Source organism: Dendropsophus ebraccatus, chromosome 2 (assembly GCF_027789765.1).
Source record: "Dendropsophus ebraccatus isolate aDenEbr1 chromosome 2, aDenEbr1.pat, whole genome shotgun sequence".
NCBI classification, from domain to species: Eukaryota; Metazoa; Chordata; class Amphibia; order Anura; family Hylidae; genus Dendropsophus; species Dendropsophus ebraccatus.
This window is the reverse complement of record NC_091455.1, coordinates 33,828,381-33,972,559: the sequence shown is the minus strand read 5'-3', so window position 1 is coordinate 33,972,559 and position 144,179 is coordinate 33,828,381. Positions and strand designations below refer to the sequence as shown.

The 144,179-nt window shown below is 44.1% G+C and overlaps 3 protein-coding genes across 6 annotated transcripts; 2 read left to right on the top strand and 1 right to left on the bottom strand.

Moving 5' to 3' along the window:
- Nucleotides 1–60,031: 60,031 nt before the first annotated feature.
- PTDSS1 (phosphatidylserine synthase 1) lies at nucleotides 60,032–106,213 on the bottom strand. 2 transcript variants are annotated; one of them, XM_069957314.1, is made up of 15 exons: nucleotides 106,075–106,213; nucleotides 95,368–95,476; nucleotides 82,365–82,478; nucleotides 79,497–79,588; nucleotides 76,649–76,693; nucleotides 75,134–75,258; nucleotides 74,429–74,587; nucleotides 73,753–73,904; nucleotides 71,919–72,060; nucleotides 70,681–70,793; nucleotides 66,466–66,531; nucleotides 65,841–65,940; nucleotides 65,146–65,214; nucleotides 63,704–63,770; nucleotides 60,032–62,047 (listed from the first exon to the last, which is right to left on the bottom strand). In XM_069957314.1, the coding sequence occupies exons 2-15, from the start codon at nucleotides 95,382–95,384 to the stop codon at nucleotides 61,959–61,961; spliced, it is 1,350 nt and encodes a 449-aa protein (XP_069813415.1). In that variant the 5' UTR covers nucleotides 95,385–95,476; nucleotides 106,075–106,213; the 3' UTR covers nucleotides 60,032–61,958. The 2 variants fall into 2 exon arrangements, with proteins under 2 accessions (XP_069813415.1, XP_069813414.1); XM_069957313.1 differs by lacking the exons at nucleotides 95,368–95,476; nucleotides 106,075–106,213 and having other exon boundaries at nucleotides 82,365–82,591.
- On the top strand, nucleotides 82,811–110,845 carry MTERF3 (mitochondrial transcription termination factor 3). Of its 3 annotated transcripts, none has more exons than XM_069957315.1 (8): nucleotides 82,811–82,888; nucleotides 86,472–86,791; nucleotides 88,416–88,568; nucleotides 88,675–88,864; nucleotides 106,065–106,212; nucleotides 108,139–108,210; nucleotides 110,216–110,377; nucleotides 110,539–110,845. In XM_069957315.1, the coding sequence occupies exons 2-8, from the start codon at nucleotides 86,488–86,490 to the stop codon at nucleotides 110,731–110,733; spliced, it is 1,224 nt and encodes a 407-aa protein (XP_069813416.1). In that variant the 5' UTR covers nucleotides 82,811–82,888; nucleotides 86,472–86,487; the 3' UTR covers nucleotides 110,734–110,845. The 3 variants fall into 3 exon arrangements, with proteins under 3 accessions (XP_069813416.1, XP_069813418.1, XP_069813417.1); XM_069957317.1 differs by having other exon boundaries at nucleotides 82,855–82,881; XM_069957316.1 differs by having other exon boundaries at nucleotides 82,880–82,966.
- Nucleotides 110,846–112,301: 1,456 nt separating this feature from the next.
- Nucleotides 112,302–117,930, top strand: UQCRB (ubiquinol-cytochrome c reductase binding protein). Its single transcript, XM_069959875.1, has 4 exons — nucleotides 112,302–112,396; nucleotides 115,813–115,884; nucleotides 115,966–116,132; nucleotides 117,724–117,930. Exons 1-4 carry the CDS (start codon nucleotides 112,378–112,380, stop codon nucleotides 117,799–117,801), a joined length of 336 nt encoding a protein of 111 aa, XP_069815976.1. The 5' UTR covers nucleotides 112,302–112,377; the 3' UTR covers nucleotides 117,802–117,930.
- Nucleotides 117,931–144,179: the final 26,249 nt, after the last annotated feature.

Here is a 144,179-nt window from a genome sequence, read left to right as displayed (position 1 = left end):
AGAGGTAAAGTCACTGCTCTCTGCCTGTCAGCGTGCCCGCAACTTGCCTCTCTGCCTGTCAATCATCCCCTCCGAGCGCGCTGACAGGCAGACAGCGGTGACGACACACAGGCTGGGAGCCGCCCAGATGACTACCTGCCCGCCTCTCCCTGCCGCATCCCCGGGTAATAAAAATCCGATACTTGCTGCGTTCCCTTTAAGCCCAGAATGTGGTCATATGGGTGAACAAGTTCAGTAAAATATTAAGAGAATTATCAAAAGTATAGGGTTAGTGGCGGAGGAATTTTAATTTATTTTTTTTTACTTTTTCCATGGCAGTTTTTTATTCAGTTTTCTTTTTTTTTTTAACCATAGAAAGAATTAAAGCAGTACAGTGGTGTCGTAATTTACGACCATAATTTGTTCAGGGACCGTGCTTGTAATCCAAATCCACTCTTAAACCGAAGCAAATTTTCCCGTAAGAAATTAATGAAATGCAGAAAATTGGTTCCACGGTCTAAAAATAATGATTTTCTTATTCTGAATAACAAGTAAAACAAATGAAACAAACATTTAGAAACAGTTGAATGTGTCATGTTATAAGTTACTGTACAGTATAGCAATCAGCATGTGGAGTATAATGAATAGTAAGTGCATAAACCTGAAAAACAGCAGCAGTTTGTAGATACAGGATGGAACTGCAGATCCCCACAATACAGTAGTACAACAGGCTATAATAGAACAGCAGGGCTGCTGTCAGAGGTCTGTGTGGTCACATGACAGCAATGGGAAAGGGGTTGTGTTCATCATGGACCAATCAGAGGTGTGCAGGAGGACAGTGACAGAAACGTTTCTATACAGCAGTGTGTATAGCTGGGTGTGAGTGCAGGCACATTATAGCAGCAGTGTGTATAGCTGAGTGTAAGTGCAGGCACATTATAGCAGCAGTGTGTATAGCTGAGTGTGAATGCAGGTACATTATAGCAGGAATGGAGAGGATGGGAAACACAAGGGCTGACAGAGACTGCAGGGAGCATGAAGGAATGAGCAGGGCAGATGTGGGCACATACATGCAGCACTCTCTGCCGGGGGAGAAAGGGGTTACAACTATGAAGAGATTACCTCCACAGTCCTGTCCCCTGATGCAAGCCCCAGCCTGAAGTGGATCTGCTATGGTTTGGAAGGTGCAGGAGACTTCCTGGGTTAGAGTAAAGGACTGTAGACATCGTTATGCAGGCCATACTCCTAAACAAAAGCAATGCTCTAAAAAAAAACTGTGAGCTCTTCTTGCAAAATGCTCTCAATCCAATTTACTCTTAAACCAAGGTACCAATGTATTCCCTGCTTTTAATCTTTCTCCGGATATACTCCCTTCCTTCTCCCTTCTCCATTATTGCCTACCACTCTGTCTACCAGGTGTGAGTGATGCAATTCATAAAAGTAAATGAGGGAGCTGGGAGTCAATGACTCTCTTTTCTCCCGCATCTTCTAGCTGAATCTGCATTCTCATGCTACAGATCCAGTTAAAAGTAGCCAATCAATAGCCTGACCCATCACCCCTGTCTTCCCAGGCTCCAAGATCTGATTACAGTGTCTGAAATCTGGGATAGCCCTGCTGGATCGGGGACAGTTGACTGCTCTGCAGTTTGGTGTATATGACCCTCTGTACCTATTGTATAATAGTCCACATTGTGCTTCTAGGCTCTACCACACACATTTGCCCCACCCACCGTCTCCAAAGACCCCATAGCCGCCGCCTCTAGGGCACTTAGCTTATCTGTGCTCCATTGCTGTTAATATTTTTCTTTAAATGGTCAAATCAAAAGCTGAAAAAATAATTTCTAACAATCTCTTGATAAAGCGAGGACTACATGTACAGTACATTCAGCATGACATTCGTATCCAGAGCGGTCTTCAGTGCTCTGACGTCTAGGTACTCTACCTTTATGGTGTTTTACATCACATTTTTTTTTTTTAATCCACAGTTCAGAGAGTCCTTTCATCAACTGAATGTATTGTAGACAACAGCAGGGAACCTTGCACCGGCTATTTTCCAAATTGAAGCATTTGTCTTGAGGTCGGAGCAGTATACTTTTCTCCGACCATTTACAACCTATTGAGGTCACAGCATTGAAATGTGAGATTTCTTTACTGCTCGCTGCGTGTGCAATCTCTATACTTACCTGTTGCCATTTGGAACAAGAACAAAAATTGTACATGACAATCTGCAAAATGTTCCGCAATATAATGTTAATAGAGAATACAGGCAGTCCTGTCCAAAACGGAATTTTAGTCAAGTTTATACAGAAATATAGAAGATTCTTAAGGATTCACAAATAATGGCCCTATTACCACGATTATCAAGCGGAAAATCGTTATATCGCTTGAATTTAAATGATAATCGCCCTGCGTAATTGCAGGCAATGATCGAAAAATCGTTTGTGTGTTGCTGATTGTTGATTTAGATCTGACCCTAAAATCATCGGTAATCGTTCGCTGTAATTCCACATTCGTTCGCTGTAGTTCCGCATTCTTTTACTAATCATTCAGTGTAATGGTCCGTTTAGATGGAGTAATAAATCGCCCAATCGATCGTTTAACGATTTTGCAGCAACGGTTTTGTTTTAATGCCGATCAAAGTTTAGACAAAGTAATAAATTGTTAGAAAAAATCGTTGTCGTGATTGTTTAAAGATTGCTTAAAGAGGATGGATGTACCACCAGGTACATCGTCTTTAGCCTGACACAGGGATAGAACGGGGAAGCCTGTGCCACGGTCCATTTTTCGATCCGCGTCCCGCTTCCCCTGTACGGCGCCATTCTTTCCACGGTTATCGGCCGGTGCTCAAGCACAGAAGGGGGGCCGGCCCGCCCCCAGTGGGAGGGAATTCCCTCCCCTCTATGACGCGGCTCCTTTGATTCTAAGGGAGCCGCATCATGGAGGGGAGGGAATTCCCTCCCAATGCGGGCAGGCCGCATTGGGAGGTACATCCTCTTTAAATAGAACCAATCACCTAAAATACCCATGCACAGTACAGCTGTCCCGATTTGTGCTGTACTGCGCTGGTGCAGGATAGCCTTTAACTTATTGCCGGAGATCCAGTAATGAGTTCAAGGCTATTCTGCACCTGCGCAGTACAGCGAGGATCGGGACCGCAGTGTAGTAAGAACGTGGGCGCGCTGATGTGATGCACAGTGCGCCCCTGAATGACGTCACACTAATTATTCAGTTTGAATCACACCCAGAAGGCCGTGATTGGGCGTGATTGACGTAGAGGAACGCCCAGGGGACCGTGACTAGATCAATTTGCATACAGCACACCAAGAATATAAAGTATGTTTGGGGAATATACATTATAGGGAGGTAAGTGTGCTGGGCGCTGCTGCAGCACGTTTCAATAGCGTTATAGTGGTATTTTAGGTGATTGGTTCCCTTTAAGGCCACCTCACACACTAGGGTAAATCTGCAAAATAATGTTTAGACAAAGCGATCTGCAAATTATCATTGAGCGACCAGCGATGATTTAAAAACATGTTATAAGAACACAATAAATGATTTCTCACTGGCTGCTTGGTCGTTATCTGTGTTTACACAAGCCGAATATCGCTCAAATTTTCTTGTTATCACGGAGATTTGAACGATAATCGCTCAGTGTAAACGGACCATGCTGGGATCAAGTAAGCAATCGTAGTAACGGTCGTTGTAACGATCATAACTAACGACTATCGTTCTGTATAGTATGTTGAACAATTTCAGGTTAACGATAAACAATCTCGTTTGCGATCGTTTATCTTTAATCGTTAAAAATTCGCTTTATCTAATAGGATCCTAAGTGATCAATGGGATAATCCTTGGAGGGTCACCCAAGGCTGTGAGATTTTATTCTTAGACGTGTGTCCGCATTATTCCTGAACTACTGTATAACACCCCCGTTATGTATTTTATTGTGTTCATTAAATCTGCTAAATTCAGCATCTGATTCTAGGGGAAAACTCACGGGGGCCTCAAGGGGAAAACTGAGACCGTAAACAGTTTTGCACATTATTATCTACTGATCTGTCTATAAAGCCCTTCATATGCATATAATGACATTCATCATCCACCACTCCTGACATCGCAATGTGCTGATGCCCGTTCATTGTGTCAGTGGTTAATGCTCCAGATAGGCTTGGGAATACACTAGAGCAATTATTTTTACAAGCATTTTATAATAGGAAAAGCTTCTATAGATAAAAAGGATAATCCATTGTGAACACGTACAGTACTACTCATCGGAACCTAAGAACCAAAGTTGCAATGTCCTCACCATATGTTTTAATGACCATGTGATATGGCGATAGACTGCTGCACAAATCCTCTTTCCTATGGAGATTTAGTGCATTGTACTGATATATTGTATTCAATGGCCTGGAATCTGGTGATATAATGGTTCCTGTGATAACATTATTAGAAATGAGCGAACCTCAAGAACACTTGGGGTTGGTCTCGACAGTTGATCACCGATGGCTGAAGAAGTTGGATGCAGCCCTAGGCAGTCCTGGAAAACATGGATACAGCCTATGGCCTATGGCTGTTTCTATGTTTTCCAGGGGGCAGGTGAGTACGGCTGTTTTCAGTTTTTTTTATATATAATTATTTTTTTAATATTATTTATTATTAGTGCCCTATACAAGCAATAGGGGGGGGGGGGTGACAAACAGAACACTACAAAGTCAAAACACATTGTATGAATAGGGTGAATGGCAGACTGGTAAAGAGGGATAGAGAGGCTCACAAGGGCCTACAATTTATAATTATAACCAGAGCAAAAAAAAAAAAAACAAGATTCTGGACAGACCCTTTAAATTCCTCAATATTGAAACATTGAGAAAATCATGTGAATATGCCAACATTGGGAGCAGAAGAAGCCGCACAGAAGATGTTCTCTAACAAATCTTCACAAACACCAATTAAGTTTCCCTCTGGATTCCGAAATATGTTGAAAACATCTTAATAATGTTTCCCTGCGAAAATCTCAAGGGCGAGAAGTCACCACAAACCACCAAATGAAAGGAAACCTTCCGGAGACTGTGGTCGCAATAAAACTCATTGGTTTCATGATTTTATAACCGTTCTCCTCTTCAGTTGAAGGATTTATGTAATAGCAGAGGTGATGGTGATACACACACAGACCGACGTTAGTATGAACAGGTACTTAGGTGTAAGTAATTACACACACTGATTTGTGATAGAGATGAGAGATGATCTTAAAAAATAGAGGATGTAGTACCTGCCTACACCACTAGATGTCACTCTATCAATTAGAACTTACCCACAAATAAAATTGTATACGAATAGAAAAACACAATGGGCTTAATTCATAAAAATATATAAAGAATTTTTATTGTATATAATAGGTACCAATACACAAACAATTGTAACCGATATAAAATGAAGTTATTTTAAAAATTTTTGACCCCAATAAAAATACATATAAGAATGGTGTCAGCAATGCGGTATTATACCCATAACAATTTTCTAAAATGGGAATATAGCTATAAAGTGCATAAAATCATATACTGTTCTAGTACTGACCCAATATCATTCCACATATAAACAAAGACAGCCAAGTGGCCACTATAGCATTTAGAAAATATTGCACATACCCATATTGTCTGACACTGCACAAGCCGTTCCTACGTACGTTTCGCTGTTGCACGCTTCCTCGGGGAACTGCCTACTTCTGATCTTACCCCCCTTAAATATGCTTCAATACTAATTGATAGCCATGCTCCTTCCGGGACTGCGGCGCGCTGGACCGGAAGCGGAGGCCGCGTCACATCCGGTCCGGCAGCTCACCCCAAGTGCGCATGTCCGCAACAGGAGACGTCACGGACATGCGCACATCAGGTACTGAGGCCGGCAGGATGCGACGACGGCGTCAGCAACCGCTCCAGTGCGCACGCCCGGGAATGTTAGGTCACATGGCTCTGTTTAACCAATCATGGATTCGCTTTTCATGATGCTGAGGAACATTATCAAAGGACACTCTCTAAATACGAAGCCCTCGCTCTCACAATAACATTGTGTATACATGATTATAACAATTACCAGGGTAATCATTGCCTTTAGAGAGAATATAATATATATATAAATATACAAAAGCGTGAAAATCGTGAGACATAATTATGAATATATATAATAATAAAGACAATATGTTTTATAATACAATAATAAGAAAAATGTGAATATAGATCATATGAAGTGATATAATGGACAATAGTGAAACATGATTATATCAAAAATCATGATTATAAGTGATTAATTATAATAAAGTACATTTAAAGTGCAGCACAAAAAAACACAAAAAACACTAAAAACAAAAATACCTAGTGTGAATAGTGATAAAGGTTATATCCCAAAAATTGTAAAAACAAACACATATTGTGTAATAGCTATATTATCTACATATATATACATACACATATACCTAAATATACACATATATAAAATAAAATACATATATATATACACCCATAAATCCAAAAGAATTTTTTTATGGCAATAATTTATTCGTTGTATACAAAGGAGAGAATAGCATTTCCCATGTAGAGGGATATCTCTCAAAGCATCATAAACCTCATTCCTCCAACACGAAGGAAGTTCCACAGATGTCCACCAGATGAAATCTTCTCCAAAGTCTCAGTAATATACAGTAAGAAAAAATAAAAAAACCTAAAATAGTAGGAAAACCTGCAGGAATATAATTCCGCAGAAAAAGAAGCACAGAAAGAGAAAGAAGACAGAAGAAAGGATAAAAAACAAGATATTAATACATGGATTTACAAAAATGAAACAAAACTACAATTCTCATTCATGCCCATAGGGGCCAGGGTACCTAAAATAGTGATCCAACGACATTCTTTTTGAGCTAAAATCTTCCGCACATTGCCCCCTCTGATTCCAACCTTGACTTTCTCGATCCCTCTCACCAGAAAACTTTTTGGGTCACTGTCATGATAAAGTTTAAAATGTTTGGGTATTGTTTTTAAGGTTTCTATTTCATCAATATTTTTTGCCGCCACAATTCCCCTTACGTGTTCCCTCACTCTAATCTTTAATTCTCGAGAGGTGAGTCCCACATATATCTTGCCACACCCACACGTGGCATAATACACCACGTGTGTGCTGCTGCAAGACACATAGTCCCTAATTTTGAATTCCCGTTCTCCATCAGCCGAGGAGAAAGAGTTTGTTCTCAATATATTGGGGCAGGCTACACAGTTACCACAGGGGTAACATCCGGTTCTCACATGTGTCCGTCCAAACGGATTATCTGGTTTTGCCACATAGTGGCTTTTTACGAGAATGTCTTTTAAATTCTTCCCCCTTCTCGCCGTCATAGCTGGAACCTTTGGCAACTTTGCTGCTAGCACTGGGTCTGTACATAAGACCGGCCAGTGCTTTTTAAAAATTCCCCTCATTGTTTCCCATTTACAATTAAATGTAGAGACAAATCTAATTGTGCCATCATTTTTATTTTTTATCTTTCTACCCGTCTGTAGTATGTCTTCTCGCTTAGTGTTTTTAGCTCGTCTAAAGCCCCTCTCTATCGTTCGGTTACTGTAGCCCCTTTCTCTAAACCGATCCTTAAGATCCTCTGCCTGGGCTTTAAACTTGTTTTCAGAGGAGCATATCCGTCTCATACGCAAAAACTGACCAGTAGGTACAGCTCTGATGGTGGCTGGAGTGTGTGCAGATGTCGCATGCAACAGAGAGTTTGTCGCCGTAGATTTACGGAAGACATCGGTCTGCAGCATGCCATCCTCACCGCACTCAATTTGGATGTCCAAAAATTCTATTTTTTTCAGATCACTCTTATATGTAAGTTTTATGTTGACATCATTTGTATTTAATTCTTCCATAAAGCCCTTTAACTCGGACTCCGACCCCTGCCAAACAAAAAGAACGTCATCTATATAACGTAACCAACACTGGACATGGGGTGCAGCCTGGGCGCCCCCACACTGAAAAACCCCCCTCTCCCAGAATCCCAGGAAGAGGTTGGCGTATGAAGGCGCACAGGCCGCCCCCATGGCCGTGCCGCGCATTTGTAAATAAAAATTGTCTTTAAACACAAAAAAATTGTGTGTTAACACAAATCGTAATAATTCCAAAATTAAATGGCAGGTATCGGAGTCCCAATGGCTCATATCCAGGAAGAATTTCACAGCCCGTAAACCATCATCATGCCGGATACACGTATATAAAGACTCAACATCTGCAGCAACTAGAAGCATATCGGGGTCCACAAAGATCCCGTCAATCCTCGCCAGGGCGTCCGAGGTGTCCTTGATATAAGAAGGTAAAGTACTTACTAATGGTTTTAGATAAAAATCTATAAATCTACAAACTGGATCACATAGTCCATCTATGCCGGACACTATCGGACGGCCCGGCGGGTTAACAGGATCTTTGTGGACCTTTGGGAGAAGATAAAAGGTCGGTATCTGTGGGTGTACTTGCATTAATCCATCATAGATCTTTTTAGGAATAATCCCTTCTTCTACTGCACGATCTAATATTTTTTGTAATTCTACGGACATGCGCACTTGGGGTGAGCTGCCGGACCGGATGTGACGCGGCCTCCGCTTCCGGTCCAGCGCGCCGCAGTCCCGGAAGGAGCATGGCTATCAATTAGTATTGAAGCATATTTAAGGGGGGTAAGATCAGAAGTAGGCAGTTCCCCGAGGAAGCGTGCAACAGCGAAACGTACGTAGGAACGGCTTGTGCAGTGTCAGACAATATGGGTATGTGCAATATTTTCTAAATGCTATAGTGGCCACTTGGCTGTCTTTGTTTATATGTGGAATGATATTGGGTCAGTACTAGAACAGTATATGATTTTATGCACTTTATAGCTATATTCCCATTTTAGAAAATTGTTATGGGTATAATACCGCATTGCTGACACCATTCTTATATGTATTTTTATTGGGGTCAAAAATTTTTAAAATAACTTCATTTTATATCGGTTACAATTGTTTGTGTATTGGTACCTATTATATACAATAAAAATTCTTTATATATTTTTATGAATTAAGCCCATTGTGTTTTTCTATTCGTATACAACTTAGGTGTAAGTAGTTGGATTTATATTTTGCGATTTTTTTTTTGCTTTTCAATGCAAATCCAATAATTTTTTTACATTTTTTTTTAAATAGGGGGAGTATCTGTAATTGATTAGACTAGTCCTGAACATGATTGTTTCCCTTGGGAACATGGGTATTCTAACCATAATAGGGTGTTTTGAAAATAAAAAAGTATACTCACCTTTCCCAACCCCAACAACTGTCGGTATGATGGTGCCAGGACCCCGCTGCTCACTGCTGCTTTCCCACATGCTGACCCTACAGGAAATGCCCAGTCAATCACTGGCTGATGGTGGGTCACCGCTGTGGTCAGTCACTAGCATATTATGGGAATATTCTTTTAAGCGAAAGCTTCATATCCTAATAGTATAGTCCCTGGTGACAACTGGATACAGACTATTCTGGGGATTGCGACCTGTGCATTATACTGTAGTGAAGGCCATGATTATGCAGGGATTGTGCCACTATTAATCTCCTCCTTCCAGCATAGCCATTGCTAATATATTCATTGTGGCAATGAAAGGTCTAATACTTATAAAATTTAGCTAAAGAAGGACATTTTACAAACTTTAAAGAGGTATTACCATCATAGACCCAGATGGAGAAACCATGTAATACAGATGTCTTTGTGCTCATTATACTTCACATCAACAAACATTTACCATAGGTTCCCTTTAAAGAGGTTTTTCCAGGATTAAATAAAAAACAGCTACACTTTTGCAAAAACAGCGCCACCCCTGTCCTCAGGTTGTGTGTGATATCACAATTTAGCTCTATTCACATCAACGGAACTGAGCTGCAAAACCTGCACCCAAACTGAAGACTGAGGAGTGGTGCTGTTACTAAAAGAAAGCAGCCATATTTCTATAAGCCTAGACAACCCCTTTAAGTGAATGCAGAATAATGCAGTTTTATTTTCATGCCATTCAAAAATTGTAAAATTAATTAGAATTTTCAACAAAAAATATAAAAATAAAATAAAAGTGTGAGCAAACTGTGAAGGCAATTGTCGACAACTTTAGTTGGCTCCTGTGAGGCAACAGCAGGGAAATAAATGTTCCAACAGTCTCACCGTGTAATTATCATCCTGCAATAACAATATATTAGGAAACTACTAGTTATAGAGTTTTATACAAGATGATCAAATATGGCTGTAAAGGGAAAGATTCACTTTAAGCAAATTTTTTCTTTTCAAGGTAAATATTTCAGTACTTAAGCAGTTTAACCAGTAGGAAGAGGGAGATTGTGATCCCGCTGTATAGAGCTCTGGTGACATCACACCTGGAATACTCTGTCCAGTTCTGGAGACCTCACTTACAAAAAGATACTGATAAATAGGACGGGTCCAAAGACGGGCTACAAAAATGGTGGAGGGTGTGAGGAATAAACCATAGCAAATACCAGAACCACCGGCACTCCGGTCTCATCTGTGGTGCGGTGCACGTAGTAAAATTGTTGCATCAATGAAGAAATCCTGGCACTCCCAACTGTAATTTCATGTGTAAATCTTTATTGCGTGAAAGCTGCACGCGTTCCGACCACACAGGTCTTTATCAACAGGAATAAACCATATCAGGAAAGACTTAAGGATTTGAATCTGTATAGTCTGAAAGATAGAAGAGAAAGGGGGGAGACATGATTGAAACCTTTAAAGGGGTAGTGCGGCGGTAAAAAATTATTCACAGAATAACACACATTACAAAGTTATACAACTTTGTAATGTATGTTATGTCTGTGAATGGCCCCCTTCCCCGTGTCCCACCACCCCCACCCGTGTACCCGGAAGTGTAGTGCATTATACATACCTGATCCGTGCCGACACGCGTCCGCCATCTTGTGCCAAACGTCATCTTCGGCCGGCTGGCCCGAACACCTCCGATCTTCCCGAGTGCCGGCCGCCCTCTGCCGCGTCATCAGCTGCTCAGCCGCGATTGACTGAGCATAACTGTGCTGGGCCAATCGCGGCTCAGCGGCTGATGACGCGATTGGCCGAGCACAGTTATGCTCAGCCAATCGCGGCTGAGCAGCTGATGACACGGCAGAGGGCGGCCGGCACTCGGGAAGATCGGAGGTGTTCGGGCCGGCCGGCCGAAGATGACGTTTGGCACAAGATGGCGGACGGGCGCAACACGGATCAGGTAATGTATAATGCACTACACTTCCGGGTACACGGGCGGGTGTGGTGGGACACGGGGAAGTTGTATAACTTTGTAATGTGTGTTATTCTGTGAATAATTTTTTACCGCCGCACTACCCCTTTAAGTATGTTACAGGACTTAATGAGGTTCAGGAGGGAAGTTTTTTTTAATTAAAAACTGAACTCAAGAATAAGAGGACACAGTGAGAGGTTAGTTGGGGGAAAGATCAGAAGAATGTGAGAAAATATTATTTTACTGAAAGAGTAGTAGATGCTTGGAACAAACCTCCAGCAGATGTGGTAGGTAAATCTACAACAGAGGTGTCAAACTAAAATATACAATGGGCTAAAATAAAAAAATTGGACAAAGTCGCGGGCCAACCTTGATAATTATTGAAGCACGAATGCGGTGCTCCTGGCACTGTCAGAGCAGCGTGCGGTGTTCCTGTCACTGTCAGTGGTGTGCGTCTCCCAGCGCTGTGCACTATGATAAATAACAAGATAAATTGCTATGATATGATTAAATCCAAACCCATTTAATAGCCAACCCCCCCCCCATATTGCCCCATGTTGTAGCCAACCCAACCAAAATTGCCCGACATATTAGCCAGCCCTCCCAATAGTGCCTAGTAGTAGCCAGCCCCCCAAGTGTCCCATATAGTAGCCAGCCCTCCCTATAGTCTCATATAGTAGCCAGCATTCCCCAGTAGTCTCATATAGTAGCCAGCCCTCCCCATAGTCTCTTATATAGTAGCCAGCCCTCTCCCATAGTCTCTTATATAGTAGCCAGCATTCCCCAGTAGTCTCATATAGTAGCCAGCCCTCCCCATAGTCTCTTATATAGTAGCCAGCCCTCTCCCATAGTCTCATATAGTAGCCAGCCCTCCCCTGTACTCTCTTATATAGTAGCCAGCCCTCACCAGTAGTCTCATATAGTAGCCAGCCCTCCCTCATAGTCTCTTATATAGTAGTCAGCCCTCCCCCATAGTCTCTTGTATAGTAGCCAGCCCACTCCGTAGTGCCCAAATAGTAGCCAGCCCTCCCCCAAGTATTCCATATAGTAGCCAGCCCTCCCCCATATTCTCTTATATAGTAGCCAGCCCTCCCCAGTAGTCTCATATAGTAGCCAGCCCTCCCCCATAGTCTCTTATATAGTAGCCAGCCCACTCTGTAGTGACCAAATAGTAGCCAGTCCCCCAAGTATTCCATATAGTAGCCAGCCCTCCCCAATAGTCTCATATAGTAGCCAGCCCTTCCCAATAGTCTCTTATATAGTAGCCAGCCCTCCCCAGTAGTCTCATATAGTAGCCAGCACTCCCCATATTTTACTATATAGTAGCCAGCCCTCCCCCATAGTCTCTTATATAGTAGCCAGCCCTTCCCCATAGTCTCATATAGTAGCCATCCCTCCCCCATAGTCTCTTATAAAGTAACCAGCCCTCCCCAGTAGTCTCATGTAGTAGCCAGCCCTCCCCATAGTCTCTTATATAGTAGCCAGCCCTCCCCAATAGTCTCTTATATAGTAGCCAGCCCTGCCTCATAGTCTCTTATACAGTAGCCAGCCCTCCCCAATAGTCTCATAAAGTAGCCAGCCCTCCCCCATAGTCTCTTATATAGTAGCCAGCCCTCCCCATAGTCTCTTATATAGTAGCCAGTCCTCCCCATAGTCTCTTATATAGTAGCCAGTCCTCCCCATAGTCTCATATAGTAGCCAGCCCTCCCCCATAGTCTCTTATATAGTAGCCAGCCCTCCCCATAGTCTCTTATATAGTAGCCAGTCCTCCCCATAGTCTCATATAGTAGCCAGCCCTCCCCCATAGTCTCTTATATAGTAGCCATCCCTCCCCAATAGTCTGATATAGTAGCCAGCCCTCCCCATATTCTCATATAGTAGCCAGCCTTCCCCCATAGTGTCATATAGTAGCCAATCCTCCCCCATAGTCTCTTATATAGTAGCCAGCCCTCCCCCATAGTCTCTTATATAGTAGCCAGCCCTCCCCTATAGTCTCTTATATAGTAGCCATGGTGGGACAGATGTAATTAAAACTCTAAATTACCTGGCGGGCCAAAAATAATGGCACCACGGGCCAGAGTTTGACGTGACTGATCTACAATAACTGAATCTAAACCTTCCTGGGATAAACATATACAATATATATCTGTCCTAATATAATGGGATGGGAAATAGTATAAGGGCAGGGTAGATGGAGCAGGGAGGCTTTTTCTGCCAACAATGTTCTATGTTTTATAATTTCCCATGCAAAAATAGTTATGAATTCTATATATATATATATATATATATATATATATATATATATATATATATATGAAAACCTATACATTTCACACAGAATAGTTGTTTCTTGTTCTTGGCAAAATTTACTCCTTTGTCATCAACAATGACTGGCAAAACTTTTTTGTGTGATGTGATATATTCTGCTTATCAGGACACCCCCAAGGCCAGAAAGTTAAAAACAGCAATTGTCAATTCCTTCCCATGCTTTTACCGTCTAATCTTGTGAGCCTGGAGGTGTATGAAGAAATCAGAAGAGTTCGACGTGTCACTTTCGTCTACTTCCAGGTCCTGAGGACATGGATGCATTTGAAATCAGGCTGCTTCAGGCAGGAAGTCTAACTTCACAGGCCAGGTGAGGCATTAGCTTCTCTACTCGTCATGGGGTTGGGGTAAGGTGAGTATAAACATTTTCTTATACAGGCACTTCTCTTTATTAGGGGGTACAATAGCGGGTAGTACAATAGTCGAAACACAGGACTAGCCAGATATCCCTCCGAGAAAGACCCAGCCAAGGGGTGAATCCTGTAGGGAAACCACCAAAACCACCATATTGAGTGACCCTTTGAGTCAATGTAATGACAAGGGAAAACCAAGGCCAGGTAACCATCCACAGACAGCTGTTTCAGGGTGTTGCCCCTCATCAGTGTGGAGCAGGATTTTGGCTAGGTGAGAGCAATGCCTAGTAGAGCCATAAGAGAAACAGATCGCTGATCTCAGGGAGACCAGCCCTTGTCATTACTATCTGGCTAGTCCTGTGTTTCGAGACTCTTTAATGAGGCTCCACGGGTATTTCCCAGGGGGCAATGCACCTAACATTTCACTGCATTAAGCACTTTCAGTAGCAGAAGGCAGTGTTATCGTTTGGCTGGTCTCCCTGAGATCAGTGATCTGTTCCTCTTCTAACAAATACTTTGGGACAATATGGGAAACTATATAATTGGCACCATTAGAATTAGGGTCTTTGTGTAGTGATCTGTACTCAGTATCAGTATGACGGTATTATTCAGGCCCTATGTGGTGGTATTATGTGGTCATTGTGTGGGGGTATAATTTGTGACTTGTATGGTGGTATTATTGGTAAGGTGGGTTTTGTATAGTGACTATAGTATATAGTACCTTGGTACAATATTTCAGCATTCAGGGCCCACTTTTGCCTAGGGTCACACTTCATCTAAGGTCGGCTCGGCTCTTTCAGTATGTGGCTATTTTTAGAATTGTTAAATGAATGCATCTTTTGCTTAATATGAGAGTGTTGTCTGGATCGGCGTAATTGTTATTCTATGTAATGAATGCTGCGCTTTTATTAGCAGAGAAGCTACGGATAGAGGAACACTGGCTGCCTGCTCTATATATAGATATATAATGGTTGAGCTATTCTTATTCTGCAAGAAATCCCATTACCGCTGTGATTACATTATATGCTCTAATGTATCTCCATCACAGGATCGTGAGAGGGCAATGGCCACCACCTAGGCGCCTCCCCTCTCAGTTCTCTACTAGATTGTACTACACACTCTGAACCCAAAGACAGATGCGGGGAGGGGGGGGGGGGGCAGGGGGTGGAGATTAAAAAATGGAAGACTTGAATAATATAAAAACGTTAGTATTAGTACGTAATAGAAAAGACTATATAGCCTAAAGGGGTTATGCAGCGAAAAAAAAATTATTTCTAATCAACTGGTGTTATATAGTTATATAGATTTGTAATTTACTTCTATTTAAAAAATCTCAAGTTTTCCAGTACTTATCAGCTGCTGTATGTGCTGCAGGAAGTGTTGTTTTATTTATATTTAGACACAGTGCTCTCTGCTGACATCTCTGGCCGAAACAGGAACTGTGCTTAGCAGGAAAGGTTTTCTATGGGGATTTGCTGCTGCTCTGGACAGTTCCTGACATGGACAGAGGTGACAGCAAAGAGCACTGTTTCTGAATGTAAGTAAAACAACACTTCCTGCAGGATATATAGAAGCTTATAAGTATGAGAACACTGGAGATTTTTAAATAGAAGTAAATTACAAATCTATATAACTTTCTGACACCAGTTGATTTGAAAGAATTTTTTTTTTCCGCTGGACAACCCCTTTAACTTAGACTGAATGGAGTGCAGGCCATAGTGGCTGCCCAGGCATTTATTGCTGAGACAATGGGATTCCCATTTTCATGATTGGTGTGGGTACCAGTGGTCCCGCCTCCAGTGAAAAGCTTGTTATTACCTATCCTGTGAATAAGGGATAACAAGCTGAGTTGGAATGGAAATTTTAATGTTGGCTATAATGTAGCTCTTGGGGGTTAAAGGAGTTGTCAAGGATAAAAAAAAAAAAACATGGCTGCTTTCTTTCAAAAACAGCAGCACTTTTGTCCATAGTTTTTATGTGGTACTACAGCTTAACTCCATTAAAGTTAATGGAGCAGAGCTGGAAAGGTGTGGCGCTGTTTTTGGAAGAAAGTAGCCATGTTCTACTTATCTTGGACAACTTCTTTAAGTGTGTCTCCTTGAAGAGACTGTAAGCCTAAGCATTCTTTTAGGCGATGCTCCCTGGGAAAAGGTATGGAGAGTTCATCTACGTGGGTTGAATCCTTTAATTGCTATGTTTTGTAGAGTGGCCACCCATATTGATTCTGTTTTAGCTTTATAGCAAAGAAGAACCATCCTCTATATCACAGGTGTCAAACTTGTGGCCCCCCAGTTGTTGCAAAACTCCAATTCCCATCATGCCTGGACAGGCATAGCTTTAGCTTTGGCAGGAAAGTTTGATACCCCTGCTCTATAGAATTCTAAGTGAAAGCCGCGGAAGAGAACATGTGGGTTGGCAGCAGGTGACCCTCTTCATGTCCTGCATGCAGCTGCTTTGCAATGGATGGTGAAAGTAGGGTACAACAGTGGTGAGCTAAAAAGAGTCCCTGGTGCTCTGTTCTGCGGTCATGCTTCCAAACAAATACTTTGCTAGGTCTTACTTTCGGGGGAGGCCTTATATTTATCAATTCAGAAAAACCTCTACTAGGTCTTGTTTTCAACAGGGTAAACAGGGTAGTGGACACAAGTCCCATTGATTATTTCCCTTGTAAAATCCATATGTGTTTATGTTTTGCCTATATATAGTGTTTGACTGCCGAATTTACATTGAGGTTTTCCTGCTCACGGAGCTTCTCTTCTCTGGCCGCTCTCCTTTTCACTATACTATAATTTATTTAAGCTGGATCAATGGTCCTATGGAAGAAGACTACTTCCGATAACTGTGCGATGGGAATCTATAATGCAATACCAGGTTTTGTCAACATTAATGCTATCAATTACAGATCAGCGAATTAACATAACAGTAATAATGAAACCAAGCATTTTGTTGTCTCTGCAATCTGCTTATCAGCCGACTGCCTTTTAAATGACTGCTGCTCTGTGCCGCTCCTCCCTGGGTGCTGGGAAAAGCTGGATCCAGTAGATCAAGCATTTACCAGCACCCGGGGAGGAGTGGCAGTCAGTGTTGTTCCAACCCCACAGGCAGGGGCAAAACTAGAAACGTCTGGGCCCCCATAGCAAACTTTTGATTGGGCCCAACCCCCTCTTTCTTTCAAATCAACTGGTTTCAATAAGTTATATAGATTTATAATTTACTTCTATTTTAAAATTTTAAGTCTGCCAGTACTTATCAGCTGCTGTATGTCTTGCAGGAAGAGGTTGATTCTTTCTAATCCTCTCTGCTGACACTTTTGTGACAGGAACTACCCAGAGCAGTAGCAATTTCCCATGGAAAACCTCTCCCGCTGTACTGAAAGACTTGAGTGCTTGAGTGTAGTGCCCTAAGGTCGACCGGTCACTTGCCAGATGGTGATGTGTGACGCCACTACTGTGGTGGTTGGTCGGAGTGTAGCTCAGCCGGACTATCGGTATCACCACCTACAGAAAGAGGAAATGACCCAGCTGGACTACAGCAGGGACCATCTTGTCGTGCATCCTATCTCTACCAAGACTTGGATAAGACTCACTAAGTGTGGGTGTGTACTTCCTCTCCCTTTTTGATAACTTCCTACAGGGTGTATAATACCTCCTGTGAGTGGTGGAGAAGAAAGTGCAAAGAAAGAAAGGAGAATAGAGATAGGTGAACAGAAAGAACAGAAAGAGTTTTGAGAAGGGTAAAGGGTTTTGAGAAAGAGAATAGTCCCTCAGCAATGGCCCTAAAATTCCTGGCATGAGCTAGGGTGTTCCTTGGTGGCTGCTCTCCCTTGCTGTTGCTTAGCTCTGCATATTGAAAGTCTTTAGCTGCATCTGCATTTGGTTCCTGTCAGGGGTCCTGGCATTAGCCAACCCCTGGCTTAACTACAGCAGGAACTGTCTTGTGTGTGTATTTTCTCACTGACAATGTGGCTAAGACTGAATTGTACTTCCTCCACCAGTAAAACTCCTCCTACAGGGGCCTTTTGTATGCCTGACTGTGAGTGGTGGGGCTGAGTGTATGCAGGAGCAAGAAGAAAGATAATAGGTAGAAAAGAAAAGGGCACCTTCCATTGGTCAGCATGGAACACATGGCACACACAAAACATTAACCCATGACCTTTCTCAGCTGTGCGCATAAATAAGTACATATGAAAAACTGACACCTAGTGGGGAAACTCAATATACTTTATCTACCACTTAACCTAAGAAAGCTTTACAACAGGTATAGTGTAACATTTAAACTCAATGTCTGATAATGGTGATTTATGCTTGAGAAAGGCTTGTTCAGACTTCACGGAACGAAACGCGTCCCACTGAATAAACACAAGATTGTAATCCATTATGTGTGCAGCTTACCATTTACTATGAAGAGTGTGGGTGTTATCCTGCCACTCACTACTTACCTTTACACTTGCGCTGATCCGAACAAGGGGGACGCTTGCTCCGTTGATCCCGTGTGGATCCTATGTCTGCAATCCGCTGTATAGAAGATGCACTGCTGAACATGATTTTGCACATTTATTATATTTTGTCTGGCACTGGTCTGAACACTACTCTTTGCTGTGTTAATTGGGTTCCACCACACCCGTCTGTTTCTCCAGTTGACTTTGTTCTTGGCTGCAAACAGTAAAGGAAGTCTAAAAAAACACACAAAAAAAACTCCCAGCCAAACGCATTTTTTATACTTACCATCACTCCTGGGTCCATCTTCGTTTGAACTTCCAGCTGATTGCAGGTCCCCAGAGCTTCGGTCGGCATCTTCATTCCTTCGGCACTTTCTTCTTCTGCTGCTGGCAGCGTCAGATGACTGACAGCATGCTCAGCCAATCAGAGCTGAGCTAGCTGTGAGTTATCTGACAACATAGCAGAGCGGGACTCTCCCCCTGCAAAAACGTCATAAACACAAGATGGCGCCAAACGGGGTCAACAGGCATCAGGTACATATATGTACAAAAACCACAGGTGTGCTTCCATCCTTATGACATTGTTTCTATATAGCCGAAATTCCTTCTTTTGCTGTAGAGATATATATTTTTTATGTTACAGCCAATAATCAAATCCTCCTCCAACTTCAATTCCCACAACAACAACATCACCTACAGCAGTATGGCTGTGATTGACAGCTGCAATCCCAGAATAATGTCCGGGAATGGAGAAGGCTCAGATCATGGAGTTTTCTCTATTTAGATGTTGAATTCTGTCGGGATCTCTGTAATAGAGTATTAAAAAAAGAAAAAAAAATTGATTTCTATAATAGGTCAAAACATTTTAACAAAATTTAATAACATTAGTTTAAAAGAATTGAAAGGAAAAATAAAAATAAATATCTAGCCATATACAACAAAACTGAATATGATATGTACAGTAAATCTCTATAATTATAAAGAACTGTGCAAATAGTTTACAGATTGTTTATAGTGCAAACTGAACAGTGGAAAGGAAAAGGTACAACCCATATAAAAACAAGACCTTATATATGTATTTACATGGAAAAATAAAGATTTTGGGGTAACCCCAGCTTGCCTGATGGGTAGGCAAAGCTAGCGCGGCAAGGTGGGAGGAGGTTTATGCCTGGAATCAGGGGTAAACCAGGCATAAGTTTTCACCTACTCTGGATGTGTACACCAGTCTTCCTAAATGTCCCCCATTGACTTCCTGTCCCTGCGACTAAGAATTTATACAGCTCCCAATATTTTTCATGAACTCTCCCAAACTCCTTAAGGGTGCCTTCACACGTAGCGGATTTTCCGCTGCAGATCCGCAGCGGATTTGACTAAATGAATGAACACAGCATCAAATCTGCATCATTAAATCCCCTGCGGATCCGCAGCAGATTTGACAGTGCGGATTTAATGCTGTGTTCATTCATTTAGTCAAATCCGCTGGGGATCTGCTGCGGAAAATCCGCTACGTGTGAAGGCACCCTAAAGAAGGATTCCTAGTTACTAGGAGCCACCATATCTCTCTGCTCTGTAAGCTCCTGTCTGAGTTTATCTTAAAGTGTCATTGTTATGTAAAAGAGAAGTTCTGGGAAATTCAAAACAGGCAGGCCTGCGGGGGTGCAGATTCTTAAGAAATAAGGTATACTTACCAGTCCTCATGCCTCCATAACGCCACTCCCTGTCTTGCAGGCTGCTGACAGCTGTCATTTTCAGACAGAATTTGGGTATGCCACTCACATACTGTCTTATATGGCTCTTCCAGCTGCAACTTCATGATTGCCCTCTCAGCCAGTCAAAGACTGGAGTGGTGTCCCACCCCAGTCACTTACTGGCTGAGAGGGCAACCACACAGCGGCATACATAACGCAGCTGGAAGAGCTGCAGGAGGAAGGCGGCTGTCAGCTGGACCTGGGAGCGGCACTACAGGGTACAAGGATAGGTAAATATAGTTAAGCACCCCTCCCTGGCCTTTCTGCTTTTTTTTTTTTTTACTTTACAGAACTTGTTTAACTTATGAAATGTTATAGAGACATGAAATATTTGATCCGTCTGGGTACGGGCGCTCAGATCCTCACCGGTCATTAGACTGAGCTGGAAAAAGCTGAGCTCTTTTCCTCTTCATCTCCTTAATGCATGAAGATTGGCACCACAGACTTACTATATAATCTGTCCCCTGCGGTGAGCCATGGAGAAAAGACGAGTACAAGGGACGAGTGGGGGTCTTAAAGCAACTCTGTACCCAGAATCTGATCCCCCCAAACCGCTTGTACCTTCAGATAGCTGCTTTTAATTCAAGATCTGTCCTGGGGTCCGTTCTGCAGGTGATGCAGTTATTGTCCTCAAAAGCAACTTTTAAACTTGCAGCCCTGTGTCAAATTGGTGCGGCCTAGAGTGTGAGTGCCCTAGGGTTGTGACGCCCCTCTGTCCCTCCTCCTTGCCCTCCTCAAGTCCTAAGACACATACACTCTAGACCACGCTAATTTGACACAGGGCTGCCAGTTTAAAAGTTGTTTTTTAGGACAATAACTGCATCACCTGCCGAACGGACCCCAGGACAGATATTGGATTAAAAGCAGCAATCTGAAGGTACAAGTGGTTTTGGGGGGGGGGGGTCAAATTGTGGGTACAGAGTCGCTTTAACACAGAGACCCTAATAAATCAAAACTTTTAAAATGTCAAATGTTTTGTTAAAAAGCAATTTAGCATTCATTGTTCTTCTATACTTCCAAATACTATGGAGTGGGAAAGTTGTTGTCCAAATAGCCATACTAAAGTCATCAGTTACCAATTAGATTTATCCTGGTACTTCTTTTTGTTATCCATTATCAATAATTAACTAGTGAGTTAAATTATCTTTTTTTTTTATTAACAAACTTCTATCTGTTGGCTGGTTTCTAGGGTAAGAAAAAAAAAACACACTCTAAAGTTTTCATCATTGAAAATAGATGAATCATTGACTTTGTGAAGATATAGAGATTTGTCAATAACGGCGGGCTAATGAAAATGAAAACCGTTCTGGATGGAACAACATCATTAATATTTATACCTGGTTCTAAACCCGTCCAGGATCAGTGAAATGCTAATTTGCTTTCACTTATTCTACGCCGCAGTGTTTATTTGTTAAAGTCAAATTATAACGTACCTGTCACAACATTTTTTTTAAAAAAAATCAACAAGCAGTTTTGCAATATCCTCTCTCTATATTTTAAGTTCTATGTTTAAAGGGGTAGTGCACCAAAAAAAAATTTCTTTCAAATCAACTGCTGCCATGAAGTGCCAGAGATTTGTAATTTACTTCTATTAAAAAATCTCAAGCCTTCCAGTACTTATCAGCTGCTGTGTGTCCAGCAGGAAGTGGTGTTTTCTTTCCTGTCTGACACAGTGCTCTCTGTTGCCTCCTCTGTCCATGTCAGGAACTGTCCAGAGAAGGAGCAAATCCATATAGAAAACCTCTCCTGCTCTCCAGACTGGAAATAATACCACTTCCTGCTGGGCATACAGCAGCTGGTAAGTACTGGAAGGCTTGAGATTTTTTAATAGAAGTAAATTACAAATCTCTGGCACTTCATGGCAGCAGTTGATTTGAAAGAAATTTTTTTTTTGTGCACAACCCCTTTAAATCAACGTTATACATACGGCCAAATTGCTTCATGATCCCTCCCTGCTGATATTTGGTCTTTTTCTGTTCAAAAAAAGAGACCAAACACAGGAAGTCCCAGTCCTTTATGTGCCTGTTCATAATGCAGGTTGTTTATCAACTGAGGGCAATTATATTATTAACTTTTGTTTATCATCTAATCAACTATACATGCTTACCAGGAGACAATGCTCTTTGTTACGCAGCAATTGAGTCAGTATAATGTCAGTTTGTGGTTACAAATAGGGATGGTCCGAACCTGCCGAGGTTCGGGTTCGTAAGAACCTGAACTCTCGGCAATGATTCCCGCTGTCTGCCCGCTCCATGTAGAGGGTGGATACAGCCGGAGCACCGCCTAGAAAACTGGGATATAGCCATAGCCATAGGCTGTATCCCAGTTTTCCAGGCAGTCCTCCTGCAGTATCCAACCTCTCCACGGAGGTGGAGACAGCGGGAATCATTGCCGAGAGTTCAGGTTCGTACGAACCCGAACCTCGGCAGGTTTGGACCATCCCTAGTTACAAACAGAGCTGACCATACAATGCGAGCACACCCAGCACACACAGTGAACACACAGAAGCTGTACACCTGCACGGTGAAGACTTCTCCTACTCCCGCTGAAGAGTCAATCAATATCAAGCCATGTCTGTGAGTGTGCAAAGGACTGAGACTTCCTGTGTTTGGTCGCTTTTATTGAACAGAGAAAAGACCAAATATCAGCACAGAGGGAGCATGGATAACAATTTGACAGGAAGGGAGACATCTAGTGGCCATATGTATAATGTTAAAGGGGTAGTCCGGCGCAAAAATCTTTTTCTTTCAAATCAACTGGTTTCAGAAAGTTATACAGATTTGTAATTGTCTTTTATTTAAAAATCTCAAGTCTTCCCATATTTATCAGCTGCTGTGTGTACAGCAGGTTTTTTTTTTTTCTTTTCAGTCACATTGTTCACATTGACAGATTGTTCTCTACTGCCACCTCTGTTCAAGTGTCCAGAGCAGAATCAAAGCTCTGTAGAAATTATTTTCTGCTTTGGACAGTTCCTGACATGGACAGAAGTGGCAGCAGAGAGCACTGTGTTAGACTGGAAAGAATACACCACTTCCTGCAGGGCATGCAGCAGCTAACAAGTACTGGAAGACTGGACATACCTTTCTCCTCTGTGTCCCCTGTGCAATAGGGACATATCTGCAGGTTAGATTCATCTAACCTGCTGATAGTTCCCCTTTAACAAGAGTTTGATCTGAAGTATTGCGTGATTGTAGGTAAATTCCGTAAAAATAAAAACTTTATACTTTCCATTTTTACAAGGATGGTTTTATCATCCTGAAGACAAGGTTTCCTTTGTGCGCTCACATTGGCATCTTGTATAGCGGTCAGTCACACTTCAGATGTCTCATTCTAAGCCTGACACCTGCTGGTGGGTGATAAACCAACATAAGTAGAGTGTGTGTGTGTGTGTGTGTTATATATATATATATATATATATATAAAATATTTTTTTTTTAAACCTGGTAGCACAATCATAAATACATGAAGCATAAAGGCTTAAAAGCATAAAATAACATTGTAAATTTATGATACGGCCCACCAGAAAGGCTCAGACAACCCACCCCCCACCCCTTAGACTTTCCCCCAAATATTCATCTCTTTAAAGTTAATTTTTTTTTTTTTTTTTTATAACCTCTTTGTAGAGATTTGAGTTCTGGTTTTTCACATATACAGCTCTAAATCTCCTGCTAAATGATAAAACACTGACAGCATGCAGCCACCACTGGGGAAAGCTCAATGCCTATGAATTTATTAGAGTTAGTAGTGAACTCAATGGGAGCTGTAACTTACTGTGCAGCTGCAGCTTCTTAAAGTGACGTTCCTACCAGTCGGACGTGTAATGATTTAATAACTAACTGGTAAAAAAAAACAAAAAACTTTAAGTGGCTGAGAGATTGTGATTTGTACCTAAAACCTCAGCTAAATGCCCACTAATACCCAGGGCTATATAGAAATGCAGATGTCTTATGAATACCTTTATCTATCTAGAAAGCCCCTTCAAATGACATTTACTACCGTTGCTTTCCCTTTTTCCTAAAACTGATATGTTTCCTTTAATTCCACATTTAAATGTCATCATTATAATTAAAGGGCAATCGGTAATGAACAGGAGTGACTATAAAGCAGCCTGATATTACGCTCACCAACATAGAGTCTAAGAAAGAGAAAACAAGGTTATTATGAACATGTATTTAGAGTTCATGTCCTAAAAAGCTATCTGGAGAGAAACTGTAAGACAGGGCAGCCACACCCCTACCCCCACCTATAGTGTATCAGGGGCCATTAAACGGTATACATGGAGGGGAGGTATGATACAGTACCCCAATAGCACTTCAGGGCCTTGTAAACAGAATACATGTGTGGTGTCCCACCATTGGTGTTTCTCTTATGCACATGTCTTAAACTTCCCACTCAGGTTAAGTGGTGGATTAAGTATGTAATTTTCCCACTAGGTGTCAATGTTCTATATACATATATATATATAGTTTCTCATGCACAGCTGAGGAAGGTCATGGGTTAAGTGTTCTGTGTCAAGCGTTTTGTGCTGATCACTAGGAGGTGCCTTTTCACTTCTATCCTCTTCTTCCTCTCTCTTACCCACACTCAGCCCCACCACTCACAGGAGGGTACAAAAAAGATTTTATTCTTTGTACAAGCAACTACTTTCACTATGCAGTGCTAAACTGTCATAGGGGAGAGCAGCCACCAAAGAATACCCTAGCTCACGTCAGGAACCCCTCAAAAAAGTGCAGGGCAGACTCCTAAGGTAGAAGGAGCTGACCCTAGAAGGACAAAGCTACCAGTGTTGAAAAGGTCTACATATCCTACTGTGCAGTGCAGGTCAACTGGGAAAACTCGAACACCTTGCTACACCCAGATAACTGACAAATGGGACTTGTACTACCCTAGCAGGACGAGTAGCTCGCAACTACAGGGCAGAAGGCAGTCAGACATAGGTCTAAACGTGAGTACAAGTATCCCTTCACTACTTATATATCTCCACTACAGTTCCGGCAGAGTATAAGATCTACACTGGGCAAAGGGCTCCTCTGGCAAACTCCCCTCCTCTTCTCTCTACCTCTACAAAGTACTACTACTATTTCTATTAAGGCTCCACGTTTTCAACACCTACTTCAAAGCACAAAGTCAGCACTCAAGTCTGTGTCAAGATTGCTCTGTCTGCAGAGCGTGTACTGTTTATTTGCTCTTTAGTAAGTTCTTTAGTAAATTGTTATATTTTTATACTAAACACACAAGAGTCTGTTTCCTCTGCCTGCACCTATACACAAACCACTGCACACCTTGTGTTACTTTTTCCCTCCTGTGGGTGGCAGTACCGACATCCCGGGGGGGGGGGGTGTCAGTTGCCACTCCAGGTTGCCATGACAAGAGCCCAAGGGACCCACAACAAACCCGGAGGTTACCAACCATTTGGGGACATGGACCGGCCATATACAAAACAGGTACCAACATCACACCTGTGTGCTCCCACAGCACTGGTGTCACGACAAATACCATCACTGGCCGAGCTCACAATAACAACAATTCACTAGGCCGTAAGTAAGCAGCTCAGGGTCCACCACACATGGAGGGAGGGCATCCTGTATGGTATAGTACAGCCAAACACCATCCATCCCCACTCTTCTGCAACTAAAGCTTTGGCTGTCCAGGCATGATGGGAATTGTAGTTTTGCACCATCTCTGCCTTATATAGTTAAAATCCCCAAAAAACTGAACTAAAGGAGCCGTATGTGGTGTTTTTGATGTGGATGTTAAGTGCATCAATATGAATGTACATCTGCTTCAGGTAATGTTAGATACTGCTTGCTTTATCTACCGTCATCTCGTCGAAAAGTTATTACACGCATCAAATCCTGTTTATGTACTCGCTATAGATAAAAAGACATTGTTTCCCCTCCTTTATGATAACATAAAGTCAGTTCAGATTGTATACAGATGTGACTGGTGTGAATCAAGTTCTCGCGCTCCGCCATCATGACTGACATTAACGTCATCAGTGAATGTACCTCCAATAACTCAGGCAGGATACTATTATACAGGTTATAGATAAAACCCTCGGATGGACGATAAATGGAAGCGAAAAAGATTGAAATTGTTCCCATTTTGCATTCTCTGCTTTATGCAACAACTTTATAACCGGAGGAACGCATTTACGGTTGCGCACATGTCCCGGGTTGATAGAGGCCCATAATGTCCCTTTTGATGTGTTTTCATAATGGTATCTCTTTTATTATTATCTGCTCGCCCTTGAATGTTACCATATTTTTATTCTTAAATAGTCAGTGATTCTTTATTCTAAAAATAATGGAAGAGCGGACTTTTATGAGATCCTGAAAAACTAAAGATGTCTTATATATTATGGGGCCTATGGGCCTAGTAACAGTCGAGTGGATTTTAATGCTATTGTGAAATAAGAATTTGACATTTCTGCTGAAACTATTGAAAACATTATATATATATATATATATATATATATATATATATATATATATATATATATATAGTTACTGTGATACCAAACTCATATGTTTGGCCACTTTATAGTAAAATTGTTCTTAGTAACTGTAAATACTGGCAGCAGCTCCCTGTGTGTCTCATAGAGCTAAAATCAGACTCCCCTACTTCGGTCTGTGCTGCCTTGCTCTGTGGTGAGGCTGTCCCTAAGATGGCCAACATGGAGGAGCATGTGACCATGCCCCGCCCCCCCACTGTTTACCACTGAGCCTGTGTAAGCCTATGGAGGACACTGGGGGCGGGGCATGGTCTCATGCTTCTCTATGTCAGCCATCTTATGGACAGACTCACCACAGAGCAGGACAGCAGAGCCTGGAGGAGGGGAGTCTGATTTTAGCTCTATGAGGTACACAGGGAGCTGCTGTCAGTAAGTAATGTGAATACACTTCCTTATACTACACACAAAACAATTTTAAAGGGAACCTGTCACTTGGGACATGGGCACAGAGCCCGCCCGTCCCCAGGATACTTACCCTTTCCGACAAGTCCCGTTCCTGGAGCCGGTCCCGGTACGAATGGAGCCGTCATTCTCTATGGGCATCGGACTCATCTCAGCGGTGCGCACGCACGGCTTCGGGCGCTGATATCTTCGTCCTGGGACCGGCTCCCTTTAATATAAAGTGGTCAACCCCTTTGATAAAAACAGATTGAAAAATGGAGTCACCACATTAACCCCTTAAGGACCCATGCCGTACGGATACATGATGGAATCCCGTCACTTAAGGGCCTATGCCGTACCCGAGTCCGGTGGTGCTTTGAAGTGAGCTCAGGAGCTATATGCAGCCAGTTCCTCACTGTTAATGACGGGCCGCCGCGATCGCGCTGCAGCCCGCCATTAACCCCTGCAGTGCCGCGATCATGGCACTTAACACAGTGACAGGAGCTGACTTTAAAGGGTACTCTTTAAAGTGATACCATCACACCCTTTCTGTATGAGGACTTCTCTACACAGCTGTAAAGCCTAAATTCTGCAGTTTTCATACCTTGTGTTATAATAGATTTCTTGGTGCTTGGTGCAGTGAAAAATGCCTTTTATCATTGGTGGTTTGTGCCACCTGGGCGGGGCTTCTTGTTCACAGCGCCACTTTTCCCTGCCCACATTGGTGAAGTGGGCCCTGCTACTCCGTGATATCATTGGCGTCCAGGTGGCACAAACCACCAACTATAAAAAGCATTTTTCACTGGATCGAGCACCAAGAAATCTAATATGAACTAAGGTATGAAAGCTGCAAAATTTGTGAGATTAGTCACCAGCAGAGAGCAGAGAACAAAGGATTACGCAGTGGGACCTGCGTGAAAGCCCATATTCAGAGGTCAGAGAGGTCAGTGCTGACTTCAGAGGAGATAGCCCGGTGATGTAGCTGTAAATTAACTCTTTGTTGTCCTGTTTTGGTGCCTCATCTCCCTCCACTCCTCATCTCTACATAAGAGAACCATGAAGACAGGGGGTAGAGCTTCAAACTGCTTTTTCATGATAAAATGCATTTTTCGGCTAATAAACCCAATTACAAGGTTTCTTAAAATCGATTGTACTATTGATTTCTGCAACAAAAAAAACCCGACAGTGACACTTTAAGTTTATGCCTTTAACCCTTAGACGACCCAGGGTGTATAGTTACGCCATGGAAGTCTGTCCCCAGACGACCTAGGGCATAACTGATCGCGATCGCGGCGTTTAAGTGTAGATGACAGGGGGAGTCCCCGGTCACTTACCGATAGGGACCCCCGCAGTGTGACTGCGGGGGTCACAATTGGTAAAACGGACAGCCGGAGGTCTCTCACCTGCCTCCGTGCGGTCCGATCGGCGATCTGCTGCACTAAACCTGCACAGGCAGGCTTAATGAGCAGATCGCCGATAACACTGATCAATGCTATGCCTATGGCATAGCAATGATCAGTGTGTGTAATCACACTAGTGTATGTAAAAGTCCCCCAAAGGGACTTCAAATGTGTAAAAAAAAAAAAAAAGTTAAAAACACTATTACACTACCCCAAAACCCCGCCCCCAATAAAAGTTGAAATAACCCCCCTTTCCCATTATATAAATAAAACATATAAAAATAAATAAACAAATAAACATATAATATACCGTAGCGTGCGTAATTGTCCAATCTATTAAAATATTACAAGCGTCATTGCGAACGGAGAACGGCGTACACGAAAATAGGGGAAAAGTGCGCAGATTACCGATTTTATGTTACATTATATATAAAAAAAAAATAATAAAAAGTGATCAAAACGTCCGATCTTCACAAATATGGTATTAATAAAAACTAGAGATCATGGGAGAAAAAATGACACCCCATACAGCCTTATAGGTGAAAAAATAAAACCGTTATAAGCGTCACAATAGTCCTATTTTATTTATAATTAATTGCCAAAAAAAAGGATTTCATTTAAAAAAAAATATATAACATTAGAGAATCTGTGTAAACCTGCATATGGTTGTGTTCGGACTGACCTATAGAATAATAGTATCATGTCGCTTTTACCATATAGTGCATTACGTAGACACAGGAACCCCCCAAACGTTACCATATTGCAATCTTTTTTACGATTTCACCAATTTATATCTTCATAAATAATATATTTGGGATTCCGTCATACATGTTATGGTAAAATGAAAGACGCCATTACAAAGTACAACTATTCCTGTAACAAATAAGCACTTACATGGCCTGTAGATAGAAAACTGAAAGTGCTAGAGCTCTTAGAAGGGGGGGAGGAAAAAACGAAAACACTAAGATCAAAATTTGCGCGGTCCACTGGGTCATTTTGGCCCTGGTCCTCAAAGGGTTAAAATGAGTTCTACATATACACAAAACTGGTCAATAAAACCATATGGGAGAGAGATCTATGGAAGGAAATTGGAATTAGGATTGGTCTCCATTAGAAGCTACTTGGTGGTGGCCATCTTAGGGACTCTCTTTCGGCTGTAACCTTCCTTTTCTTTAACTGCAAACTTTGTGGTTTTTTTTTTCATATATGTAAACCAGAAAATGTAACCTTGATGTGTGATAAATCCTACTTTATGACATATACTTGTAAGTGACCTTTGAAGATATTTCCATAATAGTAATTTTGCCTTTTCTCCCGAGTACATTGCCAACCTGCAATTCCCTTCAGTGTGAACTTTAAACTGAGATCAATCTCCAGATATTTCCACTGATCCAGAAAAAATGTCTATTTTTTGCAGCCTTTCTGTAATTTTAATTATTATGCAGAACGGTCCTAAACCTACATTCCACTGTTCTCATGGCAACCACTTGTTATTGTCACTTGGTCTTTCCCCTTAGAAAGGACAGGCCTGTTACTTGTGACACTGCAAAATTCTTAACTAACACTACCGATTTTTTTTTTCCCGTATTCATGAAATGTCCTGAAAAGATTTAATGAGTTCGTTTTACTTAGTTAGGGCCAAGCGGCAGCCTTGGAGTCATGTCTCAAGTCTTCTCTTTTAGAAGGAGAAGAGATGTCGGTGGCTCAGGGGTCGGCAGTGGGCTCAGTATAATTAAAGTTTTCTAAAGAATGTGGTACTATAGTATATAAAGGCTGGAAGTGTCAGTTTTGAAAAGTACAATGTATATTACTTGTTAATATAAAAATTGCTAAAAGACCAAAGTGAACTGTAAAGTGTAAAATAAAATGTAGTATCACAAGGCGAATACTCATGAAAACCTGCAGTCACTACTAAAAGGAGCCTACATGCTAACTGTATGCTGTGTTATTATTGAGATCAGCATGTATACAGTAAGCTCCTAAGCTCCATCTAGTGGTGGCTGCAGGTAGCCAAAATATTGATGACCCCCGCTGTAATAGAACAGTGCAGGCAGAGGTCCTCAGAGCACCTGCGCCCTACTATCAGGCAATGTAGGCATTGTCATAGCAGGTAGTATTCAGATTTACACAGAAAGTCTATATGGTATCTGGGAAGTCTGTATACTGCTTATGTGCAGAATAGGAATCAAGGAGCACAACTTGTACAATTCAGCAATTCTGCAATTTTATTTTAGCGATTAGTGGGGGACAAGGCACTTGGACCCCCACCGATCAAGACTTCTGCTATGTCTCTGTGACATGTCAGAAGTTTGATAAAACAATAGGTATACCTTAAGTGTGGTCTTGGATAGAGATAAGGTATTAGTGGGTAAGAAGATACCCAAGGGTTATAATTATGTTTGTCCTGGTGTTCTCTTTTTTTTTTTTTTTGCTCCTGATTATTCTCTTTGCAAAAACATAACTGCTGTCTTCCCAGTACTAGAGATGATCGAACAGCGGAAAATCTTAGGTTCTATAGAACTCGAACCTTGTCGAACCTTCCGCATTTGATTCCAGATGCCTTACCGGTCCGTGGGAAAGGAGGAGACAGCCTGACCGACTGGGATTCCGGGATACAGCCTTTAACCTAGGTACCCGGGCTGTCTCCTCCTTCCCCCCCGGACCGGGAAGGCATTGGGAACCAAATGCGGAAGGTTCGACAAGGTCGAGTTCCATAGAACCTAAGATTTTCTGCTGTTTGATCATCTCTACCTAGTACTACTCTACCTCCACTACCTCCACTTTTCCACTGTACCACAACAGGTATCCATTACTTCACTACACATGTCAACCCTTCTAGTATTAGGCTAAGTTCACACTACATTTGAGACCGTCCGTTCCGTTACCCAGATGGGTCACGGAACGGGCAGTCTCTGAAAAGATCATCCTGGCTGGTACTGCAGTATCAGCCAGATGAGCTGTAGCGCCACAGAGTTCTGATGCGTGCGCATCCGTGCGCACCCGAATCATGACTCTCCGCTGCTCACTATGGTGCGAGCGGCTGGAGCCTCTCGCTCCACTGTGTGCACTGACAGGGTTTTCTGTGGCCGCTATTCAAAAAATAGCGGCCGCAGAAAACTGACATGTCAGTTTTTTTACGGCGCCGCTAAGGATCCCGGCCGGAGCGTATACTATGTGTATACACTCCAGCCGGGATTCTCTCAGAAGGCAGCACTACGTAAGTTCCGTGGGAATTACGGCCGTTGTAACAACGGACATGATTCCCACAGAACTTACATTGTGTGAACATAGCTTCAGGGTGCGTTCACACATACAGGATTTGCAGCAGATCTGCAGCAGTTTTCATGGCAAAGATTCGAATCTGTAGCAGATCCGCAATAGATCCGCAACAGATCTGCAGCAGATTTGATGGCCCAGATTTGTTTTGCTTTGAATCTGAGTCTTCAAATCTGCGCCATCAAATCTGCAGCAGATCTGCTGTTAATCCTGTACATGTGAACGCACTCTTAATGTACCAGCAAATTTTTCATTCTTCCTTTACACTATCACCGGTTAGCCCTCCTAGTACTATGTTACCACCTGCACTTACACTTCTCTTCTTGATCCTAGTAATACTGTTGTTAGGATAGGGACAGGGAAACACAAGGACAGGTGAGCCCTGAAGCTGGCACCCGCCCCACTGCCCCTACCTGCTTGCCTCAGAAGCTCTAATAGCAACGGACAACTGGACGGCAGTCCCTGATCTAACTGAGTGGAACACAGAACAAAACAAGACAATACACAACACAATAAAGGGAAAGTCAGGAGTCCAAGTCAAAACCAACCGAGCAGCAAAGTACAAAATCGTGTCCAGTGGGGTAGTCAAAGGGTTAATAGCCGAAGTCAGGTAACCAGATAATAAATGCAGGAAAGCGCTAGATCAAGTAAACTAGGAGCTAGATACTATCACAGGCAGGAACATGATACAAATGCTGGTACTTATGCAACCTGTAGTCCCAGCCTTAGGCTTGATTGGGGCTGAGGCTCTAGGTCCTGCACAGATACTGACAGCTTACTGGTGAATCAGCTGTCCGCCAACAATCGGTGAGCACACACACAACACCTAAGTTGATCAGCCAGGGGAGTGAAACCCTGGCCTCTGCTACAACATGGAATAGCAGAGCAGAGTAGGTGAAAAACAAGAGAAGCAGTCCGGCTGCTATGGACGCCGTCGTCGTGCCCACAGCAACCGGCCTGAGCGGTTTTTTATGAATGCTTTGGCCGCACACATCTGCGATGCCAGGAGCTGAATGCACGGCTCGAGTCCTAACAACTGTATTATCACTATCTCTAATCTTCCACTACACCACCAACAAGTCTCCATCTTAGTATTACAACTCAACTACACCACCACAGGTTAAAGCGGTATTCCGCTTAGGTAAAAATTAGAGATGAGCGAACCGGGTTCGGGTTCGAGTCGATCCGAACCCGAACGATCGGCATTTGATTAGCTGGGGCTGCTGAACTTGGATAAAGCTCTAAGGATGTCTGGAAAACATGGATACAGCCAATGACTATATCCATGTTTTCCACATAGCCTTAGGGCTTTATCCAACTTCAGCAGCCACCGCTAATCAAATGCCGAAAGTTAGGGTTCGGATCGACTCGAGCATGCTCCAGGTTCGCTCATCTCTAGTAAAAATACATTTTGAATTATCCCCACTCCTGAAGGCAACAATTTGCTCCATACTTGCTATTACCTTTTCAGCCTCCTTCCCCCAGCTCTGAGCTGCTGCTTTCTGCTGAAGACACAGAAAACTGTGTGTGAACTGCTCACACTCTCTCCACTCTGATCTCCCTCCACCCTCCTCCCTTTCAAGACGGCTTATATAAACAGCAACCCTGGCTGTCTCTGCACTCTGTAATGCTGGGAGGGTAAATCTGAGATCAAATTGCTGGCATGGGAGGCTGTTTACATGAGCCGTCTCAGAAGGGAGGGGGGAAGGGGGAGTTCAGAGCGGAGACGGATTTAACAGCTTACACTCAGTTTTCAGTGTCTTCAGCAGAAAGCAGCAGACAAAGATAATAACAAGGAGGGAGGATGATTCAACATGTATTTTACCTGAGCAAACTATGACTTTAACTCTTCTTGTATGAATGTGCCCGATGACGTCACGGTTATCCGACAGCATCCCTGGTTACCACTGGCCAAAGACCTGAATAAGCAGCAGCTGTGCAGCATCTGAAGTTGTTTGACTGGCAAGTGATCCCCTGGCTTTCTATAACATTTATCACTGCCCAGACATAGACACTGGCTATTAGACTAGTCTTTTAGCATGCTCAGTACTTTATATACCCTTTGGGGGACATTTATCAAGGGTTTTGCGCCTAATTTTCGGTGAATAATTGCATTTTTCACCCATTTTTGGTCTAAGTTCTATTTATGAACCAGTATTTGACAGGTGAATATTTTTAGATGCGACTTTTTATTAATCTGCCTGTTTTAAGTATTCACCCAAAAGTTCGCAATATATGGGATTAGCGCCCAATTTATCATTTGCGACTTTTTAAAAAGTCGCATAAACAGGCAGAGGCTTATATCTGGTCAGTACTAGGTAAATAAAACTGCGCAATTTTTTTCATATTTGCGCCTTTTTAATTAGATACATTTACTATGGCAGTGCTACATTTTACTGAATCAGTGACAAGATATTGGAGCAAAATACACACCAATCCCCCTTAGAATAGTTGCACACATTAGACTCCTTAGTAAATGTCCCACTTTATCTTCTTTTTTATCTGGCTCCCCTGACCTCGGCACTTCTTACCTGACTACTCTTTCAGTTTTGCTTTTGTTCTTTGCTGACTCATTTGGTTTTGACTCGGGTTGTCCACTGCTCCGTATATGTAAGTTTGTCTTGTCCGTGTTTTGTGTTTTTCATGTATTGCAGATTAGGGACTGTTGCCCAGTTGCTCGCAGTCACCTAGGGCTGTCAGTGGCAAGTAGACAGGGACCGTTATGGGGGACGAGTTCACGGTTCACTGTCTACATCCACCCTGTCCCTTCCCTTACCACAGTACAAGTACCTGAGGGGGGACATTTAGAAAGCCTGCGTTCTTGGCGTATGCCAGGGAGAAGGCACAGATTTGCCCCTTCTCCCAAGCGTATACCTGATGCATCTGTGGTACTCGGCCAGTTATTGTGATGTTGTTATTAGTGACGCCAGTACTGTGGTAGTGCACAGGTGTGATGTTGATACCAGTTTGGCCCCAAAATGGTCGGTAACCTTTCCGGGTTTGTTGTGGGTCGCTTGGGCTCTTGTCACGGCAACCTGGAGTGGTAAGTGACCCACCCGGGATGTCGGTACCGCAACCCACAGAAGAGGGGAAAAATAACCCAAGGTGTACGGTGGTGTGTGTATAGGTGCAGGTGAAAACAGAGGCAGCAGAGTCATGTGTGTTTGATATAAAAATATAACAATTTTAATGCGGAACTTTAGCAAGATAACAGTACACATTTTGTAGACAGTAATAATCTTGACAAAGACTTCAATGCTGACTTAGTGCTTGAGGTAGGTGCTTGGAAAGAGTTGAAGTAGTAGTAGTGCTTTGTAGAGGTAGAGAGGAGAGGAGTTTGCCAGAGGAGGCCTTGATCAATGTAGACCTTGTACTTTGCCAAAACTATAGTGGAGATATATAAGTAGTGAAGTGATACTCGTAATCACATTTAGACTGACCACCTTTTGCCCCCTCGTATTGTAGAACCCATCTCAGGTGGGTAGCATGAGCCACAGTCTTCGGTTATCTGGGTTTAGCTAGGTGCCCGAGATTTCCCAGTCAACCTGCGCTGCGCAGATATATATACGTAGACGTTTTCAATACAGTAGCTTTGTCCTACTGGGATCATCTCCTATTATTTCTGGAGTCTGTTCTGCACTTTTTTGAGGAGTTCCTGGCATGGGATAGGGTATTCCATGGTGGCTGCTCTCCCCTGCTGTAAATTTAGCACTGCATTGTAAACGTAGTTGCTTGTCTAGAATAATAGAGTCTTTTGCTGCATCTGCACTTGGTTCCTGTCAGGGTTTCTGGCAAAAGCCAGGCCCTGGCTTAACTACAGCAGGAACTTGGTTTTGTGTGTCCTCTCTCACTGAGAAATCTGACTAGACTAACTCGCTTCCTCACTTCCTCCACCAGTGTAACTTTTGTGTACCGTCCTGTGAGTGGTGGGGCTGAGTGTGTGTAGGAGAGAAGAAAAGAGGATAAAAAGAAGAGCACCTGTGACTGGTCAGCATAAAGCACATGGTACAAAACAAGTTAATCCTGTTGCCCTCTCAGCTGTGCAATAAACAAGAATGCAAGACAGTAGTGACACCTAGTGGGGAAACTGTATACTTCACTTAACCTGAGTGTGAACCTTAGGACAGGTGCATAAGAGAACACTAGCAGTGGGACACCACACATCCCCCGCTTGCCTTATGGGCAGACGGGGGGGCCTCCTCATCGAGGGTCTGGTTTACTAAGAGGCATATGCCTCCCAGTAGATTCGTTTGGGACAAAAGGGGTGGGGTTTTATTTAAAACTGGCGTACTCGTAAATTCATAAATGTCCCCCACAGTGGTAGGGAATTGGCCATATATGTAGAAAGACAAACAAAAACCAAGGGCTTCTATCCTATCATTGCTGAGGAGTGAGGGGTCCATGCAATGAAGCAGGGAGAATCGGTATGGAGCCGGTGTATCTCTGGTCGGGTCTGATTCTAGAATGGTGATTGCTTCCCGACTTTATATCCTTATCTGAATAAGAATAAATGTGCAAATGGATTTCATCCCTCCAAATAAAACATGGATGTGATTTATTCATCCAATGTAGTTGATGGTGATTGACACGTCCCTATGGCTACCCCTATGGGCCTTCTATCTATTTGTATGAGAAGCAGATCGGAGTCTGTCATCAAGGCCGTGTGCACGGCTTAGTAACGGACATGGCCGGATAAGAGAGGGAATACAGAACTTGCTGGTGGATCTGTAATGATTCATTAGCAAAATGTAAAAAGGTCGAGCGTTACATTTAATCAGAAAGTTTTGCGGCTGCTCTTTATTCGCAGGTCCCGAACCCTCATTGTAAAAGCCGTTTGACTAGTGACAAAAGACCCATAGCACGTCTAGTTATAACCAACTGTTTGATGTGGTGTAAACCCCATAGTGTTCCTTTTATATTCGCTGCCTTTCTTGTTTTAAGGCTTCATTTTCCGGCTACATATTATTTTTGTCGCTGCTATTTTACATAGCCCATTTAGCTTTCCTACTTATTGCTTGTTCTTTCCAGCTTAGGAAGAAAAAAAAAAAAAGAAAGTTTTGTTTCTTTAACACAATGTCTGATTGGGTCTTATTGTCCTGGGTCTTTAGAATTTCTACAATACATAACAATTGATGACATTCAGTGTTTTTCTATATACAGCGCAACACTTTTATCTCTTGTTTTAGCTTTTGCCTGTTATTCTTTTATCTGTTTTTGACACCTGACCCCAGAGCCCTTATTACTTTCCCTTTCTGTTTCGGGTCATTCTGGGGCGCCTGCATTATGATTACTGGCTGAACTATTACGGCGGAACAAGAATAATATGGCTGTTTTTTTTTTCCTTCTATTTGTTCATTTTTGTAAAGGAGCGGAACAATAAGGAGCCGAGACTTGTAACTATTAAAATATGATTGTAGCATTCCAGCATAGTGGATGTATTTTAGTTTACATGTTCGGTTGTTTTGCACAGAGAAATCAGCAAAAAAATAAAAAATAAATATGCACCATAGGAATATACCTTAAAGTGGTATTATTTAGTGGCAGTACTGCGGTTTTATTCACTGCCTTTATGGTGGTATATGCATGGTAGTATTGTTTGTCACCAAGCAGTGGTACAATTCAGTCACTATGGCGATTTTGTTTAGCGACTGTATGGTAGTATTGTTTGTCACCATATAGTGGTATTTTAGTCACTATATGGCAGTATTATACAATAACTGTATGGTAGAATTGTCACTATATATTGGTACTATGTAATAATTATATGGTGGTATTTTTATTACTATATGGTATTATTGTCTGTCACCATATATTGGTATTTTTATGGTCACTATATGATAGCATTATTAAAGTACTGTATGGTAAAATTGTTACTATATATTGGTACTATTTACTCATTATATGGTGGTATTTTTAATTACTGTATAGTAGTATCATTTGTCACCATATAGTGGTATTATTTGGTCACTATATAGCAGTATCAATAAATTACTGTATGGTAGTATTGTTTGTCACCATATATACTGTAGTTATTTTTCAATTATTATATAATTGTTTTTCAAAAAAATACGGATGAGACAGATTATACTACAGATGCACTACGGATGAATATTTGCAGACGGTAAATTGTGGACTCAAATTGTGGTCCGCAAAAATATACTGACGTGTGAATGAGGCTTTAATGTATGTATGTGCCCGTGTTTGTAGCAGGGGCAGCTGTAATATACATATTTACTCCTCTAAGTGGTATAAGGAGTATTTCTACCTTGTAAAGATGGCTTACTAGCCCCCAATAGAGGTGGCAGAGGTAACAAAAACAGCACAGGAGTTACTCAATTCGCATAACTGCCATTGATTTCAGTGGGAGATTTGCAAATGAGGTAGCCCCGCCAGCTACACTCTTTAAGTAGCTTCATAGCTCATGGGTTTCATCTACCTTCAGTAGTTTCAGGCTTCCCAACCTCCTCCCATTGGAAGATACTGGGAAATCATCTCTACAAGATGGAAATATCCCTTCAAACAAATAATAGGGTGCCCATGCCTTGTCTTGTCAGCCAAGTCTCCCATCTTTGTACACCTATTTATTCCTGTCACAATAAAGGCCTAATAATATAAACGGCACAGTTCACCGTGTAGTCGGCACCCCGCAGATTGGTAATTGATGACCTATCCTTGGGGAAACTGCACGGTATTATATAATGTTATGGGATATATGATATATATACTGTATATAATTTTTTTTTCTTTTAAAAAATAATTTTATAGCTATCACCTGTACATTTATACATTATTCCCTTGAAATGCGATTCATTCTCATTACGCTGTAACAGAAATGTTTTCATCCGTTGAATGGTTAATGGAAAACATCTGGTACATTTAATGTACAATATGAAAAAAATAAAAAGAGAATAAAAACATCATTTATTCTAAACGCTAGAAGATGTGACAAATAAAAGCTAGTGTTATCCAGGATTATCACCTGGCCCCATCTGTGCAGCCCAGGAAGTTCAGGCCTTGGCGGGTTACTGGTTCTGCTCTATCAGTTTGTATTTAGGTATTTTACTTTACATTACACAAGGGGATGAGAATAATGAACGACATGTCTGCCGTGTCAGATACTATTGGCAAATAGATCTGAGACCAGAAATGTATTCTCACCGATTCTCGAGAGGATGTGACTGCTACATGTGCCAGCATTTCACTGTAATCGCTGCCTATACTATTACAGGATGAACTGCAGGAAGACGTAAAGGGGTATTCGTATCTTAAATTGTATACTTATACTGGGAGGGCTCATGAAGCTAAACCTTTTGGAAATACCTTCATTTAGCAAACTGAACTTGCCTCCTTCTCTTCATATGCTGCTCTTTTCCCCCCATTGTTGATATCTTGTTGTCTAGGTTACCGACCACCACTGTCTGTACCACCACTTTTTTATTCAAGATGGGAATATCCCTTTAAATCTGATGGTTGTAAGCTAGTTTGCAAAAAAAAATGTTTAAACAATTGTATGAACAGCAATTCCTTAACTGGATTTTAAGTTAGTAGTGTTGTCCGATTCCTCCCCCCTCCTAAGGAACACACCCTAGTGACAAGTTCGAGTAGGGACACACCCTAGTGACAAGTACATGAAGGGACCCACCCTACTGACAAGTATATGAAGGGACACACCCTACTGACAAGTTCGAGTAGGGACACACCCTACTGACAAGTACATGAAGGGACCCACCCTACTGACAAGTAGATGAAGGGACACACCCTACTGACAATTCCATGATGGGACACACCCTAGTGACAAGTACATGAAGGGGCACACCCTACTGACAAGTACATGAAGGGACCCACCCTACTGACAAGTAGATGAAGGGACACACCCTACTGACAATTCCATGATGGGACACACCCTAGTGACAAGTACATGAAGGGGCACACCCTACTGACAAGTACATGAAGGGGCACACCCTACTGACAAGTACATGATGGGACACACCCTACTGACAAGTACATGAAGGGACACACCCTACTGACAAGTACATGATGGGACACACCCTACTGACAAGTACATGATGGGACACACCCTACTGACAAGTACATGATGGGACACACCCTACTGACAAGTACATGAAGGGGCACACCCTACTGACAAGTACATGAAGGGACACACCCTACTGACAAGTACATGAAGGGGCACACCCTACTGACAAGTCCAAGTAGGGACACACCCTACTGACAAGTAGATGAAGGGGCACACCCTACTGACAAGTACATGAAGGGACACACCCTACTGACAAGTACATAAAGGGACACACCCTACTGACAAGTTCCAGCAGGGACACACCCTAGTGACAAGTACATGAAGGGACACACTCCACTGACAAGTACATGAAGTGACACACCCTACTGACAAGTAAATGAAAGGACCCAACCTAGTGACAAGTCTATAATGGGACACACCCAACTGGCAAGTCCATGTAGGGACACACCCTACTGACAAGTCCTATCATTTTGATTCATTTCAATAGCAGCACCTACTACGGAACTGTGTTACAATACAGTCTAGTTTTTTGTAGGACAAACTTTCATTTATTCTATCACCTGGGTTTCCTCTTGTCTTTAGATTCTCTGTATTCGCATCATGTTTTGGTCTGGATTGAGCCATAGATAACAATCTCTGTAAAGGTCTCATAGGCGGCAATGAAGCAAAGTTTAAGGAGATACAATGTATTTCTTTGACAGAAGCCGTCTACAGTCTTATTCCCTCAGTCAAGTTAAATATTATTCCACTGTAACTTTATCATCCCTATAGCTTATTGTTCTAAGACATCGGTACATATAAGTTATGCAAACAAACATTTCCTTTTAGCCTCGAATTCCTCTTTTTTTTTTTTTCAGGGCAGAAAACTCTAAAGGATAATCGGATATTATCGCTGAGCGAGAAGGAATGCGAAAGTCTTCAACATATGGAGAACAGCTGACGGGGATTCGAGTGATTTACTTGTGCTGGATATGTATCTGGGTAGTTTTTGTGGCCAGGAGCAATATGAGTGTCTTAAGATTTTGGCTTATACATAAGGAGCTCCACCTGCTGGAATGTTCTAACTTCAAAAGAAAAATGTCTTCCGAGCCAAAAGCAACAAGTGCGCCTAAAAATAACCAAGGAGCGCAAATCTGATTGGTCCAAGAAGCGGACACCACCTGACAAGTGCAAAAGTATTTACACAGGTTCAAGTCGACTCTATAAAGAGTCTTTCATAGTTTTTTTTTTTATATTTTTTAAAAATATATATATATATTTTTTTGTGAGGGGTTCAAAATATACATGGACATTGAAAAATCTCAGTCTGTACTTGTTTGAGTTACATAGAAACATAGAAGATTGTCAGCAGAAAAAGACCACATGGTCCATCTAGTTTATTATTTGCTTTTTTCCCTCTTCCTACTGGTTATACCTCTAGCTATACAGCCCAGCATACCATTATATATATATATAGCCCAACATACGAATATATATATATATATATATATATATATATATATACAGATCAGCGTACCATTATATATATATATAGCCGAACATACGATTATATATATATATATATACAGCTCAGCGTACCATTATATATACAGCCCAGCATGCCAATATATATATATATTTATATATATATATATATATATATATATATATATATATATATATATATATTAGAAAATGTACCCGGCACTGCCCGGGTATAAAGTGTCAGTGTGTTAATTAGATTTGTTCTAAGGTGCCCAGGAGGCCAAGCTAAAGGTATTGTTTCATCTGAGCTAATCAGTGAAATTAGTGTATACATGTAGTGCCCACAATGTATAGGGGTCTCGCATATCTGTAGTGCATAGTTGGGGGGCTGTATACCTATAGTGTATAGTTGGGGGTGTCCTGTATACCTGTAGTGTGTAGTTGGTGGAGGTCCTGTATACCTGTAGTGTATAGTTTGGGGTCCTATATACCTGTAGTATATAGTTGGTGGAGTTCCTGTATACCTGTAGTATATAGCTTTGGGGTCCTGTATACCTGTAGTATAGAGTTGGTGAAGGTGCTGTATACCTGTAGTATAGAGTTGGTGTAGGTCCTGTATACCTGTAGTGTATAGTTTTGAGGTCCTGTATACCTGTAATGTATAGTTTGGGGTCCTATATACCTGTAGTATATAGTTGGTGGAGTTCCTGTATACCTGTAGGGTATAGTTTTGGGGTCCTGTATACCTGTAGTGTATAGTTTGGGGTCCTGTATACCTGTAGTATATAGTTGGTGGAGGTCCTGTATACCTGAAGTATATAGTTGGTGGAGGTCCTGTATGCCTGTAGTGTATAGTTTTGGGGTCCTGTATACCTGTAGTGTAAAGTTTGGGGTCCTGTATACCTGTAGTGTCCTGTATACCTGCAGGGTCGTATTTACCATTAGGCACCCATGGTCTGGTGCGTAGGGTAGCACCTTGCAGAGGGGCAGTACCCTCCCGTTCAGACTTGCCAGAAAATCTGGTGTCTTTTCGAGGGGGGTATGGCGGTATTGGTCAGGTCTGGTATAGCGGTGTTATCCAGTCACAGTATGGCGGTATTGGTCAGGTCTGGTATGGCAGTGTTATTCAGTCACAGTATGGCAGTATTGGTCAGGTCTGGTGTGGCAGTGTTCTCCAGTCACAATGTGGCGGTATTGGTCAGGTCTGGTATAGTGGTGTTATCCAGTTACAGTATGGCGGTATTGGTCAGGTGTGGTATGGCAGTGTTATCCAGTCACAGTATGGCAGTATTGGTCAGGTCTGGTATAGTGGTGTTATCCAGTCACAGTATGGCGGTATTGGTCAGGTCTGGTATGGCAGTGTTATCCAGTCATAGTATGGCGGTATTGGTCAGGTCTGGTATGGCAGTGTTATCCAGTCACATTATGGCGGTATTGGTCAGGTGTGGTACGACAGTGTTATCCAGTTACAGTATGGCGGTATTGGTCAGGTCTGGTATAGCAGTTTTTTCCAGTCATAGTATGGCGGTATTGGTCAGGTGTGTTATGACAGTGTAACCCAGTCACAGTATGGTAGTATTGGTCACTGTTGCCTTTCTATCAGCTCGAACCAGTCTGCCCATTCTCCTCTGACCTCTGGCATCAACAAGGCATTTCCGCCCACAGAACTGCCGCTCACTGGATGTTTTTTCTTTTTCGGACCATTCTCTGTAAACCCTAGAGATGGTTGTGCGTGAAAATCCCAGTAGATCAGCAGTTTCTGAAATACTCAGACCAGCCCTTCTGGCACCAACAACCATGCCACATTCAAAGGCACTCAAATCACCTTTCTTACCCATACTGATGCTCTGTTTGAACTGCAGGAGATTGTCTTGACCATGTCTACATGCCTAAATGCAGTGAGTTGCCGCCATGTGATTGGCTGATTAGAAATTAAGTGGTAACGTGCAGTTGGACAGGTGTACCTAATAAAGTGGCCGGTGAGTGTGTATATATATATATATATACGGCCCAGGATACTATTAGCTTTCCCTACCACCTGGTTTACTGGTGACTCATTGTAAAGTTTTAGGAATCACTACCCCTAAATCCTTCTCTTCTGAAGTCTTTGCTAACAAAAAAACTGCTGATGTGATACTTGGATGTTACATTTGGAAACATTGAACTGCAGTTTCCACTGTTTGGACCACATATCTAGTAAAGCTAAATTATATTCCATATAACTGACACCTCCAGGAATATCAACCCTATTAGACACTTTGGTGTCATCACCAAACAGACAAGGGTCCTATTCTGCGGCCCAATCATAAAGTGTAAACGAGTGCTGATCTGCTAGATCAGTGCTCGTTTACTGAGCAATTACACGGGCCGACTATGGGTTAGCAAGAGCTGCACGGACATGGTTAGCGATGTCTGTGCAGCTCTTGCCTTTAGTGTAAAATAATAAAGTATTAACTCACCTTACCATGCTCCCTGGTTTCCCCAGGCCTTTTCTGGTGTCCTCAGGCATTCCCCAGTGTCTTTTGGCATTCTCCGGTCTCTGCACTGACAGGCCACAGTTGCTCAGGCAATTGCTGCCCGAGACAGGCCGCAGCCAGCGACCAGCTAAGCGCCCGCGGCCTGTCCATGCAGAGACCTGGAAATGTCTGAGGACACCGGAGAATGCCCGCGAACATTGGGGAACGTGGTAAGGTGACTTACTACTTTATTATTTTATACTAAAATCAGCTGTTGGACATTCATCGCTATTACAAGTGGTGATGCACGCTAGATGCCCAATGATTTTAATTCTGGGCAGGGGTGGATTAACTTTACCATGGGCCCCGGGCTGTTCACCAAGCTTGGGCCCCCCCAACCCACTGTAACTATGGCGGTACTAGCTTAGGTCTTTTTCCTCCATAATGCAGCCTGTAAAGGACCTGTGGTGACATCATTGTCACATGATAAGGTCCTTCAGTAAGTTCTCTAATGTTACTGCATTGTCTCCTGCTTGCAGTTTTGCCCTGATTAGTGCAAAATTGCGGTAAAAAGCAGCGATTGTTATGCAAATCATGGCAGAACTGTAGCCTGGAGATAATACACCACTGAAAGTATATAGTCTGTTTGGGAGGCCATGGGCCCCCCAGGAGCTCAGGGCCCCGGGCTACTGCCCGAAAAGGACCTATTATAATCCGCTACTGATTCTGCACCTAAAGATCGTTTCATCGGCTCATCATTCTCTTTATTGCACGGAGCAATAATCGGCCGAATTGGCATGATTCAACAAATTATTACTCCATGTAATAGGGCCCTTACCTACCAAACCTTCCCTATGTTACTTACAAACCTATTAAAATAAACAGGACCCAGAACAGTCCCTTGAGGCCACCACTTGTAACCAGTCTCTGCTCAGAATACACTCCATTAACAACAATCCTCTCACTGGCGGAACTACCGCCGCAGCAGTCGTAGTGGCCGCTACGGGGCCCCTGGCATCCGGGGGCCCGAGGCCTTGGCCCCCGAAGCTGACCGCCTGCAGCACCCAGTGGCCTCCCGGGCGTTAAGTGTTCTAATTGACAGCGCGAGAAGCCATAGGCTTCCCGCCCTGTCAATCACTCTTGTGACCGCAAGCAGCGTTTTTCTTGCGATCACAAGAGTGTCGGCCCCTGCCGGATGAGCAGCTCCCTGGTCGAGTCCCATGCAGCGTCATCACTAAGCTCAGTGTGCGCCGCCGCGGCTGGGACTTCCGGGTACAGAGAGCGTGTCACTCTCTGTACCGGAAGTCCCAGCCGCGGCGGCGCACACTGACCAGGGAGCTGCTCATCCGGCGGGGAAGAGAGAAGAAGAGACCAACGACCGACGGGGGAGTGTGTGGTTTGGTGAGTTCTGTTTTGTTTTTTTCTTTTTATCAGAGGGGAACAGTGGGGGCTATATGGGGGAAGGACAATAACAGTGGGGGCTATATGGGGGAAGGACAACACTGGGGGCTATATGGGGGAGGACAACAACAGTGGGGGCTATATGGGGGAGGACAAGAGTGGGGGCTATATGGGGGAAGGACAACAACACTGGGGGCTATATGGGGGAAGGACAACAACACTGGGGGCTATATGGGGGAGGAACAACAACACTGGGGGCTATATGGGGGAGGACAACAACACTGGGGGCTATTTGGGGGAGGACAACAACAGTGGGGGCTATATGGGGAGGACAACAACACTGGGGGCTATATGGGGGAGGACAACAACACTGGGGGCTATATGGGGGAGGACAACAACAGTGGGGGCTATATGGGGGAGGACAACAGTGGGGGCTATATGGGGGAGGAACAACAACACTGGGGGCTATATGGGGGAGGACAACAACAGTGGGGGCTATATGGGGAGGACAACAACAGTGGGGGCTATATGGGGAGGACAACAACAGTGGGGGCTATATGGGGAGGACAACAACACTGGGGGTTATATGGGGGAGGAACAACAACACTGGGAGCTATATTTGGAAGGAACCACAACACTGGGGGCTATATTTGGGAGGAACCACAACATTGGTGGCTATATGGAGAGGAACCACAACACTGGGGGGCTATATGGGGGAGGAACAACACTGGGGGGCTTTATGGGGGAGGAACAACACTGGGGGCTCTATGGGGGAGAAACAACACTGGGGTCTGGGGATGCACAAGACTGGGGGCTGCCTATAGGGGGATGCACAAGACTGGGGGCTGCCTATAGGGGGATGCACAAGACTGGGGGCTGCCTATAGGGGGATGGACAACACTGGGGGATACCTATAGGGGGATGCACACACAGAGGTAGCCATATACTATCAGGCAGGGATAGTGAACCTTGGCTCTCCAGCTATTGCAAAACTACAGCTTTAGCTTTGACTGTCCACACATGATGGGAGTTGTAGTTTTGCAACAGCTGGAGGGCCAAGGTTCCCTACCCCTGGTATAGGGGATGCACAGAGGTTGTCATCTACTATAAAGGGACACAGAGAGGGAGGCTCCCTACTATAGGAGATGCACAAAAGACCATCTATATGGAGGACTGAACAAGGGACCATCTATAAGGTGTCTACACAGAGCGGGGCATATTAGGGATATATATATACACACACATACACTACAAAGAGTCAGGGTTACCCACTAAATGAGGGCTTAAAGGGGCCAATACAGATGTGCAGTTAGTAGAGAGATGAGGATGGTGACAGAGTGAGGAGCCTAATATGTCTGTCTGGCAGATTCTGTGGATTCGTGGCTCGGAGAAGTTCTTATAATGGCCCAGGGCAGATGGAGAAGAAGATGAAAAGGAAGAACTCTGACCAGAGAAGACGTCCCCTGTGAGTCACCTGATGTAACTGCACTGTAATTTGTATGGTGTACAGAGCCTGTGTAGAGCTGGGTGTGTTGATGGCATAGTGGTCGGTCAGAGGAGGGGGGGCCCCAATCAAAAGTTTGCTATGGGGCCCAGTCATTTCTAGTTACGCCCCTGAATCCTCTGATATCTATCCTTCAGCCAACCACAAATCCACTGAACTTTATGTGTAACTGTATCAAGGGCTTTGCTGAAGTCCAGATAGGCGATATCCACAGCACCACCTTCATCCAGCCTTTCTGAGACATGATCAAAGAAATCCATGACATTAGTCTGACATGATTTGCTCTCAGTGTTATAAGGGACCAGTCAAGTGTTTCTTTCTGCCTGAACGTTGGACAGCAGAAAAAAGACCCATCAATACAAAGAGCTATGGCCAACTATAATATGTGACGCATAAAAAACAGGTCATCAGTTCTACCTTTCTGCTGCCTGAGACAAAAACAGTAATGGCTCCCCCTTTCCCCCACTGAAAACTATGTTTGGGTTCAGAATACCTGCAGCATATAACAGTAACAGCAAAGTGTACTGTATACCTCTATATAAAAGTTACCAGGTTATTACTGCATTCCCAGTCCTGATTGTCTTACATTCAAAATTTGTGTCCAGCCATCATTTTCAGATCAATGGAGCCAACAGAACAGAATTAGAAAGACTAGGGGAGTAGTATGTAGCAGAAGATGGTAGCCGGTAGAAATTACAGCCATTCTATGGAACATGCTGCCCCTTAGGGACTTTGCAATCTGATACCTGGGATGAGTAAGGGTACTATTACAGGGGCCGATTATTTTAGTAAAAGAGTGCCGAGCTGCTAGATTGGTGATGTTTATTGGACCTATTAGACGGCCGAATAATTTCCAGTAAGGGCTGCATGGACATCGTTAGCAATGTCCATGCAGCCCTTGCCCAAACACCTGTTAACTTACCTTTAACCACTACCTGTCTCCTCTCCTGTGCTCCACATCTTCCCGATCCTGGCAGCAACAGTAGGCCGCTCAGACGCTGCAGCCGCCCAGACCGGGCAACTGCAGAGCACAGGAGAGAAGACCGGGAGCGGAAAAAGGTAAGGTATCAGGTATTTGGGCAATCGTTAGCCATCAGCTGCACATTGCTACTACACATAGCGATGCACGGTCGGTGCCTGACAATTTTAGGTCCGAACATAAACCAACAATCAGCCAATGATAGTTTCATTGACTGATCGTTGTCTCTATTATTCGGACCGTTTATCAGCCGAATCGGTCTGTATAATAGGGCCCATAATCTGACTTCAGTCCCACCCCCCATCCCCCACTCTAATTTGCTACAATTAACCTATCTAATAGGTTTAAAAAAGTTTAAAAAAAAATGTTGTCATCACATAAACCCTTTAAATGCACGGAATACAACCAACATAACAGTAACAATACTACTAATGATGAGATACAGCAGCCCAATTCTCAGTATGACATTGTCTGTTCACGTTACCCAAGAAGTCAATGGTAGAAGTCAATAGTGGGAAAAGTCAATGAGAATCTCCCACTAACTTTCTCATCAAGCCGAGCCTCGGCCGACACAGCTCCGCAATAACAATTCTTTTACAAGTCAAAGTTTTTGCAGTAAAATTATTGATTACAATGGCGAGGAAGGTAATTTGTGCTAAATTAGCTGTTACGTGCATAGAAAAATGAACGTATTCCAAGAAACTGTGGCGGAAGGTTTCTAAGCCATTTATTCTGATTCATTGGGACTTTTTGTGTTCTCCCCCCAATCAGGGCGAATACGAAGCTACTTTTGTTGGTTTTGAGTTTTCTTGATTTTCGGAGCTGATGATCTGTAGGTTCTGAATCAGACCTCTAATTACAATCATTTTCTGGAATATCACAATAGAGGAAATAGCGAGTCTAATGGCGGCTCTAGAGAGATATGTCTAGCTTTACACAACTTCAATCACGCCGGGATGTGATTACTCAGAGCTCAATGAATCCGCCGCCGCCGTCGCCATGTGTTGGAAGAAAAATGCATCAATGTGAATGGGAGTGTAGTTTCTATTCAATGGTTGTAAGGAGTTTGTTATTTTCCAGCGGTTTCATCATTCAGGAGGGATAATAGAACAATGTTTAATAACACTGCTGGAGTCTTTAGCATGGCTGCCCATAATTCACTTCTATAATATATCATTAAAGGGGTACTCCGTGAGTTTTTTTTTGTTTGTTTCAAATTAACTGGTGTAAAAAAAAGTTATATAGATTTGTAATTTACTTCTTTTTAAAAATATCAAGCCTTCCAGTACTTAGCAACTGTTCCATGCCCTGCGGGAAGTGGTGATTTCTGTCCAGTCTGACACAGTGCTCTCTGCTGCCACCTCTGTCCAAACGCGCGCTTCCTCTGGCCTATTCCAATATGGAAATACGGAATGGAAATATTAACAAAGTTTCTTAGATTCACTTGTACTCTTTATTTATGCAACATGTATTTACAGACATCTAAATGGGAACAACCAACATCATCTTCCCAACATCTTATAGTAAAAGTTTGGCAAAACTGAAGATTTTCCAGCAGGCAGAGGCAGCGGGGAACATAAAACAAGCACTTCTTACCTCTCTCTTTGCCCCTAAAGCACCACGTCACAGGCTTCTGGACCCTCACCGGAACTAATTTTTCCATGTGCTCCGATGTCATCACGATTTGGGATAAAATACCAGACTCAGTTGATGGATTGCCCACTCAGTGACTGCAGCAGTATCGCATCCAAGTTGCTGACTGATTGAGTGGGCAATCCAGTTGGGAGGATGCTGAAAAAGGAGATCCAGGATCCCGTCGGGAGTCCCATAGCAGTAGCAGCACTGCAGACACGGGGGTTGGGTAAGTAGCACTTGTTTCTTATGTTCCTCCCTTCCTCTACCTGTTGGAAAATTTTTATTTTTTTTCTCCAGAATTTCTCACTCTATGTCGGGTTTACATCTTGAAAAAAATTGCATAATCCTTTCCATTGCTTCAATTAAATACTCTCTTGTTGGTGGCCACGTTTTTTTTTCTATTAGCCAAGTCCTACAGCTTTGTAAGGTCTGTAACCGCTTTTCTTTTTTACCTGCAAACTGATTTCTATTTTTCACCCGTTTTCTTTTTTTTTTTTTTTTTGCTGTTTTTGTACCAATGTAAATTACAAGACGATTCCATAATTTTTTCCCGCCTCAAACATTCCTAAAATAATATGCTGTAGGTTTGACGCACATATAATTGCAGTATACATGCACTATGCGGTAGCACTCTAAGGGCTCGTTCCCACTGAGGAAAGGTAGCGGAATTCCGCGACGGAATTGTCCGCCGCGGAATGCCGTTAGCCTCCCGCTCATAATGGGAGTCTATGGGAGGCGCGCGCTCCTGCCCTGTCCGCGCTGAAGAATGAACATGTTCATTCTTCAGCGCGGACAGGGCAGGAGCGCGCGCCTCCCATAGACTCCCATTATAAGCGGGAGGCTAACGGCATTCCGCGGCGGACAATTCCGTCGCGGAATTCCGCTACCTTTCCTCAGTGGGAACGAGCCCTAATGGTGTTAATTTTATTCTTTCATGTCGGAATTGATTGTATTGAATTGCGCTGAATTGATTTATTTGACACGTGTAGGAGGTAAAGTAGCACATGTATTTTCAGTCAGTCATCTGCTTCTGTATCCCTAACACTATAGCCTTAGAGCAGGGGTGGGGAACCTCCGGCCCGCGGGCCGCATCCGGCCCCTGACACCTCCGGATGTGGCCCGCGGCTCCCCTGTGACATGCGCCGCTCTGGAGGAGAAGGAGCCGACACACACGGCATCCTCCTGTGTCTGTGACAGCTGCCAGGAGGATGCTGTGAGCGCCGGCTCCTTCCCCTCAGAGCGGTGCACATCTTCTGACTCCTGCCCTCCTGTGACGTGCGCCGCGCTGGTGAGGCAGGAGCTGGCACAGACACAGGAAGATGTGTTGTATGCCGGCTCCTGCCTCACCAGCGCGGCGCACGTCTTCTGACTCCTGCGGGCCGCGCGCGATGACGTCATTTCATCGCGCACCGCCTGCAGGAGAAGACCGGCACAGAAGAGAGGAGGGAGAAGAGGACCTGGACAGCGTGGGAGCGGAGGAAAGGTGAGTGGGATGTTAATTTTTTTCATTTGGGGCAGACACTGGGGGTTAACTAGGCCACCAGGGACATGACTGGGGGGGGGGGTTAACTAGGCTACCAGGGACATGACTGGGGGGTTAACTAGGCCACAAGGGACATGACTGGGGGGTTAACTAGGCCACCAGGGACATGACTGGGGGGTTAACTAGGCTACCAGGGACATGACTGGGGGGTTAACTAGGCTACCAGGGACATGACTGGGGGGTTAACTAGGCTACCAGGGACATGACTGGGGGGTTAACTAGGCCACCAGGGACATGACTGAGGAGTTAACTAGGCTACCAGGGACATGACTGAGGGGTTAACTAGGCCACCAGGGACATGACTGAGGAGTTAACTAGGCCACCAGGGACATGACTGAGGAGTTAACTAGGCTACCAGGGACATGACTGGGGGGGGGTTAACTAGGCCACGAGGGACATGACTGAGGAGTTAACTAGGCTACCAGGGACATGACTGAGGGGTTAACTAGGCCACCAGGGACATGACTGAGGAGTTAACTAGGCCACCAGGGACATGACTGAGGAGTTAACTAGGCTACCAGGGACATGACTGAGGGGTTAACTAGGCCACCAGGGACATGACTGAGGGGTTAACTAGGCTACCAGGGACATGACTGAGGAGTTAACTAGGCTACCAGGGACATGATTGAGGGGTTAACTAGGCCACCAGGGACATGACTGAGGAGTTAACTAGGCTACCAGGGACATGACTGAGGAGTTAACTAGGCTACCAGGGACATGACTGAGGGGTTAACTAGGCTACCAGGGACATGACTGGGGGGGTTAACTAGGCTACCAGGGACATGGCTGGGGGGTTAACTAGGCTACCAGGGGCATCACTAAGGATTCAAATCAGGTACAAGGGGCATCACAGAGGGTTAGCTACAATAGCAGGGGCCTTAGGGGAACAATACTTTGCCTTGTTCGGGTGCTGCAAACCCCCGCTACTAACTGCCGCGCACGGTATAACATTGAGTGCGGCCCTCGAATGATTTTATTAAGGCCCGACCGGCCCTCGACATGGAAAAGGTTCCCCACCCCTGCCTTAGAGCCATGTCTTTATAGGCAATCCATGTCCCGGGGTGTCAAATTCGTTGCCCTCCACGGGCATAGCTAGGATCCACAGGGCCCCATAGCAAGTTTTTTTAAGGGGCCCCCTCCCCTACGCACAACTGAAAGCACTGCGCATAATATATATATATATATATATATATATATATATATATAGCCAAGTAGCCAAGAAGTCGCAGCACATCCGAATAGTGCAAAAACTGTGTCTTTATTTCATAGTAGCAAAATCAATAAGTGCAACGTTTCTGTCTCATCTCGAGACCTTTCTCAAGCTGCTGGTCCGCTGATAACCCCTAACCTTTGCACATTTTCCTTTCCTACGTGATTGCCAGATGGAGAATAGAGGTCAGAGGTTATCAGTGCAGTGAAGCAGAGATCCCTTAACCCTTTAACCCGTTAACCCTTTTTTTTTCTTTTTCAGCATGTAAGGAAACATTGGGTCACTTACACACTGCAGTATATAAGGGGTTAAGCAGAAGGACAGACGCTCTTACCTTCTTCCCCGGGCCCCCCTCCTGCAAGGGCCCCATAGCAATTGCCTACCCTGGCTTTATGGTAGCCACGCTACTCCCTCTAGCTGTTGCAAAACTACTATTCCATCATGCTGTCCAGGCATGATGGGAATAGTAGTTTTGCAACAGCTGGAGGGTCACGAATTTGACACCACTGATTTAGAGTATTCCATACAATTTTTTTTATTACAATCGTCTAATTAAACTATATACAGGAAAAAAAAAGATTTACTTGTAAAGTGTTTATTGATATAATAAAAAGTTAATGTCACACTGGAAGCTGTCAGACAATGACATCTGTTATACACTCCTACAGGCAAAACCGGTGTCTTCTCTCTCATTTACTTTGATGCAGTGAATAATATCCGCCGCTTATTCCCACAGTAATCTCACAGTGAGACTCCTCTGCCCCGTGCACCGGTATCTAGCTGTGCATGCCAGCTAGCAGCCCCTGTCTGAACAACTGATTTATGGAAACTGAAGCAGTGTATACACCGTATTATCTTGTATTTAAGCTTGGTTAGAGCTTAGAGATTTTAGCCTTAAAATCCACAGAATTGGGAGTGCAGCTCTGGACTATAATACAGGCTGTAAATCAGCCTCAGTACTATAAACGTAATACAATGTATGTGTAATGTCACCTAATGCACAGTGTAGCAGTCATATTTAAAAAAAGAAAAAAAAAAACTTTTCTGCTGAGACACCCACCGATAAGGAAAACAAGCAGGGAGTAGCACACTAAAAAAAAACAACAAAAAAACAACAGTAATTTAGAAGATTGTTGGCAGAAAAAGCCCCCCTGCTCCATCTAGCCTGCCCTTTTAGTATTTCCCTTCTTATTATCTTAGGATAGATATATGTATATACCAGGCAGGTTTACATTCTGTTACTGTAGATTTACCTACCACATGTGCTGGAAGTTTGTTCCAAGCATCTACTACTCTTTTAGTAAAGTAATATTTTCTCACGTTGCTTCTGATGTTTCCCCCAACTAACGTCTCACTGTGTCTTCTTGTTCTCCCCTTTCCCTTCTTTCCTACAGACTATACAGATTTAAATCCTTAAAGGGAACCAAATCCTTAATAGGGCCTGCGTTCCACGTTGGCTTCAAGATGCCACGCATGCGCAGTACATCAGAATCTTCTCCCGCAGTACATCAGAATCTTCTCCCGCCGTACAGCGCATGCTAGAGGGGTTGCCGCACCGCCGACATGTATCGCAGGCCCCGGGTGATGTCGGCGGAACGCAGGTCTTTCAATCACGCCCCTCTGGGCGTGTTTACAGCTATTCCACCACCCAGGATTGTGACTAGATCCGCCCAGGACCACCCACCGTGACTACTTGTCCGGCATTTACATACAGCGCGGGACATCATAAAAGTAAGAATACGGTCTAATAGAGGGGGGCACGGAGGGTACAGGGGGATGTTTGGGAAGCGTGCTGGGTGATGTGCCAGCACGTTTCCTTATCATTTTTTGCGTGATTGGTTCCCTTTAGGCCTTTCCTCATATATATTATGCCTCGCACCCTCCACCATTTTTGTAGCCCGTCTTTGGTCCTGTTCTATTTTATCAATACCTTTCTGTAGATGAGGTCTCCAGAACTGGACACAGTATTCCAGATGTGATGTCACTAGAGCTATATACAGCGGGATCACAATCTCCCTCTTCCTACTGGTTATACCTCTAGCTATACAGCCCAACATACCGTTATATATACAGCCCAACATACCATTATATATATATATATATATATATATATATATATATAGCCCAGTATACCACTATATATGCACAGCCCGGCATATTATTATATATACACAGCCCACCATACCATTATAGTCATATATATATATATATATATATATATATATATATATATATATATATGCAGCCGATTACATATACAGCCCAGCACACATCTGGAGTCACCTTCAAAAATGGTCATTTCATCTTGTCACCTACCAGGAAATACAGACGTTTCCACAGGATCCCAAGAGCCAGACCCACGACGATCAACAGACAGTAAGCACAAACTCAATCTGACTCCTCAGTGATTGTTCTTTGCAGCACTTTTTAGCACTAGGGTCCTAGGTTCAAAACAGACCACAGCAACAACATCTGTCTGTATGTTTTACACCATGTTTGTCTTGGTTTCATACCACATTCTAAAAAAAAACATACTGGAAGTTAGATTTTGAGCCCCGATGGAGACAGGGACCAATGTATGAAAGAATAAAATACGTAAAGGCTATGGCTGGTAGGAGTCAACTCGAGATGAACGCCACTCGACCATGCTCGAGTCTGATCATTCGCTATACCAGTGAATACCAGTGGCTGAAGAAGTTGGATGCTGCCCTAAGGAGTTTGGGAAAACATGGATACAGCCTATGGCTTCCAGTACTCCCTAGGGCTGCATCCAACTTCTTCAGCCACCGGTAATCAAATGCTGAACAATCGGACTTGCTCGAGTTGCCCTCTTCTCTGGAGACGACCCATCTGAAGTAGTAGTAACTGCCCTTGTCTTTCCCATTATCTTACCAGCATAACACCAGGCTCACCGCCATCACAAGGAATCCAGGGATTAGTGGAGGACAGCCAAGAACCATGTCCTGTACACTCCCGTAAGCATACGGGAGTCGTCTTGATCATATTCCCTTTGAAGTCAATCTACTTTAATCGTAACTTATTTGATCCGGAGTTACCGAAATAAAACAATAACCAGGCCGCCCATCACTTGCAGGTTAATGCATTTTTAATATACTGTGTTACCTGGGACTGCCTAAGAAGCTCAGCATGGGGCTGCCACTTCATATAAAGCATACATCTAGGTCTCAGCCGCCGTCTCCCTGGAGCGCCATATAATGATTAGAGGAACCTTCCTCTCTTTTACTTTTATTGCTTTGTTCTCTGTGTGCATCACATCAGCTCATCACAATAACATCTTACAGAGAATGGAGAGGACCTCCGACTCCCTCCCTGTCATTGACGACGGCAGAATCAGCATTAAGGGGCCTTGTGGATCACTGCAAAGGGTTTAAGAGTCATCCGCTAAAGTTCATCATTGTAATGGGGATATGAGGGTGAAATCTTGGCGTCCAATCTTATCTCTATTCTGCACATATTAAAATCCTGCCTGTTCATCACTTTATGAGCTGCGTCCGCCCTTCAGGTGGGAAGCTGACTGCTATACGGGTGGAAAGTTCTCACATTATATACGCTAGTGTAACGTTTATACCAAATAGGTTGTTTGCTCCTAGCAATTTGCCAATTGATACTTTACTGAAGGTGGACAGACACATTTAACCCTCTCACTGCCATATATCATGACTCAAACTTAAAGGTGTTCTCCAGCAAAATGCCTGGTTTTAGAAAGTTATACAGATTTGTAATTTACGGCTATTAAAAAATTTGAAGTCTTCCAGTACTTATCAGCTGCTGTACGTCCCGCAGGAAACAGTGTATTCTTTCCAGTCTGACACAGTGCTCTCTGCTGCCACCTCTGTCCATGGCAGGAACTGTCCAGAGCAGGAGAGGTTTTCTATGGGGATTTGCTATTGTTCTGCACAATTCCTGTCATGGACAGAAGTGGCAGCAGAGAGCAGAGTGACAGACCACATTTTGCAAGACATAAAGCAGCTAATAAGTACTGGAAGACTTGAGATCTTTACATAGAAGTAAAATACAGATCTATATAACTTTCTGAAACCAGTTGCTTTGAAAGAAAACTAGTTTTTTCCTGGGTACCCCTTTAAGACATGTCCACATTACACCTACAGGACCATTTGGAACATGTCCTTTTAGATCTATAGGCATTACTATGAAGGTGCTCCATTCTTCTGGGGAGATTTGGAGGGGTCCTGTGGCAGCTTTACACTCCTACGTCCTTTAGCACAATGCTAAGTGTCTGGTGTACGGCTACATTCACACGTCTGTCACATGTCCGCAACATGGGACCATTGTTATTCAATGGCCCCATTCACACGTCTGTACATGTGTGGGGCTGTGATCCGTGGTGCGGGGCCAAAAAAAGGACAATTTGCAGCACGGATCATTATGCTCATGAATTGGCAATATAGTGCTTTGTAAAGCACAGAGCACTACAGATGAACACAAGTATCACGGCCTGCACTATGGATTTGTGAATGTAACCTAAGGCCTGCATGAAGCTGCTCAGCCAGTTTTGTGCTAGATGACATTTTCAGCCTGAAAAATGCCAATTGACAGTGTTTTAACACAGCCTTGCAGCCATGTCTTCATTGTGTAAAAGGGGAAGCTTAATCCCTTGATAATTCAGTGCATTTGTGGATGGTTGAGGATAGATATCAGAAGGTTGTTGGTAATGGTGGATATTGCGAGCAGAGATTGGTTACTGGTTGTGTGGGCCACAAGGGTTTGTTCTCCGTCCTATTCTTTTTAATATGTTTGTAAGAGACGTAGGAGAAGGTTTGGTAGGTAAGGATAGTGACATTTGAGAAGGTTTGGTAGGTAAGGATAGTGACAGGTGAAGGTTTGGTAGGTAAGGATAGTGACATAGGAGAAGGTTTGGTAGGTAAGGTTAGTGACATAGGAGAAGGTTTGGTGGGTAAGGATAGTGACAGGTGAAGGTTTGGTAGGTAAGGATAGTGACATAGGAGAAGGTTTGGTAGGTAAGGTTAGTGACATAGGAGAAGGTTTGGTAGGTAAGGATAGTGACATAGGAGAAGGTTTGGTAGGTAAGGATAGTGACATAGGAGAAGGTTTGGTAGGTAAGGATAGTGACAGAGGAAAAGGTTTGGTAGGTAAGGATAGTGACAGGAGAAGGTTTGGTAGGTAAGGATAGTGATATAGGAGAAGGTTTGGTAGGTAAGGATAGTGATATAGGAGAAGGTTTGGTAGGTAAGGATAGTGATATAGGAGAAGGTTTGGTAGGTAAGGATAGTGACAGGAGAAGGTTTGGTAGGTAAGGATAGTGATATAGGAGAAGGTTTGGTAGGTAAGGATAGTGACATAGGAGAAGGTTTGGTAGGTAAGGATAGTGACATAGGAGAAGGTTTGGTAGGTAAGGTTAGTGACATAGGAGAAGGTTTGGTAGGTAAGGATAGTGACATAGGAGAAGGTTTGGTAGGTAAGGATAGTGACATAGGAGAAGGTTTGGTAGGTAAGGATAGTGACAGAGGAAAAGGTTTGGTAGGTAAGGATAGTGACAGGAGAAGGTTTGGTAGGTAAGGATAGTGATATAGGAGAAGGTTTGGTAGGTAAGGATAGTGATATAGGAGAAGGTTTGGTAGGTAAGGATAGTGATATAGGAGAAGGTTTGGTAGGTAAGGATAGTGATATAGGAGAAGGTTTGGTAGGTAAGGATAGTGATATAGGAGAAGGTTTGGTAGGTAAGGATAGTGACATAGGAGAAGGTTTGGTAGGTAAGGATAGTGACATAGGAGAAGGTTTGGTAGGTAAGGTTATATACATAGAAGGTTTGGTAGGTAAGGATAGTAACATAAAGGTTTGGGAGGTAAGGTTTGTCTGTTTGCTGACGATACAAAAGTGAGCAATAGGGTTGAGATTCCACAATGGAAACTGCAGTTCAATGTTTACAAATGTAAAATTAGCTATTCTAATAACTGTTACTAGCTGCGGTTTTGCTCCAGCAAATTGGCGCTCCTTCCCCTTCTGAGCCCTGCCTGCTGTGTGCCCATACAGTGGTTTATGCCCACATATGGGGTACCGCTGTACTCAGGAGAACCTGGGTTACAGATTTTGGGGTACATTTTTTCTCCTGTTCCTTGTGAAATTTAGAAATTTCAAACTAAACCAACATATTATTGGAAAAAGTTAAGTTTTTCCATTTTTACTGGCCAATTTTGAATACTTTCCTCTAATACCTGTGCGGCCAAAATGCTCATCCTACCCCAAGATGAATTCTTTGAGGGGTGTACTTTCCGAAATGGGGTGACTTTTGGGGGGGGGGGGGGGGGGGGGGGGGTTCTATTCTGTAGACATTACAGGGGCACTGCAAACGCACCTGGCGCTCAGAAACTTCTTGAGAAAAATCTGCACTGAAAATGCTAATTGGCGCTCCCTTCCTTCTGAGCCCTCCTGTGTGCCCATACAGGGGTTTATGCCCACATATGCGGTACCGTTCTACTCAGGGGAACCTGCGTTACAGATTTTGGGGTGAATTTTCTCTCCTGTTCCTCGTGAAATTGAGAAATTTCAAACTAAAGGAACATATTATTGGAAAAATTTGAGTTTTTCATTTTTACTGTCTACTTTTGAATACTTTCCTCTAATACCTGTGGGGTATATATAAATAAAGGTATGCTGGGCTATATTATATAATATATATATATATATACACAAAAAAAAAAAAAGGTGCAAGGGCCTACCGTATATACTCTTCCCAGCGTACACACGGTAAACACCTGCTTTGTAGATATAAAAAAAAAATTATATTTAAATTTTTAATTTTTTTTTTTTTTTAGAAAAGTGAGGATTTTAGCAAACTATTTGATCAGAGTGTACCATGTCACCACGTTGAGGCGTCCTCAGAGACACAGTCCTACTCTGGCATTTTCACACTAGCAATGGCCTCTCCTGGGCTGAATAAGCCTACAACTGGGCAGATAGGAGCCAAATGATCTCTTTTATAGCAGCCTTGGGACATGGGTGGGCTTGCTGCTATAAAAGAGATCATTTGGCTCCTATCTGCCCAGTTGTAGGCTTATTCAGCCCAGGAGAGGCCATTGCTAGTGTGAAAATGTTTACCGTGTGTACCCTGGGAGGAGTATATACGTTAGGCCCTTGCAACTGTGGGTTGCTGTTGCACCTTTTGTTTTCTGTCTTAAGCCACAAGCAGTGTGGGCTGTATGTGTATATATTAGTATTCTGGGCGCTATAATATATATATATATATATATATATATATATATATAAAAATAATGGTATTCTGGGCGATATAATATATATATATATATATATATATATATGGCCCAGAATACCATTATATATATATTTATTTTAGTATTCTGGGCTATATTATATATAAATAACGGTATGCTGGGCTATATATATATATATGTATATTAGTATTCTGGTATAATGGTATGCTGGGCTGTATATATATATATATATATATATATATATATATATATATATATATATATATATATATATATATATTCAAAGGATGAGAGCAGCACAACTTGCAATGTCTGGTGCCAGCGGGTCAGACCGTAGACCTGGGTCCACTGTAATATATATATAGATGAACCAGCAGCACTCTGTTCTTGTAGTTCAAAAAAGTGTCTTTATTCCATATAAGTGCACTTATATGGAATAAAGACACTTTTTTGAACTACAAGAACAGAGTGCTGCTGGTTCATCTATATATATATATATATATATATATATAATGGTATGCTAGGCTGTATAGCTAGAGCTGTAACCAGTAGGAAGAGGGAGATTGTGATCCCGCTGTATAAAACTCTAGTGACATCATGTCTGGAATACTGTGCTCAGTTCTGGAGACCTCATCTACGAAAATCATCTACAAAAACGGTGGAGGGTGTGAGGCATAAACCATATCAGGAAAGACTTCAGGATGTGAATCTGTATAGTCTGGAGGAGTAGTAGATGCTTGAAACAAACTTCAAGCAGGTGTGGTAGGTAAATCTACAATAACAATGTAAACCTGCCTGGTATAAACACACAAATGAATCCCATAGGGGGGGGGGGGGCATACAGTAAAGTAAATATACAGAAAAGACCAGACAGCCATTATGTTTTTCAACAAGAGTTTATTGTGTGCCTGGATGATGTTTAGTATCCTGTGGTGGATGGCATACAAACAACTGCTGGAACAAATAGCAATCCACTCAGGTTTCTAACAAACATATGAAGAGAGATTGTAGGCCAGCAGCCTCTGGAGTGTATTTTGGCATCTTAATAATGATTTCTCTCACTGGAGACAGAGAAAACGTTATTGATTGAGCAAACAGAAACATAATATCTAATAAAAAGTAATACAATGGCTGTAAACATATACAAGTCACAGGATTGTAGATAGAAAGGCGTAATACTATGGTAAGAGGTGCGGCCTCCTCGGCTCCTGATCACTGTCTGATACCAAGTACACTGTAATGATTGGCTTGTGGAATCTAAAGAAAACCGTAAACTTTCACCTTAAATACCATTTTGTTATTTGTAATCTGACCAAGTAATTTTGTAAACGGGTTGTACAGGATTAGATAAACATGGCCGCCTTCTTCCTATGTGGTATTGCAGCTCAGCCACTTTAGCGGGACAGAACTTTAATACTGCACATATTCGGCTTGCTGTTTCTTAAAAAAAGGCAGCCATGTTTTTCTAATCATGGAAACTCCCTTTAACATATCTTGAGCAGTTTTTTTTTTCTAATACCGAGCTCCAAATTTCCTGCATGGACATGAATAAAATGCCTGAGGTCGCCACTAGAGGCAGCATACTAAATATTGTTATACACTAACCGTATGTGCTCTAAGCTCCACCTAGTGGTGACTACAGGTACTCACCATGTTATCTTTGAAATCTGTCTATGCTGGGGGATTTAGAGATCCGAAAAAGTGAGGTCTGAATATAGCTGTCTTAATATAGATGACCTAATATTGGTTTCTAAGCAGTGGCGACACCCAGCTCCCTACTGCTCAGCTGTCTGCCAGAGAACACACACAGAAAAGAGCCAAAAGTAAACAGCTCCGTACACTGTGTAGTGGCCACAGTGGGTTAGTACAGCTCAATGAAGTGAATAAGAGCCAAGCTGCAGTAACCCAGCATGGCCACTGTGCAAAGGATGGAGCAGTCTACTCCAAGCTACTATGCGTCAGCACTGCGGCTCTAGCAAACGGCAGACTGACAACAGTGCTGGATGTAGTCACCGCACTGATCTGATATTGATGACATGTCCTAAGAATAGCACATCAATAATTCCTTAAAGAACTCATCAGCACTGAATTCTGGAAGTGCAAATGGTAAACTATAGAAGGCAGAAATTTACTTTAAACAAAATGGAGTTTCTTCTTATTTGTGCATATATTTTTCTAGGCTATATTAAAAGCAAAAAAAGATTTAAAAAAAATAAATAAAAAAGGTTGATGTAACAGCAGAAGTGTGTCATCTGCAGTCTAGCTATATAGCGGCAGGTCACCATGCGTCATCTGGGTGGTCACTGCCTTGGCCACAGAAAAAAAAAAAAAAAAAAAAAGAGTTCACATAGGTTAAAAGGACGTTAGGACGTCACACCGGCCTCATCCTGCGGCCTGTGTGTGAAAAGGACAAAGGCGACACAAAAAAATATTGGTAAGATCACACTATACGGTAAAAGAAATGGCAGCGAGGAGTGGAGCATCAGCAGAGAAGAGCGGTCAGAAAGAAGCAGCACATCAAAGTCAGCAGGTCGGAGACCTTACTGATCCTCTCAGCCATGCAGCATGGCGGCTGCTGTACTGGAAACCTATGGTCAGCGGTTAAACATTACATTAGGTTAAAATAGCAAGGAAGGTGAATGGTTCGGAAATTCCCAGATCCATCGCTCCATCCTGCTGATAACCTATCTGTCCTTGTGCCTTCCTCTTCGCGCTCCGTGAAATGATGAACCATAGTACATATAGATTAACAGCACCAGGTTCAGCCCCCAGACCTCTACTAAGGTTTGCATTTGATTTCCCAGCTATTTTTTTCCAACTCCATTGGTGACTTTTCCCCTGCGATTCTTTCTCCGGGACGTCGTAGCGCCTTCATTGTGTTTTGCTGGAACCTCTGTTTTATATTAGAAAAAAAAAAAAAAAAGTTACAATTAAGTTGCAATAAGAATGAAGCCTCCAGGATAAAGGTAATAACCTAAAACTCATCCTAATGTGGTAATTTGGACCATAAAATTAAACAGTAAAACACATATTTTGCAGAATAATTGTATGACAGTACTACAGAGCCATCTAGTGGCCACCATAGAAACTACACTCAATGATAGTTGTGTATCAGACAAGGGAAAGACCACGTAAGCTGGTACTAAAATTTAGAACCTAAACGGAACGTTCATTGTCGTATTTTCAGTCCATTTTAAACTGTATATTAGCAAAAGGACTGCATTTTTCCTTTTGGGGGGGGGGGGGGGGAGGAATGTACAAAATAGCTCTTTGAAGGAAAAAAGAAAACTAGATCTTTAGTACCACCTCTTGGAGGTAGCTTCTCTGTGCAGAAAGTCAATGTCTGAGCTATTTCAATACATCTCTATACATGCACCGAGTTAAGGAGTCTATTAGGGATAAGCGAATGTCCAGTACTAGCAAAGCAATGCAGCTTGTCAGCTGCCGGTCTTTGAACTCCGGGTGCAGCTGGATCCAGTCTTGGAAAACTTCTCCCTGGACTGTATCCAGCTTTCCCCAGACCGGAGCAGCACCAAGTGCAGTTCAAAGGCAGGCAGCTGACAAGCTGATCGCCGGGCCTAGCGGAGCTTCACTCGTACTGTAAATTTGCTCATCCCTAAAGTCCATGTTTGTGGTACAGTCCATATGCTTGTACAGGTTATCCATCTACTTGACAGAAAACCGCACTGTGTGGAAGATTTATCAAACTGGTGTAAAGTAGAATTGTCTTAGTTGCCCCTAGCAACCAATCAGATTTAACCTTTCATTTTGTAAAGGACCTGTGATGAATGAAAAGTGGAATCTGATTGGTTGCTAGGGGCAACTAAGACAATTCTACTTTACACCAGTTTGATAAATCTCCCCCATAGTGCCTATGTCTCTGCTCCTCTGTATAAGCTCCATGCCACTGTCAAACCTACATAAACATATTAGTGTATTACAATACAGCAAGGAAGTCCCATGTAAAATGTAATTACTAGGACTTCCTCAGAACTGTCAGTTTTACTACTATAATATAGAAGGCTTCTATATGGTGGACAGATCGCCCCCACCGCCGCGGCCAAGAGCATATGTTACCTGCTCCACGCAGCAGGTCTTCAGACATCCCCGGATCCCATGAAGGCAGCACTGATTGGCTGAAGAAGAGCCGTTTGAAATTCCCGAGTCATCTCTTCAGCCAATAAATGCGCTGAAGAGGGGAGTCGGGGGATGTCGAAAGACCTGCTGCGCGGAGCAGGAAACATATGCTCTTGGCCGCGGCGGTGGGGGCGATCGGAGCGGCGGCCGGGAGGCGTTGGGGGGGGGGGGGGGGGGGGGGGGGAGCGGTCTGCGGGCAGGCCGGGCTGCTGTGTAAATAGACCCTTAGTCTATGGGACTGTCAAGGTTGCGTGCACAGGATACGCATTCAGCTGCACTCATTTTAGAGGTCAGTCAGGATCTGAACACGCAGACCATGAGAAATCACAACTTTTGACACATCTCTAGAAAATGTCAGAAGTTTTTTTTAAATGGCCAGGTACACTTGAAATATCAATCTGTTCACACTCACCTGTCTTCTCTGTATGATTCCAGGGGACGTCAGTGTTATAAGTACTGTCCTCGCATTCAGAAAAGCTCTGGAAAGAGAAATTACTTTAAGTGCTCTAAACAAGCTGCATATCTATATTCTCTATGTCTAGTGCTGTTCTTAACACTGGTGAACTTACAAGTTTCACTGGTTGAGAACATGAAGAGGCTGTGGTGCTTAATAGAGTTGAGCAAACTACAAGCATGATCAGCGGTGGTTGCAGAAGTTGGATGCAGCCCGAGGGAGTCCTGGAAGAGGCAGCCTTAGGGAGTCCTGGAAGAGGCAGCCTTAGGGAGTCCTGGAAGAGGCAGCCTTAGGGAGTCCTGGAAGAGGCAGCCTTAGGGAGTCCTGGAAGAGGCAGCCTTAGGGAGTCCTGGAAGAGGCAGCCTTAGGGAGTCCTGGAAGAGGCAGCCTTAGGGAGTCCTGGAAGAGGCAGCCTTAGGGAGTCCTGGAAGAGGCAGCCTTAGGGAGTCCTGGAAGAGGCAGCCTTAGGGAGTCCTGGAAGAGGCAGCCTTAGGGAGTCCTGGAAGAGGCAGCCTTAGGGAGTCCTGGAAGAGGCAGCCTTAGGGAGTCCTGGAAGAGGCAGCCTTAGGGAGTCCTGGAAGAGGCGGCTTGGGGCTGCATTGAACTTCAGCAACCACGGTAATCAAATGCCGCATGCTCAGGATCAAACAAACCCAGACATGCTAGAAGTTCCCTAAATTCCACTGCTGAACCAAATGTGGTTCTCTTAGCTCCCAGGTCTTTGAGAACAGCCAAAAAGTCTCCCAGCATGGACGACAGAAAGGGCATAGTTTTATTACCCCCTTGTCAGCATTGTAAAGGCAATAGTTGGATTTGTATTCCTTATGTGTTTAAAGGGGGACTCCAGCTAGGGGGAGCATTTTCTTAAAGGGAACCCATCTCGTTAAAAAAGCAGCCTAATCTTTAGGCAGCATTTCATAGAACAGACAGATTTATGCAGACTAATTTACATATGTATTGGAAAAAAGAAGTAATCTAATCTTTTATTTATTCTGAGTTCAATGGGTGGCGATACCCTTATCCACTGCTTTCCCTGTATGACTGGGATCACCCACTCGACTACTATTAAGTCAAATAAATCCTGTATATTTTGATTTTCAGAATCCAAGTGCAAGTGCACACTCACACAGGAAACACTGTCAATTACTGATTAGGACCGCCCACTGGACTCCTAAGCCCAGCATGAACAGAGGTTTAAATAAATTTAGTACAAGGTTTAGTACATTATTAGCAGTACAAATTATTGTCACACACACATAAAATAAATATATATATATATATCTATCTATCTATCTATATATATCTATCTCTCTGCTTAGCTCCCCCGCTCTATAAACTGGGGCTTATAGACTGGACTGCATTTTCGCGGTGACACAGGCTGTAGTCTGTAATATCTTTACCTTCTGTCGTTGTCCACAGTGATCGGCATACCACACCATTCCATAGAGGCAGAGGAAAGTTGTAATCGCCTACATGAAGAACATATAATTTACGATATACCTAACCAGATTTACATGACAATAGACATATTAGAGAGCAAATGTCAAATCATTCAATATTATACATTCATGCGAGTATAAAGCTAAAAACGTAAAGATGTATCCAATAAAATAAAGGGACATTTAGTAAAGTTGGACATTTGGATGAGAAATGGCAAATAAAATACAGGATTAACAGGAGCATTTATCATTGATAGGAGTCCCAGATCCTGTACTTGATTCATTTGAAGTCATTGGTGATTTATCAAACCAGTGTACAGTAGAATGGGCCCAGTTGCCCCAAGCCACCAGTCAGATTCCACCTTTTTTTCCCAGGAAATCTGTGAGGTATGAAAGGTGGAATCCGATTGGTTGCTAGGGGCAACTGGGCCAGTTCTACTTTACACCCCTTTGATAAATCTCTCTTCCAAACAATGAATAGGGCATGGACCATACACGTACGCTGCTGCTTCATTACTTCAGAGAACGTTTGACCTCCATTCTTAAAATCTGTGAGCTTCCGAGTGGTCAGACAATATCCTATAAAATGTTCATTTAACACCTTTAAAATGAAACAGACCTGGATAAGTATATAGCAAAGTAGACAATGTACTTACCACACACAAGAGCCATAGTACCACATACAGCAAATGGGCTTTGGAGAATAGATCCTGCCCAAACTTAATACACACTATTGCTTCCAGGAAGGCGATCGCTCTGTAAAGCAACACAACATGGAGTCAGATTATTCTGGATTACAGAACAGACTTCATGAACATAGCCACATAATATTAACTGGAACAATGTCTTCTCATGACAGATGTGACTATACCACTTTTCCTTGCCTGTCAATGTAAGTATGTAAGATGAGTGGGGGTCTGACTGCTGGCATCCCCACCATCACCTGGTCTCCTCACTGCTTACCAGTTATGCCTCCTTTCCATCTCACAAACAGTTAAACTAAACTAATAGTTATACTAAATCTTTTCCCATAAAGAGTCCAGTCCATTAAGTGACCCCGCCCACTGGACTCCTTAACACAGAATGATCAGGGATTTCAATCAACATGTTACAGGTTATACTGAAGCTTTTCCTATAAAGTTATATATCAATCTGCTCAGCTCTTCTTGCTCTATAACATGATTGTGACATTAGATAGCATTGTCTTGATGACAGATATCCTTTAATAAAAGTTTATCATCTTGTTATACGTACCCAAAATGATGGCAATAGAATACTCACCCAAACACCCAGCACTGCGTCCCGACTCTCTTGCACTGCGTATCTGTAAGATATGCGTAGTACTGCCTGCAAAATACAAAATATTGAAAGATGAAGTGCAGCTCAATGGAGAAAGCACAGTTCACATGTAGTAGATTTGTTGGCAGAAAATCTGCACAGAGCACAAATTTACGTTACGGATTTTCTGCATTGACATTGTGGATTACTTGTGACAAAGCTTGCAGATTTCCAGCAAGCATTTCTGCAACAAATATGTAACATGTGAACATTGATGACAGGAGGTCTGTGAACCAACAACTATATGGCTGTACAGAGGCCGAAGGAGTGAACGGCCCACAGCAAAATCTGAAAGAAATAATGAGACCAAGTTGATTCTTCCATAGAGGAAGAGCAATATCTGACCATTACTCTATGGAAACAACAATCTGATGTCATCCTTAGCACCTCGTTCTTCCATTTTGCTGGGCACAATTTCCTCGTTCAGCTTCTAAAAAAAAAAAAAAGAATATAGTTGCTGACCCCCCACCAATAGGATTTACTGCATGGTAAGAAGAGGTTTAATAGGTGCACATAGTCTATGCAGGAAGTTACATGTGACCCCATAACCCAACCAACCACTTTAAGGCCCCGTTCCCACTGAGGAAAGGTAGCGGAATTCCGCGACGGAATTGGCCACCGCGGAATGCCGTTAGACTCCCGCTCATAATGGGAGTCTATGGGAGGCGCGCGCTCCTGCTCTGTACGCGCTGAAGAATGAACATGTTCATTCTTCAGCGCGGACAGGGCAGGAGCGCGCGCCTCCCATAGACTCCCATTATGAGCGGGAGGCTAATGGCATTCCGCGGCGGACAATTCCGTCGCGGAATTCCGCTACCTTTCCTTAGTGGGAACGGGGCCTAAGAGTAGTACATTTTTAATAAAATTCCTGTAATCCAGCATCAGCCACAGGCAGGTGTCTGCTAATATGAAACCTTATAAAACCAGAACTGGTGGGACGGAAGGCCCCGGTTACAGCCCAGGATTAGAAAGGAAGCTTGGTTTCATTCACTTCAATTAAAGGGGTACTCAGGTGTTTTTTTCTTTCTTTCAAATCAATTGGTATCAGTTATATAGATTTGTAATTTAATTCTATATAAAAAATCTCAAGTCTTCTAGTACTCATCAGCTGCTGTATGTCCTGCAGGAAGTGGTGTATACTTTCCAGTCTGACACAGTGCTCTCTGCAGCCAACCCTGTCTATGTCAGGAACTGTCTAGAGCAGGAGAGGTTTTCTAAAGGGATTTGCTACAGCTCTGGACAGTTCCTGACATGGACAGAGGTGGCAGCAGAGAGCACTGTGTCAGGCTGGAAAGTATACACCACTTCCTGTAGGACATACAACAGCTGATAAGTACTGGAAGACTTGAGATTTATATAGAGAAGTATATATATATTATATATATAAAAATTACAGATCTGTATAACTTTCTGACACCAGTTGATTTGAAAGAAAAAATTACCTCTTTAAGCTGAACGGCAATACCACATATATCCCTGGACAGGTGTGGTGCTGTATCATAAAGGGGTTGTCCGGCGAGCAGAAGATGGCTAAAGAGAAAAAGTTTCAGCGCTGGCAAGCAGAAGGCTTTAGTAGTCTTCTACTTGCCGGACAACCCCTTTGAATAAATTATGGCAACCATGTTTTTCTAATCCTTTAGAGGAAAAAAAACAAACAAAAAAAAAAACGGGTAAAATATTCCTGGGTTTATCTGTTTGGGCTGTGTCAATTCTTTAAGTTTTTCCCTTTTGTCAGTCCAATAATCTGGAATTTCAGTTCTGTGACATTTCTGAATTAAAGGAATTTTAGTTAAGAAAATCAGAAGAAAACCCCATAGGACTTCAAAACGTTGTTCCAGCGGTGGCTGAACCTTTATATGTTACATGAGACACTCCCCTGGACCAATTCCCTGCAACCATCAATAAGGTATAGATAAGATGAGATAGCACAGCATCGCCCCAGAAGGCGTCCAGACCCCTATATATCTATACAATATATTACCCATCACCACATCCCATGGTAGAAGCTTCTATAGTCTTACATTAAGAAACCCCATTCTATGCGGATGGTAGAATTAGATGTAGCGCTTGCCGCCATATGTGTACAGGCCTGGGTATAAAAAGCTTAGTATTAGGCAAATATCTCTATGTCGTCTTAACGTTATATCAACCAATCTACAGTAAGTCCGTCCACTGGGCGATTCTGGGTTTCTTCTTGCCAATTCGGGTCCTGGGCAGCAGATACCATAACCACCTGACAAGATGTTAGAAGGCCGCCATAGCAGTCAGCAAAAAGACACTCTTCTGGTCAGGTAAGTATGGCTTAGGGCACAAGTGTCAAACCTGCATCCCTCCAGCTGTTGCAAACCTATGATTCCCATCATGCTTGGATACGGCATGATGGGAATTGTAGTTTTGCAACAGTCAGGTTGGCACAGGTTTGAAATTTATGCAAGTTAGCACTTCTACTATTCTTTGCTACAGTACATGGTCACCAGGGGTGTCAAACTGGCAGTCCTCCAGGTGTTGCAGAACTATATTTCCTATCATGCCTAGACAGCCGAAACTGTTAGCATGACATGTGGGAGTAGTAAAAACGATGGAAACACTAGGACAGGTAGGATAGATAGGAAGGTAAGGATAGTGACATAGGGGGAAGGTTTGGTAGGTAAGGATAGTGACATAGGAGAAGGGTTGGTAGGTAAGGATAGTGACATAGGAGAAGGTTGGGTAGGTAAAGATAGTGATATAGGAGAAGATTTGGTAGGTAAGGATAGTGATATAGGAGAAGGTTTGGTAGGTAAGGTTAGTGACATAGGAGACGGTTTGGTAGGTAAAGTTTGTCTGTTTGCCGATGACACAAAAGTGTGCAATAATGCTGATATTCCTGAGGTGTTAGTAATATGGAAAATAGTTTAGCATTACAAGATAAAAGGTCCAAACTATGGAAACTGCAGTTCAATGTTTCCAAATTTAAAACAATGCACTAGGGGGAGGAGGAATCCTCTGAGTACCATATATATACACATACACACACACACACACACACACCTCACCTACAAAGAGATATGGATAAAATAGAACAGGTCCAAAGACAGGCTACAAAAAAAAAGGTGGAGGGTGTGAGGCATAAAATATATCAGGAAAGACTTACAGATTTAAATCTGTATAGTCTGGAGTAGAGATGAGCGAATCGGGTTCGAGTCCATCCGAACTTTCGGCATTTGATTAGCGGTGGCTGCTGAAGTTGGATAAAGCCCTAAGGCTATGTGGAAAACATGGATATAGTCATTGGCTGTATCCATGTTTTCCAGACAACCTTAGAGCTTTATCCAACTTCAGCAGCCCCCGCTAATCAAATAGCGAACGATCGGGTTCGGATGGACCCGAACCCGGTTCGCTCATCTCTAGTCTGGAGGAAAGAAGGAAAAAAGGGGTGAGGGACACAATTACAGATTTTAAAAAACTAAATAAGGTTCAGGAGGGAAGTGTTTTTAATTAAATAAAACTGAACACAAGAACAAGGGGACATAATCTGAGGTTATTAGGGAACACCACAAGTAGTAGTTGCTTGGAATGAACTTTCAGCAGATGTGGTTGGTAAATCTACAATAACTGAATGTAAACCTGCCTGGGATAAATATATATCTATCTTAAGATAATAAGAAGGGAAATACTATAAGGGCAGACTAGATGGAGCAGGTGGTCTATTTCTGCTGACAATCTTCTATGTTTCTTCATTGTTTCATCGTAAGTTTTTGTGTATTAGGGAAATGCAGAAAATCTTGGACAATGTCATCAAGTATTTCTAAAGCATTGCTCCTGAGTCCTGTAACACTACTTCTCATATACAGCAATGTAGACCTTGACAAGAAACAATACCTACCCACACCTTTCCTGGTGGTCTTATGTTCTGAACATGAATTATCACATTCAAAATTAATGTCACAAACTAAAATATCTGATAGTTCATAAGTCGGATTGTTCAATTTCTTAAAGGAATTTTCTTTAGAAATTCCATCTCTTTCATCACCATAAAAATATATATACAGTATATATAAAATAGATTGTCTGGTAATGTTAGGAGCGCTCGGTGGGCCTGAATGTGCCGGCAGGGAAGGTAAAACCTTTGTTAGCAGAGTCAGTGGCGTCTCATTTACAATAGGACGAGTCCATTACCTGACTGTCGGAGCTGTAATGATACCAATAAAGAGAATCCGGCACCAGCTCAGCGGGTGACTGGCTTGGAATATAAAGATATGCTTCAAGAAGAAGGTATTGAGCTCCGTCAGCTAAAAAAAAAAAAAAAAAGAGACAAGGAAAATACTTAAAAATATTTAATGTGAACATTTGATAATAAAGCAGAATCCTATAATCCAGAATTCAATAGGTCCAAAACATCAAAAACATAGGTCAGGCCTTCAATGTTTTCTGATCTGTCTAAATTCATTTTTCTCATCCTCATGTTACCATAGTGATCCTCTGTGACAGTACTCTACTGCCCCCTAGTGATCAACAGAGTCTCCCGCATCCGTGACCATTTCCATAATTCCTCTATTCATATGAATAGTCAAATAGTGACCACAATATGAAGAAGTCTGGCAAGGTCAATACTATTTTGCTGGTCAATACTTATCTGCCACCAGGAACATCCCTTTATAAATGTTCTTTATGGGGAAAAATAGTATTTAAATCAACTGGTGTCAGAAGGTTATATAGATTTGTAATAGAGAAAGAAGAAAGATTATCTCCAGCTCTCATGAATTTTCAGAGCATACAACACTGATGCGTTTCACACCCCACTGGGTCCTTAGTCATGGTTTTCTGTAAATATTCCAATCCTCTGCAAAGGGTCCATGATATAGACAGGCAGAGTGATATCTAGACCGGCATCCTGTAGAGAACATGCATGACACCAGGCACCGTCAAATGCGTCAGAATGTACTATATAGATTTGTAAATGACTTCTATTAAAAAATCTCAAGTTTTCCAGTATTTATCAGCTGCTGTATGTCCTGCAGGAAGTGGTGTATTCTTTCCAGTATGTCACAGTGCTCTCTGCTGCCACCTCTGTCTATGTCAGGAACTGAAATATCTTGCTTAGCCATTCAATGGCTGAGGTGGAAGCATAGAGCAATGGGGACCCGGCCCTGTGGAAGCAGCAGCTGCAGAGAGGTTATGCAAGCCAAAGCACTCCAAGTCTACTATAAAAACTTCAGTATGTCTAGAATAAACCCTTTAAATGTCTATAGACGTTTATGACATTCTAAGCTGGATGGGGTTTTGATTGACAATGACCAATAAAAATCTACTCTATGCAGAAAACAACCTGACGGAACACCTTGAGTGACCTGCTGAGATTGTTACCCAATAAACCTTTCCCAGACACCATCCACATGACGGTCTAATGTTCTCACCTGCCAGATGATCATGAATAGGTACACTCCAGCCACTCTCTGAAATGAGGACTTAGGGTCAAACCAGCGCACGTAGATCCAGCTGGCTGGGGTAAACTGCAGCACGGCCCGCTTTATTTTCCCTGTGGTTGTGTGAATGTCTCTGCGTAAAAAACACAAAAAAACAGATAAAACTATAAAAAAAAAATTCCCTAAATTTTGAAAAAAAAACTTCTGGCATGTTATTGCAGAATATTAGACGTTTTGACCAGTAAAGGTCTGGTTGCAGAGAGGATTGCTAAAAGGATAGGGCAGCAGTTCTCATTTGCAGCTGCTCCTCAGAGTGCTGTGAGCAGTGTACGGATTCACAGAAAGCACACAGACCTGGTTTGGCTGTGAATCTGTACACGGTTTGCACCTCTGTCCAAGCAGAGACAGGTGGTGATGGAGACACAAAGGGGAACAATGCTTACATAAGTACAGCTGCCTATTGGTCCTAATAGGGGAGGTCTCAGCTATCTTTCTAGTGTTTTATGGGGGTAGTTTGGCATATTTCTTATACACATCAGTGCCCTTGCTCTGCTTCTTTTTTTTTTTTTTTTTTTTTTGCAGACAAATACAGTAAATAGTATAATGTAAAGGAATAGTGCCTAAAACGTAACTTTTATTATTACAGTTAAGATACACCAATGTCAGTGTGCCCAACACCAAAGCTACATATATTTAAAGTATTCTTGGATCGTCGCACCTCCGGAATGCATACAACACCAACAAAAATAATTAACATTTTGTTTTCCATATGCCAAGGCCGGTATGCCTCCAGGTAGCATCCAGTTGTAAAATGTTATCTCCCAACACGTTTCTGCCACTATATCACAATGGCGTCATCAGGGGAGTGAAATTAGCGATATGCCACATACGGTGGATACAATTAATGCTTCAAATAATACACACAATTACACCCAAAATGGAGATTAGATCACCATCGACACTATGTATATAATAATATTTTGCCACAACTGGATACTATCTTGAGGCATACTGGCCTTAAGCATATATATATAAAAAAAAATTATTATTTTTGTTGGTGTTGTACGCATTCCGGTGGTGCGACGATCCAAGAATACTGTAAATATATAGCTTTCGTTTGGGCACACTTACATTGGTGTATCCTAACTGTAATAACAAAAGTTATATTTTAGGCACTATTCCTTTACATTATACTATTTATTTGCAGGGATAGATTATAGGGCTTGTATCCTGATTGTACAGCCTTAGATACAATACAGTAAATAGATAGCAGCCTGACTTTGTGAGACCGCATTCTGAGGCACAGCTTCAGTGTGGGGAGTTGTAGGTAATCATTATATGGACTCCACTACTATATCACTGCACTCCTGCTCCATTAGATAGGGCAGAAATTTTATGCATGGAGGGGGGGGGGCATATAGAAGACTTTTACCCTGACTACATAGTGTAGCATGTAAATTACCAAGTGTCAGACTGATGACATACAGTAACTTAGCTAAGGCTCTAAGATGTAAGGATGCAGCAGAGCTGGGATGAGACAAATGACACTGAATAGTTAGCATTAAAATGGGGGGGGGGGGGGGGGGAAAAAAAAAAAAAAAAAAAAAAAAAAAAAAAAAAAAAAAAAAAAAAAAAAAATCGAGAGAGCTCCTTTTTTAACGTCTTAAAAGGTTTTTACCTATTATCTGTAACTACCAGAACATGAGATTTTTGTTGTTGTTGAACCTTCATATATTGCAAATAAAAGTATTGAAAGAGAAGAAATGCAGTCTCGTAGTAAACACACATTTCATACATACAAGTTCAGACCTAAGGATCCACCTACTTGAAACTCGCCCAGTGATAACTTCTCATCTCCAAAAAGCGACAGACCACCATGCCAAGAAGGATACCACCTCCATTACACAAGAGGATGTCCAGAATAACCTGATCCCACCAGCACTCAGCAAAGTTAGGAAGAAGGTGCATGAAAAACAGCTGAAAGAACAGGAAAGAGGTTACTAGAAAAGAGAGGTTGGTAAGTTACACATCCACTACCTTATAATGAAGATCCAAGACACGAGATCCAGATTAGTCTACCAGTGGACAGTGATCTAAGGTCTCCATGTATGACCAACTCATCATCCCTAAGCATAACATTCAATGTATTCTCTGAATAGAAGGCGACCCCTGCTGCTAGACTTGTAATTTTACTAGAAAATCCTAAACATGATGATCCACCCTCAAAGGGTATTTCAGCCAAAGATATTTGGCCAACCCTATAACCGTAGAAAACACTGTAGGTGCTGCTCAATTCTACACATTTTCTATAGGGAGGAAAGAGTACGAACAGATACAGGGGCAGTGCATTAAGGTCCTTTAAAGTAAATCTAGGACCGCTATAGTAGAGGTACCATGTAGCTCTTTGTAACATCCCCTATTGGAATCAGCAGATGGATGGCCCAGATCCCCTTGCAGCTATTGAAACAGGGAGAAGGGTATGTAATTCCATAGTCACTCACCTCTGTCAGCTCCCAAGTGATGCTTATCGTCCAGCAGAGGCCATAGCTGCGGATCAGTAAGGCCTTCATGGCCCATCCCCAGAAGTGGCCGAAGGCAAAAATATCAAAGTGACTGAGTATCCGTTCCCAGGTGATCACATGACAATTAATTGCATATTCCTGTAGATTTAAAAAAAAAAAAAAAAAAAATCAGATCTTTTTTTTTTACATTTTCGTAAAGAAAAAGTATGTGGAGACTTCTTAAGTTCTCTCATTTGTACCTGAGAAAAGTGTAGAAACATCCTTGCAGAATTCCTCTACTAACAGTGCACACACTTCACTGAAGTGGTGACTAAGGATTAATATTAACCGGTCTGCTGATCCTCAGCTAACGCAGTGTATTAAATGTGAGCATGAGCAGGGCCAGGATCCTCAAATGGGCCTTGTGCCTATATAAGCCCATATAAGATGGGAGCTGCATCTATCACACATATACGGCATATCCTGTATATCAGGAATAAGGAACCTGCGGCCCTCAAAGCTAAACTTTTGTCTGTCAAGGCACAATGGTAACGGCAGTTCAGCAACAGCTGGAGGGCCGCAGGTTCCCCATCACTGTAGATACACCATTACAATACCATACCAGACTCATACAGAGCTGAATTCTCTAAAATTATACTGACAGGTTGGAAGTCTATAATACACTGGATGATAATAATTTCCCACCATAACATCAGCTTCTCGGGTGGCATAGCGCAGGTTCGGATCCAGCCAATACATGACCGCCTTCACCTGCTCCAAGTTCAGGAAGAGCAGAAATACTAAAAATAGGAAATAAAGGACGCTGAGGCCTAGGAGACAGAATAAGGAAAAATAGTTAAAATACAAGGAAATAAAAATAAAAAAAAGGAAATTCACTATTTTGACCTTGTGCTCACGTTTTACCTATAGGCTGGGATCACACTGCATTTTTGTAGTCAGTTTAATGAAAAAAAAAAAAAAAAAACCGGATGCATTTGTGTGCATCCGTTTTTCTATTGGCTTACATTATTAAAAAAAAAAAAAAAAAAAAAAAATATATCAAAACACTTTTTTTTTTTTTTTTTTTAAAGGGTATGCAAAACATGTTCGACCGCAAAAAATGCATCCGTAGGGTAGCTTCACATATACCGGAATCGCAGCCAATTTCACGCTGCGAATCCTGGTAACCCCAACCCCCCCCCCCCCCCCCCCCCCCCCCCCCAGCAGCATACATTACCTGCTTGGCGCCATGGCTGCATGTGAGCCTCTCGTTAGCTACCCTTAATGTGTATTATTTGCAGATCAGCACCATGCATGGAACGTGTGAATAAGGCTTTAGTGTATTTGTGTTTTCAGGTATGTTTGTGTGCCTACTTGCGCCATTTTGCACCAAACTGCGTCCACCGGTTCATCCAAGTGCAAAGAGGATACCAGATATGAGTGAAAGTTCAGGTTTGCGTAGAGATGGATGCAGTCATAGGGCTGCCTGGAAAACTAGAATACAGCTATAGTTTGCTGAGGACTAATAGATACACCAAAACCCTTAGGGTGCGTTCACACCTACAGGATCTGCAGCAGATCTGCAGCAGATTTGATGCTGTGTTCAGTTATTTAAATGAAATCTGCTGCAGAAAATCAGCTGCAGATCCTGTAGGTGTAAACGCACCATTAAGAAATATGTTGGACATCTAAAAAGACAAGACCCCGCTGTACTGACTGCAAGCTCCATCTCAGGCAGTGCTCCTCAGCAGATCACACGCTGACAGGGCGACTCGCGCGTCTCCTCATACATACCGACATGTTCATAGGGTACCTCACATGTCACATACATACTCCCTTACAAGTCTCCTCATACATGTTCACTCACACTTCTCCTCATACATACTGACATGTTGACAAGGTAACTCACGTCACTTACATACTTCCTCGCACATCTCCTCATCTATGTTCACTCACTCATACATCTCCTCATACACTCCCTCGCACGTCTCCTCATACACACTCCCTCACACAAGTCTGATATGTTTTGAGTTGTTACTGAAATATTCACAGAAAGTCACCGACCGCAGGGTCAGCTCAGGACAGTCAGTGCTTTGACCATAATAATTCTGAAGGGTCTGGTAATATCAGGCTTAAGGCTGTTCTTACTGAGGGGAATATTACTTCATAAAGCCAAAAATGTGCAAAAATGCATAGATAGCTCTGACAAACATCACTCACCAAACACCATCCTCCATAGTGCAGGGTGCGGCCTTGTGAAGGGACCTGCAAGAAGGGTAAGAAAAGACTTGAGAATTTTGGGGCATTTCTGCGCGGTGGGCGGTCCTACTTAATGACTGACAGCTATTTGTATAACTGTATTGTACAGAGAAAGCTGTAAGTCACTGAGTAGGAACCTCCCATATGACTACTTAGCCCAGAATGAGAAGAGAATGTTATTAATAAATGACAGGTTCCCATGGAACTTTCCCCACAAAACTATATAACCAAATCGATATCTTATTAGTCTATGGGTGACGGAAGGCTCTATACGGCATCTGTTTAATGGTTACCTTGGGAGGTTCCAATGCGGTCATTGTCCACTTAAATATTTTTGCAAATACACTTGTGCTGCTTTTCCCTCGTATTAATGACAGCTCTTTGTCTCGCTTACCAACCACCACTCTACTTTAAATTCAGTGATCTGGCTGGTGTATATAGAGATATAGGGGGAGATTTATCAAGCATGGTTTAAAATGAACCTGGCTCAGTTGCCCCTAGAAACCAATCAGATTCCACCTTTCATTTTCCAAAGAGTCTGTGAGGAATGAAAGGTGGAATCTGATTGGTTGCTTGGGGCAACTGAGCCAGTTTCACTTTACACCATCTTTGATAAATTTCCCCCTATGTAGAAGAATAGAGATCTAGGGGGACATTAATCAAAGTTACGTCAAGGTCGTAGCACCAGGGAAAAGGCGCAGATTCGTCCCTTCTCTCTGGCATATGCCTGCCATATCAGCCGATTATGAGTAAGTTGGTCTTGATAATATATGCACTAAGGCTATATACACTGTACACTGGCCAGACCACTGCTTTTAGAGCAGAGTGGTGGTTGGTAACCTAGGATAAGAGCTAAAGGACATCAAGATAACCACATCATATAGCAAATATACCACTTCAATTACAATAATAAGCTTTACATACAACCTTGTAGGCACAGATTAGGTTGTTATACAGATATATAAATGAGGTCACTTGGTGCACTAGAGGCGGGCCTGGAGCCCCCCGTGCACAGATATCGCTTTCCCAGGTGACACAGGCCTTCTCTCTCTCTCTGTCCTGCCTTCAGTTTCCTGCCCGGCCTGACTCTGCGGCCTGATCTCGGGCGCCAACATCAGAGCGGAGTATAAGCCCTACATCAGGAGATCGGCCCAGCAGGAAACAGAAGGCAGGACAGAAAGAGAAGACGTGCGTCACCTAAGGGGGCCAGCCTCCAGTGTACCAACTGACCGTATCTACATATCTGGATAACGGAAAAGATCCAAGGACGACCGATTGAAAAAGGACCACATGAGTGGATTCAGTGCAGCTGCGCCTATAAGGTCATAGGTAAAGCTTATTATTGTAACTGACATGGTACATTCGCTTTAAGTTACCAGTAGAGATGAGTGAAGCGGGTTCGAGTCCATCCGAACCCGAACGTTCGGCATTTGATTAGCGGGGGCTGCTGAACTTGAATAAAGCTCTAAGGTTGTCTGGAAAACATGGATACAACCAATGACTATATCCATGTTTTCCACATAGCCTTAGGGCTTTATCCAACTTCAGCAGCCACCGCTAATCAAATGCCGAAGGTTTGGGTTCGGATGGACTCGAGCATGCTGGAGGTTCGCTCATCTCTAGTTACCAGCGATTCAGCAGCTTCAGATCACTGTGTGTCTGGTATCAGATCTGTGGATCACATGTAAAAATGATGAAACATCTCAGATGTCCACAACAACCACAATAAGCCTAACAGGAGGCATTTATCTCTATACTGAAAGGTCGTAAACGTCCAATAAAACAATGCACTGTGCCTGTTTATTACATTACTGTAACACTCACAGTACAATGTCCGTCATGCCAGAGTAAACAAGGATGATGTTGGCACTGTGTAAAGAAGGGATTGATGTTTCGCACCTGACATGGCCTGATGCCTGTGCCTACAGGTAGTACTGAGCCAAGGGCAGCGCTGGGGACATACATGTGCTAAAAAAATACGAGGGTTAATTCATTCATTCTGAAGACAATTATGCCCCTATTATTGGAATAAGTGGGTGTGCCAGTGATCAGACATTCATAAAATCAGCATGTTATTCCCTATCCTGTAAAATCTTCTTTAAGGGTGCGTTCACACCTACAGGATCCGCAGCAGATTTGATGCTGTGTTCAGTTATTTAAATGAAATCCGCTGCGGATCCGCAGCAGAAAATACGCTGCGGATCCAGTAAGTGTGAACGTACCCCAAGACACACGTACATCCAGCTGAACTGAGCGTGCATGTGTTTGGGGCTGGATGGGAGGAATAGTTGTTGGCCCAATGAGAATTCAGTTTATAGTTAGAGAGGTTATTTAGGCTTAAAAAACACTTTTATCCAGAAACAGCGCCTCTCCTGTCCTCAGTTTGGGGTGGGGTTTTGCAGCTCAGTTCCACTGAAGTACATGGAGCTGAATTGTAATACCGCACAAAACCTGAGGACAGGGGTGGTGTTTTTGCAAGAAAGTAGCGGTGCTTCTACTAATCCTTTTAATGAAGGTGTATGGCGCCTCTCAGGTCCTGGAAGCCTGACAGGTCAGGTAAACTGTGTGCCAGTGCCCTACAGAGTGGAGAAAATGCACTTTATTCACTGTGGCTTTATTTTTTCCAGCCATGACGAGTGGTTAATGGTCACTTCCCCCTCAACTCAGGCTGTCAATCACTACCGTCTGGGTGGGAGGGAGATTGCCAAATCATGACAGTTAACCATTCACCATAACAGTCCCAGCCCCTGAGACCAGACAGGTTCTCTTCAAGATGTGAAAGAAGAGAGAAGAATGAAGGATACATTACCATTCGGGAAGGCTAAGACACTGATAATCAGGAAGAAGAAGATGACGGACAGGATCCCTCTCCATATATTGTCTTCTGGGCTTGTGTCCTCCCTAAAACCCAAACAAAGATTACAGGAGGGATATCATCTTTTCTGTTCTTAGCACCTAAAGGGTTTATCCCAAGACTCAACCTTACCCCCCCCCCCCATTCATTAGACACCTATGGATATCGTCTCTCGTTCATTACTTTAGTAACTACTCTTGTTCCCAATTAAAGCAATCTGTATCTGTGGTCTACTGAGCCTTACAGATACACATATTAAACAGTACCCCTGTATAACACTTTAGGCATAACACAAAAACATGATCTGACACTAAATCCTATTTCGGCGTTCTTGCTGAGGCTACATGGCAATTTTGGCTGCAAAAGTCACCAGCCCAAAACATGTGTCCCTCCTGGGTTAAAGGAGAAGTCCATCGAAAAATTTTATTAAAGCACTGCCCCCCAAAAGTTATACTAATCCCCAATATACACTTATTACGGGAAATGCTTATAAAGTGCTTTTTTCCCTGCACTTACAACTGCATCAAGGCTTCACTTCCTGGATAACAGGGTGATGTCACTTCCTGGATAACAGGGTGATGTCACTTCCTGGATAACAGGGTGATGTCACTTCCTCGATAACAGGGTGATGTCACTTCCTCGATAACAGGGTGATGTCACTTCCTCGATAACAGGGTGATGTCACTTCCTCGATAACAGGGTGATGTCACTTCCTCGATAACAGGGTGATGTCACTTCCTCGATAACAGGGTGATGTCACTTCCTCGATAACAGGGTGATGTCACTTCCTCGATAACAGGGTGATGTCACTTCCTCGATAACAGGGTGATGTCACACCCGAACTCCCAGAGCTGTGGGGGCTGTGGCTGCTGTAGAGGATGATGGCAGGGGGACACTGAGGGACACAGGGCACTGGAGGGACACTGAGCATCCCTCTGCCATCATCCTTTCCAGCAGCCACAGCCCGCACAGCTCTGGGAGTCGGGGCGTGACATCACCATGTTATCCAGGAAGTGACATCACCATATTATCCAGGAAGTGACCTCACCATGTTATCCAGGAAGTGAAGCCTTGATGCAGTAGTAAGTGCAGGGAAAAAAAGCACTTTATAAGCATTTCCTGTAATAAGTGTATATTGGTGATTTGTATAACTTTACTTTAATAAAAATGTTCGCCAGACTTCTCCGTTAAGCACATGGGGTCACACTGGGAGCCACAACTAATGCTGAGAAGATCTGTCAAACTGTTCAGGTTTGGCAACATTCTCCAAAGCCGAGCGCTTGACAATTGATTTCCTGAGGCTGCACAAAATGGAAGCCGCCCTGGGGCTGTCAGGAAAACATGTATACAGCCATAGGTGGTAACACATCACGATAGGTGAAGATCCTCCTGCACTGGCCGCCATGTATAATAACCCGCTGGGGTCCCACTTGTATGGAGCGGTCAGTGATAACTGCAGGGAAGGAAAGGTTTCCCAGCAATAATCATCTGTAGATGGGCGAAGTAATAGCTATGTAGAAATGCAGCTTTAGTAAAAGCCCCCGGTGTGAAGTCAGTCGGCTACATACTTCCAAAGATTACGGCGTTCCTGGTCGGCTATGAGACGTTACTGAACGGCATAATCCTATCAATGTCATGAGGAAAACTAATTCACACTCTCTAATGGCAGGTTTCCCTTCCTTCTAGGGATGCTAGCCCATCGCTGGGGGTAGTAGTCTAGGGATGCTAGCCCATCGCTGGGGGTAGTAGTCTAGGGATGCTAGCCCATCGCTGGGGGTAGTAGTCTAGGGATGCTAGCCCATCGCTGGGGGTAGTAGTCTAGGGATGCTAGCCCATCGCTGGGGGTAGTAGTCTAGGGATGCTAGCCCATCGCTGGGGGTAGTAGTCTAGGGATGCTAGCCCATCGCTGGGGGTAGTAGTCTAGGGATGCTAGCCCATCGCTGGGGGTAGTAGTCTAGGGATGCTAGCCCATCGCTGGGGGTAGTAGTCTAGGGATGCTAGCCCATCGCTGGGGGTAGTAGTCTAGGGATGCTAGCCCATCGCTGGGGGTAGTAGTCTAGGGATGCTAGCCCATCGCTGGGGGTAGTAGTCTAGGGATGCTAGCCCATCGCTGGGGGTAGTAGTCTAGGGATGCTAGCCCATCGCTGGGGGTAGTAGTCTAGGGATGCTAGCCCATCGCTGGGGGTAGTAGTCTAGGGATGCTAGCCCATCGCTGGGGGTAGTAGTCTAGGGATGCTAGCCCATCGCTGGGGGTAGTAGTCTAGGGATGCTAGCCCATCGCTGGGGGTAGTAGTCTAGGGATGCTAGCCCATCGCTGAGGGTAGTAGTCTAGGGATGCTAGCCCATCGCTGGGGGTAGTAGTCTAGGGATGCTAGCCCATCGCTGGGGGTAGTAGTCTAGGGATGCTAGCCCATCGCTGGGGGTAGTAGTCTAGGGATGCTAGCCCATCGCTGGGGGTAGTAGTCTAGGGATGCCAGCCCATCGCTGGGGGTAGTAGTCTAGGGATGCCAGCCCATCGCTGGGGGTAGTAGTCTAGGGATGCCAGCCCATCGCTGGGGGTAGTAGTCTAGGGATGCTAGCCCATCGCTGGGGGTAGTAGTCTAGGGATGCCAGCCCATCGCTGGGGGTAGTAGTCCTTGAGATGTTGATATCCAGCAGACAGATGCAGATTACAATGGCTCCATGATGTATGGATGGTAGAGGTGCAGATCTGTGTCACTATAGGCCAGGCTCCCAGCAGGCCAGGCTCCAGCTCAGATGGCGGTGCTGGGACTTGTAGTAGCACCCATCAGTCCGCCCTGCCCCTCAGTGCTGCCCCCTTACCTGGTGAAGGCGAAGTACATGAGACTGATGATGGTGAAGGTGAGCAGGGTGATGGTGTGCGGCTTGTAGAAGAAGTCTATGGTGATGTCCTCCACCTGCTGCTCGTTGATCATCCTGAAATGAAGTTTATAGTTGACATCATCTTTGCTGAGAGTCCTGGAGCGCAGACAGGACGCCATGTCCCTGTGAGCGCCCTCTGTGGCCCGGCCCAGGAAGCGAGGGCTGACACACTCACAGCGCGGAGCGTACCAAGCGGCCGGCCGCGGGGGAGCCGTGTGCAACCCCTCCTCCCCTGCCCCACAGCCGCCTGCACTGTATAGTGTATATCTCTATCAGGTAGCATTTATATACTCATTCCGATTTTTATCCATTATTATAGCAGCTAAAGGTAAAGAGTCTGTAAAGACAGGAAGTTAGCGCCCCCCTGTGGATAGAGAATGGTACAGGCCAAACAGGAAGTGCTTCGCTGTGCTTGGTACCCACGTGGGTGGTGATCAGCGAAGGGACAAAGCTGGAGGTGACAGGTACCGCTGTGTGTGCACAGGTCATAGGGAGGGGGCACAGCCATTATAGCATATATCACTGTGTCTGATGTCATACAGGTATATACTGATCACTGTATCTGATGTCATACAGGTATATACTGATCACTGTGTCTGATGTCATACAGGTATATACTGATCACTGTGTCTGATGTCATACAGGTATATACTGATCACTGTGTCTGATGTCATACAGGTATATACTGATCACTGTATCTGATATCATACAGGTATATAATATAATCACTGTATCTGATGTCATACAGGTATATACTGATCACTGTGTCTGATGTCATACAGGTATATACTGATCACTGTGTCTGATGTCATACAGGTATATACTGATCACTGTGTCTGATGTCATACAGGTATATAATATAATCACTGTGTCTGATGTCATACAGGTATATAATATAATCACTGTATCTGATGTCATACAGGTATATACTGATCACTGTGTCTGATGTCATACAGGTATATAATATAATCACTGTATCTGATATCATACAGGTATATACTGATCACTGTATCTGATATCATACAGGTATATACTGATCACTGTGTCTGATGTCATACAGGTATATACTGATCACTGTATCTGATGTCATACAGGTATATACTGATCACTGTGTCTGATGTCATACATGTATATAATATAATCACTGTATCTGATGTCATACAGGTATATACTGATCACTGTATCTGATGTCATACAGGTATATACTGATCACTGTATCTGATGTCATACAGGTATATACTGATCACTGTGTCTGATGTCATACAGGTATATACTGATCACTGTGTCTGATGTCATACAGGTATATACTGATCACTGTATCTGATGTCATACAGGTATATACTGATCACTGTATCTGATGTCATACAGGTATATAATATAATCACTGATGTCATACAGGTATATAATGTAATCACTGATATCATACAGATATATAATATAATCACTGTATCTGATATCATACAGGTATATCATATAATCACTGATACTATACAGGTATATAATATAATCCCTGTATCTGATGTCATACAGGTATATACTGATCTTTGTATCTGATATCATACAGGTATAGGCTATGTTCACACAATGTATATTTTCGTAAAAAGTACGTCTGTGATTAATGCGAAAATATACGTTACCTTGCCATCTATGGAATCCTGGCTGGAGCGTATACACATTGTATACGCTCCAGCCGAGATCTCTAGCAATGCCGCAAAAAACTGACATGTCAATTTTCTGCGGCCGCTATTCATTGAATAGCGGCCACAGAGAACCTGTCAGTGGAGAGTCCATTGTGTGCAGTGGGGAGTTATGATGTGGACCCGGCCAGTTCACGGAACGGCTGGTGTCATACTATGTGTGACAATAACCATATACTGATCACTGTATATGAAATCATTGAGGTATATGCTGATCACCGTACCTGATATCATGCAGGTATATCATATAATCACTGTAGCTGATATCATACAGGTATATACTGATCACTGTGATATAATACAGGTATATAATGTAATCACCGTACTTTGTATCATACAGGTATATAATGTAATCACTGTATTGTGTATCATACAGGTATATAATGTAATCACTGTATTTTGTATCATACAGGTATATAATGTAATCACTGTATCTGATATCAATCAGGTATATGATGAATACCGTATAGGTCTTACATACAATATGCAACTAAACAAGTGCAGACAATCACTGTGCTGTAAAAGTGTTTATATACTAAAGCAGGGATAGGAAAACCTTTGGCCCTCCAGCTATTACAAAACTAAAAATCCCATCAAATGGAGAGACAACGCTTTAGCCGTCCAGGCATGATGGGAATTGTAGTTTTGCAGTAGGCTGGAGTTTCCCCATCCCTGTAAGAAAGGATTCCCTAACCATGTGGCTCCCCAGCTGTTGCCAAACTTCAACTCTAGAAGGCTAGGAGTTGTTGTTTTCCAGCCACAGGAAAGCCATGGTCTGCATCCAACTTCTGCAGCCAAATGAAGAACATTCGGGTCCGGCAAGTTCACTCATCTCTGTTATTGATCAAAGCAAAGTTTGTTGAAACAACAGTGCCTGTTTAAAGGGGAAGTCCACTTTCAATAGCCCTATTTGTTAGAAAAGTTCCTTAGCAATGATCTCAAAGTGTCCTCCTAAATATTAAAGGGGTAATCCAGCGCTACAAAAACATGGCCACTTTCTTCCAGAGACAGCCCCATTCTTGTCTCCATATTGGGGGGGGGGGTTGCTGCTCAGTTCCATTTAAGTGAATAGAGCTAAATTGCAAACTGCACCTGAACTGGAGACAAGAGTCGTTTTGTCTCTGAAAGAAAGTGGCCTTGTTTTCGTAGCACTGGATAACCCCTTTAACTGTAACCTATGGGACAACCTGGTAGAAGGTGTTGAATTTTTCTACAGTGCCACTACGATAAAACATTACACAATGCCTATTCAAATTAAAGGGGTGTCTGTATAAGGGTATGTGCACACCACAGAATCCCGGCGGATCACCAGCTGCGGATTCCGCAGGTTGCACCTGCTCGTAGACGCACGCATCTCCACTGGTCCCATAGGTTTCATTCTATAGTTTGCCAAATTCCGCTGTCCGCTGAGCTCATTCTTCGGGCGGACGGCGGAATCTGGCAAACCATAGAATGAAGCCTATGGGACCAGCGGAGATGCACGTGTCTGTGTCAGCGGTGGGTGATCCGCCGGGAATTCGCAGTGTGCACATACCCTAATACAGGACCAGTCCTCCAGAGAAAGTGACTCTGTGTAGCCGCTGTCCACTCTGGCCAAGATGTGGGGATTCTAAACAGAGATCCTCCTCTATTAAAGGGAACCTGTCACCCCCCGTGCCGGGGTGACAGGCTCCCGACCCCCCGCTAGAGCCCCCTATACTTACCTGATCGCGCTGGGTCCCGCTTCTTGAGTCGGTCCGGTGACGGAGATTTCAGCACCCGAAGCCCAGCGCGCTCCTGAGATGAGTCCGACGCTCATAGAGAATGAATGGAGCGTCGGACTCGCCATTCATTCTCTATGGGCATCGGACTCATCCCAGGAGCGCGCACGCTTCGGGCGCTGAAATCTCCGTCACCGGACCGACTCAAGAAGCGGGACCCCGCGCAATCAGGTAAGTATAGGGGGCTCTAGCGGGGGGTCAGGAGCCTGTCACCCCAGCATGGGGGGTGACAGGTCCTCTTTATTCCTTATATAGGGTAAATGGAAGTCGGCTTTCTTTTCTAGAAAACCTATATATAAGCGCCTCTTCCCTCCGGACACTTTGGTGCCTGCATGTAAACAGTGCAGGCAGGAATTAGCAGGGTTGTATTGTCTGCCTTAGGGTCCTTTTACATAGACAGATTTACTTGACAGATCATTGATGCCAAAGCCAGGAACAGCCTAAAAACAGAGAACAGGTCATACAGGAAAGACTGAGATTTTTCCTCTGTTCAAATCCATTCCTGGCTTTGGCTTTAAAAATCTGGCTGTGTAAAAGGACCCTTAGATAACCTAAATATCCCATTAAATGAATCTTCTCTGTTTTTATAGCTACTATTGTTGAAGGATGGCTCTGTGTGTATGTCGGAGGAGCACTAGATGTCTACTCTCAGCTCTGCGTCATTCGTTGGCCGCAGCCCCTGGGCAGCTGAAGAAAGATGATCCATATTCGTTACTTCGATTTTCTCATCAATTTTTTATGATCCAAAACCCAAGAAGAAGTATTTTTCAGTCAGGAGCAGCTTGTATACAATCGGGCTCCGAGGACGGTGTAAAGGTCGCTCACCCAGAAAGCAATCTGCCTGCCATCAGCCAAAATCAACACCAGACCATTGTAATGTCCACAGTGGAAATGGATCCACTCCCAGAAGGTACGAAAACTCTCATCCCACCCTGACGGCTGTGAAGTAAATCATAACAGGAACAACGGGAACAAAGGGGGCAGAGATGAGCGTCAGGGCTTGCTGGCCGCGAAATAACAACCCTGTAAGGTTATAATTCATTGAGTGTGTATTAGAGAGGACCTCCAAGACGGAGACTTCTCTTCAATACAAAATGAGGGGAAAAAGAAAAAATGACACGTCTAAAGAAGCACTAACACTAATCAACATTGAATGAATGGTATATGACAAGGGGATTCAAAGAGAGACCACCTGAGCCAAGCACCTCCCCTCACGCTCTGTCCCAGGCACAACATAGTGCATCCGACTACACATAGGTTTTTCTGTAGTCTGTAACCATGGAAATGCATACAGCAACACAAATGCTGTATACAAAAAAAAAAAATATATATATATATATATTATTTATTTAGCTACATTAGGGAATTAAATAATAGTATGCTGTATGTGGCTTTCAGCCATAATACAGATGCAAAAACATGTCTATATTAGTAGATGGGGGTGGGGTATGTTTATACCAATGGCCTCCTATTCCAATGATATAGGGGGGTTACTGGCTGACTAACTGTACTCCTAGGGCAGTATTACACAGCCCGATCACCGCTGTACACGAACGTCTGTCTGCTAGATCGGTGTTCATTTACTGAGCCTATTACATGACTTGACCATCATGCAGCAACATACAGATGCAAACACATGTCCATATTACACGCATATTAAAGGGGTTATCCAGCGTGGGGGCACTTTTTGGGGGGGACCGGGGAGGAGGTGGCTGAAATAAAAGACGTCCACTCACCTCCCCGTTTCCAGCAGCGGGTCACTCATCGCAGCGCTCCGGTCCCGCTTCCTGGTGTCTCACGCCGCCCGAGACGCTACGTCTCAGGGCCGCTCAGCCACTCAGTGAAGGAGGCGGGATCCGTTTGAAGTCCGCTCGGATCCCGCCTCCTTTACTGAGTGGCTGAGCGGGGGTCCTGGGGTCCATTTGGCAGGTGATGCAATTATTGTCCTAACAAACAACTTTAAAACTTGCAGGCCTGTGTCAAATTGGCTTGGCCTAGAGTGACTGTGCCCCAGGCTTGCATCGCCTCTTCGTCTTTCCTCCCCGTCCTCCTCATCATAAAGAATGCTCCAGGCAGGATTTCTCCTAATCGCCACTTGTCTGAACACTGCACATGAGGCTTAACAATCCAGCACCTGTGTAGTGTTCAGACAAGTGATTAATAGGAGAAATCCTGCCCAGGTGTATTCCTAATGGTGAAGAGGACGGGGAGGAGGGACTGAGAGGCGTCGCAGGATTACAGGACACTTTAGGTCACACCAATTCGACACAGGTTTGCCAGTTTAAAAGTAGTTTTTTAGGACAATAACTGCATCACCTGCCGAACGGACCCCAGGACAGATTTTGGATAAAAAGCAGCTATCCGAAGGTACAAGTGGTTTGGGGGGGGGGGTGGAAGACAGATTACGGGTACAGAGTCGCTTTAAGTGGCATATAGTGTAGCTGTTCACAGTGCGATGATGCAGGGTAGCCGTAGATATATTGATGATATATACACATGACCTATGATTTTCCTTGTTTCTCATTGTCTCCCAGCACTGGAGGATGTTCCTCCTTTCTCTCCATTCGATGTAATCACAGAAGATGACGATGCCACGATAGTGCCACAACCTCCGATCCCACCAGCATCCACTACACTTCGAGACTATGTGGACAGTTCAGAGACTCTGCAGAAGCTTGTGATGCTTGGTAAGTATCCACAGCCAATGCTATCCTATGATCAGTCTGTTTTCTATCTATACTTGCCCCTTATTCTCCTTTGTGGCCATGCTGATATACATATGTGTTTCCTCAGGTGTGGATCTATCCAAGTTAGAAAAGCGACCAAATGTGGGAACGTTCCTCCTGAAGTTAGACTTTGAGAAGGACATCAATAAAATCCTTTTTTTCTTAAAAGACCTGGGTGTAGAAGACCATCAGCTGGGACCCTTCCTGACCAAGAATCCCTTCATCCTCAGTGAGGACCTGGACAATCTACACAAAAGGTATTAAACACATTTGTTGCCCATTACAGGTCTATTAGTTTGAAGTTTTGTAAAAGGCAACTTGATAAAGGGGACCTGTGGTCAAAAAATTGGGTATTTTATATTTCTTAGTAGATGGGGGGGGGGGGTTAATACTAATGGCCTCCTATTCGAGTGAAATAGGGGGGATTACTGGCTGACTAACTGTACTCCTAGGGCAGTATTACTATATATATTATATATATATATATATATATATATATATATATATTATACTGTATATATGTGTATATATATATATATATATATATATATATATATATATATATATATATATAGTTGGCGATTTCCGTGCAGCCCTTGCCTTTAGAGTAAAATAATGAAGTTTATACATACCTCTCCTCTTCCTGGATTCTGCCTGCAGTTGCTGCCAGAACTGCAGAGCCGGTCTTTAAAGTGACAGGCCGCTCAGCCACTCAGTGACAATGTCCATATCGGCCACTGATTGGCTGAGCGGCCTGTCACTTCAGAGACCAAGTCTGCAGTACTCATGGGGACCAGGCAGAAGCCAGGAAGACACAGATATTTTATTATTTTCTTTACAGATTCATTTGCCATCGGCCAGTGATTTTAGGCCAGGACCAAAACACATGATCAGCTGATCACAGTCTTTATTACACGGAGCGATAATATGCGGAATCGGCCTAATTAGGCAGATTATCACTCCGTGTAATAGGGCCCTTATTGAATAGTCAAATGGGTGGGAACATTACTGCATAATGTGGTGTGAGTGCCTGTTTGGAAGGAAATCAGACAGGATTTTCTAATCCTTAAGAGGCTGCAGTCCCACAATGCACCACGTCCCTTTTATTTACCTGGCACATTAGCACACATTTAGTAATAGCTTTGCTTCTTGCTACTGCTTAGTGACTTTAATGTGCAATATCTGGTACCACCTGATAGTCCCGAAAAATCTCTCTTAAAGGAGTTTTTAGGGTAGAATTTTTTAAAATGCTCCTGGTTGCCGTAAAAGCAAAAGATAAGCAATACTTACCAACTCCAATTTCCCTCTGCTGCTGTTTGGATGTCACCCACTTCCTGTTGCACTCCATTTTATTTGCTTCTCATGGGCTGTTTATTCAGGAAATATCACTAACTGAGGTAGGTCTCTGCCACAGCCAACGATTGGCTGAGCAAATGGCACCTCCTCAAAAGCAGGACAAAGTGAGCACCATAATCTGGTGCTGTCAGAATGTCATTGGAGGGGGACTGGGGCAGGTGAGTATGACTTATTTTTAATTTTACCTCAACTGATTTAGTCCATCAGGTCTTGCCAAGGTGTTTGCCATTTTAACAGAAAAAACTAGCTTTACATGCATTACCTGTTAGATATGAAGGGATCTGCGAAAGGCTTGTGCACCCCTTGTGAATATGGCCGTACAGATGCCTGTACTGATATTTATGTTGTATAAACAACCAACATATAACAAGGCTGACTCGGGCAAAGTGTGCACAGTGTCAGAGTGACTCTAATGTGTTACTTTATAAGATGCTCGTAAACTATTCTCAGCGGTTCACTTGTCGCTGCGCCGACTCCTACGTCTAATTAATGAGAGTAAATCTATGTAAGCAAGAAGCTTCAAAGGTGTCTAGTGACAGCGGGGATGGCGGACGACATTGTACTCAGCAGGTAACGCACTCTCATAGCTTTATAGGTGCAGAAGACTGAATCTGCCTGCCTGCTCTCATCTGGGAACATTTTGATATGATATTAAGCATTATAAAAATTAATTTATTAGGGGGCTAATTGTTAAAGGGGTTATCCCCCCCAAGAGCTAAAAAAATGAAATGTTCCCAAACCTAGCTGGCCTTACTCACCAAGTCCCCCTGAGTATTTTGAGCCGTCTCCCATCTTTCTAGCTGCTGCCGTTCCTGAGTTACAAGTTTTTCAAAAAGATGTTCTATATTCAAGATAGGAAACTACATTTCCCATCATGCAATGCTTCTGCCTGATGATGGCAATGTAGCAGAGCTGAGATGGCAATGTAGCAGAGCTGAGATGACAATGTAGCAGAGCTGAGATGGCGAGATGGCAATGTAGCAGAGCTGAGATGGCAATGTAGCAGAGCTGAGATGGCAATGTAGCAGAGCTGAGATGGCAATGCAGCCGAGCTGAGATGGCAATGCAGCCGAGCTGAGATGATGTACTGGGTGAGGATGTCGGGTGGCCGTCGCTGTATGGGGGGGGGGGGGGGGGGAGAATCGGGAGATCGTGGGCCGGTGGTGCTGCAGTCACCGGGTGAGCTGCCCGGGGAGGCGGATACATGGTGGTCGGGCCGCGGGGAGATCACAGACTGGGGGGCTGCACTGCATCTGCGGGCGAGTGGGTGAGCGGTGGGCGCTGCCTGGGGACCGCGGGCGGACACCAGGAGATCGCGCTGTGGGAGGGGGGGCTGCACTTACCGGGTGAGCGGGGGGGAGTTGGGATGCGGCAGCTGCAGGGCTGGGAGATTGTGCGTCCGAGAGGTGGCCACTGGGAGACACTGGTGGCTGCAGGCTCTACTAAGGGGGCGGCCACCGGGAGATCGCGCGCGGGGGGGACAGTGATATGCTGCACTCACAGGAGCTCCGGATGGAGGGGATACAGTGTGTGGGGAGGGTGAGCTCCAGGGCAAGGGATCAGCTACTGCTATCAGCGTCTCACTGTCCTCCCTCACTTCAATGAGCTGGGATAGAAGCGCTAACCCGGCCCATTGAAGAGAAGGAGGACACGTGTTGCCATCTCGGAGGGTGCGGGCCAGGAGCAGGGAGCGTGTCGGGTTGGACTGAGGTCTGATGATTCTTTGCAATCCGTGGGGGTGGATGTACCTAGATAACAGCTAAACTGTGCAGAATCCATAATGAATTGATATTGAAAAGATGGAAAGCTACGGGTGGGCAACGTATTAATGCAATAATAATTTTGGGCGGAATACCCCTTTAACCTCTTTTTGTCCCGTGGCATAATAGTATGTCATCGTTGTAAACCTGCAACTATGGCAGCTCTTTAAAGGGGTATTCTGCTCAGGTAAGATACATGTTGAATCATCTTGACGACTAACAATTCCTTCCATACTTGTTGTTATCTTTTCAGTCTTCTTCCCCCAGTTCTGAGCTGCTGCTTTCTGCTAAAGTTGTTCACTCCGTCTCCGTTTTGATCTTCTTCCTTTCTCCTCCCTTCTGAGACAGCTCATGTAAACAGCTCTTTGGCTGGCTGTTTCTGCACTCTGTAATGCCAGGAGAGTTAATCACAGTGAGGTTATCAGCAACATGACCTAAGATTAAGCCTCCCAGCATTACAGAGTGCAGAGACAGATAGCCAGGGACACTGTTTACATGACCCATCTCAGAAGGAAGGGGGGGGACATCAGAGCGGAGATGGAGAGAACAGCTAACTCAGTTTTCTAGGTCTTCAGCAGAACGCAGCGGGCTCAGAACTGGGAAAAGGAGACTAAAAAGATAATAAGTATGGAATGAATTATTAGTCTCCAGGAGGGGGAATGATTCAACATATATTTTACCTGAGCAGAATACCGCTTTAATTAACCTTAACTGGCTCCTAGTGCTCAAATACCCCCAGGACTTACAGTAGTGTCCAGCTGTATAACAACCTGAGAGCTACAAGAACAAATATATAAATGCATGTATCAATGTAAGTAGGAAATAAAAGAGAAGAGTAGGATATCACCAGTAGATATTGGGAACAAATGATTACGGCAGGAACAATTGATGAAGATGGTGGTCTGGAACTGACTGTAGTACAGGAACAAAATACTGAAACTTATCTTAACTATCCCTGAATGTTTCCCTAGATCTGTCCCTGTACACTGACTCTAAGGGCCCTATTACACCAACAGATTATCTTACAGATATTTTTGAGCCAAAGCCAGGAATGGACAATAAACAGAGAACAGGTCATAAAGGAAAGACTGAGATTTTTCCACTTTCCAAATCCATTCCTGGCTTTGGCTTAAAAAAATCTGTCAGGAAAACAACAGCAGAAACAATCTACTAACTGATCTGACTAGGCAAGGTACTAGAAAAAACAAAAACATAAAATACAGGTTTCAGGTGCACAGAGCATGCGCTATAATGTGCAAAAGTCAGGGGTATTTGAAGAGACTCATGGGGCCCTATTACATGGAGCGATAATCTGCTGTATCAGGCCGATTATGCAGATTATTGCTTCGGGTAATTAAGGCAACAATCATCCGAAGAGCTGAACATCGGCGGATGGTTGTAGTTTAAACTTGCTTAAAATCATAGTCCGACACCTGTGCATCACTACATATAGTAATGCACGGCTGATGACTGTGTAAAAATAATAGTTTATACTCGCCTATTCTCCCCTGTTGTCCTGCAGCCTTTGTCCGTGTTTCCCTGCTCACTGCTGATGCTTCTGGCCTCATCTTTTCAATGACAGGCCACTCAGCCAATCACTGGCCGTGGCACTGTCCTGTCTCATCCAGTGGTTGGCTGAGAAGCCTGTCATTAAAGAGACGAGACCAGAAGTGTCAACAGTGAGCAGGGAACATGGGCAAAGGCTGCAAGACAACAGGAGAGAATGGGTAAGTATAAACTTTATTACCGTATTTTCCGGTGTATAAGACGACTTTTTAACCCCGAAAAATCTTCTTAGGAGTTGGGGGTCGTCTTATACGACGATTATGGTCACTGCATGCCGTGGGGGAGCTCAAAAATGGCCGTGTTCCCACCGTATGGGACGACCCCTATAAAAATTTAAAAAATACTCACCTGTGACCTGTTCCCGGCAGCCGCATGTCTCTAGTCCCGTTCCCGGTGCAAGGGGTGTGACAAACACTGCCTGTGCCGGAGGTCCCTAAAGCTCTCCCGGGCAGCCAAGCGTCTCATCGGAGAAGCTCGGAGACGCTCTAATGCCCAGGAGAGCTTTGGGGACCTAGACTAGAGACTAGACTAGAGACGTGTGGCTGCTGGGAACAGGTCACAGGTTGATTTTTTTTTTCCCCTTTAGCTGCGGTTAACCCCTGCCTTACCGCAGCAGGGCTCCAGCTAGTAAACCCCGCTGCAGTCAGGCAGGGGTTAACATTTTCCGGCGTATAAGACGAACCTCTGACAATCTTCTTAAAAGTCAGGGGTCTTTGTTAGATTTTCCAACATTAAAACAAGACGGTAATAAAAGGTGTGGGGGTTAAGGGAAAGGAGGCAGGGGACCATGGCAAACATTACCAAGTAGATTTTTTTATAGTTTGCATTTGTTTTTTAATAAATAGGAAGGGGAGGAGGGGCACATTTTTTTAAGTATTTTGTTTTCATAAATATTTTTTTAAAAATCTCACTAACTGAAGGAGCTAAATTCTGGGATATAGAGTGGCCTCCGTCCATCCCCATGCCATATCTCCACATACATGTATGGCCAATGTTGTTAAAGGGCTAAAACTAATGTCTATATTGAGGATTTGTAGCCGTATACCAGGAAATATAAACCACCCCCTGCTTTAAAGATGCAGAAAAAGTGATTTGAAAATTTATCTGCAAATATTTTTTTTGTAATTATACAATTGATGAGATATTAAAATGTATATTCTCCTTAGAGCCGTAATAGAAGGAGAACAATCAGTAACCGATAAATAGACAAATCTGACAGTCCTATCACTGTATGAATTAACTTCCCTAATGGAAAATTCCACGTGAAGCTCTGGACTGGGTTATCAGCTAACCTTGGCAGTGAGGCGGCTGCGGCTTGTTACTTGCTTTTCTTTGAGGACTGATTTTTGTCTCTTGTGGAGTTCGGCAGCTGCTGCTCTGTGTAGGGTTGTCTCCTATCTCTTTCGAGGGTTGTAATTCAAATCCATGTTAAAGGGATGTTTCACTCAAGCATAACTTTTTATATGTTGCTACCTATGGTGAGACTTACAATTCATTCCATACTTGTTACTATCTATTCAGTCTCCTTCCCCCAGTTCTGAGCTGCTGCTTTCTGCTGAAGACACAAAAATCTGCGTGTGAGTCTTTCTCTCTGTCTCCGTCTCCTCCCCCCTCCCTTCTGAGACAGCTGATGTAAACAATTCCCTATATGCAGCATTGCAGCTTCTTTTTAATGCCAGGCAGGTTAATGACAGTGAGTGCATCAGCAACCTGACCACAGACAAACCCTCCCAGCATTACAAAGAAGCTACAATGTTGCAGATAAAACCTGCCAAGGACTTGTTTACATCAGCTTCCTCAGAAGGGAGGAGGAGACTGAGAGAAAGGGTCACACACAGATTTTTGTGTCTTCAGCAACTGGGAGAAGGAGACTGAATAGGTAATAACAAGTATGGAAGGAATTGTTAGTGTCACCATGGACAGCAGAATATGAAAAGTTAAGTTTGAGTGAAAAAACCCTTTTAAATTTGGACAGGGATAGTCACTTGGGAACAAGGGAGGTGAAAAGCAAATCTCACTTTGACAATAGTAATATTTTAAAGAAGCACTCCGGGAATCATTTTTAACACATGACATACCTGTTTTCGGCTGCCATGTCCTTGTCTTGTGATCCTGAGCAGTAATAGTTATGTGACTAGAAGTAATCCCTTCCGGCTGTGTCCCATCGTGTATGTTCTCACACAGGATCTGCCATTTAAGCAAGAAATTAAGTTTACATTGTTGCATCAGAAATAAGTTCACACATTGTGAGAACAACATTATTAGTGATTGATCATATAACATAATTATAAGATATTACATGTGTGATATCGGTGACTGCTGATAGTTCTCCTTGTATCACAGACTGCTGGTACATAGCTGGAGACTAGATAGGCAGGGTTACACAGTTGAATATAGTAGGCAGTGCAGTTCAGCTCCATTTACTTTAGTGAAACTGAGCTGTAATACCACACCCAAACTGAGGACAAGAGTGGCGCCGTCTCTGAAACAAAGAAGTCATGTTTTTCTTAACCCGGATAACCCCTTTAATTTTTTCCCCACGGTTTCTTCCTATTTTTTCTCTATAGACATTGCAGCCAGATGTGAGTACTTTATGGCAGCTGCAATGAATGATGGTGAATGGTCAGAAAAAAGTCATAGACTGCAAGCATTACAAATCCCTGCCTGACTGCGCGTCTGATAACCCCAACTAATGGCTTGGTTCATCAAACTTATGTTCAGGCTGGGACTTGTAGTCCTAATACAAAAACGCATCTGTATTCTGCCAGTGTGAACTCTGCTCTGGGAATAGTTTAGAGAAACTACAGCTAAATACAAGGGGATGTCTGTCCATTATTCCCCCTGTAGGACACTGTGTGCTCTGATCTATAATCCGTGATCAGTAACGTATAGATGGATTGTATGGAGTATGTGTACGCCTGTAGATACATATAAGCTGTAAGTAAAGCGTGTCGTATTTACTCGCTGATCCCTGCTATAAGCCATTCTGTTCCGTCACTGCATGTGAATGTCAGCCGGCAAGTCAGGACTAATGTCTGTCAGCCATTTATCAGAACGGCTGCCAAAGCTGACACAAAGCAGCAATTATATGGCAGAGTATCCAGCAGCACCTCTGGCCGTCTGCTAACAATGTCAGGGTGTGTTCTGGCAGGTAGATGGTGAGCGCACAGGCTTATCTCCGCACATTAGCATTTCCTTCCCACGGGGCCGCACTACTCATATCATTTCTATGTGACCGTTCAGCATCTCACAGCCAGAAATGTTATTCAGGATTAGAAAATCATAGCTGCTTTCTTCCAGAAACAGCGCCACTCTTGTCCTCAGTTTGTGTGCGGTATTGCAGCTAAGTGTCATTAAAGGACCAGAGGTGTAGTACCACACACACACAACCTAAAGACAGGGGTGGTGCTGTTTTTGGAAGAAAGCAGCTATGTTTGTCTGATCCTGGATAATCCCTTTAAATTGTCATTCTTATAAATTTACTATCCTAGTCCTGGAGAATCATGTCATTATTGCATCCGTATAGCCTGGCAAACTTAAAGGGGTATGCCAGCAAAAATCATTTCCTTTCAAATCAACTGGTTTCAGAAAGTTTTAGATTTGTAATTTAAAATTACAAAAAAACTCCAGTCTTCCAGTACTTCTCAGCTGCTGTATGTCCTGCGGGAGGTGGTGTATTCTTTTCAGTCTGACACAGTGCTCTCTGCTGCCACCTCTGTCCATGTCAGAAACTGTCCAGAGCAAGAGAGGTTTTCTATAGGGATTTTCTACTGCTCTAAACAGTTCCTGACATGGACAGAGGTGGCAGCAGAGAGCACTGTGTCAGATGTGAAAGAATAGAGCACTTCCTGCAGGACATACAGCAGCTAATAAGTACAGGAGGATTTGTAAATAAAAATCTATATAACTTTCTGACACTAGTTGATTTAAAAAAATCTATATATTTTCTCCAGAGTACCCCTTTAAGCCAGGAATGGAGAGGTTACAGTAATGATACTATACAGCAGCACAGAGTGCCTGTAGGCTTGTGATAGGATACCATAGGGATTCTGAGCACTGCATGGACCCTTTTTATATTTCCTCTATTTTGTTATTAGATTTTTTTGCTTATCTTCATGACAGCACGGTCGTACGAGAAGTAACTCTGCTTTCATTTTACAGCATAATCTTGGCCGTGTTATTTGGCTAGAGTTCAGAATCAGTTGGGTTAATAAAGAAAGTCACCGCCCATAGTATCCCATATCAGGCCAGTTAGTGGCAAACACCTCTGATACTTTTCATACTTTTTTTTTCACATACATAATACATAAAGGGTTCCTTATGTGGTGTACACTGGGTTCACTATTGTCTGTGCTGATAGATTTCTTACAGGAAAATAGTCAGCAGAACCTGTTATGTCCCTATACCCTATATGCTACACTGTGCTATATGAATAACGCTATGAAAGGTTATATGCACTGTGTGGTATTTAGCTGGTACAGAGTTGGAAGTAATACAGGCACTGCAAGGTTGTATTTGGTGCTGTACAGTAGTATGTGTTCATTGTTGTAGTAGTACAGTATAGTACATGATGGATAGGGCAGGAGATGTGCGGTGTGTAGTAGTAGTACAGTATAGTACATGATGGATAGGGCAGGAGATGTGCGGTGTGTAGTAGTAGTACAGTATAGTACATGATGGATAAGGCAGGAGATGTGCGGTGTGTAGTAGTAGTACAGTATAGGACATGATGGATAAGGCAGGACATGTGTGGTGTGTAGTAGTAGTACAGTATAGTACATGATGGATAAGGCAGGAGATGTGCGGTGTGTAGTAGTAGTAGTAGTAGTAGTACAGTATAGTACATGATGGATAAGGCAGGAGATGTGTGGTGTGTAGTAGTAGTAGTAGTAGTAGTAGTATAGTATAGTACATGATGGATAGGGCAGGAGATGTGCGGTGTGTAGTAGTAGTACAGTATAGTACATGATGGATAAGGCAGGAGATGTGCGGTGTGTAGTAGTAGTACAGTATAGTACATGATGGATAGGGCAGGAGATGTGCGGTGTGTAGTAGTAGTACAGTATAGTACATGATGGATAGGGCAGGAGATGTGCGGTGTGTAGTAGTAGTACAGTATAGTACATGATGGATAAGGCAGGAGATGTGTGGTGTGTAGTAGTAGTACAGTATAGTACATGATGGATAAGGCAGGAGATGTGCGGTGTGTAGTAGTAGTACAGTATAGGACATGATGGATAAGGCAGGAGATGTACGGTGTGTAGTAGTAGTACAGTATAGGACATGATGGATAAGGCAGGAGATGTGCGGTGTGTAGTAGTAGTATAGTATAGTATAGGACATGATGGATAAGGCAGGAGATGTGCGGTGTGTAGTAGTAGTACAGTATAGGACATGATGGATAAGGCAGGACATGTGTGGTGTGTAGTAGTAGTACAGTATAGTACATGATGGATAAGGCAGGAGATGTGCGGTGTGTAGTAGTAGTAGTAGTACAGTATAGTACATGATGGATAAGGCAGGAGATGTGTGGTGTGTAGTAGTAGTAGTAGTAGTATAGTATAGTACATGATGGATAGGGCAGGAGATGTGCGGTGTGTAGTAGTAGTACAGTATAGTACATGATGGATAAGGCAGGAGATGTGCGGTGTGTAGTAGTAGTACAGTATAGTACATGATGGATAGGGCAGGAGATGTGCGGTGTGTAGTAGTAGTACAGTATAGTACATGATGGATAGGGCAGGAGATGTGCGGTGTGTAGTAGTAGTACAGTATAGTACATGATAGGGCAGGAGATGTGCGGTGTGTAGTAGTAGTACAGTATAGTACATGATGGATAAGGCAGGAGATGTGCGGTGTGTAGTAGTAGTACAGTATAGGACATGATGGATAAGGCAGGACATGTGTGGTGTGTAGTAGTAGTACAGTATAGTACATGATGGATAAGGCAGGAGATGTGCGGTGTGTAGTAGTAGTAGTAGTACAGTATAGTACATGATGGATAAGGCAGGAGATGTGTGGTGTGTAGTAGTAGTAGTAGTAGTAGTAGTAGTAGTATAGTATAGTACATGATGGATAGGGCAGGAGATGTGCGGTGTGTAGTAGTAGTACAGTATAGTACATGATGGATAAGGCAGGAGATGTGTGGTGTGTAGTAGTAGTACAGTATAGTACATGATGGATAGGGCAGGAGATGTGCGGTGTGTAGTAGTATAGTATAGTACATGATGGATAAGGCAGGAGATGTGCGGTGTGTAGTAGTAGTACAGTATAGTACATGATGGATAAGGCAGGACATGTGTGGTGTGTAGTAGTAGTACAGTAGAGTACATGATGGATAAGGCAGGAGATGTGCGGTGTGTAGTAGTAGTAGTAGTACAGTATAGTACATGATGGATAAGGCAGGAGATGTGCGGTGTGTAGTAGTAGTACAGTATAGTACATGATGGATAGGGCAGGACATGTGCGGTGTGTAGTAGTAGTACAGTATAGGACATGATGGATAAGGCAGGAGATGTGCGGTGTGTAGTAGTAGTACAGTATAGGACATGATGGATAAGGCAGGAGATGTACGGTGTGTAGTAGTAGTACAGTATAGGACATGATGGATAAGGCAGGAGATGTGCGGTGTGTAGTAGTAGTATAGTATAGTATAGGACATGATGGATAAGGCAGGAGATGTACGGTGTGTAGTAGTAGTACAGTATAGGACATGATGGATAAGGCAGGAGATGTACGGTGTGTAGTAGTAGTACAGTATAGGACATGATGGATAAGGCAGGAGATGTGCGGTGTGTAGTAGTAGTATAGTATAGTATAGGACATGATGGATAAGACAGGAGATGTGCGGTGTGTAGTAGTAGTACAGTATAGTACATGATGGATAAGGCAGGAGATGTGCAGTGTGTAGTAGTAGTACAGTATAATACATGATGGATAAGGCAGTAGATGTGCGGTGTGTAGTAGTAGTAGTACAGTATAGGACATGATGGATAAGGCAGGAGATGTACGGTGTGTAGTAGTAGTACAGTATAGGACATGATGGATAAGGCAGGAGATGTGCGGTGTGTAGTAGTAGTACAGTATAGTACATGATGGATAAGGCAGGAGATGTGCAGTGTGTAGTAGTAGTACAGTATAATACATGATGGATAAGGCAGTAGATGTGCGGTGTATAGGGGTAGTAGTAGTACAGTATAGTACATGATAGATAGGGCAGGAGATGTGCAGTGTGTAGTAGTACAGTATAGTACATGATGGATAAGGCAGGAGATGTGCGGTGTGTAGTAGTAGTAGTAGTAGTAGTACAGTATAGGACATGATGGATAAGGCAGAAGATGTGCGGTGTGTAGTAGTAGTACAGTATAGGACATGATGGATAAGGCAGGACATGTGCGGTGTGTAGTAGTAGTACAGTATAGGACATGATGGATAAGACAGGAGATGTACGGTGTGTAGTAGTAGTACAGTATAGGACATGATGGATAAGGCAGGACATGTGTGGTGTGTAGTAGTAGTACAGTATAGGACATGATGGATAAGGCAGGAGATGTGCGGTGTGTAGTAGTAGTAGTAGTACAGTATAGGACATGATGGATAAGGCAGGAGATGTGCGGCTGTGTAGTAGTAGTAGTACAGTATAGTACATGATGGATAAGGCAGGAGATGTGCGGTGTGTAGTAGTAGTAGTAGTAGTAGTACAGTATAGTACATGATGGATAAGGCAGGAGATGTGCGGTGTGTAGTAGTAGTAGTACAGTATAGGACATGATGGATAAGGCAGGAGATGTGCGGTGTGTAGTAGTAGTACAGTATAGTACATGATGGATAAGGCAGGAGATGTGTGGTGTGTAGTAGTAGTACAGTATAGTACATGATGGATAAGGCAGGAGATGTGCGGTGTGTAGTAGTAATAGTAGTACAGTATAGGACATGATGGATAAGGCAGGAGATGTGCGGTGTGTAGTAGTACAGTATAGGACATGATGGATAAGGCAGGAGATGTGCGGTGTGTAGTAGTAGTACAGTATAGGACATGATGGATAAGGCAGGAGATGTGCGGTGTGTAGTAGTAATAGTAGTACAGTATAGGACATGATGGATAAAACAGGAGATGTGTGGTGTGTAGTAGTACAGTATAGGACATGATGGATAAGGCAGGAGATGTACGGTGTGTAGTAGTAGTACAGTATAGGACATGATGGATAAGGCAGGACATGTGTGGTGTGTAGTAGTAGTACAGTATAGGACATGATGGATAAGGCAGGAGATGTGCGGTGTGTAGTAGTAGTACAGTATAGGACATGATGGATAAGGCAGGAGATGTGCGGTGTGTAGTAGTAGTATAGTATAGTACATGATGGATAAGGCAGGAGATGTGCGGTGTGTAGTAGTAGTAGTAGTACAGTATAGTACATGATGGATAAGGCAGGAGATGTGTGGTGTGTAGTAGTAGTAGTAGTAGTAGTAGTATAGTATAGTACATGATGGATAGGGCAGGAGATGTGCGGTGTGTAGTAGTAGTACAGTATAGTACATGATGGATAAGGCAGGAGATGTGCGGTGTGTAGTAGTAGTACAGTATAGTACATGATGGATAGGGCAGGAGATGTGCGGTGTGTAGTAGTAGTACAGTATAGTACATGATGGATAAGGCAGGAGATGTGCGGTGTGTAGTAGTAGTACAGTATAGGACATGATGGATAAGGCAGGACATGTGTGGTGTGTAGTAGTAGTACAGTATAGTACATGATGGATAAGGCAGGAGATGTGCGGTGTGTAGTAGTAGTAGTAGTACAGTATAGTACATGATGGATAAGGCAGGAGATGTGTGGTGTGTAGTAGTAGTAGTAGTAGTAGTAGTAGTATAGTATAGTACATGATGGATAGGGCAGGAGATGTGCGGTGTGTAGTAGTAGTACAGTATAGTACATGATGGATAAGGCAGGAGATGTGTGGTGTGTAGTAGTAGTACAGTATAGTACATGATGGATAGGGCAGGAGATGTGCGGTGTGTAGTAGTATAGTATAGTACATGATGGATAAGGCAGGAGGTGTGCGGTGTGTAGTAGTAGTACAGTAGAGTACATGATGGATAAGGCAGGAGATGTGCGGTGTGTAGTAGTAGTAGTAGTACAGTATAGTACATGATGGATAAGGCAGGAGATGTGCGGTGTGTAGTAGTAGTAGTAGTACAGTATAGTACATGATGGATAAGGCAGGAGATGTGCGGTGTGTAGTAGTAGTACAGTATAGTACATGATGGATAGGGCAGGACATGTGCGGTGTGTAGTAGTAGTACAGTATAGGACATGATGGATAAGGCAGGAGATGTGCGGTGTGTAGTAGTAGTACAGTATAGGACATGATGGATAAGGCAGGAGATGTACGGTGTGTAGTAGTAGTACAGTATAGGACATGATGGATAAGGCAGGAGATGTGCGGTGTGTAGTAGTAGTATAGTATAGTATAGGACATGATGGATAAGGCAGGAGATGTACGGTGTGTAGTAGTAGTACAGTATAGGACATGATGGATAAGGCAGGAGATGTACGGTGTGTAGTAGTAGTACAGTATAGGACATGATGGATAAGGCAGGAGATGTGCGGTGTGTAGTAGTAGTATAGTATAGTATAGGACATGATGGATAAGACAGGAGATGTACGGTGTGTAGTAGTAGTACAGTATAGGACATGATGGATAAGGCAGGAGATGTACGGTGTGTAGTAGTAGTACAGTATAGGACATGATGGATAAGGCAGGAGATGTGCGGTGTGTAGTAGTAGTACAGTATAGTACATGATGGATAAGGCAGGAGATGTGCAGTGTGTAGTAGTAGTACAGTATAATACATGATGGATAAGGCAGTAGATGTGCGGTGTGTAGTAGTAGTAGTACAGTATAGGACATGATGGATAAGGCAGGAGATGTACGGTGTGTAGTAGTAGTACAGTATAGGACATGATGGATAAGGCAGGAGATGTGCGGTGTGTAGTAGTAGTACAGTATAGTACATGATGGATAAGGCAGGAGATGTGCAGTGTGTAGTAGTAGTACAGTATAATACATGATGGATAAGGCAGTAGATGTGCGGTGTATAGGGGTAGTAGTAGTATAGTATAATACATGATGGATAAGGCAGGAGATGTGCGGTGTGTAGTAGTAGTACAGTATAGTACATGATAGATAGGGCAGGAGATGTGCAGTGTGTAGTAGTACAGTATAGTACATGATGGATAAGGCAGGAGATGTGCGGTGTGTAGTAGTAGTAGTAGTAGTAGTACAGTATAGGACATGATGGATAAGGCAGGAGATGTGCGGTGTGTAGTAGTAGTACAGTATAGGACATGATGGATAAGGCAGGACATGTGCGGTGTGTAGTAGTAGTACAGTATAGGACATGATGGATAAGACAGGAGATGTACGGTGTGTAGTAGTAGTACAGTATAGGACATGATGGATAAGGCAGGACATGTGTGGTGTGTAGTAGTAGTACAGTATAGGACATGATGGATAAGGCAGGAGATGTGCGGTGTGTAGTAGTAGTAGTAGTACAGTATAGGACATGATGGATAAGGCAGGAGATGTGCGGCTGTGTAGTAGTAGTAGTACAGTATAGTACATGATGGATAAGGCAGGAGATGTGCGGTGTGTAGTAGTAGTAGTAGTAGTAGTACAGTATAGTACATGATGGATAAGGCAGGAGATGTGCGGTGTGTAGTAGTAGTAGTACAGTATAGGACATGATGGATAAGGCAGGAGATGTGCGGTGTGTAGTAGTAGTACAGTATAGTACATGATGGATAAGGCAGGAGATGTGTGGTGTGTAGTAGTAGTACAGTATAGTACATGATGGATAAGGCAGGAGATGTGCGGTGTGTAGTAGTAATAGTAGTACAGTATAGGACATGATGGATAAGGCAGGAGATGTGCGGTGTGTAGTAGTACAGTATAGGACATGATGGATAAGGCAGGAGATGTGCGGTGTGTAGTAGTAGTACAGTATAGGACATGATGGATAAGGCAGGAGATGTGCGGTGTGTAGTAGTAATAGTAGTACAGTATAGGACATGATGGATAAAACAGGAGATGTGTGGTGTGTAGTAGTACAGTATAGGACATGATGGATAAGGCAGGACATGTGTGGTGTGTAGTAGTAGTACAGTATAGGACATGATGGATAAGGCAGGAGATGTGCGGTGTGTAGTAGTAGTACAGTATAGGACATGATGGATAAGGCAGGAGATGTGCGGTGTGTAGTAGTAGTATAGTATAGTACATGATGGATAAGGCAGGAGATGTGCGGTGTGTAGTAGTAGTATAGTATAGTACATGATGGATAAGGCAGGAGATGTGCGGTGTGTAGTAGTAGTACAGTATAGTACATGATGGATAAGGCAGGAGATGTGCGGTGTGTAGTAGTAGTATAGTATAGTACATGATGGATAAGGCAGGAGATATGCGGTGTGTAGTAGTAGTACAGTATAGTACATGATGGATAAGGCAGGAGATGTGCGGTGTGTAGTAGTAGTATAGTATAGTACATGATGGATAAGGCAGGAGATATGCGGTGTGTAGGGGGAGTAGTAGTAGTACAGTATAGTACATGATGGATAAGGCAGGAGATGTGCGGTGTGTAGGGGGAGTAGTAGTAGTACAGTATAGTACATGATGGATAAGGCAGGAGATGTGCGGTGTGTAGTAGTAGTAGTAGTAGTAGTACAGTATAGGACATGATGGATAAGGCAGGAGATGTGCGGTGTGTAGTAGTAGTACAGTATAGTACATGATGGATAAGGCAGTAGATGTGCGGTGTGTAGGGGTAGTAGTAGTACAGTATAGGACATGATGGATAAGGCAGGAGATGTGTGGTGTGTAGTAGTAGTACAGTATAGTACATGATGGATAAGGCAGTAGATGTGTGGTGTGTAGTAGTATAGTATAGTACATGATGGATAAGGCAGGAGATGTGTGGTGTGTAGTAGTAGTACAGTATAGTACATGATGGATAAGGCAGGAGATGTGTGGTGTGTAGTAGTAGTAGTAGTAGTAGTAGTATAGTATAGTACATGATGGATAAGGCAGGAGATATGCGGTGTGTAGTAGTAGTATAGTATAGTACATGATGGATAAGGCAGGAGATGTGCGGTGTGTAGTAGTAGTACAGTATAGTACATGATGGATAAGGCAGGAGATGTGCGGTGTGTAGTAGTAGTAGTATAGTATATGTCATAACATAAACACAGATTTGCGACCATGTAATACACGTGATAACCCAGCCTTACTTTTAGCCACTGTTACTACTATGCCCGGGTACATGCAGGAGTCACACAGAGAAGCACATGAACATGTGGCCTCCAGTACTGGACTACAGGTCTCTTCTTCTTGGCTGACACCATGGAGTTGAGAGCAGCACATTATACAGCGACCAGTGAAGTGTCTCACATCCTATCAACATATAAAAACTTTTTTGGGTTTTGCAAAAAAGGGGAAGTGGCCCTTTAAACAGCAATGTGCACATGGAACAATACGGGGTAGTGTATCCTGATAATCACTTCCCTCCACTTTCATTCATATGTGTTTGCTTTCTGCAGTGTGCGTGTGTGTGTGTGTGTATATATATATATATATATATATATATATATATATATATATATATATATATCTTTAGAAGTAAGACGCCTTCATCAAGGCTATGTCCCACTCATGTTAGTAGCAGACACCTCCTCGCACCTGTCGAGTTCACCAGGTGACGGCTGTGCTTCTCTTGTTGTAGGGTCGCTTACCTGAGCTCGAAAAAATTCAGCAGGCATGCGATTGCAAGAATTGTCTCCCGCGCCCCATATTTACTCAACTTCTCCGTGGAAAGGCTGGACAACCGGCTGGGCTTCCTCCAGAAACAACTGGGACTGAGCGGTGAGAAGGTAAAGAGCCTGCTGGCTGCACATACTCGTGCTGTTTGCTTTTCCTATGTGTACTATGTCATACACTTTGGTGCATAGCACCACCTAGAGCAATGCCTGGAGACCGAGAGAAATAATCCACCATTATAGTGTCTGCGTGTAATTATTAGACCAGGAGCCATAATGTTAAAGGGATATTTTCATTATACCTTTTGTTATACAACTTTATAATATAAAATGTTATTAAAGGGATATGCCCATCCCGACTCATAGGACTCATCAAGTTATATGTTTTTGCAAATACATTCATTTAGCAAACTTGCCGGAGCAAGAGTGAGCGACTAAAGGCCGTATTCGGACGATTATTGGCCGTAATGGCTGACAATCTCTTGGTGTAATAGCTGCTGTTATAAGCAGTTAGGGCCTTAACTGCACAGGAACAACACCGAGGATGTAGGTAAGACACATACCTTCATCCTCAGCGCCTCCTGCACATTCGGGACATATCAGCAGGTTTGATTCGACCTGCTGATAGTTCCCCTTTAAATTAACAAGCCCTACAAGTATAACTGTGTTAGCTGAGATGAGAATAACCCTTTAAGTCCTGGTCCCTGCACAGTTACATATGGCGAGTGCTACTGAGCCTCCCCTGATGTCTATAATACATGTTCGCATTAGAAGCTGTCTGTGCAAAGCTAAAATTCTCCCAGTCCCCATGGGGTTAACATACAACTTTTTGGTTTAATGACCATTTTCTTTACATCAATACATAATAGCATAGCAGTAATACAGGGTAGGAAACCTTGGCTCTCCGGTTGTTGCAAAACTACAACTCCCATCATGCCTGGACAGACTAAGGGTACGGCCCGATGGGGGCCCGATAATAAATGTAAATGAGCTCTGATCTGCTAGATCGGCGCTCGTTTACTGGGCCTATTACAGGTCCCGATAATCTTTTAACAAGGGCTGCAGGGACATCGTTACCGATGTCCTTGCAGCCCTTGCTTAAACGTTATACATTACCTGTCCAGGTTGCAGGGCTCCTCTTCCTCTGTGCTTCTCCCCAGGTCTCGCGCGCTCCAGTTTCAGAGTGGCCTGTCAGCTGACAGGCCACTCAGCCAATCACTGGCTGCGGCGGTCCAGGCCAGTGATTGGCTGAGTGGCCTGTCAGCTGACAGGCCACTCTGAAGCTGGAGCGCGCGAGACCCGGGGAGAAGTACAGAGGAAGAGGAGCCCTGCAACCTGGACAGAAAATGTATATCGTCAGTCGCCGGCTGTGCACCGCTATTACATGTAGCGGTGCACGGTCGGCGCCCGACAATTATAGGTCAGAACCTATATCAACGATCAGCTGATGACAACGATCATCGGCTGATCGTTGTCTTTATTACACAGAACGATAATCGTTCCGTGTAATAGTACCCAAAGATAAAGCTTTGGCTGTCCAGGCATGATGGGAGTTGTAGTTTTGCAATAGCTGGAGAGCCAGGGATCCCTACCCCTGCAGTAATAGATCTGTATGATCTCTTTATCTGTCGCTTATTACTTAACATTTTTACAGTATAGAACCATTACCCGGTCTCTTCTTTCAAACCATCAGCCAACTGCTGTTGATGGATCTATAGTTCTCGATCTCTTGAGGTCTGTTAATTCAACAATATGTATGTTCGCATCCTAGGAGAGAAATAATCGGAATAGAATAATATTATAAGATCCGTCAACAGCAGAGAGCCGAGGGGTAACAGGAGATTTATTGTTACCCGCACAGTATATGGCTATGGTCACCTACAGTATAAAAGAGAATAGGAAAATCTATACAAAGATATATAAATGGAAAATAATGAACATTTATTACAAAGACGCCAGGTCTTACAGTTTATGGCTATATAGAGGTCATTATTCACAACTTAGATTTTTTTTTAATTTTTTTGTTACCTTTTTCTGCAGACTCGAGAATTGGTGACACGTCTTCCCAAGATGGTAACTGGCAGCCTCGAACCTATAAAGGAGAATCTGAAGGTAGTGGAGGCGGCTTTCACTTCTTTTTTTCTGCTTCTCTTTTTTTTTTCCTGTATGAGCCGACGAGTTTCCCTTTTTTGTGTGTGTGTATATATGTGTGTGTGTGTGTATATATATATATATATATATATATATATATATATGTATATGTTGTGTGTGTGTGTGTGTGTGTGTGTATATATATACAGTGGTACCTTGGTTTAAGAGTAACTTGGTTTAAGAGCGTTTTGGTTTAAGAGCTCACAGTTTTTCAAAATTGTGATTTGGTTTAAGAGCATTGCTTTGGTTTAAAGCGTAACTGTCATTTCAGGGCCATTTTTCTGAAAACATTAAATATCAACAGTACAAGCGATTCTAAGAAACTCTGTAATAGGTTTTATGTACTAAAAGAGTTTCCTTCTGTACTGAAAAAGCAATCTCCCAGCCTCCCCCCTCACATCAGATGAAGCCGGATTTCTGTCTCCATTATGTGGCTATGGAGAGGGGAGGGGCTGTTAGGAGTGACTGAGCACGGAGCAGTCCTGCACAGCTGTAACCTCTCTCTCCCCGGACAGAGAGCGCTGCATGTATGTGCCCACATCTGCCCTGCTCATTCCTTCCTGCTCCCTGCAGTCTCTGTCAGTCCTAACACACACCCCTTCTTTATTCCTGTCATGTGACCACACAGACCTCTGACAGCAGCCCTGCTTCTTTATTCTAGCCTCTTGTATTGTAATGTACTGCATTATGGGGATCTGCAGTTCCATCCTGTATCTACCAACTGTGGCTGTTTTTCATACTATACTATACCATACTATACATAATAAACCACATTCTGATAGCTATACTCTACAGTAACTTATAATATGACATATTCAACAGTTTCTAAATGTCTGTTTCATTTGGCTTACCTGATATTCAGAATGTAAAAACATTATTTTTGGGGTGTGGAACCAATTGTCTACATTTCTATGATTTCCTATGGGAAAATTTGCTTTGGTTTAAGAGTGGATTTGGATTACAAGCACGGTCCCGGAACGAATTATGCTCGTAATCCAAGGCACCACTGTATGTGTGTGTGTATAATATATTTATGTGTGTGTAGGTGGAAAATATGTGATCTGTAAAGAAATCAAGATTTCTGAGTTGGTGCCAGCAAATTATTTTCATCATGGTCAGTGTGGTGTGTGTGTGTTTTTGGTTTATTTGTTTTTTTAACACATGAGCCATTTCGGTGATAATCTCTCATCAAACACAGCGCCATCCATTTTCTCAGGTTGTCTATAGTATTACAGTTCAGCTCCATTCACTTTAATGGAACTGAGCTGCAAAACCCCACACCCAAACTGAGGACAGGAGTGGTGCTGTTTCATGGCAGAAAGCAGCCATGTTTTCTACTTCTTGACAACCCCTAAAATTCCAGAAAGGGAGACAGAGGTTCATGCTTTCCCCACATACACAACTCTTCTTGTGTCCAGAATAGTAAATATAGAGAGACATGGGTCATGTGCGCAGTGTCTGAGGTTTAGGTGGGTATGTTTCAGCCTCTCTAAAGCCCCTATAACAGCGGACGATGTGGTGGAGCAAGGGAACACCAACCTGTCAGATCAGTGCTTGCTTGCTTGACAGCGAGCGGGTAAGAGCAGGGGGTGAGGGGTTGGGCGGGCATTTGGGGCAAGAACGATTGTCCGGGGAGCCTATAGGAGATGGTTGCGGTCTGCTGCTGCTGGTTCTATTGCTGTCGCTGCTGCTATTACTATTTCTCTATGGGAGAGTATGGTGAGCATGCTCTGTGATCTGTACAGCAGCCACTTTGCAGGGAAGGGGAAGGGGCTGTTAACACCTGCCCCAGGAGAGTGCAGGAATACCCCTTCAAGACAATTGCTTATTAGCATCCATAAGCGACAGCCCTTTTTCCTTGCCGCAGATGTGCTTTTCTTTTTAGCTTCATTGCATTTTTATATAGGAAGCTGCTGTAAATACCTTTGGGCCTTTTCTATTATAGATGCTTTTTTTTATCCTATAGGTATTCGAAATAGAATTTGGATTTAAGAAAAATGAAATACAACACATTGCGCTCGTTGTTCCCAAGATGTTGATTGGTAACAAGAAGAAACTTACAGAGACCTTTGATTATGTGCACAATACGATGGGGATCCCTCACCACATCATCACTCACTTCCCACAGGTAGCGGTTCACATCACATGCTTATAGGTTTGCCTGTGTCACATGGGGCGGAGGGGTTGCAGAGAGCCCTGGGAGTAAAAGTCGGCTCCATGCATTTATTATTATTATTATTATTATTATTATTTTACATAACCAGCATTGATTTTATTTTATTTTTTCAGGTTTTTAATTCCAGCCTTTTGAAAATAAAGGAACGACATGAATTTCTTATGTTTCTGGGAAGAGCGATCTATAACCCAGCACAGCCCAACTATGTCTCCTTAGAAAAGCTGGTGTCCTTGCCTGATCAGGTCTTCTGTGAAGAAATTGCCAAGACTTCTATACAAGACTTTGAGCAATTCCAGAAGAACTTGTGAAGACGCACAAATCACTCAATATTCTTATGGTTATACTGTATAGTTTTTATATGTGTTTATATGAGATTATGTGATTATTATATGCTGGTATAAAATAAATGATCAAATATGACATCGGGTTCTACAGGATTTTGTGAAGAGGGATTTTATTATATATATATATATATATATATATATATATATATATATATATATATACACACACTATTACACACAGGGCTGTGGAGTCGGTAAGCCACAGCTCCGACTCCTGAATTTTATCAGGGCCGACTCCGACTCCAGCTCCTTTATAAAGGGCCAGTCATATACCAGGAGAGTTATTTATTACACTTATTTAGCACGCACAGCCTGCTGCAGTCAGAGTGCGCACACACACACAGAGCCTGCTGCAGCCATAGCATACACAAACACACACAGCCTGCTGCAGCCATAACACACACACACATAGCCTGCTGCAGCCATGCCATAACACACACACACACACACACAGCCTGCTGCAGCCATAGCATACACACACACAGCCTGCTGCAGCCATAACACATACAGACAGCTTCAGCTATTTTGTACATTTATAGGGGGCAATGTATCAATGGAGCCTCTTGAGTGAGTACTTCATTAGATTTTTTTCAATGACCTCCGGGAGGAGGGGGAGATAGGGAGAAAAGCTCACACACATCAGCAGAAAGCAACAGTTCAGAACTGGCGGAAGGGGAAGCGGATAATAACAAGTACAGAATGAACTATTGGTCTCACCATGGGCAGCAACATATCAAAAGTTATGTCAATATTGTCCATGGTCCTTGTACATGACCTGATGGGCTCCAGATCCCTTGTGATCGCTGCTGGTTTACAGAGCCTTTACATGGCTCGATTAGCAACCTTACTTTTTTTTTCTTTGGATAGATTGCGCATTTATTTTCATCAGGCCTTATGCAGCCATCTGGATTATGGTTTGTCCTGGGGGTTAGGGCCATGTTCACATACTGAGGATTAGGCTAACATTCATCTTATGCTCACAATCCAGCAATAAAAATTCCCAGTGTTTTTTTTTATTGCTGTATTCAAGATGTATTTCTCGTTACTATCAGGTAGCGGTCACTTGTGGGTTACAATGTGACCCCATACGGTGACCTCAGGGGCCAAACACAGTGATCCCCACATTACAATATCACAGTCATGGCCAAAGCCTTGTAGTGTGCACCTGGTCAGAGGAGCCTATTGGTGGCATTGAAATCAATAGTCGCTGTCCTCCTGGGACTCCCCATATGTTGTGAAACTACAACTCCCAGCATGCCCTGACTCTAATAGAAGTTGTAGTTTCACAATAGATGGAGAGCCCCTGGTTGGAGACAACTCATTTAGGGATGGGAATAGTAGTAGTAGTAGTAGTAGTAGTAGTAGTAGTAGTAGTAGTAGTAGTAGTAAGGGTCAGAGGTTGCCCATCCCTTCACTAAATTACTGAGAGAGTTTTGCTAACGAGCTGCATCACAGAGGAATCCAGGGTCAGCACATAGAGCATGCGCTAAAAAGACTCGATCACGTGACGGTCATTGCCAGTACTTGACGCACAACTTCCGCCCTTACGCTGCACGTGACGTCGCCCTGATAACTGCGTCACAGAGATCTGTCTCAGGTCTTACCAAGATGGCGGCGAGGGCACCGGGTAAGGACGAGTGACTGTGTCGTGTAATGGAGCGGTGTTCGGCTGACAGGAGATGCTGGATGTCAGTGCTGGCCCCGTGAGGGCTGTGCTGTATCCGGGTGTTGTTACTGTGCGGCTCCATATACAGCGTATAACAAAGGAGGAGACATGCGCTGTGTCCTCCAGGTGACCCGCAGCTCCCATACAGCCTCCAGCCTGGACGTCTATAGTGGCCCGGGTATATAGTGGGGGTCAGTGAATAGACAGTGGTTGTGGTCTATGGCAACCAATCAGCACTCAGCTTTCAAATCATATTCTGCTTTTATACATTGAAACTCGTTCTGTGATTGGCTGCGGGGGCTAAAGGTGAAATACAACTGTGACCCCCAATGATCCAAGCCCTGAGACCCCATATACAGCGGATGGAGCCATGAGTGTATCCTCCAGTCTATAGATTGGTTAGAGCCCCCTCAGTCACCATGGTATCCAACATTCACATGCTGAGATGGGACTGCCCCTTTAAACGGGACCTCCTGTTTGTTATATCAATAGTATACAGCAAATTGACTGGAGAGGGTGTTTGACCTTCAGAGAGTTGGTTGTGTTGGTGCTGGAGCCCCTTATAAACCTTGCTATGGGGATACCTTAATTTTGTAAAATGTTGGGGGTCCCATCAGTAGGACACCCAGTGATGAGTATTTTGGTTGACTTAAAGGGGTAGTGCGGCGGTAAACATTTATTCACAAAATAACACACATTACAAAGTTATACAATTTTGTAATGTGTGTTATGTATGTGAATGGCCCCCTTCCCTATGTTCCCCCCACCCCAGGAAGTGTGGTGCATTATACTCACCACATTACTGATGACCCCCGTCCTCCATCTTGTGACAATGACGTCGTCTTCGTGAGGCTGGCCGAACCGCTCCATCCGCCCCTCATGCCGGCCGCCCTATGCCGCATCATCAGCTGCTCAACCGCGATTGGATGAGCATAACTGTGCTCAGCCAATTGCAGCTGATGACGCGGCATAGGAGGGCCGGCATGAGGGGCGGATGGAGCGGTTCGGCCAGCCTCACGAAGACGACGTCATTGTCACAAGATGGAGGACGGGGGTCGTCAGTAATGTGGTGAGTATAATGCACCACACTTCCTGGGGTGGGGGGAACATAGGGAAGGGGGCCATTCACATACATAACACACATTACAAAATTGTATAACTTTGTAATGTGTGTTATTTTGTGAATAAATGTTTACCGCCGCACTACCCCTTTAAAGTGACTGTACCACCAGGCCCAGGCTGAAGCCCTGGAGGCGGGCCGACCCACCCTTAGTGGGAAGAAACCCTAGCCCCTCTATGATAGCGTTCCATTGATTCTAATGGAGTCACGTCATGGAGGGGCTGGGGTTTCTTCCCACTGGGGGTGGGACGGCCCGTCCTCAGTGCTTCAGCCTGGGCAAAAAAAAAAAAAATTCTATTAAAGGAGAAGTCCGGCCAAAATTAATTTTTGATATGTTGTTACTTATGAAAAGTTATACAAATTTCTAATGTACATTAATTATGGGAAATGCACATATAGGGCTATTTCCCTTAATTTAGTAGATCAGGAAGTGTTAGAAATATCTCTGAAGAAGTGACGTCACGACCCAGGGTGTAATTCCTATGGAGTGTCCAGCAGGGGGCGCTCTCTATATAGAAGTCTATGGGACTTTATTGTTTCTATGGGTTTCTATGTAATGTAATGTAGTGTACAGTGCTTTATTGAATGAATACATCTATGGAATACTTTGGGGAGCAAGTGTCCTTGCTCCCCAAAGTATTGCATAAATGTATTCGTTCAATACATTCAATACACAGTAAGCCCGCCGATCCGCCGCATTCCCGCCGATCCGCCACACGCTGATCCGCCGCATTCCCGCCGATCCGGACCATATACATTGAACTACAGCTCCCATCATCTGCTTCTAGTATGAACAGGTGATGGGAGCTGTAGTTGGGTAATGGATATGACATGCCGCCGGGCGCAGGGGGGAGCCGCTCAGTACACAGGAGCGCTCCCCCCTCCTCCTCCTCCTTCCGTGATAACTTCCGCCTATACCAATGCTGACTCCCTGCCTGGCCGCCGCTCTCCGCTCTCCCCCCCCATACATACCGGCTCCCGATGCATCCTGGTGTCCGCGCTGATGCCGGGAGCCGGTATATGTGAGCGGAGAGCGGCGGCCAGGCAGGGAGTCAGCATTGGTATAGGCGGAAGTTATCCCGGAAGGAGGAGGAGGAGCGCTCCTGTGTACTGAGCGGCTCCCCCCTGCGCCCGGCGGCATGTCATATCCATTACCCAACTACAGCTCCCATCACCTGTTCATACTATAAGCAGATGATGGGAGCTGTAGTTCAATGTATATGGTCCGGATCGGCGGGAATGCGGCGGATCAGCGTGTGGCGGATCGGCGGGAATGCGGCGGAAATGCGGCAGATCGGCGGGCTTGCTGTGATATCCGAATGTATTGAATGAATACATTTATGCAATACTTTGGGGAGCAAGGACACTTGCTCCCCAAAGTATTCCATAGATGTATTCATTCAATAAAGCACTGTACACTACATTACATTACATTACATAGAAACCCATAGAAACAATAAAGTCCCATAGACTTCTATATAGAGAGCGCCCCCTGCTGGACACCCCATAGGAATTACACCCTGGGTCGTGACGTCACTTCTTCAGAGATATTTCTAACACTTCCTGATCTACTAAATTAAGGGAAATAGCAGTATATGTGCATTTCCCATAATTAATGTACATTAGAAATTTGTATAACTTTTCATAAGTAACAACATATCAAAAATTAATTTTGGCCGGACTTCTCCTTTAAAAAAATCTCAAGTCTTCCATTACTTATTAGCTGCTGTATGTCCTGCAGGAAGTGATATTGTTTCCACTCTGGGAGCAGGAGAGGTTTTTGTATGTGGTTTTGCTACTGCTCTGGACAGTTCCTGACATGGACAAAGGTGGCAGCAGAGAGCATTGTGTTAGACTGGAAAGAATACACCACTTCCTGCACCAGTTGATTTGAAAGAAAAACATTTTTGGTGAACTACCCCCTTTAAGTGTTTGTCACTGTAATACCTGTTTGTTGGGAATTTACAGTGTGTATACACAGTGTCACCTCTCCAATTGGCAGGGTTCTGTCTCTGCAGAATTGGCAGTGTAACTCTATAGAGCCTGACTGATGTCATGTGACACAGAGCGGGGAGCAGACCCACTGCAGCACGGCCCCCTCCTGATCGGTTCAGGTCTGAACCGATGAAAACTTTTGACATGTCTCTAGGAAGGTTAAACGTTTAGGACAGGTCCATTTTAAGATGCCCACTGATCAGTGATTGTGCCTGCCCCAGAGAAGTTGTTTTTAATTTATATACCTTTTATTTTCTTTCAGTTCAAGCGTCGGGCCGTTTTATGGACACCCTGTGCAGGTGGTACTACGGCCTGGCTGGATTCAACAAACTAGGTAAGGTGAGGTCAGGCTATACACTCTGCATATTGCTAGAAGGCAGAGAGAGTGTTATCCTAACAATGGTTTATCTCATAGGTTTAATGCGCGATGATACAAGATACGAAAACCCCGACGTACAAGAGGCCATAAAGAGGCTGCCACCCAAGGTTTATGATGACAGAATATTCCGGATCAAGAGAGCCATTGACTTGGATATGAAGAAGACCATCCTCCCTAAGGAACAATGGACAAAATACGAAGAGGTGTGGTGAAGATGTTGGCATCTAAAGCCCCTATTCCACGGACCGACAGTGAGGAGCAAACAAGCGCTATCAGCACTCGTTTGCTCCTCGTTCCCCGCTTGCTGCCGTTGCAAGTGCAGGAGAGGCTGCGGAGGGGGGGATGGGCTGCCCGGGTGATCGCTAGATCATCCGGGCAGCCCATAAAGGATAGCAGCGGTCTGCTGCTGCCACTCCTATTCTGTGGAGCGACGGCCGTCCTGGTCGTTTGTCTTTAAACATGTTTGAAAGACAAACGACACAACGATCAGCCGACATGAACGTTGTCGCCTGATCGTTGCCTTCTATTCCACGGGACGATTATCGTCCGTAATGGCCGAATATAGCCGATAATCGTTGAGTGGAATAAGGCCTTTAGTGTTAATTTAGATTCAGTCCGCGATATACACAACATAGGTGTCCGGTCTTGCAGCAGTTTTGAATTATGGGAACTTTGGTAGGGATTTGACGTGGTTTTCAGCTACTTATATATTGGTTTACACAGCACCGACTCTGGACATATTATATATATACAGTGTGTGTATGTGTGTGTGTGTATATATAATAAAATTACATATATTCTAGGCTGTTTTTTACACAGTTGTCATCCTAGACTCCCAATGGCATAACTGATCCCTATGGTGGGTGGTAGTTTTATTCCCACACTATGTTCCCACACAGTATTTTTGCTCAGTATTTTGCAACCAAAACCAGAAGTGGATTGAGAACACAAAGGCTATTGTCACACACTGTTGGAATTTAGTAAGGATGCTTAACCACTGCTGTGTTCAGACTCTTCCTCTCTGTTTTACACTGAGAAAAGGGCTCTGGACCCTCGTCATAGTTATCAGTGGGAGCCCCAAGATCCCTCAGCGATCGTATATCACCTCTACTGTGGAGTAGACACCATTTATTCATTCTGCAGTATTATTCCTGTATGGCTTTAGTGTACGACTTAAATCCTTTTTTTCCTCAGATGGGTGTTTTTAAGAATAAAATAATCCATCTTAAAGGGGCACTCTACCGAAAATATTTTTCTTTCAAATCAACTGATTTGAAAAATACGTATAGATTTGTAATTTACTTCAATTTAAAAAAAACAAAACAACTCAAGTTTTCTGGTACTTATCAGCTGCTGCATGTCCTGCAGGAAGTGGTGTATTCTTTCCAGTCTGAGACAGTGCTCCCTGCTGCCACCTCTGTCCTTGTCTGGAACTGTCCAGAGCAGTAGCCAATTCCCATAGAAATCCTTTCCTGCTCTGGACAGTTCCTTACATGGACAGAGGTGGCAGTAGAGAGCAGTGTGTCAGACTGGAAAGAATACACCACTTCCTGCAGGACATACTCCCTGCTCTGTCGGTGAAATCAGTCGGGCTCCATAGACTTGCATAGACTGTCAGTTGGAGCCCAACTGATCACACAGAGCCAGGAGAGGACCGCACTGAATGCAGTCTTCTACCGGCTTGTTCTCACAGTCTGCACGGGTCTGAACACTTCGGACTAATCAAAACTCTTGACATGTTGTCTATCAAGAATATGTTGTTGGTATTTACTATTTTACACTTTGTTTCTTTAGGACGTCGCCTATCTGGAGCCATACCTGAAAGAAGTGATCCGTGAGAGGAAAGAGCGGGAAGAATGGAGCAAGAAATGATTCGGCCTTCACAGGCTGCAGATTTTTGTAATATTTATCACATGTGTTCACAATGGTGGATTGAACTCTCTGATCGCCCCCGCTCATCCCGCTACTAATAAGGAGCCAATAAAGAAACCTCTTCAGTCATCCTTTCTGCATGTTTAGTTGCTGAATCCCTGTAGTTGTGATCTGTTTATTGGGATATAGTGTAGCCCTCTGTTGGGAATATGGAACCCCTGCTGGCCTTTATCATTGAGCTTTAGTAAAAGGAGCAGGATTTTTACTGCCACAGATCTGTACTGCAGCCTTGTAAATGCTTTGCTGCTCTGCAGATGGACCCTGTCACATGGTAAGGTGGTCGGCCATTTACAATCTGGCTTCAGTCATCGACCACTTTTCAGTATAGTGCAATTCCAGTCCTCCAGGTCATGTTTTGAGGCTATCCCATACGAAGAATGATACCTGATTAGTATCATTATATAACTTGTGAAATACTAAGGAAATCCTCCAATACATGACCTGTTGGTGGGCCATGAGGACTGGAAATGAGAAGCACTGGTATAGTGTACCCTATGGACCTGTTTACTTGTTCAGGGCCTGTTCACACTGAGCAAGATCGTCGGAATCCCGCCATGCTCAGTGTGTTGCCCAGTGCGTGTCCCAGTGTAGGGAAGAGCAGCAATGACCTGGAATGACGGTAAGAGGTGCAGAGGATAACCTCTGCAGGGATGGCTCATCAGATTAGGAGAATGGTGCGTACTAATCCATTCTGTACTGTGAGGGAAACTGGACGTCCCATACCAAGCCTAGGGCATCAAGGATTGTCTACACGCACCATCAGAAGGTGCTTGCACAACACTGGGGTATAAGCCAGATGTCCAGCTACAGGTGTTCCACTCACCTCACCTCACACCAGCATTCTCTAAGGGCCCTATTCCACCGGACGATTATCGTTTGCATAATCGTTAATGATCTCAAACGACCGCTATTGCGAAAGACCTGAAAACGTTCACTCATTTCCATGGAACGATAATCGTTACTTATGATCGTAATTGCGATCGTTTCTTCTTCGCTATTTATTCGCTATTGCGTTCGTATCTATTGTGAACGACGTCTTATTCAATTACAAACGAGCAACGATAAAAATAGGTCCAGGTCTTATAAAGCGATCAACGATTTCTCGTTTGGTCGTTAATCGTTAACTGCATTTCAACCGAACGATTATCGTTTAGATTCAAACGATTTAACAATAATCTGAACGATAATCGTCTGGTGGAATAGGGCCCTAAGGCTTCCATGGTGCAAGGCAAGATGGCACTGGACCATGCTATGGAGGTCTGGCCTCTTCAGCAGTGAGTCCTGCTTTTGAGATGCATCAATAGAAGTTGATCTAGAGACCATGTGGGTAACACCATGCAAAGGCCTTTACGTGGAAACATTACACTGCTCCAACAGACTTGTCTCCTGTCCTTGGTCACCAAATGGGAATAGCTTTTCCTCTGAACAGTTCCTGTCATGGACAGAGGTGGCAGCAGAGAAACTGTCCAGAGAAGGAGAGGAGAAACTGCTCTGGACATTTCCTGTCTCTGATATAGATGTCAGCAGAGAACACTGTGTCCCACTGAAAAGAATACACCACTTCCTGCAGGACATACAGCAGCTGATAAGTAGTAGAAGGTATGAGATTTTTTAACTAGAAGTCAATGACAAATCATTTTCGCCGTAGCACCCTGGTAAGATGTTATGTTTAATTTATGTGACTTCCATTTTCTTTCAGTTCAAGCGACGGGCCTATGCACATGGTATAAACACCCTATGCATATGGTACTACGGCCTCGCTGGAAGTAATTTACAAATCTGTATAAGGGTATAAACCCACACACCGTATACGCAGCGTATTTACTGCTGCGAACACAGCATCAAATCTAAACCATCTAATCTGCTGCGTATTTGTTGCGTATCTGCTGCGTATATGGTGTGTGGGTTTGTACTCTTAACATTCTAATATCAGTTGATTTAAAAAAAAAAGTCTAGAGTACCCCTTTAAAGGGGTAGTCCAGCAAAAATCTTTTCTTTCAAATCAACTGATATCAGAAAGTTATATAGATTTGTAATTTACTTCTATTAAAAAATCTCAAGTCTTCCCATACTTATCAGCTGCTGTATGTCATGCAGAAAATGTTTTATTTTCAGTCTGACACTGCGCTCTCTGCTGACATCTCTGGCCGAGACAGGAACTGTCCAGAGCAGGAGAGATTTTCTATGGGAATTCATAGAAAACCGAGACACAGTTCCTGTCTTGGACAGAGATGTCAGCAGAGAGCACTGTGTCAGACTGAAAATAAAATAACATTTCCTGCAGGACATACAGCAGCTGATAAGTATGGGAAGACTTGAGATTTTTTTAATAGAAGTAAATTACAAATCTTTATAACTTTCTGATATCAGTTGATTTGAAAGAAAAAGATTTTCGCTGGACAACCCCTTTAAAGTGACTCTGTACCCACAATCTGACCCCCCAAACCACTTCTACCTTCAGATGGCTGCTTTTAATCCAAGATCTGTCCTGGGGTCCGTTCGGCTGGTGATGCAGTTATTGTCCTAAAAAAATACTTTTAAACTTTAAGCCCATGCCAAACAATAGTATTTGTGCCCTAACTTTGCATCACCCTCCTCCCCATCCTCTTTATCATTAGTAATGCTGCTGGAACATTTTCTCCATGCTGAACATTGCACAGGTGCCTTAATGATCCAGCCCATGTGCCGAGCTGACACAGGTGGAGAATAGGAGGCAATCTGCCTGGAGCATTCCTAATGATGAGGAGGGACAGAGGGGTGGTGCAAAGTTAGGGCACAGATACTCCCTTAGGGCACGGGGCTTCAAGTTTAAAAGTATTTTTTTAGGACCATATCTGCATCACCTGTCGAACGGACCCCAGGACAGATCTTGGATTAAAAGCAGCTATCCGAAGGTACAAGTGGTTTGGGGGGGTCAGATTGTGGGTACAGAGTCGCATTTCTCCAACATATGGCAGCACATGTAGTCTTTGGTACAGAGCAATTGAGGACTTTGTCTACCAACCCACAACTGAATACCCTATTAGATTTCTACCTTGGAGGAAGATAACCATCCACTCCTTCGCTCGTCCAGTCACGGCCATAAATTACCCAGTGATATTTTATTAAATAAAGTACCTGCTATTTCTGATTGCCTCATTTGCTGTACTTTATACCTCATTTCCTGCGGCTAAATTGTTCCTAGGGGACGGCCAGAACGTTGCGAGCCCATAAGCCACACCAGATCCATCTGCTAGTCATCCCTCTCCCTCACACATCTCCACCTACTCCACAGAAGAGCAGGCCTGTGTAAACACTCTCTTACTCCGAGAATGATGTGTTCCTGCTATCCGGGCCGCCAGAAACTGATTATAAGTACTCCTCTGGAGAGTAAGAAAGATAGCTCAGGAATAAAATGTGTTAATCGTCCATCATCTGCTAGAAGCTATGACAGCGTACACCTCATTTTAGTGTTTAGATCATGGAACAAGGCCTATTAAATGTGACAGATAGCCCTAAATAGCTCCCATGGATTTCTCTCCGAAGATAACTCCAGCCCTTCTTTCCAGGACGCCGGTGAAAGTTGCTGAACTCCGTCCTTGGAGCCGTAGCCAGGAATATCAAGAAAAGGCTTCCAAAAAAAAGGACGATTTATGACCTAGAGTTCCCGGGGATAAGCTCGGAGGTTTCTGTATAGAGCGCAGGTGTAAAATCCTTCACATCATTACAACATGGGGCAAAAGGGAAAAGAAATCGAGCCGGCCGTTATTCAGGACACCATAGTTATGGATGGTTTGGGGCTTTGGAGGGAGAGCACCCCGCTGTCTATGGGTCATTTAAAGGTATTGCTCCAAAACAAGTTATGTGTTTCCATAAAATAAGGCTTTTGTTAAAGGGATACTCTGGCAAAAAAAAAAAAAAAATCGAATCAACCGGTGTTTGAAAGTTATATAGATTTGTAATTTACTTCTGTTTAAAAAATCTTGTCTTCCAGTACTTATCAGCTGCTGTATGCCCTGCAGGAAGTGGAGTATATTATTTTCAGTGTGAAACAGTGCTCTCTGCTGCCACCTCTGTCCATGTCAGGAACTGTCCAGAGCAGGAGAGGTTTTCTATGGGGATTTTCTCCTGCTCATGACAGTTCCTATCATTGACAGAGGTGGCAGCAGAGAGCACCAGTTTCTGACACCAGTTAATTTGAAAGAAACATTTTTGCGACAGAGTTCCCCTTTAAATAACTGTGCTGTACAGTTCCTCTGTTATTCCCCCTGGAAATGTAGAAATCATTTGTCAACTGGGCACTACCATTCCTCCTGTCCATTCCTCCTCCTCCTACAGAGTTTGATATCATAAGCCCTGACTGGACAATGTCGTATTGTAAATAAACGCAAGGCTCCAAGCACTCAAGGCTTTATAGATCTAGAGATAACTGAGCGCAGCATTACTGATCAGTTGTCATGTGACTGCATTTCTTAGCAAGGTGCTGTCCACACGGATGGTAGTCCAGCCACGTAGTCCAGCCAAGCTTTGGACATGCTTAACTTAAACGTAGTATTATTAGTCAGCTGTCATATCGTAAATGACGTAATTGACAAGCGGTAGAGGCTTGTAACTCTGTACTCCAGAACCTTAAAGGGAATCTGTCAGCTCCTGGGCCCTACCTAAGGTACTGAAAGTGCGCTGTAGCTGGCAGTCCCCTAGTAAACATGGTGACTGCTGGTAATTTTCCGCGCAGTGAATTATGTACAATATCCCGTCTCCTACTGTTCTGAAGAGGCAAAGAGGAGGAGTTTGTGCTGCACTCTGGCCGCCTCTCCACTCCTTCCTCTCCCTCCTTTTCATGAATAATCAATGCTGCCCGGCCTCCTGCTCGCTCGGCTGTCAGCTAGTGTCTCTGATTGCAGACCAGTCCTCTGTAGGCAGTTTATGTCTAAAGAAACACTCAAATGTTGTTGAATCTCTTTGGTCTAGGGGTAATTTACCTGTCTAGTAGATCTTCCAGATTGTGTATGCATTAGGCTGGCACAACTTCTCTGTCCCTCCTCCCCACCCTCTTCATCATTAGGAATGCTCCAGGCATATTGTCTCCTATTCCCCACCTGTGTCAGCCCGGCACATGGGCTGGATCATTAAGGAACCTATGTAATGTTCAGACAGGAGAAAATGTTCCAGTGGCTTCCTAATGATGAAGAGGGTAGGGAGGAGGGACGGAGGGGTGTTGCAAAGTTAGGGCGCAGATATTCTAAGCCCCGGTCGTTGGGCACAGGGCTGCATGTTTAAAAGTTGTTTTTTAGGACAATAACTGCATCACCTGCCGAACGGACTCCAGGACAGGTCTTGGATTAAAAGCAGCTATCAGAAGGTACAAGTGGTTTGGGGGGGGGCAGATTGTGGGTACAGAGTCACTTTAACTACCAGCAAATGATCTGTGATCCACTAAGAGTATATTTATGTATATATCTGTCTGATTCCACCAGCGAGAGACTCAGGGGAAGATTTATGAAAGAGTGTAAATATACACCTGGTGACCTGGCGTAAACTGCCCACAGCAACCAATTACAGCTCAGCTTTTAGCTCTGGTACAAAAAAAAGTGGAGCTGTGATTGGCTGCTGTGGGCAGTTTACACCAGGTGTATATTTACACCCTCCACTTAAGAAGATTTTAGTAAACCCGTTTCTGTTTAAGTTATATGGGCCTCAGTAATTACCGCTGTACCTACACCTGCACTACACCTGATGTGAACTTAAAAAGCCATGTGTCAGTACATCTACAGGTGGGTGCATACCACTTCTGGCCACAGTGATAAGTGCCTCAGCACACTACCATCTCACCCAGCTAAACACCATCTGGCAACCCCTGGCTCACTGATTGCAACAGTATTAAAGGGGTTATCCAGCGAAAATCTTTTTCTGTCAAATCAACTGGTGGCAGAAAGTTATATAAATTTGTAATTAACTTCTATTAAAAAGTCTCAAGTCTTCCCATACTTATTAGCTGCTGTATGTCCTGCAGGAAATGTTGTTTTATTTTCAGTCTGACACAGTGCTCTCTGCTGACATCTTTGGCCAAGACAGGAACTGTCCAGAGCAGGAAAGGCTTGCTATGGGAATTCCCATGGAAAACCTCTCCTGCTCTGGACAGTTCCTGTCTCGGCCAGAGATGGCAGCAGAGAGCACTTTGTCAGACTGAAAATAAAACAACATTTCCTGCATGACACACAGCAGCTAATAAGTATGGGAAGACTTAAGACTTTTTAATAGAAGTAGAATACAAATCTATATAACTTTTTGACAGCAGTTGATTTGACAGAAAAAGATTTTTGCTGGACAACCCCTTTAATTGTTTTTTAATTACCCCCACCCTGGATATATACCTAAAAACTCCCCTGCTTGGAAAATATTTCCCCTTGTAACAGGGCTAGTGATTTAATTCAGACAACGGCCACACTTAGTGATTGTCCATAAAGCCCTGGTTACATGATAACCGATTATTATTATTATTGAAATGCAAAGTGGATACAAACTGAAATGTTTGTAAAAAAAAGTAAAGAAACCTGTTCTTACAACTAAGCGGCCATTATTACTACACTAGGAAATGTCACCAACATTCAAATCACATTTCCAGGTTCACTTAGGGACACCGGCTTTGCGGCATTGAAGATCCTGATTGTCTACAGCAGGGATGGCACCGTGGCCATGTCCTCTAAGTGGCTGCATTTACAGAAGGAGATTTTTACTAGAAAATGATTGTTTATAGTTTATAGAACTGTATGATGGACCCACCCGAACTAATTCATATTATAATTTCTTTCTGTTACCATTATCTGTAGGGAGGGGGGTCATTATGAGGAATAGCAGGCTCTTACCTTTCTTACTGTCATCCCAGAGACAGGCAATCTCAGATGACCGCACTAGTTATGTATGAGCCACAGGTTGGTAAACAATGATTAGAGGACAGAACAGTACATGGAGGGTGGAGACAGTGGCACAGTACATGAGGGGAGACAGTGGCACAGTACATGGAGGGGCAGACGGTGGCACAGTACATGAGGGGAGACAGTGGCATAGTACATGGAGGGTGGAGACAGTGGCACAGTACATGGAGGGTGGAGACAGTGGCACAGTACATGGAGGGTGGAGACAGTGGCACAGTACATGAGGGGAGACAGTGGCACAGTACATGGAGGGTGGAGACAGTGGCACAGTACATGGAGGGTGGAGACAGTGGCATAGTACATGGAGGGTGGAGACAGTGGCACAGTACATGAGGGGAGACAGTGGCACAGTACATGGAGGGGCAGACGGTGGCACAGTACATGGAGGGTGGAGACAGTGGCACAGTACATGGAGGGGCAGACGGTGGCACAGTACATGGAGGGTGGAGACAGTGGCACAGTACATGGAGGGGCAGACGGTGGCACAGTACATGAGGGGAGACAGTGGCATAGTACATGGAGGGTGGAGACAGTGGCACAGTACATGGAGGGTGGAGACAGTGGCACAGTACATGGAGGGTGGAGACAGTGGCACAGTACATGAGGGGAGACAGTGGCACAGTACATGGAGGGTGGAGACAGTGGCACAGTACATGGAGGGTGGAGACAGTGGCATAGTACATGGAGGGTGGAGACAGTGGCACAGTGCATGAGGGGAGACAGTGGCATAGTACATGGAGGGTGGAGACAGTGGCACAGTACATGGAGGGTGGAGACAGTGGCACAGTACATGAGGGGAGACAGTGGCACAGTACATGGAGGGTGGAGACAGTGGCACAGTACATGGAGGGTGGAGACAGTGGCATAGTACATGGAGGGTGGAGATAGTGGCACAGTACATGAGGGGAGACAGTGGCATAGTACATGGAGGGTGGAGACAGTGGCACAGTGCATGAGGGGAGACAGTGGCATAGTACATGGAGGGTGGAGACAGTGGCACAGTACATGAGGGGAGACAGTGGCACAGTACATGGAGGGTAGAGAAAGTTGCACAGTACATGAGGGGAGACAGTGGCACAGTACATGGAGGGTGGAGACAGTGGAATAGTACATGGAGGGTGGAGACAGTGGCACACTACATGAGGGGAGACAGTGCCACAGTACATGAGGGAAGAGACAGTGGCACAGTGCATGGAGGGTGGAAAAAGTTGCACAGTACATGAGGGGGCCAGGGTCAATTCTAGGATTTCTGCATGAGGCAAAAGCTGAAATGACACCCCCAGTGCCCACATCGCCACATTGAAAATCATAAGTAAGGTGTGTGTGTGTGCAGGAAACCTGCAGCTTATAATAATAAGTGCATACACACATTGCAGCTCCACCATAAATCACTCTGGTCAGGCACTACCTTCCATACTCGGTGAGGACGAGACAGGAAAAGTTTCAGTTTCCAATTCCACCAGTGTGTAACACGATCCTTCAATCTTTATTGCTTCTCCAAGAATAAAAGCACCTGACATATACAAGAGGCAATGCATTGTGACTGCTCCCGGATGGATGGACCCACTACCATTGCACCTTGTGCTCCGTTTATAGGGGTAGTGATTACTTGTAGTGTAGTGATGTGTGACGCATATAACAACACCTGCACAGTGTTTGCAGTTCTGACTTCCTTGCATTCTATGTCTGTGTCCAGCTCTCATTTGCAGGTCATGAGGTCAATAAAGTCAGTGGTGTGTAGCAGACAGTATAGTTTATGGCCACTCCATAAAAAATGTTGCCCCTACAAATCTGCTGCCTGAGCAATAAACTTATTTTGCCTCACGGCAGAAACGGACCTGGAAGGGTCAGGCAGTAGCACAGTACATAAAGGGTCAGACAGTGGTACAGAATATGGGGGGGGGGATAGTGGCACAGTACATAAAGGGTCAGACAGTGGTACAGAATATGGGGGGGGGATAGTGGCACAGTACATAAAGGGTCAGACAGTGGTGAAGTATATGGGGGGGGGGAGAGATAGTGGCACAGTACATAAAGGGGCAGACAGTGGTACAGTATATGGCGGGGGAGATAGTGGCACAGTACATAAAGGGGCAGACAGTGGTACAGTATATGGGGGGAGATAGTGGCACAGTACATAAAGGGGCAGACAGTGGTACAGTATATGGGGGGAGATAGTAGCACAGTACATAAAGGGGCAGACAGTGGTACAGTATATGGGGGGGGGATAGTGGCACAGTACATAAAGGGGCAGACAGTGGTACAGTATATGGCGGGGGAGATAGTGGCACAGTACATAAAGGGGCAGACAGTGGTACAGTATATGGGGGGGGATAGTGGCACAGTACATAAAGGGGCAGACAGTGGTACAGTATATGGGGGGGGATAGTGGCACAGTACATAAAGGGGCAGACAGTGGTACAGTATATGGGGGGAGATAGTAGCACAGTACATAAAGGGGCAGACAGTGGTACAGTATATGGGGGGGGGGTAGTGGCACAGTACATAAAGGGGCAGACAGTGGTACAGTATATGGGGGGGAGATAGTGGCACAGTACATGAAAGGGCAGACAGTGGCACAGTAATGGGAGAGACAGTGGCACAGTACATGAAGAAGGAGACAGTGGCACAGTACATGAAAGGGGCAGACAGTGACACAGTACATGGGGGAGACAGTGACACAGTACATCAGGGGGGAGACAGTGGCACCGTATACTGAAGAGGACAGGGGCACAATACACTAGGGAATAGTGATATAGACCTTCTGGGCACGGTTGCACGTTTCGGGACAATGACACAGTTCAGTGGGGGGCAATGGCATAATTAAGTGATGTGAAAGGGCACAGTGGCACAAATAATCATGGAGGAGTCGTGCATGCTGCAGCTCAGCACAGTCTCTATGAATTTTTTTTTTTAAATATATTTTTATTAATTTTATATTTTCCACATGCATAAACATTTCCAGTCTCTATGATTTTATAACTTTGTAAACAGCCAGCAGCTAAGAGACATGTACCATTCGTTTATTTTCTCTTATCAGCTATCTGCCCATCGCCCATGTCGACCGATTCCCTTTAAGAACTTCTGACAGAGCAGCATGATGAAGTCACCGTAGCAAATAGACCACCGTAGGTCAATTAATCTTAAAATTTAACTTTTATTACTAAATGATTAATTATTTAAAAGTGCACGCTTATAATAATACACACCTGTGAACACTAATGAACACTGACGCAAAAAAAGATATAGTACACGGTGCTAGACAATACAAGACGTAGGGCAGGTATAACCCAAATATGGATAGGTAGGTTATACGGCAAGGGAATGTGTGCCCTGCTCTGAGAGCAATATAGTCTTGCCCTGCCTTTTGGGGAACCCACCTCCTTAATAGGATGGCCCCAACCACGGTGTCGGTCCCTACTCTTAATACAGTGCCCAGGAAAAAATAATAAACAAGCGATTAAATACAGTGAATGGTGAATCACACGCCCTCTATATACATATATATATATATATACAACAATAAATGGTTATTGTATCCATAAACCAAAATACATGAGATACCTATAAAATATCCCTTTGTTCCTGTTCCAACGCGTTTCCCCTGGATAATTAGTATGGATATCTACCAGGTTCATCAGGGAACTTATTAATTGTATTGGCTAAGATAAAGCCTAATGAGCGTATTGCGCATACATGCTTCCAGTGAAGGCGCATACCATGATATACAGTGATGGATAGTGTCTGATAGGATAATATACAGTCAGTCAGAAAGATATACACCACATCATATTCGGGTCCAAGAGAAATAGGATAGATATATGTAAAGCAAGGAAAATATGCATACATATATAAATGGTGATAAATAAACAACAAACAATTGTCCCCTAGCGAATGTATTGGCTGGCAAAGCTAATGCAGATAATTGCTGTATGTTACATATTGGATATCATGTCATACACATATCTACGATATATTATATGTAGATAAGCCAAGCAGCATGATGTCAAGTAAAATGCTGAAACCCTGACCCAAAAAAAAACTGATGGATACGATTAAAGTCAAGAGGTAGTTTCTTCCTTGTTCTGCTCTAATAAAGGTGTGAACCCAGCCTTAGGCCCTTTACACACCATGTTTTTGAGCATCCAACATATCACTTTGTCTCTTTTCTAGTTTTTCTTATCAGTCTTATCCCTTTTTTCGACATGTGCATGCTTTTTATTGAATTGGTCATTTTTTTTTATGTAGAAGCCAAATATATATATATATATATATATATATATATATATATATATATATATATAAAACGACGATTGATCTATCAACCAGGCACCCCTCCACCCCTCTCCCTATACTTTGCCTAGAAAGATGAGACACGTCCACTTCTACATTATCCTATCCAGCTAAAGAAATGGAAATCAATGTAAAATACAGAAGAAGCGACAAGTTGTATGCACTCATCCATTGGAAACGGGAACACCATTTAATCTAATATGGGATCTCCCCTACTCATGAATGGAGCGATTCATATAATTATTGTATAGGTTATAGATGCAGCTCCCTAATATGCAAACCAACATTCCTCTTTGGTGAATCCCCAATTGCTCAGATTCCAATGTGAATGTGGGAAAACTATTGTGAACAAATTGCAGGGGACTGAATAGCTGAGGAATAAGATCTCTTAATTTCACGCTTGGGTCCTGTGCCTAAAGGGCTGATAATGTGACAAAACCAAATATTGCAACAATCTCCTCCCGCTGTCTTCCTATGCTCTCAGGGATACAACCCACTGTTCTAAGTGAAGGAAAAATCCAATCTAGGCAATATCTACACAGCTCAGCGGGCGCCCTGCAAAGAATACCACCCCTGCTGACAAGATTATAGGAGAATCTCTTCCTGATTGTGCGACACACTGTAATCCGCAGAGCGGGGAGAGGGGGAACTGGCTGCCCCGTGAGTCATAAAGGAGGATAGGTCACAGCTATTATACCTTCATTAGGTGAAATAAGCGTCGCCCCTTACCAGGCCACGCTGAATTAGGCAACTGCGTGTGGGAACCGAGTTTCGACCTTACAAATTCTGGCCAAAGTCAGTCCAAGACATATCCTAGGGAAGGGTATCACAGCGGCCGACCCACCGGCCCAAGCTGGGAAACGGAACTAGGCCTGTAAGAGAAGACGTCCAGCAAATTAATGGGATTTCGCTTTAAGTTATACGCTGTCTTTGTGCTGACAAGATTAGCGTCCAGAGTCTGAGAAGGAGCAATGTAGATTAAAGAAATGAAATACAGGTCAAGCCAAATGCAATAAGTCTGGTTACGGAGCTTTACTATTACTATATCTCTATGTATCCAAAGAATATTGGTGGGTTCTATTTTATTAGGGGGCCGCAATGAACGTACTTGGGAGACCACTATATGGTAAATTGGTATCAAAGTCCATCTTTTTTACACCTTTGGCCCCCCTGTGTAGACAACTACATGTGCTGTCCTATGGCGCCTCCATATCCTCACCATAAAGAAGACACCTATGAACTATTCACTCAGTTCTCTCCCTAAATGATTCCTGTCCAAACTATAGATTAAGGTGCAGGCTGGATTTATCTTTCTGGGGTGTGTGATTTTTAATGTCTCCATATGTGGTGTCCCACCATGGGTGTTTCCACTTTGAACACCCCTCACAAAAGCCTGGTACCTCAAAAGTAAAGTGGTGATGAAGTCATGTATAAATTTTGCCACTAGATGTCAGTATTATGTATATTCATGTATGTATATTGCACGGCTGTAGTCTTGTAGGGGTTATTGTATTTTACCTTGTGATTCTGTACACAAATAAAAGAGACTCTTTCCTTCTACCTATCTTTATTCTCCTTTCTTCTCACACTCTCTTCGTCACCACTCACAGGAGCTGTTACATACACCCTGTAGAAAGTGGTCACATGGGGAGAGGAAGTGTAGTGTAGTTTCTCTTTGTTTCTCTGAGGAGCAAGACACACAGATCAGGCATCCCTGCTGAGTTAGCCAGGCTCTGCCAGGTTCCCTGTCCAGGAGAGACCAGCTGTAGTGTACACGTATGGAGAACACAGAGACTTTTTCTCTTGAAGCAACACTTCTACCTACAATGCAGTGCTAAACACCTACAGAGAGGACAAGTCAGGGATCACCCCAACCTAAGCAACCTGAACATCTCAAAACAGTGCAGGACAGTATCCTAGAGCAGAGGAACTGATCCGGATAGAGCAAAGCAGCCAAGAGCCTATGTACTCTATCTAGCAGTGCAGGTGACTCCGGGACACCCTCAGACACTTAACTCAAGAGACTGGGTCTTGTGTCACCCTGATAGGACTGGTACCCCAACACTGCAGGGCAAAAGGTGGTATAGCGACAAAGGTCGAAATATGGGCACAAGTATTGTTCTTCTTTTTTCAAGTATTCGTCTCCTTCTAAATTTCCTGCAGAGCACAGTACGACATTGGGTTGAGACTCTCAAGACAAACTCCTCTCCACTCTTCTGAACTCTATACTCTTCTCAGCACACAGCCAAGCCAGCACTGCTATCTTGCTTTCTACCTCGGTATCTCTCAGTACAGATCTGGTGAACGCAAGTCTGTATTTCAAAAGTCACTCTTTATCTTGTATCCCAGAAGACTTAGTGATCATTGCACCAGCACCTACACCATCCTTGCGCCATCTCCCCTTTCTGTGGGTCCGGGTGGGTCACATCTCCAATCCGGACCACCGTGATAAACGCCCAAGGGACCCATCACAACCTGACAGGTTACCGACGATTGTGGAGCAATATAGCCAGCTACAAAAACTAAAAGCAGGTATAGCATCACACCTGTGTGCTGAGTCAGCACTTGTGTCACGACAGCCTCCTAACCGGCTGAGCTAACCAACCAACCAACCACCATAGAAGTGGTGTCAGCCGGAACAGCTTAACAGGTGACCAGTCGCAGCTGCAGCGCAGCCACCACACATACACCTTTATTTAGTGACGGCTGAATGATCGTCCAGAAGTTAGCTATCCCTTCAGTCTGGTCTCTGTCCTGGATGCGGCTAATCTCTCCCAGAACAGAGGGGTTTACATCATGCCTGACCCCTATCACCACCGAAATCCAGGGTCAGTAGTCGTCAAGAGATCCCCATACATCTTATACACATGGCCGATTCCACTGCGGGCATCGGGCAAAAGTATAAGCTCTATGGGGACTTTAAGGGTGCACATAAAAAAATGACAACTCTGAGTGACCATAAGGTGATAATCCCTATGATCCCAGGTGCTAGACGGGGTCTACCCACTGGCCAAGGCAGGTCACCAGTGAGTAGGTACTTTATATTTCCTGAGGCTCGGTTGGGGCTGAGGGTCATTTGAACAGTTGCGGTGGGTGCCAGGGGTAGGTGAGTATATTCTGCAGAAGAAAATCTATAGCATTTCTGCAGGTAAGGCTATGTTCACACTACGTAAAAGTACGGCCGTTGTTGCCATCGGCTCCGGACGCTTGCTTCATTGTGTCCTATGGGGAGTTCTGATGCGGGTGCGTGCTGATGCGCCTGCATCAGAACACTGCGGCCGGAAACATCTGGGCAGAGAGATGATCTTGTCAGAGACCGGCCTTTCCGTGATATTGTGTGAACATAGCCTAAGCCATAGCCTAAATCTGCAATTGTGCAGTATGCGCCAAATTGTTCACATTTTGGTGTCACCTGGGGGGGGGGGGTATTATTGAACTACGCCAGAGAACCCGCATAAAAAGTCACTGAGTTGCTAAAAATGTTTTTGAGTTCACAATGTATAGATTTCCCTGTGTTGCTGCATTAAGGGCTGGAACCTCATCAAATAAACAGCAGTGGGAATTTACTTAAAGGGATTGCTGCCAGGGAGGGCTGCTGGAGACAAAACTGTGCTGTATACCTACCTGTCCTAATCCACCACGGATGTCGGGTTCCGCTGTTCACCACTGTCCTCTTCTTCACAACTTCCGCTTATTTGCCATTCCAACAGGAAATGACCACTTGGTACAGACAGCAGTATACTCAACATAATCATGGATACGTTTAGATGTTTAGACGGTCTAGAGGCGGCTACAATGAGCAGCGGACACTGGAGACCGAGAGGAGGACACCATGGGAGCACGGACAGGTGAGCATACCCTTTTTTTTATGTGTATTGATTTTTGTGGCCACCATCTTTATAAACTTGTTCCGAACTTTGCAAAAAAAAGTTTTTACTAAGTTTGTAACAAATCTCGCTTTGTAAGATTCAGTTCCCTTAACATCTATGTCGGAAATGGTGCAGCATGCTGCAATATATTGTCTGATAAAATACTGTACACAATGATACAAACCTAGCAGACCCCATTAACCTACTTCCCAACCCCACAATATTTTTTTTGATATAGCTATGTAAGTATATCTATACATCTACAATATAGCTATATATGTACTAGCCAGGCCACTGGTTTTAGAGCAGAGCGGTGGTTGGTAACCTAAACAACAAAAGAGAAGGAGGCAAGTTTGCTTAATTAATGCTAAATTATTTAACTTGACAAGTCCTACAAGTGTAACTATGTTAGTTGAGATGAGAATATGCCTTTAATAAGCCCTATACCACATGCACTGCCAATCTCTTCTTCTTAAAGGACAACTCCCACAAAAAATTTTTTTTGCTCATTTAACACACATTACAAAGTTATATAACTTTGTAATGTGGTTAAATACCCGGCCTGGCCCCCTTCCCCCACTTTCGGACCCCCGACCCCCCACCCCGGAAGTTAAGGAATGTATACATTACCTATTACGATCGTCACGGTCCTCTTCTCCGGGGCGGCATCTGGTGACGACGACGTCAGAGCCGAGGGGCGGTCCGGGTCTTCTTCCTCCTCGGCGTCTTCATGCAAAGTGAATGGGGATGAAAAGGCTGCTGGTGCACATGCGCACCAGCAGCCTTTTCATTGGCTGGAGCGCATCACATGGCTTCCAGCTTGCTCAGCCCTGATTGGCTGAGCTTGCTGGAAGCCATGTGATGCGCTCCAGCCAATGAAAAGGCTGCCGGTGCGCAAGCGCACTGGCAGCCTTTTCCATCCCCTGGACCCGGAAGTTGGAGACATCGCTGGATGGCGGAAGGCGGCGACGGAGAGGCGGACGGCGGGCGAATCGAGTGGCGATCGTCACCGGAGAGATGGTGAGTATGGTGTCTGTGTGTGTCTGTGTTTTTTTTTTTTTTGGGGTCCCGCGGGAGTTGTCCTTTAACATTTACCAAAATCATTCACATAGAGGTTTACTTACTTTTTTTCCCTGCCCTGTGGATGTTTACACTGATGTGTGTTTATTATTGTGTCTAAAGGTGCGTTTACACGAAACGATAACGTACGATTAACGATGTCGGAGCAACAATTTTTTTTTTATAACGATCAGCGTTTAAACGGTACATTATACCGTACGGAAAATCGTTTTGCGCTTAAGCCTATCTCACACATTGGTTAAATCGGCGAATGACTGTTTACACGGAACGATCTGCGAATTTTTTGTGAACGACGAACAACGATTTGAGAACATGTTAAAAGATCAAAATGAACGATTTCTCGTTCGTCGTTTGATCGTTCGCTGCGTTTACACGTACGATTATCGTTCGAATTCGATCGTTATTGCGCAAATTCGCACGTTAATCGTTACGTGTAAACGCACCATAAGATAACAGACTATATTCTATTAGTAATCAATACAGAAATCCAAGTAATTTCAAATGGTTCACTTATTTTTCTCTTATCTCTTTTGAAGAGAACCAATCACAGGCTGATTTTTATTTTTTGCTCTTTCATTTGATTACCACTTACTATGTATTTATTTTTCTTAATATAAATCATTATTTTTGTGCCCCTGTTTATTTTTTATTTCCATGTTTATTTATGGGCTCACGCTAGCCTGTCAGTGCGAGCCTGGAATTCCCGGCATGGGATCCCATGATCCTTTGCCCGCTGCTCCACCTACATACAGTGCTCTTGCGTTATCCAGCGCAAGATTGTTGTGTATTATGCTGCGTTTACACACACAGATTTATCTGACAGATTTTGGATGCCAAAGCCAGGAATGGATTTGAGAACAGGAGAAATCTCAGTCTTACCTTTATCACCTGTTCCCAGTTTATAATCTGCTCCTGGTTTTGGCTTCCAAAATCTGTCAGATAAATCTGTCTGTGTAAACGCACCATTAGGGTCCTATTCCACCGGATGATTATCGTTCGCATAATCGTTAACGATTAACTATCTCAAACGACTGCTATTGCGAAAGACCTGAAAACGTTCACTCACTTCCATGGAACGATAATTGTTACTTATGATCGTATTTGCGATCGTTTTTTCTTCGCTATTTCTTCGCTATTGCGTTCGTATCTATTGCGAACGACCGAACGACGTCTTATTCACTGCGAACGATTTGCGAACGAGCAACGATAAAAATAGGTCCAGGTCTTATAAAGCGATCAACGATTTCTCGTTCGGTCGTTAATCATTAACTGCATTTCAACTGAACGATTATCGTTTAGATTCGAACGATTTAACGATAATCTGAACGATAATCGTCCGGTGGAATAGGGCCCTTACTGTATCCCTATTATGTCACTATAAGTGTCCCTAAGGGCCAGTTCACATGGAGTAAAAAAGGTGGAATTCCGCCACAACGGAACTCTCCGTCAGTTTTACTCTGTGTGAACTGGCCCTAAAGCTAATTTTAAAGATACAGACTGCCTTTGCTGTCTGTATCTAATACTTTACCTGATCCTGTGTCCCGCTGTTGTTTAGTCGGGCGCCGCCATCTTGGTGACGTCGCTGTGTTCCAGCAGTGCGTTCCAGTGATGTCATCAAGATGGTGGCGCCTGTGGGAACAGCAGCTGGACACAGGATCAGGTAACGTATTAGATACAGACAGCAAAGGCAGGCTGTATCTTTATTTTTTTAGCTTTAGGGACACATAAAGGGACAAAATAGGGACAGTAGATAAATAGGTGAAAGGTTCTCTTTAAGGGAAAATAAAATAAAATTCCGCTTTTTCTTGAGGAGGAGCCTACCTAAGCCTATAGTTTGGGAGAGCCATAAAAATATATATGTCTATATATACTGTATATTACACATACAATCACAATACATGTTCTTTTTATACTGGACAATACCAATAGTGGACACTAGATGGCAGTAGCCTCAAACTCTGGATCCCGCTGCTAGAATCCTCTCGCCATCCCTTACAGCAGCCCCCCCACCCGGCATTTTTCAGGATGACAACACCTCTGAGTTTTATGACCATCAAGAGAATTTACAACTAAGTCCTGTACTGATGTAATGAAATGTAATATATGCTGTGTAATGAATTATGAGATGTTATTTGGTTTCAGGATTTTATTACTCCAATCAGTTATGACCATATTTCCTTTTATATGAGAACTCACACTTTAAACATACCAGATGACCGTGTGATATTATAGAGAAACACCTAATGAAGCCGATTCCTGCAGCACAAAAGCGCGTTCTACACAAACATGTTCATTTAGTGATGTCAATGGAAGTCGGAGACAGCAGGACCCTCATATCAAGGCCTCTTTAATTTGTAAAAAAAAATAAATTAAGAATTCTCAGGGGAAAGGCTTTTTATCGGTCACAGAGAGTCCATACACATTAGTTCAGGGGTCAGGGTCAGGTTTACTTTGGGTGACTTCAGGTAAGAACTAGGAGCAGTTTCAAGATCCATTCACCCAACAGGTAAACTTCTTTTCTACTTGGGCATCACCAGTCATGCTGATTCCGGGGCTTCACACAGGGCCCATTTTCCTCCTGTTAGCTCTAACCAAATACCACCACGCGGTTCATATAATACTCCCCAGCACCAAACACCACAGTGCAGCACAACATACCTCCCTAGCAGTGCCAAACACCACAGTGCAGCACAACATACTTCCCTAGCAGTGCCGAACACCACAGTGCAGCACAATATATCTCCCTAGCAATGCCGAACATCACAGTGCAGCACAATATATCTCCCTAGCAATGCCGAACATCACAGTGCAGCACAATATATCTCCCTAGCAATGCCGAACACCACAGTGCAGCACAACATATCTCTTCAGCAGTGCCAAAGACCACAGTGCCGCACAACATAATTCCCTAGTATGCCAAAGACCACAGTGCAGCACAATATACCTCCCTAGCAATGCCGAACATCACAGTGCAGCACAATATATCTCCCTAGCAATGCCGAACACCACAGTGCAGCACAACATATCTCTTCAGCAGTGTCAAAGACCACAGTGCCGCACAACATAATTCCCTAGTATGCCAAAGACCACAGTGTAGCACAGTATATCTCCCTAGCAGTGCTGAACACCACAGTGCTGCACAACATACCTCCCTAGCAGTGCTGAACACCACAGTGCTACACAACATACCTCCCTAGCAGCAGGGCTGTATTTGCCACTAGGCACCCACAGGAAATAAAATTTTTCTTTAAAAAAAAAAAAAAAAATTTTTAGCCCCGCCGCCATAGGCACCGGACCACGGGTGCCTAGTTTGCCCCCGGGGGGGGGAAACTTCGGGTCCGGGCAGTGGCGGTCTTTGGCACCAAGCACCCCAAGCGATCGCTTGGGGCCCCCAACATCCAGGGGGGCCCTTACGCCCCGCTCTTGTGCTCAAGACCGCTGGACAGGGCCGCTGCCCCGCTCGCTGCTGCCACCTGAACTGTAACTATGATCACTCGTAATGAGCGCTCATAGTTACATGCAGCAGCACTGACAGGGCGGGAGACATTGGCCCCCTTCCTGTCAGTCACTCTTGTGGCCGCAGAAAGGGTTTTGTCCGCAGGGTGGCAGCTTTGTCCTTGTGGTGCCGGCGCTCCAGTGACATCACTGACACCTCCAGTGACATCACTGGAGCATCGGCGCCAGGACAAGGGGAGTGCGGCCTCTTGTGATTGCAGGGAAAACCCTTCCTGCGGCCACAAGAGTGAAGAGACCCAGGTGAATATAAGTGTTTGTTTTATTGTGTTATATACTATATGGGAGGGGGAGCACACAGGGGTCTGTTTAACTGGGGGAGCGCACATCGGGGGTCTATATAAATGGGGGGAGCACACAGGGGGGCTGTATAACAGGGGGAGCACACAGGGGGGCTATAGACTACTGGGGCTTCACAGAGGGGTCTATATACTACTGGGGGCAGCACACAGGGGGTCTATATACTACTTGGGGCAGCAGAATGGGGTCTATATACAACTTGGAGAGCACACAGGAGGTCTATATCCAAGTGGGGGAGCACACAGGGGGGCTATATACTACTGGGGGAGCACACAGGGATCTATATACTACTGGTGGGGCACACAGGGGGTCTATATACTACTGGGGGAACATACAAGGGGTCTATATACTACTTGTGAGGCACACAGGTGGTCTATATATAACTGGGGAGCACACAGGGTTCTGTATACTACTGGGGCAGCACACAAGGGGTCTATATAATACTGGTGGGGCACACAGGGTCTATATACTACTGGGGGAACCACACAGGGGGTTTATATACTACTGAAGGAGCACACAGGGGTCTATATCCAAGTAGGGGAGCACACAGGAGGTCTATATCCAAGTGGGGGAGCACACAGGGGGGCTAAATACCCCTGAGGGAGCACACAGGGGGCCTATATACTAGTGGGGGAGCACACAGGGGGTATATACAACTGGGGGCAGCACACAGGGGGTCTCTATACAACTGGGACAGCACACAGGAGGTCTATATACTTCTGGGGGAGCACACGGGGGGGGCTATATATAACTGGGGGAACACACAGGGGTCTATATACTAGGGGAAGCAAACAAGGGTTATATACTACTGCGGGCAGGACACAAGGGGTATATACTATTGGGGGCAGCACACAAGGAGTAAATATTACTGGCGGTAGCGCACAAGGGGTATATACTACTGGGGGCAACACACAGCGGTCTATTGTTTTGGAACGCGTGTCGAGGGGGGGGCCCCAGACATGACTTCGCTTGGGGCCCCAGAAATGCCAAGACCGCCCCTGGGTCCCGAGTGCAGCTGCTTCCGGCACAGACAGTCTGTATTACAGCCCGGAAGCTCACAGCTGCAGCCCCGCGGTACCCGAACTCCTCTCCTGCTCGGCGATGACGTCACATGTGCGCGCCGCCGCCGAGCAGGAGAGAAGTTTGGGCCCTGTGCCGGAAGCAGCTGCACCCTGGACCCAAAGCTGCATTGGTGGGGGGGACCTACCCAGACTGCCTCTATCCTTCTATCCTTCCCTGCCACCCTAGCTGCCCCCCCTCCCGCTGCTCCCCCTTCCTGTCACACCAGCTGTCCCCCAGCTGCTCCTCCTGCCCCCATCTACTCCCCCTGCCACCCCAACTGCTGCCCCTGCAACCCCAGCTGCTCCCCCTGCCCCCCAATCTTCTCCCTCTGCCCCTCAGCTGATCTCTCTGCCCCACATTTGCATCCCCTTCCCCCCAGCTGCTCCTCCTGCCCCCCCATCTACTCCCCCTACCCCCAGCTGCTCCCCCTTCACCCCAACTTCCCTTCCTGCCCCCCCCAGCTTTTTCCCCTGCCACCCCTAGCCACCCGTGAGTCACTAGTAACTGCACTGTAAACACTTCTATAGTGTGCAGAGCCTGTGTGCCATTGGGGTCTAAATGGGTCAGTGTATTGTTTGCGGTAGTGTACTGACACAGCCCTGCCATCACTACAGTACGCTAGCGCAAACTTTTAAACTAGGACCCAACTACAGTTGCAGGCACTACAACTCCCAGCATATCCTGAGGGCTGCAGACTGTCAGTAAATGCTGGGAGTTGTAGTGCCTGCAGCTGTTGTAGTTGGGTGATAGGTGCATTATACACTGAATGCTTTGTGGCATATAAGAATACATAGATCTGTGGGGGCTCAGTGCAGGGAAGTGACCCCAGAACATCACTAATAGGGATAGAACAAAAACATCTCCCCCTATCCCCTATTAGTGATGTTCTGGGGTCACTTCCCTGCACTGCTCCCCCACAGATCTATGTATTCTTATATGCCACAAAGCATCCAGTGTATGATGCACCTATCACCCAACTACAACAGCTGAAGTCACTACAACTCCCAGTATGGGCTGATGGTTCTGACCCCCAGATTGCAGCCACCAGGAGCCTCTGCACACAGTGATTAATTATAGGGTTGTCCACTCAGAGACTACAACTCCCAGCATACCCTGAGAGCTGTATAACTGTAGGTATTTGTCACAGATACAGATAAATCCAGGAAAGGATGGGGTCAGCCTGTCGTGTCTCACTGGTTATATATTGGGGGGCTCCAGGTACCCCAGTCCGACACTGGACAGAAGCGGTCCCCAAACTAAGAACAGTGGGCATCAAGCTGAGCACCACCCAAGTGCCAGGGTATATACCATGCATGTAACCCGTCAGTGCCGGGGGGGGGGGCGTCTCAGCATGCAAAGTGCCTAGGGCAGCATGAACTCTAAATACAGGCCTAGAAGTGCTAAACATTATAGTGCAGCACAATATATCTCCCTAGCAGTGCCGAACACCACAGTGCAGCACAACATACTTCCCTAGCAGTGCCGAACACCACAGTGCAGCACAATATATCTCCCTAGCAGTGCCGAACACCACAGTGCAGCACAACATACTTCCCTAGCAGTGCCGAACACCACAGTGCAGCACAACATAATTCCCTAGCAGTGCCGAACACCACAGTGCAGCACAATATACCTCCCTAGCAGTGCCGAACACCACAGTGCAGCACAACATATCTCCCTAGCAGTGCCAAACACCACAGTGCAGCACAACATACTTCCCTAGCAGTGCCAAATACCACAGTGCAGCACAATATACCTCCCTAGCAGTGCCGAACACCACAGTGCAGCACAATATACCTCCCTAGCAGTGCCGAACACCACAGTGCAGCACAATATATCTCCCTAGCAGTGCCGAACACCACAGTGCAGCACAATATACCTCCCTAGCAGTGCCGAACATCACAGTGCAGCACAACATACCTCCCTAGCAGTGCCGAACACCACAGTGCAGCACAATATACCTCCCTAGCAGTGCCGAACACCACAGTGCAGCACAATATATCTCCCTAGCAGTGCCGAACACCACAGTGCAGCACAACATAATTCCCTAGCAGTGCCGAACACCACAGTGCAGCACAACATATCTCCCTAGCAGTGCCGAACACCACAGTGCAGCACAACATATCTCCCTAGCAGTGCCGAACACCACAGTGCAGCACAATATATCTCCCTAGCAGTGCCGAACACCACAGTGCAGCACAATATACCTCCCTAGCAGTGCCGAACATCACAGTGCAGCACAACATACTTCCCTAGCAGTGCCGAACACCACAGTGCAGCACAATATACCTCCCTAGCAGTGCCGAACACCACAGTGCAGCACAATATATCTCCCTAGCAGTGCCGAACACCACAGTGCAGCACAATATATCTCCCTAGCAGTGCCGAACACCACAGTGCAGCACAACATACTTCCCTAGCAGTGCCGAACACCACAGTGCAGCACAACATAATTCCCTAGCAGTGCCGAACACCACAGTGCAGCACAACATATCTCCCTAGCAGTGCCGAACACCACAGTGCAGCACAACATATCTCCCTAGCAGTGCCGAACACCACAGTGCAGCACAACATACTTCCCTAGCAGTGCCGAACACCACAGTGCAGCACAACATACTTCCCTAGCATGAACCTGGCACCTGGGCAAGAGACCGGTTCACTGCTAGCTTTCATGGCTGGGTAGTGGCAGACAAGCTTTAGCTCACTGAAGGCAATGACAACTGTTGGCTAGAGTTTTGAATGAAGGAAATGTATTATCTGACTGTAATTGAATCTGGGGTTATTGGTGACTGCTTCCTGCCAGTGGGTGAAGGGGCTGTCCTTTTTGTCATTACACAAATCTTATGACATTAAAGTGTCACTGTCATTTGGAAAAACCTTTGACCTGTCATAGAGACATAAATAGAAAAAAGCTGCAAGTGTCAGGAGTCACTGCACGTACTCCCTCTAGCGTACACACAATAAAAATGCAGTGTCCCAGAACATGCAGACTACTACTCCTATTATGGCCATTTCTCTTGCTGTGTCAATGCCTGTTCTGGTAAGTGTTTGCACTGCAACTGCTGCTGGTTTTCCCCTAGTATTCTCTGGTAATGTGCATTTTCATGTGTATTGTCATGTATTCCTGTGTATTATTACAGTGTACAGTGGTATGCAAGGCTGTTGATCACGTGACCTGTAACCATGGTTCCTCCAATGGCCGACTAGTTCTGGCCAGGAGCAACCATGTGACCTCCCACTTCCTCCTAACAAGTTAGTCTTCCCCCTGCTTCCAAGCAAGGAGGATGTGTGTCGTCCCTCTCCAGTCTTCCCCCTGCTTCCAAGCAAGGAGGATGTGTGTCGTCCCTCTCCTGCCTCAGAGGAGTTGGGCTTCTTCTCTGCAGCCTTTTCACCATAAGAAGAGTGACTGATTCTGCTGCTGTATTCAAGTCTTCGGCTGTATCTGCCTGCTCAAGTGACCGGATTCTTCTCTCTCATCTGGGTGTCATTCCGTTATCTCTCCTCATCGCTGCAAGGATTCACAGCAAGTATTATTCTCAAGCTAATCCACCCAGCAACGCTATTTCTCTCATACTCCTACTCCCATCATCCGGCACGTATTCTCACAGCCTATGCAGCACCACTCCTGCTTTATTTGTCAAAGCCTGCTATATACCCGGTTGCATCCGGACAGAACTGTTGCTACTAGTTACTTCATCTATAATAAAACCGCTGTTACTGAACCCTGGCATTGGTGTCCACTAACTGGTGCCCTGACTAAGTGCAGCGAAGAATCGCATGCCCATCATCACCCGCAGATTCCTCAGACCGGCCCTACAGCTGTGCTGCCCTCAGGCCTATACCGTGACAAGTATAACCCCTGCAGCTGCCCCGGTCATTGCCCGCTCATAACACCAGCACTGCGGAAGTGGCCCCCAGGGGCCAGGGCATCGCATTTGGCGTCACGAACAGGATACAGACTGTGTTGTGCCAACTGTCAGTGTCCCCAGAACTGTACTGCTACTCCCCCCCAGAGACTTTGCCGATTACTATGGGGGTGATCGAAGTGTTTGGGCCCTAAACTGTACACAAGATGGCCGCCTTATTCTTCAATTTCTGGCTGCGCCATACCCCGGTGAGGAGGGGGTTAACAGCCATGCTGCCAAAGCGCGGGAATCGCCCGGCGCCATAGACTTTCCATTGACTGCTCCTGGTTGCTGCCTGGGCCGGATGACGTCACTGTTGCTGGGCAGATTCTGGAACCTGATCCTCCAGCCTGGCGCTCCTCCCCTTCCTGCTACAAGTTCCGGCCAGAGCGTGACAAGATGGCGGCCCCCGAGAAACGTTTGCCTGCAGCCGCAGCACCAGTGATGCCGGAGCTGCCGGGGAGCAATCCTGCCTGCCTGCTAGCACCGCTCCCATCCTACAGCGACACCAGCTGGGGCGCTGTCCCGTCGGATGACAGAAGTCTTCGCTGGGCCTTCATCCCGACCTCTGCTGATCAGACTGAGGGGACCATACCTGAGACCAGCATTCCTCCGGGACCCGGTCACTCCATCCCCGCTGGTACTATTCCTATGCCCGCAGCTGCCACAGGGGTGCAGTTCCTCATCGGCTTCTCCCGTCTCTCCGGCTACAAGGAAGAGCCTCCAGACTCGCAGCTCACCCAGGCTGAGGAGGACTCCCCAGACGAGATGGACACTGCTCCAGTGTCCCCGGAGGGCACCCTGGATCCAGAGGAGGTCCAAAAGGCTGCCATTCTGCATGCCTGGCGTCACCAGCTCCAAGCCCTCTGGGAGCATCATCGGGCAGAGGTCATGGCCGCCAACGGGGAAGCCTCGGTTGCTATCTGGCAGCCGACTGATCCTCCACACCCCGGGCAAGAGTAAGCTTCTCTGAGAAGCTAGGCCGACATGGCCGTCCTAACTGTTCTCACTGTAACTGTTCATATGACTGTTTTGTTTCAGGTTCCTGCTATGCAACGTTCAAGGTTCGTGCCTGGTCCTCCTGACCAAGTTCCCTGTACTAACCAGCCATGAGCTGATGGACACTTACAGTAACAAAAGGTTCTCTAGTGCCTGTCCCAGAGCCTTTTACATGGACGATGTTCCAATTGCCTACAAGAGACTCTACCTCACAGAGACACTTAACCCATTCCTTCCTAATGCACTTTCCTGTGATTGTGTGTTCCACACAGGGTATTATTGCACTTATTTCATTATTGCACTTATTGTACTATGGCATTCCAGTGTTATCGAAGTCTTTGTATTTCCTCCTCTGAGTAAGCAAAAGGTTATTTGGATAGCCT

Excerpts from the sequence above, each read along its gene's own strand:
- PTDSS1 (XM_069957313.1), bottom strand. The coding sequence starts at position 82,543 with ATGGCGTCCTGTCTGCGCTCCAGGACTCTCAGCAAAGATGATGTCAAC. Across the intron at positions 65,215-65,840 it reads TACTATGGCTCTTGTGTGTG|GCGATTACAACTTTCCTCTG; the intron begins GTAAGTACATTG and ends TTCTTCATGTAG. Across the intron at positions 63,771-65,145 it reads ACTGTGGACAACGACAGAAG|AGCTTTTCTGAATGCGAGGA; the intron begins GTAAAGATATTA and ends TTCTCTTTCCAG.
- MTERF3 (XM_069957315.1), top strand. The coding sequence starts at position 86,488 with ATGGCTCTGTGTGTATGTCGGAGGAGCACTAGATGTCTACTCTCAGCT. Across the intron at positions 88,569-88,674 it reads GCAGAAGCTTGTGATGCTTG|GTGTGGATCTATCCAAGTTA; the intron begins GTAAGTATCCAC and ends GTGTTTCCTCAG. Across the intron at positions 108,211-110,215 it reads CTATAAAGGAGAATCTGAAG|GTATTCGAAATAGAATTTGG; the intron begins GTAGTGGAGGCG and ends TTTATCCTATAG.
- UQCRB (XM_069959875.1), top strand. Across the intron at positions 115,885-115,965 it reads GGCTGGATTCAACAAACTAG|GTTTAATGCGCGATGATACA; the intron begins GTAAGGTGAGGT and ends TTTATCTCATAG. Across the intron at positions 116,133-117,723 it reads AATGGACAAAATACGAAGAG|GACGTCGCCTATCTGGAGCC; the intron begins GTGTGGTGAAGA and ends TTGTTTCTTTAG.